Raw genomic sequence first — 127,360 nt, 5'->3', positions numbered from 1 at the left:
CCTGCATTCTCATCCACCAATCAGAGCGACCTTTTAGTCTAAACATGATGACAGTTGATTGGTTGGTTGCTCACTACACCCTCACAGGTCCCATAAAGCAGATTAATTGAGTTTTACAGCTTAATAGATAACTAAGAGTTTTTTTTTCCTTTGATGCTGCTCACTGAGTAATGAGTATTGACTCTACAGTGAATATGAAGTTACAGAAGCAGTTATTTTAGCTTAGCATAAAGACAGGTAACAGGGGGAAACAGCTAGCCTGGCTCTGTCCAGAGGTAAGAAATCTACCTGCACGCGACTCTAACGCTCACTAATTGACACATTTTTGTCTGTTTAATCCATACAAAAACCAAAAGGTATAAAGGACAGGTTGTGATGGGATGTCATGGGAGGTTATGAACTATTTCTTGGGCGTTCTGAGAGCTGACAGTTGAGAAATGACAGAAAACATAGACGGGGAGATGATGACATCCAGCAGAGGTCCCCCTCCCGACACTAACTGGAAATGTTGTGGTTTATGGTCCCTGCCCATCAACAGGGTACCCACGGTCATAACAAGTGTCCAGGAATTTTCTGCTAACATTTAGCATTTGAAAAACATTTCCTTTTTACAATTAGATTTTTGTGTGGAATAAACAAACAACATCAACTAGTGAGCTTTAAGGGTGCTGGTAAGTGTAATTTGTTACCTTTGGACAGAGCCAGGCCAGCTGTTTCCAGTCTTTGTGCTAAGCAGGCATCACTGGCTGTGACTGGCTGTTGGCAAAGAAAGCGAACAAGTCTATTTTCCAATATGTGTAACTGTTCCTTTAATGGTCTGAGTCAGATCTTTGTCACAAAATGTTGGTTATCTGTGCATTTCTTAAAATATTGCTCCTCCTGAACAGAAACAACCTGCACACACATGTACAATTAACAAATGAATGTATTTCTTGAAAGATTTATTCAAACAGGACACATGGGCCAACGTCGTATGAGTGCCTATAGACATTTCAGTTAGTCAGTCAAAACTTTATTTATATAGCATCTTGTATGCATGAAAATTCTGTTCATTTCCCTTCATCCCTAAAAAAAACCTTGAGAGAAATTTGTCTTGAGTTACAGAGAGTGACGTCGGATTGCCCAGTCTGCTTTTATATCTATAAAAAGCCCTTATATAAGCTGAGTAGTCAACAAATTTCACAGCAGACAAGTGGTACAGCATACATATATACACAAGTAATACATAGCAATCCAAGGCAGCCTATTGCTGCCCATTACAAATTATCATGAAACAACGCATGATTATTATTTTTTTGTTTGTTTTTCATTTTTTGCAGATGCAAAAGCTGTACAAGAAATCACTGAATCTTCCTTTCACCTTTCAGCTAATGTGTTGGCAAAGCACTTGGATACAATGCAATATCTTTTAACATTAAATACATGAGTGCATGTATATACCATACAATGGAACTCAAAAGATCACAAGCTTCAAACATTTGACATCCCCTGGTGGTAAAGGAAGGTAAGGTGAGTGGGGGGAGGGGTTGAAGGGTGCGCAGCCATGAGTCTAAAGTCTGGAAGCACTTTCCATTGGTCAAATGAACTTTTTTTTTTTTTCACAGGAGCTTAATCCTTGAAAAAACACAGTACAAAAAACAAACTGACAGAAAACAAAGAAACAATTGAACCATACACCATAACCTATATATTGCTAGGGACCATGGAGCCCAAGTATGTCTACCAGGTTGCATTCAGATAACCTGTTGTAGAATACTTGCATTGTTTCTTTTATAGAGAGGAAGTTTTACAAACAACAGTCAGTTAGCTCTGAGATGAGCGAGTGGCGCCATAGTCTGTCATTAATCAGGAGAGATTGAGTAAATGCACTCTAAGCTGATGATCCAAAACAGTCTCGGCATTCTCACTGTTTGGGATGTTTGAGCATCAGTTAGGTGTACTCAGTTTCCCCTGATTCGAGGCTTTTGGTCCTGTTTTGTACCACAAACTTGTGGACATTGTACGGAAGATATAATTAGTGTTTCAGCTCTGTGGCTCGTGTCTTGTTTCGTGTGTCTGTGCATGTATGTTTGTGCATGTGTTCTTTTTTTTACATTGTCCACAACAGAGGCAAAACTGTGGCTCAACAGAGGCGTTTTCAGTCTAATTGATTCTGCTTTAGCAAATGTTTTTTCAGGCAGGCCTTTGCCTGAAGGGGGTCTAGTCCATCCAACATTGCTGAAAAAATCATGGATCCAGGATGCCCGACCGCAGGGAAATTAACACTAAAAGGTGTTTTCCGGCACATCAGCATGATTGTGTCTTGTGAGCGTGGCACCTCCGACGCGGGTCTCCCAAAGAGCAAGAGGATATTCAAGAGTCAGCCACTCACAGCGCTCGTTTAAACTCAGCCAATCGATTTGAGCCATGCCAGGCGACAAAATTTGAGGAAAGTTGAGAAGAAGTTGTGAGTCTCTTTAGGTTTGCTGGTAGCCTGTCCTCAGGCTCTGTTTGTCCCAAAGCACTTCCCGTGCACTCCAGTCTTAAACTGTAAATCCTGGAGCCAGTGGTGCCATTGAGTTAAATCTCCAGTCTCTTAGGTCAGCCAGTGTTGTAGGGATACGAGTGGGTCCAGCTCCTCCCGAGACCCAACCGCAACAATAACAATGTTGAAATTGTGCGATTCAGATTAAAGACCAACTTCCCCTTTCAGCTACAGTCACACAAAGCTTTTGAGAGCTGGTCGTTTGAGTACATCAGAGAGATAAAACCCAGAATTAATGTTTTTAAATGACCCAGGCAAACCCGAATGAAAAACAACCATCGCCATATCAGCTGTGTCCATGCAACCCCATTTCTCTTTTCTGTCTCATCTCCTTCATCTGCTCCCAAGCCCTCTGCAGAGCCAATTCGTTCGCTCAGCTCTCCCTTTGGTTTTAACGCCCGCACCCTCATTAGCACCCACCCCTAAACTCTGAGGAGGGTCCAGATAGGCAGACAGACAGAGAGATAAAGAGAGGGTGAGGACGGTTGGGCGCTTATTGCTTTACTGACGCATATTGCTTGTTTACTCGCTGTCATTCCTCGTTTGTTCTCAACCTCTAATGCATTCCGAGTGATTAAGGACAGACCCCACAGAATATTTTGGTAGGGCTTTTAGAGGCCAGAAAACTTTTCTCGTATGAAGTGACCCACTTAAAGTGTGGCACCTCGTGGGAATAAAAGTCAAAGAGACAGGGAAGCCATGGAGAAGAAACCTGCTGTAACATGGTACATTACATACTGTGCAGCGCTGGCGGGAGCGTAAGCGCAGATGTGTTTGATGCATATTCACACCATGCATATCCCATTGATGCTTTTGTATTCATGATCCCCATTCTCCGCTGATCCCTTATTACAAAAGCATGCCAGCAGCTCCGAGCGCCGCTCCAACAGCTTGCCTTACAGGTTTTCCACATCTTGGAGAGGTAAAGTAGAGAAACCACTGCAGCATAACAAACAAGCATTATATTGCTAATTTATTCTCTCTCGTTAAAGTTTTACTCCGTCACTCATTTTATTTGTGTACACTCACAGCTCCATAAAATTGAGATGCAAATTGGGGAGTTTGGCTGACTGACATTTCTGCTTGGAAGAAAAATCAATGGAGTCCAAAAATTTAAATTACACAAGATCACCTGCAAATCTCCAAATGTGAGTAATATATTGATCATTCATGTCCTAGCCTGTGTTTGTGTATATTTCCTCCTGAGCACACATGCAAGAGGACTATAGAGGAGAATATCATGGTTTACAACAGCTTGGAGCACTGGGTACCAAACACCAGACAAGTGCTTGGTAATCATCGCTCAACCCTTCGATGGACTTGGATACACAGAGGGAGGTTTGGGGGGGGGATGACAGTCTGCTGGGGAGCAGAAAAAGAGAAGGAGAGCAACAGAAATAGAGAGGGAGTGTGATAAAGTGCTAAATAGTGTGTAACTGTGGTAAGCGCTGCTGTTTGATTAGGTTCCACCACCTGTCTGATGTGCTATAGCATGTGTCAGGCATATGCACTGCGGCATAGCTGGTGTTCTCACGATAACAAATTCAGGTGAATTCAATCAGTGAGTCACACAGGCTGTTGGACTGTTCTGTACGATGGAGGAGAACATGAGAGCATGTGGTGTGAAGATCTTTTAAAGGTAATACTGATTGTGAACTGAAGCCATCAATAACCAGTGCTGATAATTGTTGCGCATTACTCATACAAAGCATTATTCATTGCTTCAGTCACTCAGCCCAGCTCTGTCCAAGGTGTCTTTAAGGAAAATTTTGGTATATTTCAATGCGGTGTAGTTCCATAAACTGCTATTGTGACTCTATGGGTCATGCTAAGTTTGCACTTACCATCTTGACTGTAGAGTTTAGTCTGACCAAACACAAAAAAGTCACTGCCTGGAATGGCCATTATGGCTCACTGCATAGGGACAACTTGCCGCCTGACCTAATCAATTAAACTGTCATCTAAGGCAACTCAAAAAGCTGAATGCAATGATGGATTATCCTGCGGACTATTATGAGGATAACTGTGAGTCACTGCACTTTGATGGATTACCGTATTAATTGGAACCAGACACAGACGAGGAGCTAAATCAAATGGAAGAGGAAAGATGAAAAAGACTGTCGACAACATCTCTCATGCAACTGGTGGTGTTCCTGTGGTCACCACGCTCTCTGGAAATACTCCACCGTGAAATAACACAACACGTAACTAAGTAATGCAATCCAAATTTGACCATTTTCATGCCAAAGAAAAGTGTGTTTACAGTATTTGAGTGCATTCAAAGCAGGAATTACATGGACTTTTGTTTAAATGCAAGCAGTCATTCCTTTTGTGGATGCTAAAGCACTTCATCTACAGGAAGTGAAGTAAAATTGCAAAGCACTGGCAAGTGGTTTCAGTCTCATATTATGTTAACATTGCAGCAGTAAACGCATGCATCGAACAGTTGTATTTAAGACTAGCCATGCTGGGAAAAGGTGTTCCTGTAATGCATCGGTGCTTTTTCTTCCCACATTGAGAAACACTCCATGATGTCAGTCATTAATGTTTGATAATGAAGTCGTGTCTTCGCAAATTTGTGGATCTGCTGCTTGAACACAGTAAAGTGGATCCTAGAGGATGTACATACACTATACATATTCATCAAATCATTTCAGTTCCTGGTTCAACCAAATACCTGCACCGATATGCAGCATCGGCTGACATTCTTCTGAGAGAAACCCAGTCTAACTTGCAAGAGCCGGTGCGGAGCAGAGAGGAAGAGGGAAAGCAATGACTTTGTAATGACCTTTCTGGTTACATGGACTCTTTTTCTAGGCATCGCGACACATCCCAGGTTTTCTTTAGAGGTAAACAGCAACACAGAAGACAGTGACTGAAACGAGCAGTTCAACAAAGCATTACAAATGCCAACAAGAGAGCTCTCTATTTCGTTTCCCCAGTTTCTGAGGATGAGTGCGGCGAGAGACAAGTGTGCGTCTGTCAGTAGGGGGTGCCTGTGGTCTCTGACACTGCTGAGAACCTTCTGTAGTTTTTGACAAGTGTGTAGTGTGTGTGTGTAGTGTGTGTGTGTGTGTACATGGTTCAGATCCTTCTCATCTCATTTGCCCCTGGAATGAGATGAATAACCAACCCCCTCTCCCCGACCCCCGCCCTCCTCTCTGGTATGAATTGCCAGGCTGATATCTCACTCTCCGGAGGGGCCGGAGGGCAATGGGAGCTGACAACACAATGGCATTGTTTCTGCTGATGGGGAGCCAAAGTCTTAGGGGAAACACTCCCCTAACAGCCTCTTTGACAGTCTCCGAAAAAGTGGGTAGAGTCCGTCTGGGGTAGTTTGTGGGGTTTGTGGGATTTTGGACGTTTGTGCCTGGTGGTGTGGTTCTACAGAGCAGTGCAGAGTGCCGTTGAGGTGTGAGGGGGTTGAGAGGAGAAGGAGGAGAGAGCTGTGCCAACACACTGAGAGGCCACTCAATTATTTAGACAAGCCGCCAGGTTCAAAGAGTCACAGCCAACACCTGCCAATCCACCACCTTCACAGCTTATCTGCTGCTGCTGTTTTGATCCAGTGGTCTTAAAAGTACAGAGATATCACTCGCATTATTATTACTGTTGTCAACAATGATGAGGAATTAAAAAATTCAGATTATACACGATATTTGCTTGCTCCCCTCTCGCCGTCACGGCTGTGGATATAAAAGATATCTGAGCATTTCTTTTAAAGTTGCTTCAAACTCCACTTGGTTTCCTCTTCTGTGTGTTCAACCATTCATCTCCATGTTCAGACTGTGACCTCTGTTTTGCTGTTGGTGGGCAGTCCCTTGTGCTTGGGGTGCATGTGCGGCGAGTGGCCGTAGCTCAGCGGCTGCGAGAAGAGCTCGGGCAGTGTCTCGATGCTGAACTGCCTCTTGTTGGAGTAGGCTTGGCGCCGGCTGTTCTGCTGGTGCAGCGGCTGGTGCTGCTGCTGCTGGATGGGGTGGTGCTGCTGCCCCTGGAGGCCCATGTGGGAGGCCACCGGGTGCTGGATGTGGCTCTTACTGGGGTCCCATGCTTTGAAAGCAGAGCTGGAGGTGAGCGGGTGGGTGTTGGTCTTAGAGATCTTAGGCTTGGGGATCTGGGAGGCGTTGATGGTGATGGCCAGTGGCGCGTGGATGTCGGGCGGTGGGAGGAAGGGCTTGTCCTTGGGGTGGAAGTTGATTGGCTGGAAAGTGGGAGGGGACTGGCGGTGGGTGTAATCTACCATTGGGTAGCTCTTGTAGTAGTCTCTTGCAGCCGTGTCTGGATGAGAGACGATGGAAACAAAGGCAGAGACATGGTTAAATTATGACGATGAAAATTCAAGACCATTAGTTTGACAAAAGTGCCAATTGAAAAGCTCCATTCTGACCCTGAATTTACTATACCAGTGAAATTCACACAGAAGCATCACATCACAGTACATGCAGTATATCTATGTATACACACACACATTCCAGACAGATCTGTCATATCTGTCAGGTAAGCACATAAAGGATAAGCCAAGGCAAAGACGATGAATCCTGCAGGCTGTGCAGCATGTGTGCGTCCATGAAGATGTGAATGTTTATACCATATTTATGTATCGGGGCTTTGAACTGTCTATGCACTGACCATGGAGTTAAAAATACCAACAGCACCAGAGAGAAACAAATGGAGGGAGAGAGAGAGGGGGAGATCAGGAAAATAACCCACATATGAGGGGGAAAAGCAGGACGAGTGAGTGTCGGGCAAAATGGGAGATTTGTAGGGAATAAAAATAGAGTGGGTTCAGCGCGTCGAGTCAGATTAGCCTGAGTTCCCTGAGTGGAAGTCGACTCTGCTGTTCGGTCATCACCACTACACCCCCCCATCACACACACATGCGCACACTCTGCCCTAAAGATACTAACAACCTTGGTGTTGCGTAGCCCCATTTTATTGGTCCTTTTTTTTCCTGGAGAGATATAAGAGGCTGGGGAAAAATGTTTCGTTCCTTCATTCTTGTGCCCTTATCGCTCTGAATTACTCTTCCACTGGCATCTTTCAATATCTTAACATCTGACTAACCGTAACCCTTCATAACATAACAGGAGGCAGCTGGTATCACCGTGTACTACATTTTAAAACATTTGTCTTTGTTCTTTATCTGTTTGTGTGTGTTTGATCTTATCATGATTACACTCAAACAGGAACATCATATTAAGATTATGTCAATAGTCTTCTCAGAAGACGTATGACCAGTTGAATTTAATTTGCCGTAATGAATGTTGCTGGCCATTAGTGGGCGTTTCTGTATGCGTATGTGACAGAGGGGGGCGTACACTGGGTTCACAGGAAATTCAGGGTCTCCTGAAACATTAATGCAACTCAAAAAGTACATCATCTGAAAGCGTATTTGGGGTGCTGTATATTTGGACTGCTTGAGCTTTCCGGAGCTACTAACAAACACAGTTTGTCTCCTGGTAGAGTATGCATGATTATCTGTTTGTAAGGGGAACGTTGTCTGGACAGTATTGAGGTAAACACTGCAGTCAGACTGGAAGCAGACTGCAGACGTTAACTGAGGCCTGTTCTTCCCTCTCTGGTGACTGCTGTCGATTAATTTCGAATCATTTTTTCTAGCCAAGACAAACTGAGAACATTTTCTTATATTTATATTTTCAGAAAACACGGAGTAGCAGTCTCACATTCACACATGTCAGGAAACTGTCCAATGCTATCACAGTCTACTTATTGTTTATTGAACACTTCAAACGGGGGTCCACTGTGTACCTCCTTCCTCAACAGTAGCTGCTGAGGAAGGAGACAGAGTCACTGGTAATCATTCGCTCCCTCCGTTATATTTTCTAAGCTGGTCCAAAGACTTGATTAAAATCCTGCTTTTCTCTATAACCAGCATCACTACAACCATTTTAATTGTTCTTTATCTAAAAGGCCAACTGCATATTTTCCCTCATAACATGACAAAGCAGCCTGAATTGAGCTTTATTGGTTTATTGATGTAACAATTAGTTTATTGATGTAAGATGTTAAATGTTTTGAACCATTTCCATTGCCAACAAACCCATTTTATGGGACAAGGTGGGATCTTAGGGATCTTATGCAGATCTAAATACTAACCAACAACAAGACTTTATTCAGCACCCCATGAACTTAGATGGCACCAGAGAATGCTGCTCAAGTCCTTAAAGCTATAGTCCTGAGAGTATTCATGAAATCAAGTTCACTTACTCTTTAAACTGAGATGAGCTGCTGTGCTACAGTCAACATTTCAGACAGCATGTCCTGAAGACTTTTGGAGAGGACGGATAAATAAAGAACAATTTAAATGATTCTCTTTAATTGTCCAAATTATAGAGATTTGGGCATATTTTCACATCTATAAGGCACTTATTATTGTGTCACATTATTGACGACTAAGAATGAAGAGAATGAATAGAAAAAGTGCTTTGAAGATAAGGATGAAAGTATTGAGGATTAGTGTGTATTTGTGTGTCTGTGTGCACACATGAATGTGCGGGCATTTGTGTCTGTGGGTTCATATAATTCCGTATGTGTTATGTGTGTGCGGCTGCATGTGTGCCGGGCATTGTGCGACAAAGAAAACATTTCCATACATTCTTTGCACATCCAAAGGGTGCTAAGCCGCTTGATTTGTATGCTTCTTTGCAGTAAAGTGCATCACATGGTTTTGGCAGCTTTGAGCAGCTGCGTGTTCGTCACAAAGACATGAAGACACTCACTGGACGTCAGCAGTGTTGCTACAGATTGACAGGCTGTAGGTTTAATATACTGTGCTGTGCAAGCCCTGGGTTTTAAGAGCACATCAGTTTTCTGAAAAATGTACGTGCATAGATAGTTTTGTGCAGTTTTATTGAGCAGTTTTGTAAGAACTGCCATGTGTTGAATGTGGACACTGCGTCTCTCTTTTTGGAGTCATATACGGCCGCTGAAGCTAATTTGACAGAAAATTGGTTCAAATCTCTGGACAGGGCGGGAAAATCTGGGACGGCACACACACAATGAATTAAACACACTCTACCTTCCCAAAACAACTGCAGTTGCTGTCCATTTGAGTGTTTCCACACATGTCGCCAGCAGGAGCACCTGACAGCAGGGTCCTCTGTGACTGTATTATGTGCCTTCCTCTCCGTTTCACAGACTCTCCATCTGCGCTCTCTCTCTCTCTCTCTCTCTCTCTCTCTCTCTCTCTCTCTCTCTCTCTCTCTCTCTCTCTCTCTCTCTCTCTCTCGTTTTCCATTCTTTCCATCTGTATTTCATTTATTTCGTACTTTTCAACAACATCAGCTTCTGCTCTCTATCCAGCAGCAGCCTAAAGCAAGGCCTGTGGGCCCAATCTGGGCCACCACATTATAACTGCATAAGTTGGGTCCTCCAAAGGGTAACAGAGTTTGACAACTCACTGTATTCTATTTGGTCTATTTTTAATGCCATTTCATTATGTTAGAGCTGTTATTCGGAGAGAACCTGCTCAGTACAATGCATTTTAACACACACCACAATGGCAAAAGGCTTAAAAGACAATTATTTAGCAAATAATTTACATGTTGTGATGTTTTTGTTGGCAAGTGGCCTATCATTAATGTTAGATCAAGTTTAAACCCAATTTTTACTTTTACTTTTTTCTGTATGTCGATTTCATAACTTGCAAGTGCAGTTGTATTTTAGAAACTTTTCAGGAGCTTTAAGATGCTTTTTGCCCTTGTCTGACTTTATTAAGTAACTGTGGACAATATACAGGCCACATTAAATATTGTACATTATTTACCACATGAATTTTCTCTTTCCCCACATCTTTTCCATGACAGTGTGTTCTGTAACTGCTCAACACTTCTTTGAAGCTATATGATGTCTTACACTGGCTGAAATATTTAAACTCCCAGATGCCATGTTCTTAGAGTGGCACCTTTCTCTCAAACAGCAATATTCAGAAATAATTCAGACTGACATACGATGATAAATGGCGCAGCAGGTAGTGCGCGTGCCTCACAGCAAGAAGGTTGCCGGTTCGATCCCCGGGTCAGGCGGGGCCTTTCTGTGTGAAGTTTGCATGTTCTTCCCGTGCATGTGTGGGTTCTCTCCGGGTACTCCGGCTTCCTCCCACAGACCAAAAACATGCTCATTAGGTTAATTGGTGACTCTAAATTGTCCGTAGGTGTGAGTGTGAGTGTGAATGTTTGTCTGTCTTTGCATGTGGCCCTGCAATCGGCTGGCGACCGGCTCAGGGTGTACCCCGCCTCTCGCCCATTGTAGCTGGGATAGGCTCCAGCCCCCCGCAACCCCGAAAGGGATAGGCGGTATAGATAATGGATGGATGGATACGATGATAAACTTTGGGATCTCCATCAATGTTCTACGGGTTCTGAGCAATGCTTGGCCGCACGGTATACATCTTTAAAGTGTGGAACCTCAGGAAGGTTCAGCAGAGTTTACGAAGTTATTGAAACAAAAAAAGTTGCTATCAGGCAAATTCCCTGCAGCAGCGCATCACATCTTGCAAGACAAACAAACTCATAGTCCAATTTTTTACTCCAATCAGAAGGTTTCAACGAGTAACAAAAATACAGGCGCAGAAAATTTCAAGAATCTTTTCCTCATTAGTCCCCACAGGTACTGCACTGATCATTGCTTGTAAAGGAAGCCTATCCTGAAGTGCCAAACGTAGAAAAAATAAAAGAAACTTTGAAGCAGTGGTTCCTTCATCTTCAAAGCCATCTTTTTGGGAATTTGAGATCACTCCAACACATGCAGTCATAAAAAAAAGAAAATACCAAAACTTATTTCATCCATTAAGTGACCTGAAGCACATGCTAAAAAATGCAGCAACCACACGCAAAATTATGGAATATTTTAATTTTATGGTGAGTCTAGAAGTGTTTTACAGTGTCTTCTAATAGTGCTCAGACTATTGGATCATTACACTTTAATTAAAGACTTCAGGCAGTCTTGGCCCAGAGCTTGGAGTCCTGGTGTCCTGGCAAACAGTCTCTCACGCCCTCTTGGAGAACATCCCTCCACCTCCTGTCTCATGTTGTCTTTTCTCTTTACCTAGAAACCTGACACTCCCTGGAAACTCACCTGCACTGAGCTCTATGGCTCACACATAAAGCACTTGGTAATATTTGGTAATAAAGTTCTTCCTGAAGACCGACCAAGACCATCTAAATTCTACCAAGTTTATCTCTTCCTCGTCTTGCTCTGACTGTCTCTGTCCTCTCACTTTCTCACTCTCTAACCTTTAGCATCTTTATCCCACATTTTCTCACTGCCAGTCCACCTGTCCTCCTTTAATTAAGATAGATATATCAGAGCTGCTTGTGCCAGAGTCCTGCCGCTACACCTGGCACAGGTTTGCTGTCACAGAGACATGACCTCTTTGACCCGATGTACCCTACCTCTTTTCCATCCTTTAATCATTTTGTGCTTCCATTTCTCCATTTTTACATCTTTTGTCTTGTTTTGCACAACACATTTTAGAAAACAAACCTGAGTTGTTAACCGCTGCATTTAGTTCCAGTGTGTTTAGGAAGTTTTCAAAGCATCTTGGTCCAGATACCTGCTGTTACACCTGGCAAAAGCTCAGCTCTCCCATCCAAACTGTTGTGTGTCCTAGCCATGACTTTGTCCACACAGCCAGGATCTCTGGACCCAGTTGCTTGTTTATTGCCCAGCGAGAGAGCTGATAAGCATGTGTGAAAGTATGATTGGCTTGTGTCTACATTTATGTTCCTCCCTTTGTGAGTGAATGATAGATAGTAGGTAATGAAGAGAAATATGACTAAATTATTACTCAGAGTGATGCAGAGGATGCAGTGTAGAGCTTATTTCAGCCCTAAGTGGAGTCAGGAGTCTGCACAACAGCCACCAGGCAGCAAATAGGGCAGACTGTATGTTGCCAAAACTCGGGGCAAAGAGTCCCCTAAGCTCTCGCTGTAGCTGCTCGTTAATCTTACTGCTGAGTCTATCAACATGATGATCAGCTCCTTTCTTCTCTTGTTTGGATTTTCCCTGCTGGAACGTCAGAGGACACCGTTTAGAAAGATTTTAGTGAGAAAATTAATTGGAAACTAAAAAAAACTGATGGGACACAAACAGAATTTTGGAAAGTGGAACATGTCCCCGCATTGCTCCAGTGGGAGTTAAGCCCTTGACTATTCCTTTTTGTATTCACAGTATCATGCATCAAATCAAAACAAAATTGATCCTAATGCTGAGACTGGCTGACCACCCCATGAAGCATGGACATTATGTGTTTTGTTGGAAAAGTTGCCAATTCAATTTCATATGCAAGAAGAATCTAGCTGTCTAGTTATGTGTTCCCTCTTTAAACACTGGATTTAAAGGTAATTATTATAATAAAGAAAACCAACCACCAGTAGAGTCAGGCTATATCACCAGGAAATGCTGAGACAAACTCTCAAACACCGTGGCTGTCCCTTCAACTGTTGTTGTGTAAAGTCTCGAATGGCATCACGAGAGTTGTGACTTTACAAGTGCTCTACTGTGTGTCCTACTAGAGCTCTACTGTAGCCCAACAACGGCCTCGCTGAGTTATACTTTAGCTTAACAAGCAGTCATCATGGCTTTGTCCTTAAAAACTTTGGATGTCTCATGCTCTTTAGATTATGTCTCTGATACTCTGCAGCTATGATGGACAGTCCTGTCTATCTATGCATATTGTGTCAATGAACGCTGCATGTACATGTGTCAAACTGTCGTTGCTCATCATCGTCACTGTGTCCTTGTCTTTCCGCAGTAATCAGATGATAGATAGATGGTGTACATTTTTATGCCTGCGCCCCTCTGTGTGCCAGTGCAGAGGGAAGAAATATAATGTCTGTGTGTGTGTGTGTGTGTGTGTGTGTGTGTGTGTGTGTGTGTGTGTGTGGGTAAGACATGTTTGTCTATTTTCTTACTTTGAGTGTGTTTCTGTGTATGAGAAAGAGAGAGAGGCCAGAGGACAAGCTGGAGGTCTGAACCAGTCGCTTCAAACTACTGCTGTCCAAACTACTGTCACTCACCACCCACTAACGCCTAACTCATTTTGTGTTATGTGTGTATGCTTGTGTGTGTCTGTGTTTTATCCTTTCTCTTAAATTGAGAATCATTTGAGTTACCAGCCCGTTCTGAGTTACGTCACCATCAGCAGCAGTGGATTTATGCCATCATCGTACCTTTTTTCCACAGCTGATTCATGGTTACTATTAACAGAAAGGCAAGCTGTCAATAACTGTCAGCATTACTGCAGCTGAGCTTTAGGAAGATGACGAACCCACACATAACGGCAACAGCAATGTTTTTTTCATGACTGTGAGGCAACAATGATCCTAATGCCTGCTTTGTTCAATATAGGACTTCCCCAGTTTCATAAGGCTAATACACCAATAATGTAACACCACTTTTGCACGGCATAATAGGAAGCCATCTATGATTCTGACGGATGGACCAAATGAAAGGGGAAACAACACAGTGTGAGTAAGGTGTTTGGTCAGTCTAAATTCAACAAGGCTATGAACTCTACGGGAGGCATGAACACAATTCTTCCAATAGAGTTCAGTTAAGAAACAGATAAAAGCCAAAGTAGGCAGCTTGTTACAGCAGCTCTTGCTCACTGATGAGCATTTCCTTAACTTAGTTTGTTTTTTTAGTTTTACTAATAAGTTCACACCGGCTTGATTCTGTGTTTTAAGATGGATGTGGCCAGAGTTTCCGGCCTTGCATTCATGCTGTTCACTTTACAAGGGAGAGCTTTGCTCAGAGCGTTTTCCATTAAATTAGCGAAGAACAACTTCATTCATTTATGCATCAAACTCTAGTCTGTCCCTGTAATGGTCCATTTTGAGTTGCAGCATTTTTTATGCATCATGGTGATAAACAGCATCTCACTTTCTCAAAAACGAATGATTATTGAAATTGAGGTTGCCTTTGTTGTGAGTGGCTGCTGTGATCTGACATAATGTGCCCAAAAAAAAAAAAAAAAAAAAAACAGCTCTCAAACATGACTCATGCGATTGGATGAGTGTTAGAATCATAACAAATTCATTATCCTAATGGGTGCTTGCGCTCCCTTAAGCACTTTCCCACTCACTGTGTGCATCAATACAGGAACATTCAGTGTTTTTCATCTTCCTGATTCGTGTTTGTCTATATTGTCCGGTAGTTGGGCTCACTGACCTCTGTACATTAAGCATGTGTTCTGTATCTATCTCAGTGACATTCACATCACTAGACTAATCCTTTAGTATGTATTTAAACATGCATACATGTAGCTGTAAAGTTGTGTGTCTCCATGTAGTCAGTACGAGTGTGTGCGTGTGTGTTTGTGTGTAATTCCACTCACCTACGGCCTTGAGTGAGGTGTACTTGTTGAAGCCAATTCCCAGGTTGTTATGAGGGTGAGACAAGGCCATGGCTGGACCCAGGGGAGACAAGGCTGCGTTGTTCAAGTGGTTATGATCTGAGGGAGTGAGACAGACAGAGAGACAGAGAGAGAAGGTTTCCATTTAAACATAATGCACAATTTAACACATTTCTGTAGTGTCAGCCCATGAAAAATGCAAACCAGTCTATGTTTAAATCAGCTGGTGTTATGAGCACATTCTCAAGAGGATGTAACAACATCACGCAGTTGAAAGTCCTCTGTTACTCTGGTACATCACGACCTTTTTAGGACTGAATCCAGCTTATGATGACGTTTCTGTTTTTTCATTTAAACACACTGTTTGTACACTGTATCCAGACATAAGATGCTGGTTAAGCTCATTTTGGGAGAGGGGTTCTAATGATTAGCTGAGGCTCGATAACCATCTGTGCATTTCTATCAGCCATCATTACATAACGTTTCTGCTTAAAACAACAAATATATTCGTAAAGCCATTAGATGTGCAGGTTGTCCAGGACAGAGGCAAGCATTGCTTAATACTGGAATTATGACCTTATGAGTCACAGAGTTTGATTTTGTAAACATGTTGCGGTATGTGTGAGGTAGTTTGTCATGTCATTTTTTTTTACTTATAGATGTTGAGGTATAGATTTTCCTTGTTTAGGTTGGTTCAGACAGAAGTCATTGCATCAGATGTTTCCTTCATGCTTCACAAGCATTGGCTCATTCATTAGCTATTCAGCAATCATCTGACTAATAACCTCCAGTAATATTTGTGCATGCAGGCAGGTGTTTTGCAGCTCGGCCATTAACACCAGACACTGCTGATACGCTCATGCCACCACACCCTCCTCCTACGGTGCTTTGGTATTATTGGATTAAAATTTAATTTTTAGATTGATTGATGAAGGGATTTGTTCCTCGATCAGAATCCTCAGTGTGCAGATTCTTTGAGAGCTCTCTCAAAGATCAGACCTTTCTTCTGTCAAAGTGATGGAACCGTATGCTGTAAGTGGTCAATTACTCGACCTAAGCATGTCTGACTGAATGATTGTGGTGGAGCTGAATATCAATACTGCATTCCTAATATTTTGTCCCAGTAATTGATGCTCATATTTATGTGCTTTGGTGCAATATGGGTTTGGATCTGATGATCTGTCAATATCCTGGTAATTCTAGTAATTTTGCTATTGATCATGTGATGCCATGAGTGTTATGGCACTTGTGATGTGTTGACTATTTGATGATAATAAAAGGAGGAAGCTGAGTCCAAAAATGTTGTTTACTTTCAACACTGATGTGACCTGCACTGTGGATGTCTCCCTATGGAAAAGACACTGTTATTTAAATTGATCACATAGCGTGAAGGCATTTTTAGTGATAATTATCACCTGATTGCAGATAGTGGAGCATTGCAATCAGCAGCTGATGAAGAGCCAGAGTGTTTTCTCAGTGGTTTAAAAAAGAGCTTAAAAAAGACTGAATATTGAACTTATGGTCACCAACTGTTGCTAGATTGATTATTTCTGGTTGATGTAGTGACAGCTGTGACAGTTGCACGTGAGAAACACAAGGAAAATTAAATCTTACTTTTAGGAAACACAATCACAACTTACAAACAGTCTCTATGGTTTCATTTTACCGCACAAACAAGGGATAGTGATTAATTTAGGAATGATACACCACTCTGAAAATAATCCACAGAGCCTCCTTAACTGTAAAAGCCTCCTGGCCCTCTGAAGAAACAAGGTCAGGCCAGGACTACCTCACTCCTCAAAAATGCCATCACTTTAAAAGTCTAAAACTTAAAGTGTTTCCCACAGGGTTCGAAGTACACACACACTCTCTCCCTCACACACACACATGTATAAACAAACACACGAACCTGACACCCGCGTCCACCAGCCCCATGATGACTGAGACGCTTCAGTGAGAATGAAGCGAGGGGGAAAGAGGAGAGCGAGGCGGAGAGACCGGGAGAGGCGGGGAGAAAGCCAGAGAGCGAGGGATGTGACACCAGCGCTGACTGATTGAATTAGAAATAGATCTTCACTTCCCCGTGTAATTGATATGCAGTGATGACACGCTGTGTGTGACGTGGAGTGCGGGGAGGCACAACTGTGTGTTGCGATTTTAATGCGTGTGTAGCTGCATGTGTGTGTAAAATGTGGGTGGTCTCATATGAACCGCTGGCACCACCTGCTCTCCTCACTGATTCATCTATCTAAGTTTAAAGGTGCACCCCCTTCAATCAACCACCCAAATAAACAAGCAACAACATCAAATTAAAATGTGCCCCTGAGTGCTTAATAAAGTGGGTTTTAAGGATCATCTGAGTGATTACTTAATAACAGCATTTGAAGAAATAGCTTACGTCCTATATTTGGATGCCATGTTCTCAAGTGTTCTTCTAGCAAGCCAACAACAGTGGAAATAATGAGACACAGAGAGAGAGAGAGAGAGAGAGAGAGAGAGAGAGAGAGAGAGAGAGAGATGGAATGAAGAACAGAAAGATAGAGTGAGAGACAGAGTTGAAGGCAGAGATATACGAGGCAAAAAAATCAACTAATTGATGGAAAGATCCCTGGCCGGTCTCCAGTTTGACCACAGGGCTGTTCCTGGCCACCAGAGAGCACAGAGAGAGAGAGAGAGAGAGAGAGAGAGAGAGAGAGAGAGAGAGAGAGAGAGAGAGAGAGAGAGAGAGAGAGAGAATGTAGAAGTGTGCACCTCATTTATTTTCATTTTGTCTCTTTAATTTTTTAATTAATTGTACAACCTGCTTCAGCCATACTGCACTTAATAACATTATGGAAGTTATTTCTTTTTTCTTAATGTCAAACAATAGAAAAATGAAATAAACTTGGCTTACAATGAAAAGTGAAAAGGCCATTTCTCCTTTAATGATACAGGAGGGTATATGAGCGCAGAAAAGACACTGTACACTGGATCTCCCTCTAATACAAAACAAGACAAATATCACACGTATTAATGGTGTTTGACATAGCTATCACTGCAGGAGTGTAAATTTGGGAACATATAATGTCCCTTAGGGTTAATGTTGTAATCAATATAGGAAACAAAATCAGTTTGGGGGAAAACAAATTAGCATTAATATATATAAAGTTATCAGAGAGTTGATATGGCTAATGTGTTAGCAGAAAGTGGCATATTAACACCTCAAGCAGATACAGAGCGGCATTATCATCCATTTGAAGTTGTGCTTGTGGCCACCTGATGAATGTACAGTAAGTCCAATATACTGAAAGATCAATGCTCAATGCTCCACTGTGATCACCAGCCAGTTGCTAATGCTGTCTGTCTGCTGTTTGTTGTTGAGCTACCTGTTGCTGCCAGGAACAACACTAACAACACCACCAAGTAACAGCGCACCAAAACAGTACAGTAGTGGGTCAGAACATGTAAACAATGAGCTGAAAGATGCTAAAAAGCTCAGCAGAAATGAGAGGGATGGCAGAGTTAGGTGATAATTCTCTATGACTTTGTCACCTATCACATCACATGTTGTCATTTTATCAAATGTTACTGTAAAAATATTGATTACTGTAGCTTTAATGTTCAGGGACGGTTTTGCTTTTGGTTAAATGCAGCATTTTCTACGAGCACAATAGCCTCACTCAGGGCTGTAGCTGAACTCGGGATTTCAGAGTTAGAGCTTTCTCCCTGTCTCATCTTTTTTGCAACTGAACTGAATTTCTGTCTGTGAACAGAGTATATATTTCAAATTTAAGACATCATGTTCATTTCATGAAATGTCAGGTCAGCAGCTTGTTTTTATGTGTAATTCAGTAGGCTTCCTGCCTCAGTCACTTTGCTGCTATTCATACAGTATGGCCATATTGTAAGAGCGCGAGAGAGCAGATTGAAAGGGAATAAATTCCTTCCTGTATTCTGTATTCTTGAATAAATTCTCTCTGAATGTCCTACATTTTCCCCGTGTGTGCGTTCGCGAGTGTGTGCGTGGTCTTTGATGTGCTATAGTATAGAGGCCTCAGAGGAGAAGAACTCATAAGAATTCAAATTTATGTTTATTAAAGAGAAGCAGAGAAGGAAATGAGGACTTACAGTATATGAATGTAATTCACAATGTGTGTGTGTGTGTGTGTGTGTGTGTGTGTGTGTGTGTGTGTGTGTGTGTGTGTGTGTGTGTGTGTCAGAGAGAGAGAGAGAAGCTGTGAGAGTGACGATAGGAAATGTTTGGACATGTTTTAGTGCATATTATTTAGGCATTGCGAGACCTGCATGGCTTGTGTGTGCATACCCAGCATTTATACTTTGCTTTGCATGTGCATGCTTTCCGACCATAATGCATTTGTTTTTGTTTGTATGTGTGCGCTTGCAAGTGTACAAGTGTGTGTGTGCGCGTGTGACTAGTGTGTATGTGCAGGCAGGCAGCAGAGCACCACTGAGTGATGGCCTAATTCAGCAGGGCTCAACATCAAAGAGGCAGACTGCTGCAAGTGCTCCAGCCAGCCTTACTCTGACATGACTACTGTCACACAGAGCAAGAGAGAGAGATGGAAAGAGGAAGAAAGGAAAATAGATGCAAGGCGGAGGGAGTGGTGTGGGTAGCAGGCAGGGAGAAAGACACGAGGGTCCTGTGTTGTTTAATGCATAGTGCATAAAACTAGCGGGGATAAGAGTTTGAGTCCCGCTCGCCACGCAGCCTGAAACGAGTGCACTGTAGGGCACACTGTATAAACAAAGGAGTGGCGTATATGTCACATCACTTCATGTAAGTGTGTGAGAGAAGGAGGGGAAGAAAAAACAAGGACTGAGAGGTCAGAGGAGGTCATGGAGAAGTTTACTTTATGACAAATGCTGGAAGATTGGCTTTTGATTGTAGTAGGGATGCACCTTTTTCTATATGAGTGTGTAAGAAAGAACACATGCTTCTGAAATAATGCACCAGCTGTGTAAAGGATTGGCCGGTGTGCACATTAAATTATTAGAGCAGAAGCTATGAAATCATACATGTGTCCTCACTCACTGCATGCAACCAGCATAGTCTCAAAATTACAGTTTGCAGCAAATCTGAAGGGTTTAGTTGCTTTACTTTAAAGGAATAGTTCACCATTTGGGGAAATAAGGTCATTTCCTTTTTGCTGTGTCTGCATGCTATACGAAGGAGCTATAGCCAGCAGCTGGTTAGCTTAGCATAACAAAAGACTGGAAACAGGGGGAAACAGCTGGTTACCTCTAAAATTCACAAATTAGCATATTATATTGTTTTTTGATCTGTATGAAAATCCAAAGTGGAAGAAGCTTATAAAAAAGTATACTTTAGATTTCACAATATTTCATTATATTTAATTGTATTTAACCGTTTTATTTTTAGTTGCCGCTGCTACCGAGTGTAAAAGAAACACAACACTAGTCAGGAATGTGTTAGGTAACTGCGTACTCGTTGCATGTTAAAGCTTGCAGGGGTGGCATGTGTGTGGCATATGGGCCTCCTTCATTAATATCTGTGCTGGAAAAGATGCACGCCAACATTTGTTTGAGGTGCTGTATAGCACATTGTGCTGTAGTCCCTCTAAGTCACGCAAACACATCTATAGAGTATGAGCAGATTGCTGAGCTCTCTTCCTGTCTCCTCACTGTTCCCTCTCCATGCGTCTTTTATCTGTACCTCAGTCTCTTTCTCTTTCTGTATCACCTAGTTTCTCTCTCTTCCATGTATTGTCATACGCCTCTTCCTGCTCGTGTAACTGTCCCTCCATCCTCCTTCCTGTCCCACTTACCTGCTTCTTCATGTAACTCTTCCTGTCTTCTTCTTTGGTTCTCTCTCAGTAAGTGTGAGACAGGCCATCTGTTGTCTTTGCAATGGAAGAGGCAATGTGTGGGGAGCACTCATCCACCTTTAATTTTTTAAATTCCTTATCTCGTTTTCTCAACTCTAATTATAGTGGATAGGCGTGCAGATGAGCATGAAAAGTGTTTTAAATCTTGGTGTTGCAGCATCTTGAGCTGTGGTGTTTGCACTGTAGGAACCTGTAAGTGCAACAGTTTTTATGTCTGGAGTCCTGCGTTTAACATGCAGTGATGTAATAAATTTTGACTTGTCTTGTTGGTTGTCTTTACGGGCAGAATTGCTTGAATTTTCACCTTGGTAATGCTAACAGACACAAAAACACAATGATGAAACAACTAGAAAGAGAAGCTGCACCCACAGCTTGTCCACTCATTCTATGCTTCTCTCACTTTCTGTAGTCTCACTCTTGTTTGTATTTGTTAAATGGAGTAGATGGAGTCATTTCAGTACACTGACTCAAATGAAGAAGTGTCTCTGTCCTCCCCCTCCCCCTCTTTTTCCCCTCTCACACACTCTATTCGCAGGGTAAATGAGGGCTTATCCCAGAATAACACCATTATATTCAGCCTTTAACCCACACATTGGATGCATTGAACTTTGGCTGCCTGTCTGCTCAGCACTATACATAACGCAGTGGAGCGCTATACATCCACATACACACACACACACACACACACACACACACACACACACACACACACACACACACACACACACACACACACACACACACACACACACACACACACACACACACACTGGACTGGAAAAAATGAAACACTTGCATTTGCAGTACCACATTTAAACCCCATTAAAACAGCGCTCTGAAAGACAATTCTCATGTAAACATTATTTAATGATGACCTTAACACAAACAGGTTCACAGTATTTATCATAGTGACACTGGCAGACAAAGAGCAACATTAGCATTTATTTGGAGTCATATTTGTGGCCACCCGACGGATGTACAATATTCATTATCATTTTAACTCTTTTCTAGTTGCCACCATATCCTGAGGGAAATATCTGCCTTTTCAGTTGCTAAATGTGCCAAGCTGGCTGCTAACTGCGTCTGTTTGCTGTTTGGTGCTGAGCAGGTCGTGTACGTTGGGTTTATCTGAGTGCTTTTTGCTGAAAACAGCTGCCTGCTGTGACTGAAAATGTGGATAACACAAGCCAGATTCCGAAGAAGTTGGGACTCTGTGTGAAACATAAATGAAAAAACAGAATGCAATCACTTGGAAATGAATTGTGTTTACCGGCTACAGTTTTCCAAAGTGTCCCTGAGCCCATGTAGTTACATCCTTTATCCAATCATGTGTTCACAAAGTGGTGAACCTCGCTCCATCTTTGCGTGTGAACAACTGAGCCTTTTGAGGATGCCCCTTTCATACCAAATCATGGGAATAAACCAAACCAGTGGAACTGCAGGCCCTAAAACAAAGAGCTGAAATATGTTAAAATGTTCCACAGACTCTCGGCATCATTCGATCCATTGCTCCTAATAAAAACATCGATTAACGCAACATTAGCTATTGTTATCATGGCCCAAAGGAATAAAGTCAGATAAACTCAGATTACTAATTGTTAAATGTTGTTAATAAATGTCTTCAAAACGGAGTGAAAGATGGGCAGAGTGAACGCAGATGAAGCGGAATGACAGGGGAGAGGCAGTGACAGAAGAACAGCAGAGAGACGAGAAAAGAGAGACAAAGGGGACAGAATGTCCCTCTTGGCTTTCATCCTCTTCCTGAATGTATAAAAGCTGGTTTCAGCACCATGAACAGAGCCATCAAGTGTCCCACTGAGATGACGCGTCTCTTATCAGTGCCACAATAACATCCTAAATCCGCCGACTAGACGGTTTTGACAGTAAAGCGCGACACAAAACATGAGAAGAGACGGTCAGTGTAAAGTAGTTCCTTCATTATCTTTATCTCATCTTCTTTTTCTACGTTTCATTCCTCCTCTCCCCCTCTTTTGTCTTACTCCTGTCTTTTTTCCTTCCTTTGGTGCCTCAGCGCGTTAATAAAGCGATAACAGACTAGATCACTGTTCATCTAAATTCCATGTATCCATTCTGGCTGGTTAACCTGTCAGGCATTAGTTAAGAAACGTGTGGCGAATACAGGAGGATGTTATGTATGTTTACACACACACACACACACACACACACACACACACACACACACACACACACACAGACTTTCTTTTTGTAGTCAGAATGTGTGTTTGTGATAATTAGCGCTTGTTGGTGTGTGCGTGAATGAGGATGCATGCCTTTTTTCTGCTTCAATGTGTGTTATGTAACATTCCATTATTTTTTTCATTATCTACAAAGACCGTCTTTAACTCTGTCAGTTGTCTGAAGTCTCACTGCCCCTCCTCAAAAGTCACCATTACCCCCCCCCCCATAATTGTTCTTCAAGGAACAACAAAGGGAACCCCTGGCGACCGCTTCTTAACTTCTGAGGATTCAATTATTCAAAAGAGGTAATTGTACTGCACAGTCATCTAAAACCCACTCGCTAACCACAGACATGATGTTCTGCGTGTGTGTCTATTCGTATGTCGGTGTATTTGTGCAATCTTGCAACCTTGTGTGCGCAATGATACATGTGCAACCTGTGTGTGTGTGTGTGTGTGTGTGTGTGTGTGTGTGTGTGTGTGTGCGTGCGTGTGTGTCTATCCCAGTGTGTGTGTTTGTGTTGCATAATCATCTCCAGCTCCCTCTAACAGCTGCAGATTTTTGGAGAGGAAAAGAAACCCTCGTTATGCAACACGACTCAATCTGGGTCTCATGCATTCAGCTCATTTGGCTGAATTAAAATTTCATGAAAAAAAATTCACAACAATCGCTTGAGGCTCCAGAGTTTTGTACGTGACAAAGGTCATGTGAGGGTCATTTGTATCTCTCTGGCTGGTTGATGACAGATGTAAAAGAATCAGAAATCTTTGTCTTTTGTGTCTAGAATTACATTTGTGACAGGCATGAAGTCTCGGTGTGACCTCGTTTAACCTGCTCATTTATAGCGGGAACATTTGGGACCAAAATCAATTGTTTATTTCAGTCCATTTCAAGGGGCGTATCAGTGGTTCATGATCATGGACGCCCTTTGCTGAACTGGACATACTAATTCAAAATGTACTACATTAACATAGAAGCCCACAGTAGCTGCCCAACAGTGATGTCACAGCGTCCTGGAGTACACCTGTACATCACTGCAGCAAGGTGAGCCGTTTAACAAGACTAAAATAAACCCTGCAAAAGATTTATGAGCACAGTAGCTGGATGTTAAACTGAGGCGAGCAGTGTTGAGGTCTGACTTACTGGCCTGAATTTAGATAAAAGTTTTGATATGGAACCACAACCAAAAGGTAAACTGACCAAATTGTCTTAGTTGGTTAAACTCAGGCTTGACGTAGACTCATGTTGTCATTTGTCACACTGTTTCCTTGTTGGCTAATGAATCGATGCGCTCAAATCCTCCCGTAATCGTCCCAGGCACATTTCACAAGAATTGGCCATAATTCAACTGACATTAAGGTCTGACGGATGACTGTGCACAACTCTGAGCAGAAGAGTGCTGAAATGTCTTCAAGACCAGATATCAAGTCCTTTCCTTTGAGTTATTCCTTCCTCATACGCAGACACACAGTTAAACTGTAAAACACACCTCAGCAGAGATGTATTAATAAAAATCCCCCGGCAGTCTCTAAACAAGCTGAATTTCAAAGACTGTGAGAGACTCGTCGTCCCTTTGAGACATTCTCTCTGTCTACCATTTAATTTTCTAAAAGGTAGCTGCAGTTCTTCTCTGAATCTCAGTGAAAGGTAGAGCTCTTCAGTCGTGCAGGCTTCCTGTTCACTCCACCTGCAGAACTAATGAATTAATAATAACCAATCTGTTTGTGTGTGTGTTTTTGTTTGTGAATGTACATATGTGTGTGTCGCTAGCACTGGCTGCATACAGGTGCGCTCCTTCCTCCTGTTCTTACAGAACTCGTGAATTATTGAGCTATTCTGAGTGTTGAACATGCCCTTTCATCACAGAGGCCAAGCGGCCCCTGGGGCTTCACTTTACACTCACAAATCTCTGAAACTCAACTCAGCGGCTCGCTACAAGAGGGTCAAACCACTTTAAGTCACACATGCTGTTCCTTGTTCTGACTGCACTGGATTTACTCTTCGCTGAAGTTGTTATCATTAGATTAACAGTATGGGCCAGCGGTGACCTGGACAAACACAAATTTCTCACAGTCTAATCTTGCAGTGTGGCTTGAAGTTCAACAGCTTCATTAAAACCTGTTTCTCAGTTTTTCAGCAGGTTTCCAAATCATTTACATTTTCACTCCTCTCGGTAGAAATTAACCTGTCCACACTAAATTGTCTGATTGGAAAGTGACACACTGGAACATTAAAATGTATGCTTCCTCTTATTTTTTCATTAACTTTGTGATTTTGTATTCCGTGTTCTGAGGAAAGGACTCTTTTCAGCCCACCTGGGTGTCAGTCCTGTCCTGCAGAAATGTATTATTTGTATTATGGTGAATTGAATACCATCTAATCCAGTAGATAGGAGTAAAATTCAATCGTGACAAAACACAAGCAATTGTAGAAATATAGTGACCTTCCGAGCAACCAGTAATCCTCTGACACATGTAGCTGCTCAAACTTCAGGCAGAAAGCAGTTGTTGTGGAGCACTCGTGGGCAGTTTCATGAGAGTACAGTTGTGACATATACACAATTGTAACAGCATTTTATTCTCAAACTAAGGTGTCTTTTCATCCATATCATGCAATTAATTGTACTTTGCTCACATCAAACTGTGAATTTCCAATAGTTTTGGAAATATATCCAGACATATACAGTATAGCATATTTAGTATATTTATTTCATGCAACGGGCTGCACAGTGGTGCAGCAGGTAGTGCGCGTGCCTCACAGCAAGAAGGTTGCCGGTTCGATCCCCGGGTCAGGCGGGGCCTTTCTGTGTGAAGTTTGCATGTTCTTCCCGTGCATGCGTGGGTTCTCTCCGGGTACTCCGGCTTCCTCCCACAGACCAAAAACATGCTCATTAGGTTAATTGATGACTCTAAATTGTCCGTAGGTGTGAGTGTGAGTGTGAATGTTTGTTTGTCCTTGAATGTGGCCCTGCAATCGGCTGGCGACCAGTTCAGGGTGTACCCCGCCTCTCGCCCATTGTAGCTGGGATAGGCTCCAGCCCCCCGCAACCCCGAAAGGGATAGGCGGTATAGATAATGGATGGATGGATTTCATGCAACAAAAGCACCTGTTCAGACATATTTAGTATTTGTTTCATAGTCCTGGTCAGCCTGACTCCTGTGCACGTTATGCTCTGAGGTTTGTGTGGGTGACTGGACCCCAGAATACCTGCTTGCATGTCCAACATATTTTTGTCTTGAGTTTTTTTCAGTGTGATTAAAAAAACACAAAAAACTCTAAATCAAACTTTAAATACTAATTAGACTAGATTGAATTATCTTGCATGTATCCCGTTGTCCCATTTGGACAATCCTGAATCATGTATCACTGTCATACTAAACCTGAATGGCACTAACCTCTATCTTACGCTTCAGTTTCCCTTAAAAATGTTTCGCATGTACAACACCTGTGATCTCATGTATTTTTCCAGAAACACAAATACGTTGTACTAGTGCTGATTTTAAACACCTTCTGGCCATGTATTTGTCAGTACGCATCTTAAAAAGGGCCAAATAGGCCTTATTCAGTGATCTTTTGTACACGAGTATAAATCACGACCAATGTTAGGCCTGACACAAGGGATCTGAAGCACATTTCTCCTCATCTATAAACCCATTTAAGTCGTAGCCGGGGGCTAATGTTGTACCCATAAACGAGGCGAGGAAAAAATTAACTGATACATATTGTCCATTAAATCTAATTTCTTGCATGCTTCTGTCACTGTGGGAGCTGTGTCTTTTTCATTGGTTTAAGTGCTGTCAAAGGGCCATAAAAATAGTTTAACCCATTTCATTAGCCGCTGATAGGCCACTATCCAGCAGGTGAGAATAATACAAAAAGGAGAATCATTAGCATCTGTATTAGTATCCTTAGAAATACTATACTTCTCTTTATGGTTATATATATATTGTTAAAAAAGTAGAAATGATGAATAGTTGATGGTTGTCAGGAGGGAGATGCTTTTAGAGAGCGAAGATAAAGAGCGAAAATATCAAAATCGGATGTTTGATGTGCTGGTGAGAGTGCTGCAAACCCAGCATGCAGATATTAAAGCAGTCAAGGTCAGTGAGAACACACACACACAGACACACACACACACACACACACACACACACACACACACACACACACACACACACACACACACACACACACACGCACACACACACAAAATATGACATATGAACACACACACACTCACCTTCCAATCATTGCCAGGTTGTGTGAAAGAAGAGTATCAAGCATTGACTTAATTATTTATGTATGCATCCAGACAGGAAGAAAGGGCACAGGCTATGCATATTAGTTTCTCTATGAAATATTACTGAAGAGACCTTTGATGCAGCCAAAGGAACGCAATAAAGGATGAACGAAAGAAGAAGAGGTATAGAAGAAGAGAGGGAGCCTAAGACGACTTCGAGGGAGGGTTCTGGAGGTGGAGAACTCATGGGAAAAAAGACGGAGAGACAGGGATGTGACGAAGTGTCTCAATAAATTTGCTGTTCACTCAGAGAAAGAAATAATTAGGATACAGACCAGTGAGAAAGAGAGGGAGAGCAAAGAATAAGTGAAAAAGGGAGAAAAAGAGAAAATCGTAGCTGCCTTCAACAGTTGGTGATGAGGAATTAGAGCCGGAGAGTGACGTGAAAGTGATGAAGAGTGTGTATATGGATGGTGTACATGCTACAAGTCCATTATTACACAAGAGCTGCCCCCCCCCCCCCCCCCCCCCCCCCCCCCCCCCCCCCCAGTGTCACTGTTGGTTACTGAAGTGGCTCCACTCTCTTGCGATGTAATTTGATGTATAATAGTTGATGACAGTGATACACAATAATGTGTGTGTGTGTGTGTGTGTGTGTGTGTGTGTGTGTGTGTGTGTGTGTGTGTGAGAGAGAGAGAGAGAGAGAGAGAGAGAGACTGTAGCGCCATTTGTAAGTGGGATACTCCCCATTTACTGGACAACCATCAAGAAGGTTCATACATGCACAGATACAAGCATACACGACCACACACACACACGCACACACACACACGGATGCCTCATTGACGCTCAGCTCTATAAGCCGTCATACTCATGCAAAAAAATACAGATCCATTAAGCAACGTGAGTGTGGCGGTCAAGATCTTCTGTATTTTATGGGAAACTGACAATAAAATCAGACTGGAGGGCGAACCAGATCAATGCTGTCCTGCATTCACTGTCCCTGCTTTTCAAACTTGAGGAGTTGCTGCTTTTTTGTTTTACATCATCACAGCAGCAGCACGGTGGCGCAGCAGGTAGTGAGTGTGCTTCACAGCAAGAAGGTTGCTGGTTCGATCCCCAGGCGGGGCCTTTCTGATCGACTGGCGACCGGTCCAGGGTGTACCCTGTCTCTCTCCCGTTGACAGCTGGGACTGGGACCTGCACCCCCGAAAGGGATAGGTGGTATGGATGGATCATCACAGCAAATTGTACATATTTTGGTTTTAGACTGTTCGTCTGAGTAAAGCAGATGACTGAAGATGTCCCATTGGGCTCTCTAAACACGTAAATTGCCTTATTTTCTAAACCATTAATCAATCTTAAATTTAAAGGACAGATTAATCAATAATGAAAATAATTGTTAGCTCCAACCCAACTGCAAGTCCAGCACAGCTAACATGTAACTCTGTACAAAGTGCCTTTATATCACCTCACACACACCCTTTTGTGGGTGTGTTTTGCAGGCACAAGCAAGTCCTAGTTTGCGGTTGTGTGTACATATATAAATATTTGCACGTGTGTTTGTGTGTGTCTTTGTGGTCTCTGCCTACACTCAGCTCTACGCTGTGCTGGTCCTCCCTGACTAATTGTGGCAGGCCTGTAATGTGATTGTGGAGGCGATACGCCTTTCTACTCCCTCTAAGCACACAGGCACATACCTCATCATGGTAATTCCCCTGTGTGTGTATGTGTGGATGTGACCAAACTCTCTCAGCATGCATTTATATACAGGTGCGTCTGAGCCCTTTTGTGTGCGTGGTTCAGTCTGTCTGTGTCTGCATATGTAGGAATGATCTCATCCATATTCTCCAGGCGGCGGCGGTGGAGGAATCGCTCAGCTCACTGACTTCATGCAGCACCATAAAAACCCAGCAGCCAGCCGGCGCTGTCCTTCCCTCAACGGCTCCCATTACAACACTTGGCAAGGGGCGACTGATTAAGAATATTAACTGCAAATCTATGGTTGAAATAGAAGCTCATGCAGGCTCTTAGAACTATACCCATGTAGGTAACAAAAGAAAAAAATGGTGCATGGTGCTAAATCATGTGAATCGCTTTTTAAATTGTCCACAGAGGAAATCATCAGCATAGAGCCATCTAGCCAGCAGCCTACCCTGCATCTGTTCTGCATGTTTGTCCAGCATTTCCCCTTAGACGCACAGGGAAAATGAAGCAGCAATGCAGCGTACATATTGACATATTTAGGCTGCTTTGTAATTTTTAATTTGGAGTAGTTGCTACTGAGTGGCTGTGCAAAGATCTGCGGTCAGAATCTAAACCAAAAGTCTGCAAGTTTTCCAAACACTTGCCTTTGTCAGTTCGTATCAGTGGACGGTGAAGTTGACTGACTGAACTGAGGCTGAGTAATGACACTCGCGCAGGCATCAAGACCTAAAACACAAAAGCAATTTTTGCTGCCTCTATTCATTTGAATTCTCAAGGTTATTTTTTAATGTGCAGCAGAAAAAAAACTGCTTTGTATTCAAGACCATCAACCTTACAAAGCTTACAACAGCAAGCTGAATGGTCAGACCAATATGATTGATGTTAATATCAATGGATCCATACTGTCCACTTTAATCATGATTTTCTGATTGTTCCAGGGTTACTTTGGGGGTTGTACAGATTAAATAAAAAATATATAACGTGTTGATGATGCTGGTAGGTGGATTTTGTTTCCTTTGCATAGAGTCAGACTCACTGGTTCCCTTGGTTTCTAGTCTTTGTGCTCAGCTAATCTAACCTGCTGCTGGTTCCAGTTTCATATACGGCATAGACATGAGTGCTATCAATCAAAGCTATCTGTGGGGGTGAACCCCATATTATTTAATTTGAGAGAACTAATCATTTCAATTACACACAATGTGGCGTATATATTTTATCTGCAAGTCTAAATATCATGTCTAAATATTTCCCTGATTGTATTTTTTTTTTTTTTTAATTCCATGATTTGGAAACAATGGGAGAATTTAAAATATCAAATATTTCTATGTGTTGTAAATTATCCATCAATATATGGGTTTAGGTAAAAGAACTGACCGGCCAAAGGATCCGTGTGTGACTGGTGGTGAAGGACATGAATTGAGGACTTGAAGTGAGGATGCACCAACAGAGGAATGTAAAATAAGAACTTCTTTCGTTTACTATGTTATGAATAAAACAGAATGCTGCTACTGTTGTGAGAAATGCCTTGCGCTTGAATGAGCTCCTCTCCATGCTCGGGTTTTACTCCTCTGCCGCATCCTTTGGAAGCAACACACACAAACACCTCCGTCACGTGGACGTCCCATGAGGACTGCGTACAAACACGCACAACTTGTATTTGGTCACACACACACAATATATGGTCATTCACAAACACACACACATACACACACTTAATCTGCAACTCCTTTGTCGTGTCGGATCAGGAGCCAGCTCCTGTCCATGTCTCCTAAAGCGTGAATCTCTTGCTAGTGTGCCCACCCACCATGTCTAACAGTGATTGATGCTCCACAGACGCACTTAGACTGACTCTGTGTGTGTGTGTGTGTGTGTGTGTGTGTGTGTGTGTGTGTGTGTGTGTGCTTGTGCATGCTTGTGTTTGACCTTCAAATCACCTTCCATCCCAACAACCCCCCCCCCCCCCCCCCACCACCACCTCCAAACCTCCCTATTTGTGCTTCCATCTTGGTATGTTCTGACTGATACCCGATTAACATGGTGGACTGGGTCAGCGCTGCAAAGGCCACCTGGGAGGAAGGGAGGGAGTTGGATTGTAGGGTTGGGGTGTGGGTGAGGGGTGTTAGCATGTCCTGCACAGACTGCTAATTGGCTGCTATATAGCTTGCAGCGGGGGAGGAACAAAGGGAGGAGAGGATGGAGGAAGAAGTGGGAGGAAATGATGGAGAGCAGCAAAGAGAAAACCAAAGGGAGGAGAGAGAGGGAAAGACAGTGTTGCAGAGGTGTGATGGCATGAGAGAGACAGAGAGATAAAGAGAGAGAAGAGCGCCTCGTGAAGAGAAACAGAGGGAGCAGATGGCTTTGAAAGAGAAACGGATGGGGTGAGAAAGGAGGAGAAAACTACATTACTGCATCCAGCAGCGGTCTTGTCTCGCAGTGAAACAATCTGCCAGCTTTTTTAATGCTGCATGCATGTTTTCAGAATTGTCATCTCCTCTGTCGCTCATCCTCTCATCAGTGCGGAAAGTTAGAAAACACCCCACGCAGAACTTTTACTCCGACAACCGCTCTGACATCCAATTAGATTCCAATATTCATCACTCTCCACTTTTGTTCAGTAATCTGCTCATATAAGCACGACGTTGCCCATCAGTTTCTCAGCCTACCTCCTCTTCCTCCTCCTCCTTCCCACCTCTGTCTTTACCCCACTTTTTTGCTCCCCTAAGGCAGTGATTTGTGGATTCTGTCATACTGTGGCAGCTGAATGTTCTGTCTGTCCCCCTTATTGAGAGAGAGGAAGAGGAGACAGAGAGAGGAAGAGACGGAGAGGATGAGAGGACGTAAGGGTCTAGCCACCTCCGAATAATTACACGTCCCCTCTCTCCATGCGCTGTCATCCTTTAGGTAGAGTGAAATGTAGGCCACCAGACTAAAAATAATCCAGACTGCTGAGATGGTTTGCTCTCACTTTTGTGAATGACTCCCCCATTCTTAAAAACACCACATTCCTCTGCACTTCAGACTCCATTCATTATTTAGAGGCTCCGACGACCCTCACGGATGATTTCAACCTCCGCTCAGGTCGACCGTCGGCGGCTCTTTGTACATTACTGTGTTGTTTTGTTGGGGTTTGTGATCCGGAAGCTGATGGACTGGCTTGTAAATGAAGCATCGGTGGAGATCTGGACTAATGCTTCACTATGTTTGACTGCTGTTGACCTGAAGCTTGCGTAGGTTCACAATGACAAATGAAGCAACTCTTACCTCATAAACACATGTATTGAGGCCATTTTCAAGACATTTTGAGATATTACAGCAGGAAAAGCATGGACGTAAATAATGTATTTTATAATGGCTGAGTTGCATTTAGCTGCTTCAATTTCAGGGTCCTCTCATTGAGCATGCTGGTTCACTGTCACACTGTCTTGGTTTGAGGTTCCTTTACACCCTGCAATTTCTGGCTGTCTGAGAAAAAAGATCGCAGGTGTGAAAGAAACGTGTTAAAATGAAAAAAGTGGTCCTAGATCACTCTAACTGATGGCTGATTCTGAGCTTTGGTGACCAAAGACAGACTAATTCTGACAGCATCACAAATGTAGGACCAAATTCTCACAATGTGACTGCCGCTGTGAGCCAAACCAACCAATCCAAACACAATACATTTTCCTGTTCACAGTCCATCACAGTGCTATGATTCACCATGCAGTCTGCAATGCCTCAAACTGATATCGTACATTCTGACACCGATTTTGATTTTTGAAGATTTTTTTTAGACCCATCTCGCACATTGTGACACGTTGTACAGTCATTAGTGTCGCACAGTCTGAAGCTGGGACAACTGATGGGAGCACAGCCTGGGAAAAAGTCTGCTGTGTGACCTGTGTAAAACTCTGTGTTCAGAGTAATTAACCTTCACATTAATTATTAATTAATTAACCTAGTTCACACGTGTTGATGGAGAAAACTGAGTTTTTGGCTTGTGATGGCAGAGTTTTCGCTGTTATCTCCTATGTTTACGTGAAGCGGTTTTGTGCAAAGCAGGACGTTTTGCTTGTTTACACATAGATGTCGTTATTCTTCCACTTTTTTTTTTTTTTGAGGAGAAAAGGCATCAGCATGCACTACAGAGGTCACTGCATAATCCAACACTCCCACACTATAGACCCCACCGCCGACATTGACAGTTTTGAATGAGTCGGACCTCTAGTTGCAGGTAGACTAGGCATTAGACTACTTTCTACATTTTTATCATCTTTTCTTTTTTTTATTCTTAATTTGATTTTTAAGCTCTGTTCAAACAACTACTGGCTGTCAGATGTCAGCATTTATCTCTTCATAAATCTGTGCTTTTATAGTTGGGCTGAAATGTGCAGAATTAAAGCAATTGTGTCATAGACAATAAGTTTATTGAAACCTTGTTGGTTTCAATAAACTTATTGTCTATGACACAACATAGTTTAATTGGATTTAATGTCTTTCCTTTATGCACTGAAGGTCCACAGAAGTCATTCATAGACCTTCTTCACAGCAGAGTTTGTAATTAATTGCACAGGTGTAATTAATTGCATGAACAATGGTTTTGTTCCACTCTAGTGCCTCAGTAAGCCTCTCAGTCAATGCAGCATATGCACAGCATAAGAAAAAGGTCTATAATCAGGTCTTGTGTTGTATTAGCTCAAACACAAACAGCCAATGACACTTCCGAGCTCAGTGACCTGTGCCTGACAATGTTGACCTTTTTGTAACCTTTATGTGCCTGGGGAAATGCTGAAACCATCTCCTCCAGCATTTTTCTCATTTTCATTCAGAGAGTTTTGTACAGTCAATCCTGAGAGAGCTGCCCGGCACAAACAGTGTGACCGGAGATCACCTCCACTGGAACAAGTAGAGGTTAAGTGACTCCGCTACATACTTTCACCGCCCGAACGTTCCCCTTTTTGTCGATTTTGCTTGAGCTTAAAACAATGCCACTTCATACACACCTTTCAAAATATCGAGTCGATAAGGGAGAGTTGTGACTTCATATGCCAAGGTCGGGACTGTGACATTTGTAACATATGATTCAGCCTGTTATTGATGGAGACAGGCTGGGTGAAGTGTACCACCTCAGGGTGTGTTATAAAACACGCTCACACTGGGGCGGCATGGCTGCGCTAAGATCAGGAACACATACATGCAAAGGTTTGTGACACAAAAATGATACTTGCATTATAAGATGTACTTCTGACTGATTTCAAAAGCCCTGAATCAACCGTAACGGCCTTTGCTACTTCTTTAACCACGATACAATCCTGGTTCTGATCTCAATGCTTGGCCTAAATACAAACCCAGATATAATGGTGGACATGATTCGATGTTAATCTAACAAACTCATCTCTAACAATCTCATTTGTAGCTCGTAATCTAGCCCCTAGCCCTAATTCTAACCCTTAATGCTAACATTAAAATAGCATCAGCTACTAGATATGCAATATATTCAATCTGCTGAAGCGGATGGGAGACAGACAGTACAAATTAAAAAGCACAATTAAAGATAACATGAAGGTCATATGTCACTAGCATGATCCTATGCGTTCACATATGTACATGCTGCATGTTAACATGCCTCGAGTCTTGGAGCAGCACGGCTTATATAACGGCCAATATAGCACACATTCGCAGACGTGGTCGTCAGTGGTTTTTACCATGCTTGACATTTCTCTCACTCTGCAGCCAGCACATGTAAGCTGTCCAGTGACATTTCTCACACAGGGTGGAGAGACGGACAGAGACGGAGGACAAAGTAAAGCAGGAAATAAATGGGAAGAGAAGAAGAGTGTTTTGGAGAGGCTTGTACTCCCGCGCCTACGCACAAACATGCTATTCCTTATTGGATCCAACTGGAGTCTTTCCTGCCTCTCATCCCTCTCACTTTTTCTTGCAAGTTTCACCCCCCGGGTCCCACCATGTTTCTCACCTCATCGTCACCCCATTGCTTCCATCTGTCACACACACATATGCCTATGTGTGCACACGCAGATGCGCACACACAGAATCTCTTTATTTTTGGCATCTTAGGTATCACTTCTTTTCTCTTGTTTGTCGCCTTTCCCCTCTCCACCTCTAATCCTCTTTCCCCTGCATCTCTCCTGCACGATGGTGAACGATTGAGATGCCACGGCGGCTGACAGGCCGTGATTGAAAATCCTGTTCCTGTGTGTTTCCTTCTCCTCCTCTGTTTCCTCCTCTCTTTCTCTCCCTTCGTCTCTCCTCCTCTCTCCTCCCCACTCAGGCGTCAGCTCCTGCATGGCATGGTGGCCAACACTGGCCTCCCTTTGATCTCCCATAATGCATTGTGATGGCTGTGTCAGCGCTCAGCCTGATCTTAGAGAAACTATCTCTAAGCAACAAGCTAAGATCAATAGCGCAGTGTCACCGGGGAACTATTTTCCCCTGTTGGTCTTTCTCCTCTGTCTGTCTGATTATCTCATTCTCTCACTATTCCTCACATTCTTTCTTTTTCTCAACCTCTGTGTTATCTCGCTGTCATATTTTGCAACCTTTTCCACCCCACACTGTGCCTTCTCTCTGTATCTCGTCATCTGTCTTTTTGTGATTTATTTATCGTTTTTTTCTGTCTTCATCCCACTCTTTCCCACCACACACGCACAAGCGGGGACGCCTCAGTGCACATTAAATATGGTTGTGTTATAAAAAGTTAACAAATCCTTTGTCAGTGTTCCAGCAGCAACAGTGCTGTTTTCGTCTGTGTGACTGCCGTAGGTCAGTGCGGCAATTACAGAGTTCAATTTGCTCCTCGAAGCTTTTGTTTCCAGGTGGCGTCCTTTTCCCCCAAATGTTATCTTTCTTTCACACAAAACGAAAATGGGATTTGACCACAAGGTGCTCAGAATATGAACACTGCACATTGTAATTTCATGGCAGTGGAGCACTTCCAAAAATTGATTTTGTGCCCACCGACAAAGGTCCAGTATGACGTGAAGCACTTTCTGCTGCCAGCTAATGACAAACATGACACTGAGTTTCCCATTTTCAGCAAACACAGAGAAAGTGCCAGGACATAAATTGTTCATTGTAGTGAGTGTATATTGTTAAATTATCCAGTATTTGTAGTTCTGCAGTGGGATTTCAGAACAAGACTAAGAGTTTACAGCCATGTTTACGGCTTTGTGAAGCTGTACCAAGTCACAGCACCGCTTTTGGCTAAATGCTAAGGCTAGCATGGCAGCATGCTCAGAATAACAATGCTAACATGCTGTTAAGCAGGTATAATGCTCACCATGGTCACCTGCTGGTGTTAGTGTCTTAACATTTGCTACTTCTGTTGTAGCACTAAACACAAAGGATGGAAATGTCAATCATTTTGCAAGTATTTGGTCCTAAACCAAAAGTCTCTAAAAAAACAAATAATTTTACCTGATGATGGCGAAACAAATTGCATCAAAGTGGTTACAATTCATCCTAAGGTGGGCATTAGTATCTACATAAATTTTGTGCCAATCCATAGTAGATGTTTCACTGGATAAGTGAACAATATGAGCTGCCGGTGGTGCTAGAGGACATGTCAGGGATTGCTAGGGGCGCCATGGAAGTCTGTACAAGATTTCATGCCAATTAATTCAATCGTTGAGATATTTCAGCCTGGATCAAAGTGGTGCACCGACCAACAGAGAGACAGGTATTGCCGTCCATCCAAACAAAAACAAAATCCACACACCAGTTTGGCTAAAACAATATTAAACTGTGGGATAGACCACAAAGCCAGTTACTGTGTGTAAAACATCAAAAATACATTTCTATTATATTCGAAAATTTGGTGTTTCTCATTCAATGTCTGTGTGATTAATGTCCATCTATTCTAGAAGTTTTATGAGATGTCATTACCACCGGGAGCAACCTCACAACAGCAACATCTGCTCGGAAGTCTTGTCCCTGGAGCCGACAAGCAGTCCGGTGATTGATGGTGGTGTGTGGGACAAGAGTGACAGCAAGACAGTTTTATAGAAAAAGACCATTCCACTGTGTTTCGGAGCAGATGGTGGAGCAGCAATAAGTGAGAGGATAAAGCAATGACATCGCTGCTGCCATGTTAGCTTGTATTAAAGGACCTGTCACATCCCGTAGTCATCTGGATTCAAGAGCAAAGACTGAGAATTAGTCCCAACATGGTCAGAATGGCCACATTACAATACATATGCGTGTAACGTCCAGGTGTGGATACAAGGATGATGTCAAGCGGCTTATTATCCAAATAGCATCCAGATGCAGATCACAGTTTAATGCGAGGTATAAATGATGTGTTGATTCGTCCTTGTGTTGCAGATTGGTAATTGGCAGGCTGGGTTTGCAGCAGTGTGTTTTGACATATGGCGAGAGTGTTGGGATGAGGATGAGCAGCGTGATAAAGTCAGTGGGTAGGGAGAAGCTTGAATGAAATCCAATGTGGGATTAAATGAATATACGTGGATTAATGATTCAATTAAGACAGATATGTGTTTTTAATGATAATAAAAAATATGGCGTGTGTGTGCACGCGCGCGTCTGTGACAAAGAGAGCACTTCTATCCTTCCACTGCTGTTAGATAAATGATAACTGTCACTTGCACAGCAGTATACTGGCAGTGTTATATGGCTTCACTTTGTTACATGACAATCTCACCTTGTCATGTACAAACACACACACACACACACACACACACACACACACACACACACACACACACACACACACACACACACACACACACACACACACACAGTGAAGGTCTGTCTCTGTTAGTCCCTGTGATTGATGCAACTATTGTAGTATCTATGACACTACTGAACCCATCTGGTGAATACTGACTTGTAAAGGCAGACAGCAGTAACTGCAGACAGTGAAGATGAGGAAAAAGGCTTTGGAGTTTGACGGCTCTTAGCTAATCTGGGGATATAAAGTAAAGTTTATGTAAAGTTTATGACTTTTTATGCTGATTATTAATCATTGTCATGGACCTCATTTTCAAGCCTAACTAAACATCACTCTGTGTTTGGAAAATGTGGCATGTTTTTTTTTTTTTTTGGTGGCACGGTGCCTCGGTGGTAACACTGTTGCCTCACAGCTAGAAGGTCCCCAGTTCGAATCCCGCTGTGAGTGCTGGGCGTGTCCTCCACCATGCCTTCGGTGCCTGCTGCTCGAGGAAAAATAAGGGGCCTTTCTGAGTGGAGTTTGCATGTTCTCCCCGTGTTCACCCGGGGTTTCCTCCATAAAAATACCGCCACTAAAAACATGCAAGAAGACAGGAACTGGTCCCTGGGCACTGGTTGACTGGCAGCCCACCGCTCCTGGTCTGCCATGGATGGGTCAAAAAGCAGCAAAGAATTTCACAGATGCATGGTGTGTACAGTTTCCCCCTCAACTCCGCATGTTGTGTGTAAATTGTGACGAATAAAGGAATTATTCTTCTTCTTCTTCTTCTTAAGGAAGGCAGCATCTTCTGCAAACTAAAGTTTTTGTCCATTTGAGGTAGTAAGCTAGTTTCAAAAATACATTTCAATAGGTGAGTTTGACCATGTTACATTACGAGACTGCAAAGATTAAAGCTGCTGCTCCTCTGCTAAGTTAGACTAGATAGCTTTTAGTAGAACTTTATGTGGTGTTCTTATGATCCTTTATGTCTATTCTGGACTAAGTTACAGTGTTATCATGAGGTATAACAAACTCAGTTATGAAGATGTTACTGGAGTTACAGCACTTTCATTTACCTCTGACATGATGCCGACCCCTCAAAAAAAAAAAAAAAAGGTAAGGTATGATGTCAAAAAGTCAGATTCTGAACATAACCCCTAACCCCCAGGTTGACCAAACATGTAGTTCGGATATCGTCTTTATGCCACTGTCAGAATCTGTTTCACACAGAGAGCCATATTAATTCTCAACATGGTAAACATGACCCTCCTACTCATGCATTAGGTTCCCATCTCACCACAGGTAAACACTGAATCACAGAAACCACTGAAACTGCGAGGTTTCATGGGACGAATGAGATGGGACGTAAGAGGTGCAGCCCTGATGTGTGTCTGCTCACAGGTTAGTGATATGGAAATGAACCATAAAATTAGTCACTCGTTCTGCCTTGCAGGCTTGTCTGGTTGGCTTCCTTCCTTGTCTGTCCACATGTCCGCCTCTCCTGTCCTCCTGCACAGGTCTTTGTCATGTGTTTCAAGCCAGTGTGTGTGTGTGTGTGTGTGTGTGTGTGTGTGTGTATTAACAGCAGGCTGCTGGTTGGTGCTCTCTAAACCCCGTGGCCGTCACACAGCACATCGACTGTCATAACAGACCTGACTCCCCCTCTGAGGATCACGCATGGTTGAGTGTGATTAGGTTAAACACGCTCTCTGAAATGACGTGATGTGATGTGGCGTGGTGTGTGTGTGTGAGTGTGAGTGTATGGAGTGGACAGAGAGAGAAGACCAGGGAGAGAGAGTGTGTGTGTCATTTACGTGTGTTACCATTTTGACGAGCAGTACTCACATGTGTGCATGCAGTTTGTGTTTTGTCGATTCTTAAGGTGTGTGTTGCTCATTCTTTGTTCTTCTGTGTGTGTGTGTGTGTTTGTGCGTGTGTGTGTGTGTGTGTGTGTGTGTGTGTGTGTGTGTGTGTGTGTGTGTGTGTGTGTGTACATGTAAGTGCTATCCAAGAGTTCTGGCTTTCTGACGTGAGACTGATTTCAATCTGATATGTTACAGCATTATTTGGCTTAGCTGAGACACACACACACACACACACACACACACACACACACACACACACACACACACACACACACACACACACACACACACACACACACACACACACAAACACACAGAGCTCCCATGCAGAGCCCAGCAAAGCCTCTGTTTCTTTCGCGATAACTACATCAATTTAAGCTCACGGTAGGGGTAACCGTCAGCAGACAGAGGGCGATATCGTTATCAAAGGCACATCCTGCTCTGTTACTTATTGTTGTTTTAACTTGTGAAATTGTATTTATCAGTCAGTCACATCCTGTGAAAAACTGGCACCATTAAACTTCCTATAACATTTCATTGTCCAGTCACTGAAAGACTGCATTGTGGCTGCAGGACGAAGTCAAATGGCGCATGTGTAAATCGAAGGAAAAAGGAATGAAAAAAAGCAATGTTTTACACTTTAGTCCTGTGACGGAGATACAAGGTTTCCAGACGACACTTTCCTTTCATCTGATATCATCTCAAAGATTGTAATCGTAGGACTGAGCTTGTACAAGATTGCTGGTTTGATTATGGGAAATTGCTCTTGTCGAACATGACAGAACACATGTACAGATTCTCAGAGCGGCGTCGAGCAAAGAAAATTAACTGGCTGGATGGCACATCAGACAGAATAAACCAGAGAGCTGCATTACCATCTTATCAAAATCATAATAAAGCACGATTTTGTGTTGTCTGTACAATGTACTTTATATCATTTATCTTACGCATGAAAAATCTCTCAACTGAAGACAAGCGGTTCTGTTGGTGTTATTCTTACATTAGTATTAGGTTATTTCACCAAACGGGAAATGTTATAATCCACCTCAACTCTTCTTAAACTTACATGACTGTTTGTATCTGATACTGTATGTATCTCCACTGCAGTGTAGGATGTCATTTTGACACTGTTTTGTGTACCTAACAATGCATTTTACATTTTTAAGGTAAAACCTGAGCATGTTGTGTCTAACACTGGGTCAAAATAATAATTTTACTTTGGGAAAATCCTATTCTACTCATATATGGGACGGTGTTTTGTCCTGCAAATGTACTTTTTCCAGGCAGATTTTCCATCCTCCATGCTCTTGCTCTCAAACTCGCTCCCCCTTCCGTCATCTCACTCCCCGGTAGTCAGCACAAGCACTATCCTTGGCCTGATGCATTAACTAGGAAACCATTGAGTCCTCTATGAGAGGGGTTATGCCTCATTATGACAGAATAACAGAGCCAAAATGGAGCTCGATCCCTCCCGGTCGCTCCATAACAGTAATACTATCAGGGAGCCCGCAGCAGTTGAGGCTAATCCTGGCCATTTAATGTATAGCCACGCACTGCACCTCACTCAGGGGCTCAGCAGTGGCTCATATCAGTGTCCAACAGACACACACAAACGCTCGCATGTACACACACATTCACACGCTCTTCCCATGCGTGGAAATCCATACTGTTCCTTTGAACTGCCTCTCCGCTTATTGCTCTTTATACATCCACCCTCTGCCTGCACATACAGGGCTGCTAAGTGCGTTTGCATGCATGCACAGTGGAAAACATGCTCCTTATTCTCACCATCTGTTTAAGTTTCAAACATCATTTTCAACGTGTCTTATAAGATCTTACAAGAACAACAGGCTGGTGACTCTTTCACTTACTACCATGAAAAAGCTTGGTGAACTGTAAATCTCACGGATACAGACATGCACAGAAAAAACAAAAACAAAATCAAATGAAAATACAATCGCATGGCTGCCGTGTTTCCGCTCAATCACTCACTCACACACACACACACGCACACACACACACACACACACAGACGCATACACACACACACAACTATTTTTTTTTTAAGGTCAAATGTGTAAAAATGTGTCAATCCATAATGCTGACCCTCGGGATGGCTGGAGGCAGAGGAGGTGGCAGACATGACAACGCCTCCCTCAGCCTCTCTTGACATCTTCAGCACACACACATATAAACAAACACGCACACTCATGTGCCCCCACGCATTAAGACAGTACACAATGACAATGTCTTGCCAATTTGTGCCGTCATTTGTCTCTATTGAGCTGCAGTTTCTGAATCATCAGTCCACACTGTCCTCGGCTGTCTTTGCTTTGTGTGCGTGTGCATGTGTGTGTGTGTGTGTGTAGGGGGGCTGTCATGACTGCCTGACGCGTGGGTGCAGAGTGGGGTCCGGTGTCCTTCAAATGACAGAGAGAAAATATCCCCCGCACTGTACTGGATCAATGCACGCACACAGAATCATGCAAACACACTCACAGATACAAGCATCTCCATGCACACATGTAAATAACAGTACAGATGAGCCTGAAGATACTCTTCTGTCCCTTGTGTGTGATGCAAACATTATGAACACATGTCCTCTATAGCAGCTGCAGGGGTCTAAGTGTACTGAGACCCTGAAGAGAGCACACAGAAGCCCATGAGATGACTCTGGACAAAGCAGAACTACATTTTTTAAATCTCTACTTTCATCAATATGAATGAGATCAGTCGGTAGATTTCTGTGTATTTGGTTGGAATCTTAACGAATACTCCTAGTACTAGATAAATAAAATAAATGAATCCAAGCATGGGTTCCCTGAGAGCTCTGCAGGACACAGTAGGACAGTGAACAAGCTGGATTAAGGCCATAGCCAGGATTTTAGAAATACTGAGGTTGTGAGTCCAAACACCCTCCAAGCCCAGCATAGTCTGCACCACACTGCCAGGAATATATAAATAACTACTGATACAGGACACAGAAGCCTGTCTTTTGTTGTCCAAGCACGGCTAAATTGTCAAACGTCTTTGTCAATAAAATGCCCACCGTGTGTTCAGTTGTTAGCCTTGCTGGACGTGAGGTTCTATGGAACCAATCAACAAATATTTCCAATCAAATCAGTGACCGTCTGCCTTTGGTTTCTGTCTGTCTGACTGTCTGTTGGACTCGGTCATTGTTTTGGCGGCTCACTCAAACGGTAATCTGCCGTTACCCTGGGTTATTAATAAAGCTATTCTGAATATTACTCATCTGTGAGTTGGTTGATTTTCAGCAGTGGCGACAGAACTTCACAGAACCAGAACAAACAGAAGCTGCACCAACATTCGCTTCATGAATTATTCTATTTTCTGCATTTTCTGTGCTTTTACTTTCATGTTTTGCTTTTCTGGCTTGTTTTCTAGTACTATACAATGTTGTGTTTTCATTTTACTTATGTCATCCAGTTCAGATGTCTATTGTTTTCTATATCTCATGAGGTGAAATATAAGCTTTTATTATTTTTACTGTTTTACTGCTTTTATTTTTGTTTTTCTCTCGGTTTCAATACTGTATTTTCTTCACATTGCATCTTGGTTTTGTTCCTGTAACCCCAAAAAGTTTGCTTTTCAATAGTGCAATTCAACTCTTGAACTCCTAAAAACACTAAAGGAACATCGGGTTTATTTATTGTAGCTCTGTGATCATCGCTGGGTGACTTTAGAGTTCAGTCTGAAAAAGAGGGATCAGACAGTTCAGTCTGCAGACATTCTGGCCATGATTTAGAGAAAGAAAGACAGAGGATGGGAGATGGACGAAAAGGGGACAGAATGATGACAGAAAAAAGTGGAAACTGAGCAAGAGAGAGAGAGAGAGAGAGAGAGAGAGACCTTGAGGGAAGCAGGGCTGTGAGCAGAGAGGGGGATGAGAGAAGATTGGCGGCTAATGAGAGGGAACTGGAAAGAGGAAGACTGAGACGGGAAAAGAGATAGCGGGAGAGTAAAGCTAGCGAAGTACAAGAGGATTGTCAGCCTGACTTACACCTGATTAATCCACCCTGAAGATCATTCAAAGTAGATACCACAGACTCACCCAGATAGGAGAGATGATGATTGCCAAAAAGAGACTTTTCAGTGGTGTGAAAATCATCAAAAGTTTTTCATGAAAATATTTGCAACTCAGACAAATATGTGAGTGAGAAATTTAAATAAAAAGTGCTTTATTATGGCCGTTTTGGGCTGTGTCAGTGTAGTTTGGGTGGAGGTTGAGCTACAGATAGTTTGGCCTAAAGGGGGAGAAAGAGAGAGAGAGAAGTTAGAAGTTGATGTAGTGAGGAAGGAAAATGCAGCGTCACATTTCTCTTCTCCAAGTCAGACAATAATAGATTATTGTGAGGCTCATATGAAGGTCGGGGGAAAGAAACAAAGAGCCAGGAAGAAACTCAAGAGTCAAACAGGAAAAAAACAGGAAAGAAGACACAAAGATCCACAACATTCAAAGTGATATAATAAGAGGGAAGATGGAAGGAGGAGGGAAACTGAGACTTGGAAAGAGATGAAGGAAACAGGATGTTAACAGAGAAATACGGGAAAGGATGGGGTTGATATATTTTAGCTAAATACAAGTTTAAATACAATGCTAACGTGCTGATGTTTAGCAGGTATAATGTTTACCACGTTCACAGCCTTACTTAGCGTGCTAGCATGCTAACATTTGCTAATCAGCAATTTTCACAAGGTGCAGTTGAAGCTAATGGGAATGTCATCAGTTTTGCAGGTTTTTGGCCAAAACTAATGTAGCGTTTAAATTGTGGCCTGATGGTGGCGCCAGAGGAAAAGTCGGAGTATCACCAAAGTCATGAAGATTCATCATCAGGCCACCATGAATGGTTACGTTGCAGCTACATTTAGGCATGCACGCACTGTGGCATCTTTGTTGATGTGTTACAGCTGCCAGGTCTGGTCGAACACATTCCTGTGATCCCATAAAACACGTTCTGTTCTGCAATTTTAATCCAGTTGTATGAGGTCACCAGTTGAGGGTCGGTCGAAGGCCACAGCAGCCATCGTAAGGCCAGTGAGGTCAGGATCAGTCAGCTGTGGTTCACATGTGCATCCTGTCAGATGCTAATTAGATTAAAAACTCTCGTAAAGCAGCAAACAGATTGGTAGACCTGTCAGTCATTCAGACATAATGGTGAGAATGTAAATGGATTAGAAGACATGTCGGCCACCTGATGTACCAACTGTACAGCATGTTCATGCATGAGTGCATGTTTTCACGCTTGTATGAACATACACACATATATTCTCATATTCTTGAACCATGTTTGCCCACGTTGTCTCCCTCCCTCCCCTCTCTGTCTCTCTGGTGGTGTGTCGTTGACGAGCTCAATGCGGGTATAATTGGCACTGGCCCCATGTGGCACTGTAGTGACGATCCACAGAAATCAAGGGCACGTAGATGTAAACAAACACCCTCTCTCTCACACAGATGCTAACACACACACACACACACACACACACACACACACACACACACACACACACACACACACACACACACACACACACAAGCCCCCTGCCTATAGTGCGTCTTTTCACTTAACACCCGTCCTGCAGGCTCCCATGATACTCATTTCCTTGTTTTGATTTCAATGTCACACTGATCGTATCTCACTCTACCGTCTCTTGCTCCCCCTCTCTCTGCATCAAACACACACTTCTTTTCTCTCCCTCTCTCTCTCCCCACTTTTTCCTCCTGCTCTACCTCTTTTAATGTTCCCTCCTTCCATCTCAACCTCCCTTCCTCCCACTCTCACTCTGATGTTTATATTTCTCTCTGTCTGCCTCCTTTTCCCTCTCTTGCAGGCCAGCAACATGCAAATTATGCCCCACAAATGCAAATCTGTTCCTATCTCAGAAGAGACCTCCAGTGGAGAAGAAGAGTCCGCCCAGCTCAGATATACCCCACTAAAGTCTTTCCATCTGTAACAGAGGGGCGTCATGTGTTTGAAGGTTACCTCGGAAAGCTGCTGAATGAAGCATTGCATTTGTGCATGTGCGTTGCTGAGACAGTCCAATGCATCGTTGCTCAAACTGTTTTAAACAGAGATTAGGACAACAACCGGGGCATAGGTTTATATGAACAATTTGATCAGTGGTACAATAATCAAATCTCATGTAGGATATTATCAAGTTAAACGTTTTTGTGTAACAATAGAGTTATGCAGCTCACAAATAAATCAGCTAATGGTTTCATTCCAGTGGATCAGTGACATCTCTCTACCTTTATGCTCAAGAAACCAAGAAAGACAGCACAATTTTTAATAGATTTTATATGTAACTCAAACAACAGACAAGTTTACGGCCATGCTAGCAGCTCTGTTATGCTGTGCTTATAGGAAGAGTCGTGCTTTGAGCTAATCAGCATGCTAACAGTGAAAACATGCTGATGTTTCACAGGTCTAATGCACCGCTGAGGCTGACAGGAATTTTATGAAAATGCAATAGTTATTGAGACATTTCAGTGTGAAGTGGTGCACTGACCAACTATTCGCACCCTTAGAGCCATGGCAGTAGCATTGCTAAAAATGTTATTTCAGTGAGGGCCATAACCAGAGTTTTAGAAACACTGAGGTCCAAGGCCCTTTAGCGGTGACCTGGAAGTATTCAAATTTAAATATATTGAGCCAATAAATAATGGAATTAGTCTTTAAATATCCACTGTGCATATATAAAGTCTGCAATCGACTGGCGACCAGTCCAGGGTGTGCCCCGCCTCTCACCCATTGACGGCTGGAATAGGCTCCAGCACCCCCTGCAACTCCAAAAGGGATACGCGGTATAGAAAATGGATGGATGGATGGATGGATGGATGGATGGATGGATGGATGGATGGATGGATGGATGGATGGCATATATAAATTGTTTGTTATAAAAGAAGCACAAACATCTCCCTTAAAATAAAAAATACCTCATTTTGTGCCCTCAATGAGAGCTACGGGCCTGAATTCAGCAGCTTTAACATTATGGTTTTGGTTTTAATTCCTACAGATGATAATACAATCCTCCTCTGAAGATTTGTTTTTCCCTTTAATACAGCTCTGTTCATGTATTAAAGGGAAGTTTTTGCAAGTCTAACCTTCCAGCTGAGGGAAAACCTCCCAAGTAGAATCTCAGCTGTTCTCCGCGGTGCTGTCCATGGTGCTGAAATCAACTGACTGTCATTTGATTAAATAAAGGAAGGACAGTTTCTGCTCTAACCTGTGCTGCGGTCAGGACTGCCTTTAGAGGCAATGTTTGCATAACTCACATTAGCTGTAAGTGATCAGGGAACGCTCTTACATTCCCAGCTTTCCATCCTCCTTCCCTCCATCCCGCTCTTCTTCCCTGCCATCTGTTCTCCTCTCACTCCTCCTCCCCTGCCACACATTCTTATTTACATCCATTGCCTGATATGCTCTCACTTAGATAATTGCTCACTGTTTCACTTATTTGCACCTTTTTTCTTTTCCTTTTTAATCTCCCTGATTTCCAGTGCTCTGCTGTAGTATGTGGAGATTTTTCTCTCTTTGATCTGTCAATTCTTCCATTATTCTTTCAAATATTTGCCTTTAGCTCACCCATCATTTATATGTTTTTCTTTCACATTTCCTTTATCATCACCTTGAAACCTCACACATCTCTGCTCCCTGCCTGTACTCTAAAACGCCACAAAATGTGTCTCTCCCAGTCTGTGTTATGTGTCTGTAAATATATATATATGCATGCAACCTTATGCATATGTGCATGTGGCTGTGTTCATACATGGATAAGCAAGTTTCTGTGTGTGTGTGTGTGTGTGTGCGTGTGTGTGCGTGTGTGTGCGTGTGTGTGTGTGTGTGTGTGTGTGTGTGTGTGTGTGTGTGTGTGCGTGCGTGCGTGCGTGCGTGTGGAGCAGGGTGACTGTCCTCAGGGCAGCTCTCCACACCAAGCAGAACAGAGCAGCAGCTGACCAGCTGTCCCCCTTGCAGCTAGCAGCATGTTGTCTCTTCTATCTATTCTCTCTATCTCTGTTTCTGTTCTTTCCTGCCTCACCCTCTCCGTTTTCTTTTCTCCAGCTTTTTCTATCACTCTTTCCTTTAAGTTATTGCTCACTCCAACTCCCTCCCAAACTGTACTTGCTCTTACCATGCCTCTGTTTTGATCTAATTCCTCCCACTTTTCCTCATTGTACACTGGACACAGTGTCTCACCCACCCGCATGCTGTCGTCATCATCTCCCTTTCATCTCCTTGTCTCCCTCTTTTTATTGACTCCACTTTCCCTCCCCCTTTCGTGCCCTCACTTGCTTGCTGGTTCTCCCATTCCACGCCTCAGTAATGTCATTGTTAAGGTTTGTCTCTTTTAACCTCATCTCCTCCCCCCTGTCTCACTCCACTCCCCCTTTCCTTGTTCATAGATTTTCTTCAGTAACTGCTCCCTGTCATCCCCTTTTCTCTCCATCATATCAGCTGTCTTTTGTAACTGCACAAAACTCCTTATCCTCCTGTTCCTTCATTCACTGATTCAGTCATTGTAACCGTCGACTGACCTCAATACTTTTCCTCTCTGTGTTTTTCTCTTTCCTCTCTTTCTGTCAAATATGCTCGCCTTAGACTTAACATTTCGCCACTTTTATCCCTTAGTTCATCTCTCAAATTGTATTAAGTATATATCTGCTTTGGAATTGAGCACAGGAGAGGAGTGGAAGACAGATAAGGAGATCATTCTTTTGTCAGAGAGGAAACATGGGGATTTGGCTGCTGTCTTCATTAGGGAAAGGGCTCAGAACTTGTTCAGTGTATATTCATCCTAATCAGCTGCACTCAAGCTTCTCACTGCACTCTAACTTGGACAGCTACAGCCTACTGCAAGCCACAGTGCATTGAGGCAAAACAGACATTTTTCAGTATACTTGAATAGTGATAAGAATAGCAAACTAATGTTTGGTCTACATTGTTCCCTTGCAGCAAATTTGAAACAATTCAGCATGTTTTCCATCTAGATGAGAATTGCCTTGTTTGTGATATAATCAGCTTCTGGAGTTCATCTATCTATAACAGCATGGGGAGGCAATACATCTATCATAAATGAGTGTACAAATGCTGCATTATGTGTATTTATATCTGCATCGGAGGCAAGTCAGCGAGTCAGAGATGACTAAGAAAAGTTGAGGACTACTGCCGAACAAAAGAGCCAAGCTGTTAACGGGCTGAAAACCACCAGGGAATCTGTTTTTAGGTAACATTCAGCATGCTTTTGCTTTGAACATCCAAATATAATAATAACAATAATAATAATAATAATAACCTGTGAAGTGCTGAACATTTCATCTACATTTAGGCTCATTTGTCTACCATGCTCTCTCCTTTCCTGCCTGTCTCTCTCACTCCCTGTGAATCTGTCTGTTTGTCCTCTCAGTCTCTCTCTCTCTCTCTCTCTCTCTCTCTCTCTCTCTCTCTCTCTCTCTCTCTCTCTCTCTCTCTCTCTCTCTCTATGTCTAAGTGGCCTGGAGGATTAAATGTGTTTAATTAAGAGGTGATTATGTATAGACGGCTGACACAGCAGGATCAGGATGGCTTCATCCATTCGGCCTGACTGTCATCACCCCGTACCCCCATTCATCCCCTGCACCACACACACACACATACACACCCACACACAAACAAATACACCCACCCACACACAAACACACTGTCCTCCATATGTCTGCCCAGTTTATCCCTCCTTTCACACCTCTCACACCCTTCCTTCTGTTATCCGCCGTCTTTATTATCTTTTTAACTACAGGATTCATTCTTCCTCTTTCCTCGTCTGCTTCTCTCACTCCCCTGAGCGGTATAATACTCACAAATAATCCTTCTTTCTTTTACAGCCTGTAAAAGCTGTATTTAATAATGAAGAACAGGAATGATTCACCAGTGCACTAATGATAAACACTACTTGTTATAGTACTACGCTTTAAGAGCTACAGTAAATACTGATCAGAAACTTCCAGATTCTTTTTTTTTTTAATGAAAATGCGAACATCCCCCTGACCCTGATCATGTTTAAAGCAATAATCAGCACATAATTCTATCACACATAATAAATATTAAAGCGAAAATGCTAATAAATCCTATCACATTATACACGGTACAGTATGTACTGACAGTGCATGTGCATGCTGCTGAAAGGCTGATTTCATACTGACTTTGAAGACACAGAAAGATATCAAGACAAAGCAGTGTGAGAAAGCAGAGGGTGTAAAAGGAGGATTTAATAGCAGGGGAATAAAGAAATGGAACGACCAAGGGAAAGCAGACAGAAGAAAGCAGAGTGCTAATAAGCACAGTACGGGGTGAAAAAGAGGCCAAAAACTTGTTTATTGCAATTGTGGGAGGATGAAAGTAAAGGGAGAACCCTCAGCATTTCCCTTTAATCTGTATGTGTGGATAAATAGTGCATGTGTGTGCATTTGTGACAGTGTTAAAGGAGAAAACTTTACATCGGAATGATTTATATGTGAACCCGATTGTGTGAGACATGCATTTGTATCTGTGATTGTATGTTCGATAAGGTAGCTCTCTTTAGTGAGTCACATTTATTGATATCATGTAGCTTAATGCGAGCTTTGGGGAGTAACAAGATATCGACCTAAGCGATTTGCGATAAAGACATTTACCTTGAGTACCACGCAGTAATACAAGTCAGTGTGGATATGAGACAGTAGCGGGACCAAAGAATGGCTCACATTGTTCCTGCTGCGTCTAATGAGGAGGACCAAATTGTGAGGCAACAGAGACCTTTGTCCTTTAAAGCATGCCATCACTCTTGTCACAAATGAGCCCTCAAGAAATGTGCCCACAAATTTGAGTCTCAATTCACCGAAGAAGCGCAGGGTCTTTATATGTGTGTGTCCATATGTGTGAGTGTGTGTGTGTGGTCAAAACATTTAGAGAAAGAGGGAGACAGATGGGTCACACAGTGTTCCCTCTGTGGGTTTGGAGCTGGAACACGGCTAATTACATCTTAATTAAATATGACCTGTCTGTCCCCGCGCCTTCTTGCCTGTGGACGACATGTGGGCTTGTGTTTATGTGTAAGACAGAGAGGCAGCAATACAGAGTGAGACTTATGTGTGTGTAAGTGTGTCACTTAAAGTGGGTACAAGGGGAAGAGTTCTGGTGCAGAAACATGAATGTGCATTTAATGAGTTTGAAATGTGTGTGTGTGCGTGTGTGTGCGTGTGTGTGCATGTGTGTGCGTGTGTGTGCGTGTGTGTGTGTGTGCGTGTGAGTGTGCGTGCGTGTGTGTGTGTGTGTGTGTGTGTGTGTGTGTGTGTGTGTGTGTGTGCGTGTGAGTGTGCGTGTGTGTGTGTGTGCGAAAATGAAAACTGTTCTCGGATGGAATTGAAGTCGCCACTGTCCCATAAGCTCAGTACTGATGTGTTGTGTTTGTGAGGTCATTAGAGGACATAAAGGTGTGTCACAGTGGACACGAAGGCTTTGTCCCAGTCCTCTGAATTGATCCACCTAACTGTGTCTGAATTGCTCTCGATTTAGAGGGTCACTCAAAGACAGTGTATCCCCAATGGGGGTATGCCCACGTGTTCCCTTAGGGGTATCCTACTTCTGCCGCTGCCAGGGAGCTTGTGGAAGGCTTGCAGAGTAGAACAACTAATCTGAAAACATATTAATTTAGCTGTAGCACCTGAACACCACATGCTGAGAGAGTGTGAAAACTAGTTAGCAAGTGAGCAGGAAAGTCTAAACACAGCTAAATATGATGGAAAAATGGTTAAAATAGCTCTAGCTAAAAATGACAGATAAAAGCTTAAATTAGATAGCTAAACTTAAAGTAAAAACTAGTAGTAGTTTTTTTTTTTTTAATAATCTGTACAAATGTACATGGACACAGTTGTTTTTTTTTCTATTCTGTATCTTGTAAACCTTTATATTTTTATTTTGATCTCTTTATCCCGTTGTGGGATCAATAAAGTCCTATCTTATCTTGTCTTAAAGTAGGCTAATGGATAAACTATTGAAATATGCTTAGCTAAAAGTAAGCCATGAGTGGCTAATAGTGAGCTAAAATTATACAGTTGGAATAGTTAAAATTTATGGTTAAATGCAGTTAGCATAGTTAGTATATGCAATTGAAATGTAGTTAGCTTTATAATGGATGAATGGTTATCTTAAAATCCAGGATAAACAGCTGAAAGGATTAGCTTAAAGTAGGCTAATGGATAAACTGATGAAGCATAGTTACTTGGTAATAAAATAATGGTTAATTTAAAGTCCAGGATAAACAGCTGAAATGTACTTAGCTAAAAGTATTTAAAAAAAAATGGCTAATAGTTAGCTAAAAGTAATGGATAAACAATTGAAATATAGTTTGCTAAAAGTTGTGGAGACTACTCTACCACTACTCTAAGACACGTCTTTTAGTCTGAACTGCAGAAAAGAGATTATACAGGATACAGTCCATTGGACTTCTTTGATTGCACAAGCTGATGTTAATATATGATGCATTTTACATCAGCTCAGGGTGCTTGCATGCAAACCCATGCAAATACACGGACACACGTGGACTGACCGTTGTTGGAGCGTAGTGCCCTGGCTGAGATGCCATTGGTCCCTATAGGATGATGAATCCCGGTTCCATCCACCACTCCTGCCTCTCCTGGCTGCTTCAAAAGCTCTGTCAGTGTCCTGGCAGGAAGAAGCAAAACACACATTTCGATGTCATTAGACTTTATCAAAGCAGCCTGTACACAAACTGAAAAGTAGACACAAAACCCAACAAAATGTCTTATAAAACTTGACTCCAGCGATCACAAGCGTCAACACAAAGGAAAAACTGATGGGAGAACATTAGTGAGATGTGTTGGGAAGGAGTTTGGACAGATTGAAGAAGATGATAAAAGATAGAAAAAAGTTGCACATATTCATGTGGACATAATATTAAAATCCATTATTAAAAACATCCAGACAGCCTTCATCCTAATCGCTCAACCTGTGGTTGAAAAAGATTGCTCACATCTATTAAAAACAAACAGAAAAACTAAACTCAAGACAGCGGAATTGAGGATGAAAAGGATGAGTCTCTGGATGTTTGCCAACTGGGAGCATCAATCATTTATAAAATATAAAACAACTTCCCCTGTTGCCGTCTTTTATTGTTTGATGCCTTTGAACAAGTTTTGATGCCTCCTCAAAACTGGAACACAGGCAGGAAAAGGCCTTCCAACATGCAGATTTAACTCTTTAGGAACAAACAGAGCCTGCAGCTGGAAACAAGGACTTGGACTGTCTACAGCTAAAAGCTGGCTGGCAAAAATCAAAACAGTTCGCTAAAATTAATGAAACCTAGTAGACAAATGGCAGGGATAGTTAAATAAAAAAGTAATGAATGAATGGTGAAATAGCTAAAAAATAATAGAAAATAATAGAACTGTTCGTTAAAAGTATAGTACAGTATAGCTAAAACTAGAGAATAATAGTTAAAATAGAAAGCTACAAGACTTGGATAGAGAGCTGAAATAGTTAGCTAAAAGTGACAAATTAACAGTTGAAATATTTAGTTAAAAGTAATGGATAAATGGTTAAATAGTTCAGATTAATATTATAGAATTGTGTTATATCATAGGTACTTTGTTTAAGTGACCTGGCAGTCTGTTTTATGTGTTATCTTCTGCTGGAACAACACTTTTATTGTTGAAATTCTGGAGTTTAACCTGTTTTCACAGATCTTAAAGATGATAAATGCAAGACTGGATCCATTTTACTGTCCTTCAGTTCAAATAGATGCCCTCTGAAGGGGGTGTATTTTAGACAAGTGGTGGTTTCAGTCAAATAAACAGATGTCACAGTGTGTCTCATACAAAGCTGCTCACTGTCACACGTGTGATTGCAGTTTCAGTGCTACAATACTCTGGTGGAAATTGAACAAAATAACTTGCCCTTTTAGAGTGTCAGCTACCAATTTTGCTCCTGCCGCTGTTTGTTTTTAATGAGGTAGAGAAAAAAGAGAGAACTTAAAATAACAACACCTGCTGTCAGTCTGCTCATATGAAAACTTTTATTCTATTTCCACTGTGACCTCGAGGACTTAAATTGGTTTCATACACTTTCCAGTATTTGCTCACATTAACAGGGACTGAAAACAAGAAAACGCTCACCATCAACATGTCGCCACTGACAAGGAAATTATAGCAACACAGTCAACAAATTAGCTGTGACCTGAGAGCCGCTATCAAGAGACCCATAAATATTTCCTCACTGTTAATCTCACTGTGGAAACCGTCTAAAATGCAGTCGAGCAAGCGGCCTTTTTTATTAGCCCGCTGTTAAATGATTGCCTGTGGTCATGAGAGCAGTAAGCATAAAAACATGAACACCTGTACAATATAATGCAATTCAACGCAACGGACTTGCACTAGGTACTAAGTATAAGGTGCTTTGTGAAGATTATGTGTCTTTTTTTGTTTATTTGTTCAAAATGGAGGGAGAAAATAGCATGGACAATAAATGGAAATTGGTATACTCCAGGTGATGATATACGACAACATACTGACATTGCTATGATGACTTTTTACAGTTGGCCTCATGCCCACTGTGTGACTTCATCATAGCAATGCCAATCCATCATGGTTTAATATGTAATATACTTAAAGGGGCACTCCGCCAATTTCACACATGAAAATCTATTTCCTTGTCATAAGGAGTGTGACCCTGCCATGCTCTCCATGTAGTTATTCAGCACAGATAAACTTCTACTAGAAACTGCTCACTTACGCTGTTGAGAGGAAAGAGCAGCGCTGGTGTGTTTGACTTCCAAGAGTAGACGTGACTGCACACTATAGCACAAAGTCAGGTTGGAAAAATCTGAAATGAAGCTGATGTTTCCTCCCTTTCCCTTGACACTCTTCTCACTGCTACACTGCCATTAAGCAATCTTCAGCTGCTCCAGTGGAGCTGCACAGCGACCAGCAGCCATCTGTGGTTGTTCTGGGCAGCTCCCTGGTGTGAAAGTGAAGCTGGGTGCTGCTGAAAAAAGCCCAGCTCAGCGAAATTCCCCCAAAGTAACAGTCTAAGTCTGAGTCTGCTCTTAACATCAGGAAAAAGTTTGAAATTAGACCCCTGGTGAGAGCCGTCTCTCCCGGCAAGTAACCATGTGATCAGTAATAGCACTTACTCTTAGACCCAAAAAAGTTTGACAGAGACCTCAAATTTAATGATTTCCATGAGGATATCAGTGCACTGACGAGCATACAAGGACAATGAATACCCATAAAATGTGTCTTTAAACCAGATAGTATGGACTGCAGGTGCCCCAGGACACCACACTGTACACACACATGCATCTGAACTGCCCTTTACATTTTCTGCTTGCTAGCCAATCCATTCCTCTCTCATCAATATCCGTCCACTATCATTCCATTACTTCATTCGCTGCATCTCGCCTCCTTCCGCTCGCTCTGTGTCTCTTCCTCTGGTCCCCTCCAGAATGCTCAGCAGGGCTATTGTTGAGTACTTGTTGTTCTCGACACCCTCTATCTCCCTGGAAACATCTTCCCTTTCTTTCTCTCCTCTTCAAATCCCGTCTGTCTTATCTTCTCAACTTTCTGCGTCTGACTCTGCCCCCCTTGCTATTATCTTTCCCCCTTCTTCATCTTTTTTCAGCACTCCGAGCCTTTTATCTCTCCCTGTATCGCTTCCTCACCCCTCTGTCTCTGTCGTTCTTCTCCTCTCAGTCCTCTTATCCTGCCTCTCTTGCACTTTCTTGTCATCGCGTCTGGTCTGTCTCAAGCCTCTTAGCCTCTCACCCTTTGGCCCAATTTCTATTTTCTCCCTCTTCTTTCCTTTTCCCCCTTCAGTATTCTCAGCCCTTCCTCCCTCGTTTCTCTTCCCCTCCCTGAGGAAACTGTCACATGAACTATTCCAACTTGCAATTCTACCACTCTTGAACTGATACAGAGTGATATGAAGCCATCAGGCCCTATCAGCGCACACACACACACACACACACACACACACACACACACACACACACACACACACACACACACACACACACACACACACACACAGAGGGTTAAAAAAAACATACATTTTCATAAATTCATAATCAAGCAACTTAAACTTTTTCCACTGTGTTGCATGAGATAAAAGCATTGCTAAAAGCCTTAAATGTGGAAAATAAAAAAGCAAATCTGCACCATGTAAGTACTGATTCAAACACTGTGTAAAACCCAGATCAGAATAGCATCAACCCAGTCTATATGCCGAGGGATATCTGGCTCTTTCCTGATAAGAGTGGAAGTGTTGACATGCAGCAACATCAAACAACACACATTTCTAGCACAGATGTGAAGGAGGACAGAGGATGCAGTGTGCTGTAGGCCCACACACAAAAATGCAGACAGTACATACCACATGCCATGTTTGGTACTTTTTCTTTTTCCTTTCTCTTACCATGTTTATTGTTATGCCCCAGAATTAAAAAGACAAAAAAACAAAAGACAAACTTGGAATATATTTTCATAATCTGTGTCTTTTTTTCATAAAATGTTGATAGGTGAAACCAATCTTCTCTTTGAAATGCGTGAAGTGTCACGGAGCTGCAAACCCACTGGATTTGAAAGTAGGCTGTTAAAGCTGAGGTGTTGCTGATTAGCTGCATCCTCCTCACTCTCTAAAGAGGGAATGTCAAATACTTAAAGGCAACCTCAAGATGACACACAGCACAATCTATGTTGTATATTTTACGACCAATATTTAAAATTATTACCATCTTACTTTTTGGACATCTTACAGCAAACGAGGTCAAATGAGATTATACCATTTGTTGCATTATATGAAATGTAGGATTTATTGTTTTTACATCTTGACCAATACTAAGGACAAGAAGTCTGGATGTTTCTGACTGTCGCTTCAGCTTTAACCAAAAATCTGTCTTTTGAGATGGGATTCTGCTGCAATGCTGTATAGCACAAAGGCTATGCTAGTGGCTTCAGAATACTATGTTATAACAGTATTGAATCCAATTTTACTTTATGAGGTGTGCATTTATTATTGTCTTTTATTATTGATTCAAAGTCAGTGTATATCGTTAATCAATTTCATGATTTTCGCATCCACAGAAGGCTCAGTGAGCCCAAATGAGCCTCATTTCCAATTGAATTACTAAAAAATGGATTTTCCCTGTAATGCAAGGCAGAATATGAACTGAATAATGAATAAAAGTTGATGCACAGAGACTGTACAAAACTCATGAACAGAAATGATTCAGCAGAAGGTGGTAAATATCCACCACAGAGGCTTTCTCACCCTGTGAGGTTTGGTGGAACTTCTGGAAAACTCCAAAGAAACATCTCTCCAGGCGGTCTGACAGGCTTAGTACCACATGCTCAGCTTTGTCCCGACTCAGACTAAATATTGCAGAGTGAGAAAACACAGAACACAATGCTACTCCCGCTATTCCCTGAAATATGATTCGACAAAACATACAAAGTGCCATAGCAGTATTCAAACTAATAAGAGTGACGGAGTAAAAGCCCTTGTGAGCCCACTGTGTGAGCATGAGTACTGCAATTTAATATATGTGGTAACTGCTTCAAATGGAGTCAACCACGTACCATCGTGGACTCTTTTCAGTCGGGCGCAAGTAGCAATCATTCAGATTTACAGGAAAAACACTTGGCCTCTGAAAACTGTGGTGATATTCACGCAGCATGAACCTTCTCAGGGGTGAAACATGTGGCACTTGAGACTCAACACTGTCTTTATCGTGCTGTAAATAGCATGTTGTAAACAGACTAAAGCGGATAAAAATGCTTTTTAAGTACATTATTACAGCATTACAAGTATTTTTGATTGGAAAATATAGAATATATAATTTGTATAAGATTTTACATAAAGACAGGTGAACTGCTACTCTGACATTCAAGAGCATTTTCAGATACATTCTTCCAGGGTATCAAAAGCATCAGGGGAAGTCAAGCAGCAGTTTTGTTCATGTGTCAGTGAGTGCTTGTCTGTGAACGGGAGGCTTGAGGGTGTACCAAAAAGCAAATAAACACATCTTTTAGGTCTTAGTGTAAAAAAATAATGTATATGAAAAAAGATCAAATTTGGCATATTGGAAGGCAAGATTTATTTTTAGTGAGTTGAGGTTTTTGCATGAACATGACGAAGAGTCTACAGGCATGCGAACGGCTCAGTGAGGCTGCATGTAGGCAGAGCGGTGCTTTGAGCTAATGCTAACATCAGCATGCCAACATGCTCGTAATGGCAATTCTATCAACAAGGGCGATTACATTAAGCATGTGTCATTGTTACCATGCTCACTCTCTTAGTTTAGCGTGTTAGCATCTTCACATTAGCTACTTAGTATTAAACACAAAGCACAGCGGATGCGATGGGAATGTCGTTGTATTTGCTGATATTTTGTCATAAGGTAAAGTATTGGACAAATGGATATGTTGACCTTATAGTGCCACTAGATGAAAAGCCAATCGACCAAATTTATTGCAAATCAAGCTCGGGGGAACTTGAATGTCTGTCGCAAACTTCATGATAATAAATCGAATAGTTGACTTTTCACTGGGAATCAAATCCTCTGGACACCTTAAATGTCTGTACAAAATTTCATGGCGATCCTTCTGACAGTTGAGATATTTCAGTCTCGACCAAGCGTCTGACAGACCAACGCTGGCATCCCCAGAGTCACACTGCTAGCTTGGCTAAAAATCACAGCACTCTTTCATGATATATACATCACTAACACTCAGTTGATAGTTTATGAGTCACTGTGCATTAAAACTACCGCAGGCGAATAGAACATTCGAGTATTGATAAAGTGAGTCTGTAGAATGTGTTAAATGTGTTTTTTACTGCTTCATTAGAAACTTAGAAAGCAAATGCAAGCACGAAAATACACTATTTCCCTGGAACAAATAATCTGACACTTGTATATTTATTTGTTTCACAGCCAAATGTTATCCATTTCCTCTACTGTGGCTGAAAATGTGCCCTTGAATGCTGTTCTGCCACAGTAAGTATTCCAGTACAGCAGCTCAGCTAAAGGCTCACTTTATGAGCTCATGTGAGCACTTATTGTTTTGTTGTTGTGACATGACTGAAAACTCAACAGGGAGATTAAGAGTCCAGCATGATTAAGTCATTCCCTCACTTGCTCACTCGCTCAGCTGCATGAAAATCTGCAACTCAAATGTCAATCGAGCGAGTGGATTGTGATGGAGTTTAATTTGCGAGTGTTGAAAAAAACATATGTTTTTTTGTACCGTTTGACCCAAACACGTTTTGCTCTGCCGTGCTACTCCTGAGGAGAGAGCAAAAATATTTATTTCATGGTCAAATTGCTTATCAAGGTGGTAAAACACTGTGAAACCAAATCAGTGCATCTGTACAGTTTGTGTTTGTTAGCGTATCTCAACCTTGCAGTGGCCCGGTCCTGATTGTATAACCAAATGTGCACTATTGTTTTCAATTGTCAGAGAGTGTTTCGTGCTAAAAATAAAGTGAGAAAAACACCCCACGGTCGTGTAATAAGACATTCAGTATTGTTCTGCACACACACTCACACACTCACAAACAAACACGCACTAGTGCACACAAACACATTTACTCCCCTGGGTCTATCACACAGCATTTTGTAGCTGAATCACTCTTCACTGTCACAGCAGGTTAGTTTATCTTACAAGGTCCCCCACAGATGATTCCAGGGGCCTGTAACCTAGCATGGGACCGAGCATGGAGATGCAGCCCTGCTGTTTTCAAACAGTGGTGCTGGATAATGGTGTGTGATGCTGCTTGCCACCTACAGTTGTGCCACCCGACCAACCTACACAAACACACGGATCCCGCTCACACACTCATGCATGTTCGGCAAACAGAAGCTGCTTGCTGAGACGCGCACACACAGACCTACCTACAGTGTGTGCCTAGAGGGAGTTAATTGAGGAGTGACTCACCCTTTAATTCTCATGGGTGGTAATTTAGAGAGGTTACAGTGGGTGGGAATTGGGTGTGTGTGTGTATTCGTGTGTGTGTGTAGGTTACCAATGATTTCACAAAAAAATCCTGCGGGGCAGGGAAAGGGAATTTTTGAATGAGCAAGGCAGGAGGGTGTATGCAAGTGTACGACCATGTGGAGGTTGTTTTCTCTCTATATTTCACCCCTTTGACAAAATAATCAGATTTTCAACATACATATTTATTATTACAAACAGTGCTTTAGTGTTGTTGTTTTTATGTTTAGGAAAATACTTCACTCATAATACGATTAAGTAAGATTTTTATACTCGGTCAGTTTGGTTGCAATGAGCAGCTCTGCAGCTTTTTTGAAGAGTCTGATTGTTATGTAAATTAAGTTGAAGTTCATAGTTATTGTTGCCTCTAAATAGCATTTTGAACTAGAATGAAAAATGAAGCCTTTGTTAGTAAAGAGAAGGTAAAGAAATATGTAGCAAGGCGTGTGTGTGCGCGCTGTAATTTATCTATCTCTTTATCTCTCCATCCTTCTCATTGTCTTGTGGTGTTTTGAAATGACAGTCAACACCTGAAGTCTCTCTTCACTGCACACACACACACACACACACACACACACACACACACACACACACACACACACACACACACACACACACACACACACACACAAGGCCAGATAGACAGTAGGCTAAATGGACTCTGTAGTGGCACAAGTGGTAGCATGCAGTATCTCAGAGGGGGTCTGATACACCAGTCCCTCTGACACACAGACATTTGCATACTTGTAAGTGTGTACACACATGCACGCAGCAGACACGCAGTTATGCTGTAGCTGCCAGATAGTGCACCCTTGTAGGCTTGGTACAGAGCCTGGATCTGTCTCCCACCCTGCTATACTCCTATTAGACCTGACAGCTGCCAAATAATGTCCCTTGGCATGGCTGAGTGCCTGCAATGCCAGGGTTTGTTTGTGTTCATGCGTAGTCTCTCATCCACTTACATGAGTGTGTGTTTACATGTGTGTAACTTCACATTGGAATTGTTTAATTCCAAAACATGACATCCCTTTTGGGGGAAAAATGGTGTTATAGTATTCGCAAACACAGATATAGCACATAAAATATGTGCTATGGTCATAAGCAGTATGTAGGATAAATAATCAAATGTATTACTGTTTTAATGCAAAGTCAGTGACCTGCATGCATCTGTAGAACCATGTTTTAGGCTCTTTATGAGTGATATGGCATCCCCTGCTGCACAAAAAAAACATCACTTCCTCAGATGCTGATTTAGCCTCTTGACTTATTGCGCAAATGAGCAGCATCTTGAATCTGTGATCTAAGCAACAGATTAATGGCTAAATTAATTTACAGTTCCACAAAAAAATGTGACAAGGTGAAGCCAAACAGCTGGGACAACTGGCTAAGCTAACATTCAGGTAACATTGTCAAAAGCGGGTGCTCTGTTGAACCTGCATTGCAGAACCTTTGTCTCCCCCCTCTGGCAGTGAGAGTTATTACACAAATACTGACAACATGCTTATGACGCCAAACTCCGCCATACTCCGCCATACTCCATCGCTGTAGTTGCTCCACCCCTGCAGCAAGCAAACCAAACAGTGCTAGCTGAGTGAATAACAGCCCCTGAATGATAGCATTGTCATGCACTGCTTACCTAGCATTACTGCTGCTATGTGCTATGATAATGCTCAGTGCTAGCAAAAACAAAACTGAGTGGGCAGTTTGTAATGACAGCTGGACTCACTGAGAAGAGACAGTTTGTTGTATTACAGCAGAGCAGTGACACACCTCGCCATACATGACATCCATAACCATGGCAACTGCACACAATAAAGATGGCGACAGCTGTAGCCTCAGAGTGGACATAACAATTAAAAATGCATGACATAATGAGACTAAAATGTATTTAGTTTGATTAAAACAACTAAAATGTGACTACAACAAATTCAGAATCAAAAACAATCAATATTACATCATCATTGATTCATAACTTTATATGCAAAAGCTGTTTTTACTATAATGTCTTATAAAGAGAAGAAAGGTCATTGGTGCTCCTCTAATCTCCACTTCCTGATCTCTGAAGCTGTTACAGTAACGACGATCAAGATTCTGGTTAAGTTTGATTCACAAGTTATTCCTGCATTGATTTGGTGCATCAGCGTGTCCGGATAGAGCAGTAAAACGATAATAAAATGAACTAAATTCAATGCCAGCATGCTGGGAGCCATGTGAACCAGTTGCTGGCAGGCTCTCAGTGCTGAGGCTGTGGCGTTGCTAAAGATGATGTCACAGAAAATACCATATGTCAACCTCTGAGTCACCGCCTGCACTCATTATTTTTGGGCCGTCTTTATTTTAGAAACAACAAAACGCACACAGAAAGAGAGAGACGCACACACACACACACACACACACACACACACACACACACACACACACACACAAAGATTCATTCTCCTCAAGGGATTTATTCTCAAGCATTCATCAGTGTGACGCACACATAACCCACGCATGAATACACACAGAGACACACATGCACACACATTGTCAGCAGAATATTTATCATCCTGTGAAGCCTTTGACATTATTGATACAGGTACTCAGTATGCTGTGATCCCCCCATCGTCCATCATTGCACGGAGATGGACAGAATAATATTGATCTATTTTATCTGATATCTATCAGTGTCTAAAGAGCCACTCATTGGAAAAGACTATAGGAGCCATTATAGGTCTTCATCAGAAAGGATGGAATACAGTAGATGTAATGCATCTGTAAATATCTGTATCATTATTTGAATCAGCATTTATTTTTTCTGCCTCTTTAATAATTAATATCCAGACTGGCAAACATGTGCTAAAGCTTCTTTTATTTTATGTCTTGAAAAGATTTCCACAATTCATGAGAGTGTTGAGACCAACATTTGGAGTTTCTGCCATTTGAGTCAGCCAATGGGTTCAACATCCCACCATCAGACATCCCTCAGACATGGACAATGGGATCAATGCACCCCTTTATGCCTTTTATGGACGCACCCACCTGGGCCCAACACACAACCTGTAAATGTCTTGTACTGTAAATATGTCAGGGTCAAGGCAGCACTGATGAATTAGTAATACCACAGTACTCTATCATCATCAGCGCATTGTGACGGGCTCTTGTAAATGTCCGTGGTGTGTGAACTATGGAGTTAAGTGACCTTGGATTACAACCGCAGGCACGCACGCATGGCACAGGCATGGCCAGAATGATGGTCATTCGCCTGGGGAGCTGTGTGCTCAGTTCAGGAGACATACACACACAGACACAATTAAAAACCCAAAACGCTACAGGATGCATTGACGAGAGGCAAATCTTAACTCTGTTTATTTTGGATGTGGTTTACATTAGCAGTGGGATGTGGCAGCTCTGCGTCTCCCCAGAGTGGGAGGGTGGGTACTATTTGTGGCTAAGGGGATGCAGCTGGTCAGCCAGCAATGTGAACAATCAGTGGATATGCAAACAGCGAGACACCCAAGAATGCCTGATGCATAGACACATCTAGAGATCGTCATTTCAGGGTTTTGCTTCATGTTAGTGTCACATCAGGTCAGGTTTATGATTCAACCAACTTTTTGTTATCTTTGAACAGAACTTGCTCATTTTAAGGATAGATATATGTATATATCCTTCCAGCCGCTGGAGACGGCTAGCATGACTCTGTCCACAGGTAATAAAATCTAACTACCAGTTACACTGAGGTCACCATGCAATCAGCGGAGATGAAAGTGACCAAGAAGTTCACACTGTAACCCTCCATAAAACCACAATGTGTCAGAATAAGAGAGTCAGGCTGTTTCTCCCTGTTTTCAGTCTTTGTGCTAAGCTAACAGTTTCATGACTGCAGCTTCATTTTTTGTTAGCAAGATATTGTTAGCAAACAGTTACCTAGTTACACATCCAACAGACTAGTAGCAACCAGGGGTGGACTGGCCATCTGGCATAGCGGGCCCTTTTCTGGTGGGCTGGTGTCTAGTGGGGGTCAATCAGCGCAACAGTTTTTTTTTTTTAGACCCACTATGCTCACCAGCTAGTTGCTAATTTTGTCTGTCTACCATTTCATGTTGAGCAGGTAGTGTGCAGTTGTTTTTTTTAACGCATTTTTGGTAAAAACAGCTGGATGTTGATGCCTAAAATGACCCTATTTGAACAGTGAGAGACCCAAAACATCCATCCATTTTCTATGCCGCTTATCCCTTTCAGGGTCGCGGGGGGGCCGGAGCCTATCTCAGCTGTCAATGGGCGAGAGGCAGGGCACACCCTGGACCGGTCACCAGCCGATCGCAGCGCACATACACACACCATTCACACTCACACTCACACCTAGGGACAATTTAGAGTCACCAATTAACCTAATGAGCATGTTTTTGGTCTGTGGGAGGAAACCAGAGTGCCCGGAGAGAACCCACGCATGCACGGGAAGAACATGCAAACTTCACACAGAAAGGCCTGACCCGGGAATCGAACCTGTGACCTTCTTGCTGTGAGGCACACGCACTACCTGCTGCTCCACCGTGCAGCCCGAGACCCAAAACAGTTAACTCAAAATACAGAAAATCAAAACAATGAGCTAAAAGAAGCTAAAATGTTCCATTGAGCTGAGTGGGTTCATCACTCTGAGTGACTCTGAGTGATTAAATACTATGATTTGATCAGTCGTTTTTATAAAAAATATCAATTGTCGCTGCTTTAAAGCTGTAAAGCTTTAAAACTTTGTACACAGAAAACACTCTTAACACCAGACGTTTAACAACAGTCTTACAGCAATTTATGACGCCATTCGGCTGCATGTTATTGGCCATGACACCAAAGTGTGTTACTCGTTGCCTTTAATCTCCAAAGACTGACTTCACCTCGTCTGATCACTGTAGCTGTGTGGCTCGCACAGTTAAAGCAAAACAACTCAGTGCTAATCTGTTTGACGCAGTACAATAAATTTGATGCAATGCAATGTAATGCAACAGCGAGCAACGCTATAAAAAGCGTTGCAATGCAGCGCAACAGAAGTGGGAGCCAGGAGTCAACCTGTGTTTAGCTCATAACACACATTCACTCATGCACAGATATTCCCTTCACACTGCATTCAACTCAAAGTTCAGCCTTGTACACAGACATCAAAGCTATGCGCAATATGTAGTTTGTCACAGGGTTTACAAGCGGGCACACCCACACAAACACACACACATAGAGTACAAGGACACCCTGACAGTGCGGTATAATATACTAATGGGTAAGCAAGTCTCAGCCAATTCTTGCTCATGAAATCAAACACACACATGCACTTACACACAGGTGTACAGTAAGTCAGATCTTGGCTTCACGTGTGAGAGTGTGTGTGAGCGTCGCTACATGGTGGGTCACATCAATGACTCTAATCTATCAACCTGTCCGACTTGACTACTTCTAATTCCATCCACACACACACACACACACACACACACACACACACACACACACACACACACACACACACACACACACCCCTCCTTCTTTATTTCTCTTTCTCCTTCTCTGTACCTCCACTCTGGTCGTTCTAGCAGCCTCTGTCTTCATCCGCATCATCTTTTATGCATCAGTTTTTCCTCAGTAGCGTTGAAATGGTCCATTTCACTAGTGCCATTTCACTTTTGATCTCTGCCTGTATTCATCCTCCAAAACTATTCTTTCTCCCTTTTCTTCTCTCATTTGTATTATTCTGAAAAGAACCATTTTCAACAATTTGACAAATTTTCACTGATCCAGGAGTTCAGTTTGCTCGTGCCTTGCTTTTATAAGATCCCTGTGCCTCACTTGTCCTAGTTTTAGAAATGGTTTCAAAGATGGCATTCCGAAAGGCACAAAAGAAACAAAGAAATGTAGTTTGGACAGGTGCTCTCTCTCCCTCAACACTTTTCGTCCTATGTCCATTAACAACATATCTTTTTGCTGCTTTGGCACATTGTCCTCTATTCGACATCTTTTCTCACCCCCTCCTTTTTCTCACTTCATATACGCAGACAATCCAGCCGACAATAACCATGATTCACTCTGATTTTAATGTTCTTAAATGATGTGTCTCATAAGAAATTGCTGAAGAAAAATCATCTTAGGCATTCAGGCGGTTCCCATGTCCCCGTACTGACAAACAGCCATTCCAGGGGGAAGACAGGGACATGAAAAGAGGGAGAGTCAGGGAGGGATGGATTAATGGAGTGATGGTATGAAAAATTAACTCGCTCAGTTCACTCTTTTGATAAAATGCCAATTAACCAATCTCTTTCACCAGTTAATCTCAATTCCTTCCTTTCCCAGGCTTTCCATTTTGCTCAAATTCACTCACTCTCTCACTTCCCGTCATGCCTCTGCTTGTTTTCTTGTCTAGTCCGCCTGTTTCTCTTTTTAATGGCTCTCTAACTCGGACCACTATCTCCCCATCCCTCTATTTCTCACAATTATTTTATGTCCGTCCCTCTTTTCTCATCCCCCATTCTCCCATTCATTTTTTGTCCACTGGTCTCCTCTTATCTCCACTACCTCCTGACTGTCTCTCTTTCGGTCTCTCTCTCTGTCTCACTCTCTCTCTTGTCCTCTCTGTTACGTGTGCTGTTTAGCTGCGCTTAGCTTCACCTGTCAGCTTGGATCAGGGCTGTGGAGCAGCAACATGACAAACTGCCCTCTGATTCACTTACACACACACAGACACATACGTATAAGCACACACACTTGTAGCGTCTTCTCAGAAACCCCCTGCACAGCCCCACTTTCTCTTTCTCTCTGCCTGTCACTGGCTTATTGCTTTGTGTTGATGCTTTAACTGGCCTGTCTGTGCACAAACATCTTAAAGGAATATGCTGTGTTTTTGTGTCTTTTTGGTGAATTTACCTACAATAAGGTGTGAAAACAGACAGCAAAATGTTTTCCTGAGCTGTGTGCACACAATACTGGTGACAGTAGGTCATGGTTTTTTGTTTTTTTTTACATGTTTATATATAAAACAGGTAATTATCTCAGATAATATGTGGCTGATCTGTCTGTAGGAAGGAAAGTTTCTCTGTTGGTGTTCAATGAACATTGTCACAGATAAATCTAAATGCTGCACTGTGTATACGACATGTATACATGCATGTAGTGTACATATCCACATACATCATGTATATAATCTATTACATGCTGTTGCACCCTTGCACTACTGTATGCTCGTTTACAATTCACAGAAACAGTTTGGCTTGCATAAACGTTGTATGTTGTTGTTCAGTGTTGCTTGTTATACATACTTACATGCACATCTATTTTTTTTTACTGACTTGTCTGCACATAATAGGTATGTACATGAAGCTGATTCTGAATGTAGAAGGGATTGGATATCCATCGTCAACACATGCAGGGTGTCCTGACAGAGCAGAGAAAATGACCTCTGTGCCTCTGAGCCCTGTGAAGCTTATTTTTACATAGTGGTCTATGTAGAAGCAGTAGTTTGGTTCTGTTACTATGTCTTTAAATGAACTACATACAGTACAGCCGACCACAGCACACATTTTTCTGTTTTAAAGCTGACAGTGTTTTGTCTGTTGTCTCCTTTTGCAGTGGTTAGATGTGTACAGCAAAGATTGTGCATTGTGGAAAATTGTGGAAGCTTTGTGGAAATACAGACATTAGTAATATAAAATCCATCACAAAGATGGCTTTTTAAAAAGTTTTAATTAAAGAATCTCTCATTTTCTTCTTTCCTGCGCCTCCCTCGTTATCTCATCTGTTCCGTCTTGCAGCTGACATTACCGTTGACAAAATATTTCTCAAGTCTTTAAAATCCAATTCATTTATTCAACTGAGATTATTTTTCTCAATATTCAAATCAGTGTGTGTGAAATGTTGCCTGCATAAACAAACCAGCTAACATGAAAACATGTTAGGCAGAGCTCCAGAGCACTGACTGGGGGTCTTAGAAAGGTTCCTATAGCTGTCAAAGAAACGAGGGTCCATAAATCCACTTAATGGCTGAAGATATTAGCATGAGCTAAGCTGCTGGGATAGTGATCACTTAGAGAAAAGAGGAAGGTAGAGATGGATGGAGGGAGACAGGCAGACTAAGACAGAACAGCAGAAAGGGGTTTAATATATGTTGAATGGTCATGGAAATTAATGCTTGTACACATCCTGATGAACGAACAGTACACACACACACACACACACACACACGCACACACACACACCTACACACACACACACACACACACACACACACACACACACACACACACACACACACACACACACACACACACACACACACACACACACTTCCTTGTGAGGCCCTTCGTAGTTGTGAGGACCAGTCAAAATGTCCTCACTTTCCAAAAATGTCCTCACTCTGTTGGTTACAAACTTGGTCCTCATTATGTAGGAAGTGTAAGTACACACACGCACACACAAACAGGCAGCGTCCTCCTCATACAAATAAATCTGGACTGAACTGTTTGACAAAGTAGTGCCCCTCCACCAAAATACAAAATACAGGTTGCTGCTTCTCTGCTGTCACTCCCTAATGTATTGTGGGTATTCTGTCTGGATTGACTGCCAACACTATTAAAAAAAAAAATAACTTGAATTTGAGCTAAATCTACAGGAAGTTTTTAACATTTGCTGATGCTGTTGTGCAAACCAGAAACATACTAAATGACCTCTCATCTGCAAGTTCAAACCTTTGATGATATACAGTATGATGGGTGATTTACAAAAAATACTAAATAGGTCATTAACAAAAGAAAAAAACATGTAAATACAAACAAAGCTAACATTTTTAATCACCAAAACACATCCATGATGCCAAATAAAGGCAAAATACTTTTACAGAGCTAATTTTTTGGAAGAATTTGAAACCTTCATTACTTACATCCAGGAGTCCTTGCTTGTGGCACATTGCTATGCATTTCTTTGCACATCACCACCAGCAACTGTCAATCACTGGAACAGTGTGACACGGCCGTACTGCATGTCACAACACCCATGTGCAAGTACATGCATCGTTAGTATTTCTCTCTTGTGCGGGGATAATATAGACCCAGTCACGCTCCACAGTGTTCCTAGTGGACAGAAACTCCACAGGACACCTTTAAGAGATGTAAGTCCATATACAGCAGGTAACAATAAAAACCAATGAGGAAAAGATGATGTTATTGGGTTGGAGATTGCATTACTGATTATTACTCTAACCGGGTAATCAACGATCCTCAATAACACACTTACACACATTTTGACGTCTATAGTGCTTTTGTTGATGACAGTACAGTAAAACAGAAGCATCCGTGTGTGTGTGTGTGTATGCATGTTTGTGTATAGGTACAGGTACAGTACATACATGTGTATCTTGGTACCTGTGATATATATGTAATCTTGCACTGTGCGTGCAGCTGTATGATATGTTAGCACACGAAGGAGAGAGACATCAGAATGAGGGGGTCTACTATATTAGTATACTATGTGCAAAGGGAAAAAGCACAATGTTAATGCACAGGTAAGTGGAAAACTACAAATCCCAGTGTCATCATCGTGCTGACAACTTGGCGTGTTTTGAGCGTAATGCAGGCTGCTGGCTGCCCTGCTCTACTTCCTGGAGAGCTCACAGAAGTGTTGGAGGGCTGTCAACGGGGTACAAGTGCCTGTCTTTCTCTTAAAGCATCTTCCACTGCCGGAGATGGATGAAGGACGAGGGTTAGGGAAAAAGACAAGTCAGTGAGCAAAAGACAGGGAGGGATGTGGCAGTTGCAATCATAGTACTGTAGCCTAAAAAGCCATTTCAGTTTGAGTTGTGGGATGTCAAAAAAAAAAATTGGCTTCACTTTGGCATGGGAATGTTCGACGAGAGATGGGCCATTTTATACGAACTGATAAAAATGAATAGAAATGTTTGCTTAAACAGACATCTCTTCTTTTCTCTTTCTGAATTTCTATTGACCTGATGCTGCTTTACCACTTTAATATATGTATATAAATTCATGAAATATCAGCCCTGGGTTTTTTAAAAGTTATGACCCTGACACAAATGTGTACCTTATAGCAGCATTATGATAATTATGGTTCAAGCAACTGTTATAAGGTTCCTCGGAAAAGGACTGAACTTTTCATTGATTGTTGTCAGTGATGCCACCAGCTACATGTTTGTCTGTACCTGCATCCCTTTTGCTCGAGAAAAAAATCTGACTTTGAACCCTTGTCATTCTCCTCTACTGTATCTCTCCAATTTTTCTGCCACTTTCCACAGTCAGGTTTCACATAACTGCCACAGGGTTGTTAGATTTTTAAACATCCAGTCTCAGGTCTCGTCATGGCATGACATAATATTAAACTCTCGTCACCAAATGTTGCGGTTGTAATGCTGTTTTCCAATTGAAAACAGCGAACATCTGCTTTGCTGTCTGCTGCCTTTCTGCAGTTGCACATTACTGTACGTATGCAGCATGTATAGCACTCCTCCTCTCTAAAGATTTATCGCACTCATTTGTACTAAAGTGGGAGGAGAGGAAGCATGTGGCTGGAATGAAAATGTCCCTGTACATTTCACAGTGGACCACACTGATAAACACACCAAACGGAGCTGAGAAGAAGAGATTGATGAATTAATGAACAAGGGGATGAATGGACAAGGTAGAAGAGAAGGTCACACAGGAGAAGAGATGGTTACGAAGGAGAACATGGGAGGAAAGAAGAAAAGAAGAAAGAGATGTTGTGAAGAAATTCTACGTAAATGAAGACAACAATAATTCAACTTTAGCATGCGGCACAGCAAAACAGAACCACGTTCTGCACATTATCTAGGCTCTCATAAATTGCTTTTCTCTTCTCGCTATTGTAAAAAAAAAAAACTGCTTTCATGTAAAGTGTATGTTTCAGCCCTCTTTCTTCCTCAGAGCTTCCAATGCAGCTGCTGTGAGAATTAAACTGAGAAATACATATTGTGGACCTACAGCTTTGCATTTGTGATAAGTAAAAAAAACAAAACTCTGGGTTGAGTGCACCTTTCATCACTTTCCATGTGTTTGCATCTGCACAGAAAGAAAACAATAGCTGGATTCCTTCAAGAAAACGCTGATCCGGCTGGCTGCAAAACACAATGGAGAACGTGACACTTGAGCGCAGACTCAGGTTATCTCACTTTTGTATCACTTTTTATCATCTGATTGTTTACATTTTATATTGGAAGAGTCGATTTCACCTTTAAACTGGCCCTCAGCCATAAAGAGGCACGTTTGGTGGATATATGATGGTTTTATCAGGTAAAACCTGAAGAGGGGAACCTCGGCAGAAAATTAATAGTAATGACAATTTGTTCAAGCGACCTCTGTTAATTAAGACTCTCAGTCATCCTGTTGAGCAAAAATACTCCTGTGGGTCATTTTGAAAAGCAGTGACTAAACTATTTGGTAATTAGACAAATTTATAGTATTTCTTGGCAAATGCCATCAATTGTGCATTTCCTGTAGCTTTCTCCTGTTTCAACTGAATTAATTGAGCTGTCACATCACAACCTGTTTGTACATTCACGTAACAAAACAACAACACTAATTTAGCCACCCTGCTTTAATTTTCTTAGCCTAGGGATCCTGGTGACAAAGTGTTGCCACCTTCTGTCTTGAATCTAGATGAAGGCACAACCAGAACTGTCACGCCTGACAACCAGAGAAAATATCTTCATTAACATTAATCCATAGACTAGATCAACAAGAAATGAAAATCTCTTCCCATCTTCAGTCTTTCTGCTTTATCTCTGTGCTCCCTGTTTTCCCTCTGAAGCGTTCTGTTTTCCCCGAACTCTCTCACTCTCGCTCACTCCTCTCTTGTCTTGTGTTATGTAACCGTATTTCTCTGTCTTCATGCTCCACTTTCGTGAGGAGGGTAAGGACCCTGTATGGTTACACAGTGCAGCTGAGTACCAGGAGACAAGGCTGGGTTTATTGGCTGTGGGGTCTAGCAGTAATCAATGACTTTATTCCTTACAAAGCAGGAATGAACAGTGTGCATGAAGTGACTTTGTTTACAGAACTGAGTGCATGTTTCACATCAGCTATTGCAAAACCCACCTGAACAGTCTTTTGTAACTCTACTGTACCTGATTGGATATTGCCAACATTCCCATAATCACAGTGGAAAATGTCCTCAGGTATAATGGTTAAATGGTTAGCAATGCATTGGTGCTTTGTGTTTTACTTGCAGTAGATGGGAATTAAAAAAGGAAAGCAAAGATTGCTAATGAGTCTAATTAAGAGTTGGCATTATCAGACAATCATGATAATAATGCATAAAGTAAATTCTACTCATCATATTACTTAAACCTGCTTTAATTGATGTTATTGGCCACTTTGGGGGGCCACACATCAAACTGCAAACACAACAATGACATATCATCACCTTGTGAAGTTAATATGAAGAACTCCAACAGCCACAGAGCAACATGTGCATCAGTTAGTGGCTAACTTTGCTTGTCTGTCATTTCTTGCTCGGCAGATAAAGTCTCTTCACTGCAAATGTTGGTCTGTCTCTTGAAATGATGAGAGCAACGAGAGTGAACCAAAAGAGGGAAGTTGCATAAAATTGTAAAACCAAAACAACAAGCAGAAAGATGCTAGAAAAGTTCAGTCAAGCATGGTAGTGCCATCATTGTGAAGATGTTAGCATGCTGATGTCACCATTTTGCTCAAAGCACAGCATGCATGTAGAATCTTTATCTTGTTACAGTCATATAAAAATATTGATTCGTGCAACTTTAAAAGTAGCCTTTTCTGTTAAAGCTGAAATATGTTGCTTTCTGTCATAATTTGAACTTGAATAGGCCAATATCATCAACTCGACTGCAGAGATTAACTTAATTAATGAAGACTAATCTTTTGTAATTCGTCTGTAGTTTATTTCTCTTATCATCGACTCCTCTCACACATGTTCACGTTCATAATTTCCTTGCTGTTATTGTCTGGTGTTGTCATCGAGATACATTATCAGCTGTACATCTATCCAATAGCATAGCCACACACCTGCATTGTTAGCCTATCATCTCTGCCTTCGAACGTTCATTCTGCTGTTATGCAGCTGTCATTTCATTGCAAGTCATTGCAAATGTCAAGCTTTCACATTACCTTTCTTTCAGTTCTCGTTGTAGTAACAAGCTTGATGTCCGACTTCCCAGCCGAAAAGGAGAAGCCTCTACCTGTTCTCCTGCTCTCACGCAGCTCATTTGCTATTCCAGGACACTCTGCTGCAGTCAACACCCTCACCACCACCATGCAGTCTCTAATTCCATACAACCTATCCATAGATGCCCTCAGTCCCCTGAAAATTCTTCAGCCCTGCCACATCATGGGTATCCCTAATCGCTGCCATGCCCCGTTTGCAGTCTGCCTTTGTGTTCAACAGTGTTTTACATCCAAGCCACTCACCCTCCTCTGGCCTTCATGCCTCAGCCTCTCACAGGTGGGAAACAGCAATATCCGCTTGTCTGGTCAAATAATCTCCCAGGGAAAGAACGGATTCAGTCATATGCAGATTGCCAAGGGTTGGACTATGACTGGTGAGTTCCTGGTAGCCTCTGCTTTGATATGATTTGCTCTGTCCATCCACAGAAAAGGCAACGAACTGACTCCTATTCTGATATTCATCTGAAATTCATCTCCACCAACTATTCTCTATATTCCCAATCAACCGTCTGAGCTGGTCTTCTACACTGTAATGCAAGTCATGCTCATCAGAAGTCATTTCCTGTACTACTGTGGGAATACAGGGTTTATATCTCCTCACCACTAATGTTAACATCTAGTTGTCTTCTCATCTGGCTTCAGGGTTGTGGTCACCTTTGTCATGTATTTCAGGGTAGACTGCAACATTCATCAGTCTCTGAGGTGTTGAACCTCAAACATTGTTTTCATTTTACCAGCGCACTCCCATCAGATGAGGAACTATTACCATAAATTCTGCTGAATAGATTGATTAAGCATGGAAGAGCTTACAGATCGGATGACATTTATGACTTGCAGCAGGAGTTATTCAGCCTCGTTTTCCCCTAGCTGGCCTCAAATTGGAACCCTATTTTACCACCAGCTTGAGTAATAGGTGGTCAAGTCACACATGTCCAGAGCCCCTAGGAATCGCACTTGGGTCATTGTATGGAGGGGTTGCTCCCACCTATCTGTGTCTCAACAAAGCGCTCTGCTTTGCTGGAAACATAAAAACCACTCACCAAGGTCATTACAGACCTCATCAGGCTAGTCATGGTCATCTGCACTCATTCAGCAGTTCGGGTCATTGCTGACCTCATTACTAAACATCACAAATCATAAACAACAGTTGCAACAGTCGCCAAATTTGTATGTTCTTTTTATTTTTTCCTTTTATTTTCAGTGGCTAACCTCAGCCTTTCATTCATGTAGCTGGTTTTATTTTTTCATTCAACATTGACAGATGTATCACATACATCAAGGCCATATAGGTACCCTAATTCACATTCCTAATTTCTTCATAGTCACTACATCTACTAATTGTTCTGTCACTGCTTTGCTAATTGCTATTCATTGTATTCTGCCTAATACTACACATTCATTGCCTCTGCAATTGTTCATATTCATTTTATTTTGGTAAGCAGTAACATAATCATTCAGTGATGATGTTTGGTTTTCTGCTAACCTGCTGCTTGCCATCTCCTTCTGTTTGCTTTTCTGTTATTTCCAGTCAAGGTGACCTCTGGATACATTCATGTACCCTGGTCACTTGCTGACATCTTACAGGCTTTCGTCATTGCAGGCTACATAGGTTCTTCAATTTATCATTTAGTCACTGCTGACAATGGCATATTATATCTATCAATTGCTACCTCATCACTACATACTGCTAATTGCTGCATTGTCAAAGCATCTGCTATTGGCTACATCGTCATTGCATTCTGCTAATTACTGCTTGCCGTTTCTCATGAAAGTGCTGTCATGTTCATGGTCTTCATGACTCCATCAATCACTCATAGTCTGTGCAACACTATGAGACCCACACTCTATTATGACCCACGTCACCAAGGCATGGAAGTGGTCTTTGATGAACCCATCATAAGCTTAAACCATCTACATGCCTCATGATGTCATTGCAATTATTGAAGTTTGCAGCAAGAGGATCACATTGGCTCATATCTGTGATTTTTGCATTTCGTTTTCACCCATGTAGATAGATAGATAGATAGATAGATAGATAGATAGATAGATAGATAGATAGATAGATAGATAGATAGATAGATAGATAGATAGATAGATACCGTTTCATCTCTTAACAGTCACGGTTGATACCATTCACTCTCTGTCCATCGCAAATAAACAAAAAGATGCATCTAATGACTTCAGAACTTCTCTGAGAATCTTTATGTTTTTGCAGTTAACTATAAAGTCACTTTTAGTGCTGTCATATTAGAATTAGCCTCCAGCCAGTCCAGAAAAAACAGGCAAACATTCACTTTCTACTTGCCAATTCTCTTCAAATGGCAGATCACGCTGTAGCCCGAGTATGTCCCTAACACGAGCCCAGATTATGTTCCTTGTACATCCCATCTGTCCTCAAGTGTTGGCCCTTTGGATGTTAGCAGGCCAGGATCCGCAGTACAAACAGCATTTAATATCTCTGTTTGCAACTCTCAGAGCAGCCTGAGGGCAAGAGTCTGTCAGCGATCTGTTACAGGGTGGTTTCTCTAATCAGTTTAGTTAGCTACTTGTATGTTCAGCAGGTTAAAGTAATTCATTTGGGCATTCAGACAGCTTTCCAGTGCTGACATATTAACTGCTAATGTGGGGTTAGAAACCAGAGGGGGCAGGCGGGCAGGAGAGTTTATGAGGAAGATGACAGAGGAGGGTAAAGGGAAGTGGGGGAAGACGTGTAAAATGGGGATGAAGGTGATGGATTGAAAGAGAGATTATTGGAGAGAGGGAGGAGTGGACGGATAGGTGAGTTGTATTTTGACCATCATGGCTGTCATGAGAAATATCAGTTCCCTTGTCATTTTCCATTGACTCTGTTATTTCACAGAAGCCCGTGGGGGATGTTACATTGTTTTCACTCCAGCTCAAGGGTAAGACATCAGAATCTCTTCTCCTCTCCCATTCTTCTTTTGCTCCCTTGTCCATCTATCCATCTTTCTTTCCTCCTTTCTTTCTTTCCCTCTACCCTCAGTGACCGTGGGCCAGCGTCAGTGTTGCGTCACACTGACATTTCTAACGTTGATACAGCATTGGTATAATTAGAAAGCACATATCGACTGTCTAACTGCTGCCAAATGTGAGTGTTTGTGCATGTGTCCAGTGCGATTTCATATTCAGACGAATGGCACTTTTTCAAACTGACAGCAATCTTGTTGCTTAAGTTTTTACTTTCTTGAGTTGAGTAGAGTTTTAATCACTTGTTCATACTTTAAATCTGCAATATTTGCATTCACATTTTTTGTGTGTTAAAAAAAGAAAACAGTAGACACCTCTGAGTATCTCACCATTCGTTGCTTTCACTGCAGTTATTACACAACAAAGGTGCATGATTCACTAGTGAACCAAAACAATCACTGAAGGCGGCACTTGACACAGCATTGGCATCATTGTGGCCAGCTGAAAAACAATAAAAATAAAAACTGGAAAGAGTTGACAGTCAGAGAATTAGAAAACCAGGCATGTTTCCAGTGTTGGTGGGAGGCTTCCAAAGTACTTCGAAAGATGCAGGTAACATACTGAATCTAATACTTGCTGGTGGCTGTACAGGCAGCACAATAGCTCCTGCAGCACTGCAGCTCTCGTGTACTATGATAGTGTCATCGTGCATTGCAGGCCTGAATTCTGATTGATTTTCATTATAGCTCAGACACTGTGTTACTAATCCTGAGTGCAAAGAACAAACGCAGTCCTGTTCAGTACACAGATAGCAGAGATATGCTCTGCTGCTAATGCACGTAGACTTTGTGAAGTGTTTTGATAACATAAAAAAACTTGAACTGACACATCTGACATGTCTCCCCTGTTCCAGAGGAAAATGCAAAATAAAGTGAATTTAAGATGATGTGTTTTTGACCAACAACGCAGTGAAATCAGCAGAATAGGGCTAGTTTGGTAGCTGGTAAACTACAGAGGCAGACAACGTAATAAGTTATAGATTTGAGCTCAGTCTTAAGTCTGTGTTTGAGTAGAAGACATAGAAGTAAATGGAAGAAAAGTGTTTTTTGACAGTGATAAACAATCAGCAAAAAACTAATTAATTTTGCATATTTCTGCGAAAGCATCCATTCCCTGAAAACATCTTGTACACTTCCAGCCTGATTTGACCTACGTGCAAACATTAAGCACGGCTCTGTGTTGTTGTTGTTGTTGTTGTTGTTGTTGTTGTTGTTGTTGTTGTTACTGTGTTGAATACAGTATGTGTATTTGTACTAGCATTTCAGTTGGAGTGTGTCCGTGTGGACGGGGTTGGTAGGGGGTTAAAGGAAAGCGAGCAGAAGACAAAATGATATAGTGGTGCTATCAACTGTGGAGCCTGAACCCCCGCAGTCTCATCAATCATATGACATGTTACGCCACTAACATACAGAGTAAACCCCAATTAGCTGTCGTGGAACACCAGCAACATATTGTATGAAGGGAACCAGCTCAAACCAGATCCACATGGTACAATAATCCACAGTTCAGTGATCTGTTTTGTGACTCTACCGTATCACTCAGTCACTGAGCAGAACACTGACCTCTGCTCAGGATACAGTTTGGATGTTGTTTGCTTTTGTACCGGAAGTTAGGTGAGAATGCTTTTACTAATTTTATCTCATTAAAGACAGCAGTCAGACATGAACCTATCTCAGCAAGAACATTGGGAAAACAAACCTTTGGAATCTCTCATGTAAACAAGATTAAAATGCAGGCTAAAAACTCGTCATGACGCTGTGTGGGACTCTGTCACTCTAATACATTCAGCAGTTTAAATTAATTCAGTCCTGCATCTCAATTCTGGACCATTTCTGCAGCGATGGTTCGCTGTTTTGTTTCTGACTGCAACAACAAAGTGATCTGAATTTGGTATTAGACTGATTCATGCTCCTTGCTGGCTTTTATTTCGTCTTCTGGTTGCTGAGGATTATGGGTACTGATTTAGACCCATGTGCAATGAGAAACTGAATGAGTAAGAACAAATTTTCCTCTGGAACAAATCTGCAATATTTATAATAAACAACTGGTGGATGAAGCACTCAGATCTTTTACTTGAAACCACGTTGTAGAAATACTTTGTCACAATGAAAAGTCATGAGTTTAAAATTCTTACTAAAAGTACAAAGGTATTAGCGTCAAGCTATACATTTTGCACTACAGCTCATTTCAGAATAACGTGTATTATACTGTAATATGATTACTGATGCAGTAATGTGTACATCACTGTAATGTTGCATCTAGTAAATGTGGGCCTAATTTTAAAGTCTTAAATATTCATAAATTATCAAATTCAATGGAATAGAAGAATAAAGTAGCAGAAAATGGAAATACTCAAGTAAAGTACAGGTGCCTCAAAACAAGTACAGTAAAAGGTACCGTGCTTGTGTATATGTTACCGTGTCTTAGTTACCTTCTGTTACTGATAACTTTAACATAGCCTTACATTTTTGCCCCCTTTGTGATGATTTCCATTGTAGAGCCATATCACTGTTAGCTATAAAACATACAGTAGAAAGGATGAGAGTTACACAACAATACGTTTTTGAGTGTTTGTGCTGAAGTAAATATTAGGTTAACTTCAAACACGGTTGATGTCTTGAGTCCATCGGGCACTACTCTGACACAATTTTGTTCCATCCTCTGATGGCTTCAAACCCCACAGAGCATTTCAGAAGTGATGCTTTTTGCCTGCCTGAGTTTGTTGACTTAGATTTGGTCATTTTTCCTTGATTTTTGTGCATCCACAATGGGTAAGTAGGCTACGCAGTTAAATAATTTCTTGTTTTTGCTTTGTTTTTACGACTGGGAGTCTGCACAGGGTGTTTTATTTTGAAAATTAACTGGATGCTTTCAGGGTGATCTGCTCTGTGCAGCTCGATGCAACTTCGACTAGGGGCGTATTTTAAGCAGAGGGAGAGTGGGGTGCAACTTCTGAAACATGCTGCAGAGCTTCCGGTGCAATCATAAGCATTATCTAGAATGGCTACAACCAGTTCTGGCATCCACAATGTGCCTGGTGGACTCCTAAGAGAGGAGAAAACAGCTGGAGACACAAGGAAACTCTCTGATCTGAACTTTCTCAGTAGTCTCTCTCTGTCTTCTTTTCTCTATGAATTTCGGCTGGTATGAAAGGAAGATAAATAACCACGTTTTTCAACCCCTTAGGTGAGAAACTGCTGGCAAGATTGCTCTCATCATGTATCGGCACTGCACTCTGCAGCCTGTCACAAGTTTGTGTGTGTTATTTTGTGTATTGTGAATATGTGTTTGCTACTGCTGGTGAGAAATTGAAGGTGGGATAAGAAGCTCTGAAGACCAGCCCATGCAGGGCAATGTGTATAGATAGAAAACATGTGTCATTATGAACAAAGTGTTGAAATCCATTCATTTGATTATGAGTTGATGGCTGCATGAAAGTCTTTATTTCCCTCCTGCCTTCATACTGTGCAGTATATATTCTATCATGCCAACAAAAACTTTGGAAATGAAATGGGGATGATTTGGAGGGAGGGAGAGCAGCGAGATTGAAGGATCAAGAGAGAAAAGGAACAAGAAGATGGAGACAAAGCGAGACCAACGGGGAATGAGACAAGCATGAGCACACGAATACCAAAAGCAAACAGAACATGAACAAGGGATGAAAGCAGAGAGCAAAGTAAAGAAGCGAATTCCTCCTCGCTCTCCCATCCTGCTCCCCGTACCGAGTTTCCCCTCATCCATGCTCTTGTTTCATCTCTGCTCCTGCACAACGCGGAAGATGTACGACGGTTTGGGCGATAGCAGGTAATTATTTTTTGGATTAGAAAAAAAATGGAGTGGGGAGAGATGGAGGGATAGGAAGGGATGGTGGAGCAGGTGGTGGAGAGATGGCAAAGGGGATGGATCTCTTTCTCTTCTTTAATCTCCGTGTTATCTTTAAGTTTTCCTGTAGATGTGATGGTGCTTCCAGATAAGAGCTGAGGAGGCAAAGAGCCAAGATGGAGAAGGAGAAAAAGAGACGCGCACTCACACCGACACACAGCCAAACACACTGGTTGAGGTCTGCCATTAAAAACAACCTATTAAGAATTTATTGTGCACACTGTGGTTAGCAAGAGCTGTTTCGCCATTGTTCCTCATTAGCAACAATGTTGTCATGATGTGCAGATACGATGATGAGAGCTGTGATTACAAGTGATAGATAATTACTACGGAGAGCGGATGAGAGAGTAAGACAGGCTTTATAATCATGAGTTATGAAGGCCTGGACACACTAACAGTGAATTTTTTGCATCAAAATCTGTTGGTTTTAACGGATCAGTGGATTCACAAGCACGAGGGCAATGGGAAGGTCATCTCTGGTGAACCTCAACACTGTGGCTGCATTTATGTTTCTTTACTTTCATTATTAACTGAGCAAATTATTACCAATTTAGCCTTCTATTTATTTGCAAACCATTAGAAACACAGCAAATATTAACAAATCATTTGTTAATGATTCTAAACACACAATTATGAGCCAATTCAGCACCCAATAATAATTTCTTTTAAATAAATTCACTTCATCATACCAGCACGTCATTTCATACTTTAGGCCTACTTGCTTCGGGTAACAGCAGTTCTAGCAGAGTGAAGTGCTTCAGTATTCTTCCCTCCTCTGACAGAAATATATTAAAAGATGAAAAGGAAACGGAAGGTGGAAGGGCAAATTGCAAAGAAATGAGGATATGCATGATAGCTGAAAATGGTGAGATGGCGATGAATAAAAATGAGATAAACATAGATAGATAGATAGATAGATAGATAGATAGATAGATAGATAGATAGATAGATAGATAGATAGATAGATAGATAGATAGATAGATAGATAGATAGATAGATAGATAGATTACGTGAAAGTGGAGTCGGTGGCGAGTTAGATGTGCAGGAGAAGGGGAGATGACCAGCTACAGTACACAGAGAGTGATAATGCTTGCTACTGTGCGCGCTCCAGCAAACAGCTACATGTAAGCAGTTGATTTTCTGTCAGGGCGACTTGGAGCCAGCGTCAATCTACTGGGACAAGACCATTACCGGGATCACTGGAGTGAAAATGGAGCTCACGTTGGACGGCCTGTTCCCAAACTCAGTGTCGACTACACACACAAACACAGAGAGACTCACAGACACACGAGGAGACACACACACAGTCAACACACTCTCCAGTTCCGAGGAGTTAGCAAAACATTGTTAGATTGAATATAGAGGGGAATAAATATTCACACACTTTAACAATGGAGCCTCCCACAAAACCTCCCACTGTGCCTCCAAATTACAAAGTCAAAAGTGACAGAGATCCTTGTTAACAGCCCACAGCCCTGCTCAAAATAAACATCTCACTATGAAGTAATCACTCTCCATTTATCTATATTTTGTCTGTGTTTCAAACATAAAGTGAAATATGCTGTTCTAGCCACTCGTCTCATGTTTAACATGCTGTAAATATCTCGTAATTTGGGCGTGTGGGCTTTGATGAAAAACTGATATAAATATACAGAAGAAGTAGGACAATGAAGAGGAGGCATGACTCCTTCTTTTTGGCATGAAACTAAATTAAAGTCAAAGCAGAGAAAACTGCAAGATGTTGCAATATCATCACTTAATTAGAGAGATGTGGGAAAGGTTAAAGAATCAGTTGCGCTTTTGGTGGGAAAAATATTTTTCTTGTCTGCAGTGAAAATGGTGCTTTCACTGTCCTAGAAGCTTCTCCGTTCAGGGTTTTCTTTAAATACAGAAAGGTGCTGCACAAATAAACTTAACTTACCTTCACAATTCTTAATGTGTCTTCTGTTGCTTTAATAATGTTTTCTACACATGTGCACACAGGGATCATATTGTATCAACAAGCAAAATGTCATTTTCTTGTTGAGTCTGACCATCGCACCATCACGCACATTCTTTTAGCCTGACATCCAGCAGCTATGTTTTAAACCTGAGGCCCCAGAAAAGAGTGAGAAAAAGAAGATGAGGTGGAAAACAGGAGGAGCAGAAATAACAGGATACAGTATGAGACATGGGGAGACCGAGGGGAGGAGAAGGAGGAAGAATTAATAGTGAATAGAGAAAGTAGTGCGTTGTGGAGCCACTGCAGCAACAGTTGAGCTGAGGAGGTTCAGGGTTCTGCAGCAATCTGTCTCACTGGGCTCTGCTGCACTGAGGTGTGGTGTGGAGTTACAATCAAAACACGACTAATACAGCTGCCTCCGTGAGGCAAGACACACCTCTGTCCACGGACACAGAATAGAATAGACAACAAGTGGTGGACGAAGTAGTGAGATCTTTTAAATCAGGGCAGCAATATGTTATCGTAAAAATTACAGGTTGAAGCCTTGCATTCACAGTTACACAAGCAGAGGCACAGAAGTATTGGTAGGAAAATGTGCTTCCGGTATCCAGAGTATGAAACTTCATTATGCAGCAGAACAGCACCTGTCACAGCTTATCATACAATTAGATATTTTGTTCTGGTAATGCTGTAACTGGTCAAAATGATTTTAATTTAAAAGTTCCTGGGGTACTGTTGAATAATTGAATCAATGAATATACCAGTGTATAAGTTCATCATATGATTTGCATGTAAATTATTTATCTGCTAAGTACTTAGTAAACATTAGAAGTATAAAATTACATAAAAAGGAAAAACATACCTCCTAATTCTATGTTGCTGCAGTCCTTGAATGAATGTATTTAGTTACATTCCACTACTGTCAGCAATGTTAAATACACGTGCAAAACATTCATTGGCAAGGTTTTTATTTTTTATTAATTTCTTGCTCAATATCTGCTCCTCACAACTAAAACATGATTCAGTTTTCATACTGACTCTGTAGAACATTTCCTCAAAGATCTGCAACTGCAAATCAATCATGCCTCTTCCACAGCATGTGAACAGCACAACGGAGGTTGGAGCAGAAAAGTATTGCTTGGATTAAACAAACACGTTTAAGTGAAGGAACAAAAAGCAGGGAAATATTCACATTTATCACCCCGTGTGCAGAGGCTAATAAAAGGTAAACAATAGTTCCTTGTTGATTTGAGTTAACTGTGCACTTTGGGAGGGTCAGAATCTATTTTTCATACTGCTGCAGCATCAAAGAGTTTATTTTGGGTCCAGATTAAGCATGGAGGAGGAGGAGGAGGAGGAGGAGGAGGGCATGAGCTTAACAAGCCTCACTGCTTTTCTAAAAAAACACAAGCTCCTGTTAATGCAAGGTGAGAACGGCTCTTACAGCAGCAGTGAAATCAGCGCCGAAGCCCCAAGACACATTTTACATCAGTGATGAGTTTCTTTGTGGCGCACAAAGTCCATTTGAAGAATTGTTTGATCTCGTTTTATGTCATATCCTGTATTTCTTATTTGATATTTTAATTGATTTCTTCTCTCTCATTTCACCTGAAAACTTCTCAATGAAAAAGTTAAGTTCTCATCATCACTTTATCCCCCCCCCACAGGCCTCACCAACACGAAACTTAACTCAGACAACACGGCTCACTGGAAAATATTGGATTCATCTGTTTGCTGCTGTAGCCATTGCAGGAAAGCAGAGTCATGAGCACGTTTATCTCTGGCCTCTAAACACCTGTCAGAGGCGGTGATGAAAAGCACCACTGCGGCTGAACAATAAAGGAAATAGAAAGCGCTGTTGATGGAACACAATACAGTAAAGGAACAGAACGGCCGAGGGAAATGGTTGTTTGGATCCCCAGTGGGTCATTCAATTGCTTGTGCCCTTGAACACATGGCTCTTCAGTGGAATAACTTATGGTAAGTAGTATAATGCAGTTAAAGGGAGTGAGAGGGATGTTATACTGCATGTGTGTGTGTGTCAGGGTAAACATTACTATATCTATAGATTTAGGTATCAAGTGGTCACTTGTGTCACAAATATTCCAAATATTCCAAAGGTGGTTAGTTATGTGAGTTTATAAGATTTTCCCCCACCAACATGCAACTTTCTACATATTTAGAATCAATTCTGGGATTATTGTGTTTATATTTATGACAGCCAGACACCACCATGATGACAGAAAGCCCTGCATGTTTGCTGCCTTCCAATCCACATACCACACTATTAAGGATACCAGAACAAGATCTAGTATGTCCCGAAACAAAGTACATCAAATGCAGTATGTCAAAAATACCCGAATGCTTTGCTGCATCTGGCGAGCCAGCATGCTTTTCAGACTGTTCTGCAGAGTCCTCTGTGCAGCGGAAGACGCGTCAAATCGACTGAGCCACCAAGCGCAGGGTTCATACAAAGTCTTGACACCTGTTCTAAACTGCATACTTTTTCTTTTTACTTGAAATTTCACAGCACAGACTGCAGCAGGTGTGTGAGCAAGAGGGTCAAAGCTCAAGGCGCACTATGGTACGAGGTAGTATGTCCCAGTTGTATGCATACTGAACAGTGCATACTTTATAAGGGCAGCTGCAATACAGATTGAAGGTAAAAAGAAAAAGGATGTGATTTGGATCGCAGTCATCATGTGGTGATTGGGCATCTGTGTGTAATATAATAAACAGTATTTATTGTTTAATTGTGTGCAAGAGTGAGCTGATTTTCATCCTTTACCTATTTATTCATGCTGTGCTTGTTTGACTCTTAGCCTGCTAACACTGGCAGTAATTCATGCCTGGCAATGAGATTATTTATGCTGTTGGCAAGAATGTGTTATTTCATTGTCTTTAAATAGCTTAATGCAACAGTAGGTGTGTTGTGAGTAATTCTGCACAAACATATTTATTATTTTTATAAAGGCTGATGTGCCAAACATTTATTGGCCAACACCTTATTTGCGCTGGCACTGTTTTTTCCAGCCACAGTGTGCACAGTGGTCTTACGACAAGGCTTTTAGGCACCTTTTTTGGCATGTTAGCTGTGCTGATTTCTACAGATCTGGTCGTGATCAATAATGCAAAATGTAAATTTAAACATTTGTGGTAATAGTCTGTTTACTGCAGCATACTTCAGAGGCCCTTGTGTGCATCCTCTTCTGTTTCGCTCTGCCTGTATCCCCTCTTCACCTTCAGTCCATAATATCACAAGCTGAGCTGTGGTTAATTGAAAGAGCTTGATTTGGCATATTAATTCCCACCGCTAAATCACGTATCAAAGGATATAATTCATTTTTCATTTGGCTTTGCAGCAGTTTCCACATGACAGATGCAGCAGCAGACAGACGGAGAGCAAAACAAAAACACAAACAGCCGCTTGGGAGGTGAGAAGCAGTGCAATGGGGGGGCACTGTACAGTTATAATGAGAGGCCTGTGTGTGTGTGTGTGTGTGTGTGTGTGTGTGTGTGTGTGTGTGTGTGTGTGTGTGTGTGTGTGTGTGTGTGTGTGTGTGTATGCACATGTGTGCATGCGTGTTTTGTGCTATACATCATTGCACCGCTGCCTGTTGTGATTGCCTGACCCAAGGTTTCAGCACATTACCACCATAACAGCTTTGTGGCTGGATTTATTCATTGAGTGCACACACACACGTACGCACACAGACACACAGTGTCATTTCCATCGCTTTTGGGAACACTGCATAGACTTATATTCATTTCCTGGAGACTTACCCTAACTATAACCACCGCTTGCCTAACCCTAACCTTAACCAAAGTCTTCTTCGGAGAATGTAATGATTTACATCGTGGGGATTTGCACGGTGTAAACAAATTTATGTCCCCACAACATGAGTAATACATCACCACAAACACACACATGTTTATGCACGGACCCAGGACACTTTTTCTCTCACAGCTGGATGAGAGTGTCCGCCTGTCAAATGTATGCAGGCTGAGAATGAATTTTAAAATGCGATGCCCATGAATAGATGTGATAAACAATTTTGCGGGTCTCATCCATTCTGCAGCGGAACACAACGAGGCCTTGCAGTATTTCTGGCTTTCACAGGCAAACTATCCAAAATCATGACTTCATATTTCATAATTAGGGTTTCAAACTCAATGCAGCTCTTCTGTCATATTGGATTTTTGGCATTTGCTGTTTTTTTTATTAAGATGAACTTACAAACGGCTCTAACTCAGACTCTGTGATAAGATCATTATAAGCATTTGCAACTATGGTTGCTTCCACTTTTCACTGACTTTGTGTGCAAAGCACTGCCTCTAAAAAGCTTTTACTCTCAGGGAGACTGTGCTGAGATGATTTTGTTTGTCTTGAAAGAGTGTGTGTGAATGGGAAAGTTGTATGGGCCAACTGAAAAACGCTTTGCCTGTTCAGGTAGAAATCTGCGATGTAAGTGGAGTCCATCTTCCATTACGTGTGGATTACTAAACTCCTGTGCAACTGATTATTGTAACTGTAATGACCAGCATGGAAAAATCCAACAAGTGGTCAGAAATATCTTGAAACGGGCTTTCTAATTAGGTAATAGAACAACAGCAACCCCTGTATTAAAAAGATATGATGAAAATGACAGGATACAACAACGCTGCCACCACAGCAGTTCAAACAACAGTCCCATCCTAAAAGAACAGGAAGTGTAAAGAATAAAAACTTAAAGTTAGAGCATAACCTCGTTGTCAAGTCACAGCACGAATGTGTTTAAACAAGCCCAGAAGATGCTTTGAAAGATAGTCATTCTCCATGCAGACCGGCCACAGAGCTCAGCAGTCATTCACAGCTCTTAATGGCACATCAGCAGAATTACAACAACTTAGCGCCTCACTCATCAGCACCTCCTCCTCTCGTCTAACTTTCTCTCTTCCTCCATTTATCCCTCCCTCCCTCCCTCCCTCATGCTCCAGCAGACTGTCCTTTCACCGGCTCCTTTATCACTGGGCTCTGGTCACATCACTACTCCAGTGTCATTGTGTCTGCCCTCACACACACCAGCTGTAGCAGTTGTAAGGTAAACAACTGTGAAAGGCAAGAGGGCAGCAAAACAACCTCTGCCTCGCTAGTCGCTCTGTTTCCCCAACATGGCCTTCTTCCATCCCTCTGTTCGGTTTTTTCTTTATCTTCTTTTTCTGCTTTGTGGTTGTCACTGACCCCTTCTCTGTCCTTTCCTATGAGTTAAGAGACATTTCTTTGGGACTATGCCAAGGTAGTACAAAAAAGGGCGCATTGGCAGCGAGTCAGCTTTTGTCACAGTGCCTGTGCACCTCTTGCATTAATGCTAAATATGAATTGCTGTGAAGCAGACAGAAGGGAAACCACAAAAACATAATTCTGTGACAACGCTGACAAAGTTTAAAACCATTTTGCCTTAAAGACAACAGCTCCTCGTGCAGTGCTGCAAGAGACACTGAGATCATTTACTTAAGTGACACAATGTTAAACTGCTCCTGCATTCAATCACAAGTACGACACAAACATTTGTCGACAAAATGTACTTGATGTATTTAAAGTACACATTATGCAGCAGAATGGCCCCTATAGGAGTGGCATTTATATTATGGGATCATTAAACTGATGCATAACTGTACGAACAGCATGTGAATATTTTAGCCGGTCAGGGTGGAGCTAATTCAATGTGATCTTCAAAGAAACTAATAGCTACAACCTGTTGGGACTCTAAAATGATAACTTGCAAATCCTTTTTGACATATGCTCATCTGAAAACAGTACAAAGAGAATATATTTTATGTTTCACCTCATCAGCTTCATTGATTTTTGTAAATATCTGTTGCAACATGTTTCAAACAAGTAAGGACAGGAGCAACAAAAGACTGGATAAGATCCAAAAACACCTGTTTGGAACATTCCACAGGTAAACAGGTTCATTGGTAAGAGGTGATAGTATCGGGATTGGGTCTGAAAGGAGCACCCTGGAAAGGCTCAGTCATTCACAGGCAAGGATGAAGTGAGGTTCACCTCTTTGTGAACACATGATTGTACAAAGGATGGATGTTAGGATGTTACTGCATGGACTCAGGGACACTTTGTAAGACTGTTAAATTTTCTCTGAAGTATAGTCAAGTAGAAAGTAGCATCTAATGGAGATACTCATGAAAGTACCTCAATACTGTACTCACATACAGTACTAGAGTAAGTATATCCAGATACTTTCTACCACTGCAGACATGATAAAACTGATCTGCCACCACAGGTCTGGTTAGGTTTAGACAAATAAAACTACTTCATCAGAACATCACCATCATGGCAGAAAGAAACCAGTGCAAACTATCGTTACAAGACGAGAACCACCATCCTCATTTTCCAAGTCACACGCTTTGTTGACCATCCTGCTCAGCTGTCACGGAGTCATGCAGTGTTTATGTCTCAATTCTGAGTGTACAGTGAGACATTTTGAGCACTTGGAGGCACAGATGTACTTCTGCTGTTTATGGACACCACAGAGGAAACGCTATTAGCCTGAAAGCACCTGAACATATACCAAGCTCACCTATGTGTGGGGGTTATTTCTTTCCATTTTATCTTATTTTATTTTATTTTGCCTCTGAAATTGATCAAATTTTTCTTTTGCACAATTTCTCCATAATTCTCTATAACTCACTGTATGTATATTCATTCATTTGACTTGGATTTGGAGTAAGTTTGATTTTAGTGAGGACTGGTAATAATCAACTCTGTCTCATTGACTTAAACTGGGGAAAAAAAACCCAGTTTCCATCCAGGAAGGTCAAAGTGAGCGGTCAAGCCAGTAGAGTTTCATTGTCTTGCTCCAGGACACTTCAGCGGGACAGATGCTTGCCAACATCTGTTCTGCTGATTGGAGGCATACACATGTCAACTCTGAGAAACTTCAAGACGAATGCTGAACATTTCTTTTGACAGTATGACCTGCATGTGGTGAACAGAGCCAACTAGATTTCAGGAATATCTCCAAAACAATCTCTTGACCCAAGAATTAAAATTCACACAGAATTTTTTCAACCAGGGGAGAAAACGTGCCAAGAGCTGCCAGCTTTCATTGTGTTATGGGTGCCTCAGTGCACCATAACATTAATGAGCACTGATGTCCAGCGCTACCCGACTCTTCCTCTTCCTCCTCCTCTCATCCTCCCCTGGAGAAAGAGATCCTGTAATGACAGGATTGTAAAGGAGCCCCCGTGGCCTGACTCTTAACACCCGATAGGCTGACCAGTCAAACCCAACATACACACTGTCTCACTCTCTTCCTCTGCCCCCTCACTCACTCACTCACACACACACACACACACACACACACACACACACACACACACACACACACACACACACACACACACACACACCCCCTGTTCTCTGCTCTAGAATAAGCCGTTGGCTGCACTCCAGTCAGATCCGCTCAATATTTCACCCTTCCAAAAACCGCCCCGCTCTCTTCTCATTGTTCACTGGAGGCCGCACATTGCCACAGTCATAGTTGTGTCACAGCAATCAATCAGCCGTCAATGTGAAATGGCTACACCAATACAGAGAAAACACAGTACAACTGCACTGTAATTTCCCCCAAACTCCTCCCTTACTATCACCTGTCATCCGTCCTTAAAATCTCCATCCTACTGCTCAACCTCCACCCAGTCCTCTCTCTGCTTCACTACGTCTATACAAACATCACACCACTTATCACCTCACTGTGATTCACTCACTTGGTTCATTATCCAGCTGGTGACCCTCTCACACATATGCAGAGATACGCACAAACATACACACAAGTCCATTCACACATGCTTACATATACATAAACATGTAGAAACACTTGTGTGCTGAGGATGCTGACCAAATGTGATATTTAATTAGTTTCCTCAGTCTATTCTGTATGTGAGTGACAGCGTTGGACTGTAATGTGATTATAGTAGTTACAAATGCAGTAATTACATTACAATTGCTAATCTCAGTAAGGTGGACTTGGTAAAGGGAGTCTGACAGTGTTGGGCTAACTACTGTTGCTGTTGAGTAATAAATAATGGAATTACTTTTTCAATAAGTAATGAGCAATTTGTCAAAGGTTTTGAGTGAATTACGCATGTTTAACTGATAGAGGAATTTAAAAGAGTTTCAACGCTTGAGTGTTTTCCCCACTCTGGATTTCCATTTCAAATCTCTCTTTGATCTTCAGTGTTACCCAACAACAAAACGCAGGATTCTCCCAGATCATGTACTGATTATGGTCATGTTGTGACAACCAGTAATTATTTTAACTTTGCTTCTGAGAAATCATGTTCTGTCTGTCAACGAGATCCATGAGCCTCGGCTACTGTTACCGTGGAGAAGAAGCTGGCAGATTAAAGAAATGTTGTTGATGGACAAAACACAGTACCGTAGTACCTGAATTCACCCAAAATTAAACCAGAATCCAAAAGTAAATTCATAACAGCTACAGGTTGAGTCGCTTTCTCTACAGTGCAACCTTCAGCTTTCGCTCAAAGCTCTGTGATTGGATACATCTTGCCAAAATGCACCATGGGAGTCGTAGTCAGGCTCGTACCTCTGACTTATTATCAAAAAACCAAATACTTCAGAATGCAGTCTATCTTTCGCCCTAATATCTCAGTTGGGAGTTTTCAAGCTGTAGAGGAGCTCCAACTGAGGATGACCTTAACGTTGTCTGGGAAAATTAATGGGACCTTAATTCCCAGAACAATGGCAACAGAGATGGTTCCTCCCAGTCTGCTACTCTTTATTTTATGCTCTCATCATCTCCATAATTTATCTGTTTGTCTGAAATGTAAAGCTTGAAGATATATCAATATAATAGACTACCTATAGTACTAAAAATACTAGTTGTAGAAAAAAAGAAAGAAAATGATCATCCATCCGTTCAGTTAATCAAGCAAATCTTAGGAAATCAAACACATCAATGTCATGATAATTGTTGATGGCATCATCTTCATCATCATCACTGCTCATCATTATCAAATCTATCATCTCTCTCTGCCCAACATCATTCATCCATCCACCTTTCTCAGCTCGTACCTGGAGTTGGTCATGTCGGTCTGTCCTCCCTGACTCTTCTCCAGCCCGAGTTTGGTGAAAATCCCCACCAACACCATGATGGCCACCACTCCACAGATAATATATACGATCATATGGGTCCGATCCCGATCTGGCTCCTCGTGGACCTCTGTGACGGGTGCCGCCGGTCGCCCGGTGTTTGCCCAGACCGGCGTGTCATAGTTGGAACAGGAAGTCTGGTCCAAACTGTGGATTTTGAACTGGCAGCAGAAGCGGTAGAAGCAGGAACCACAACAGAACAGGTAGATACCTGCGTTACAGTTGAAGGGCGGGTCCCACTGGCCCATGACATCGTAGTAACCCCAGCAACGGTTACCAGTAGTTGGAGCTGTTTTGTCCTCCATGTCTGGTGTGGGTGTTGCCAGCGCGGCCTCTGGGACCATAGTGGGCTCTATGGTCCCATTGTTGGTGGAAACCTGGGCCAAAGCCTGACCTGTCGACCCAGAGTTCAGTCCGCCCAGAGAAGTCAAAGCCAGGAGAATGGCCAGCGAGAAGCTCACCAAGACTGGATGAATGGAGGTGGCCATCTTGGACTTACTCCAGTGTCTTTTGATGGCTCAGTGCTGATGTTATTGATAGGCCCAAATTAAAGCTCCTAGGTTAAAAAAACAACAAAGAAAGAAAAAGAAAGTTAAAAATCATTCTTGTCCAGAGCTTTGAATTATAATCACTGAATGAATCTCTGAGCTGCGCAGGTATTAGAAATCAGTGAGGGCATTAAGCTTAGACTCAGTAGAGAGGATTCAATTAGTGTTGTGGGAGCTATCACCGCACGCAGTTACAGAAAGCTAAATTGTCGTCAGGGGGCAGAGGAACAAGTGAGAGAAAGAAATCAATCTCCCGTCTCAACATGCTCCTAACAGGAGTGAATGGGTCCCCTATGAGCAGGCACTAACGTGTGCACACACATCACAGCCGCTTGCAGTTTACTGTACAGGTGTGTGCGTGTTTATGAAAGCAAATAAACATTCCAAAATTCAGGAAATGTCACCTTTCACAAAGGAGCCATATGTCGTCAGCAGACAGAGGAGGCGGTTGTAGACAAATCTGGTGACTTGGAGGGAATCCAGTTTAGGAGGGCGTGTTACGTACGAATGAACTTGCCTCTGGCATTTCCAGCAGTGCGCTCCCCCGCTGAGAGGATGAATAATCCGTGGAAAGTGAGAGCACTGGGTTCCTGAGTGCTAGCAGGACAAGAAAGCAGATTCCTCTAAAACTCACAGATAGTCACGGGCTGCCACATGAAAGGCTTTTCACTCTGGAGACGGGCTCATATTCCTAAGTGGATAACAACTCTAATGCTCATCGCTGGAGTCCAATCAGCTGTGATGTCCTGAATAAACTCTGACCGGAGTGAAGTGTTTTCTTTGAAGAGTTGTCTGCCTCCTCCACTTCTCCCTCTCAGAGCTTAACTTGCATCTATCATCCTCTTCCTCTCAGTGTCACTGTTCAGAAGAAGCTTTTTTATTTTTGTGGTGGGCATCTTTTCACCGCCACCTTGGTCCGCTTTGACGTGCAGATGTGTAGATCCAGTCTTTCAGTCCCTGACGTCTCTGTGAGTGATATTGAATATTGAGCTTTTATTTTGTAAAGACTGCGCAGGATATCTCCTTCCTATTTCCAGACCCAACAGGTAACACCAGCTGTTCAGTAGTCTTTAAATCATTACTCCAGGCTCTCGTCAAATCCTGTGATGATTACAGTCCAAAAGCGTCTCTCTTGCACCTGAGGCGTGTTTTCTGTCACACACACACATACGCAGACACACACAGACAGACACACACACTCACACACACATTCACAAATAGCTGAAATCCCCCCTGGTGACAGTGCTCTGTCAGTGTCAGTCTGTAGCTTTTAAGCGACACACAAGGAGTCCAAAGGCTTTTTGTTCCTCGGTGTGTGCGGGGGCTCCTGTTGCTGCTGCTGCTGCTGCTCCACTGACACCCCTCCTCTCCGTGGATCCCTGGGTCTGTAACAGACCCGGGACACCAGCTGGGTGCTCTGTCTGTCAGCCTGCTCAGTCCTGCCCTACAAGTGCTAAGAATAAGAGGAGAGGAGAGAGGAGGAGAAAGGGAGAGGGGAGGGCTGATGTTGTGATACTGAATCCCTGATCTTAATGTCTTGGCGCTGCTGACCAGCGTGGAGTGTCCCACATAACGGATCACTGCTTGTTCTTTGATGGTGCTCCTTCCTTGCTTTGCTTTTCGGCTCAGTTTTTGATGATGTCTCTTTGTTTACACTCTGATCCTAATCTCCCTCTATCCTCTCTTTGATATTTTTCACCTCTTTTCTCCCCCACCACAACTTACCTCACCCTTTCCCTCTCAGCCCGAGCTGGGCTGTGTGGGCTTTGGTCGATTGCTGAGGAAATATCAGCGTGGGGTCAGAGAGCTTGTGGACTGCCCTCTGCACTTTCAGTGGTGCGCTTGCACGAGCCTCGCTGGAATAATACTCCCCCAGCCCATTCGGATGACAGAGACAAGTGGAGATGCGACAGCCAAACAGCCGCGTGGCACCGAGGGCAGATCAAAAAATATCCTGTTTTCAAAAGAAGCCCCCTTGGAAATATAGGACTGTCTGCAGCAGAAGCCCTTTGTTGTTGTTGTTGTTATTGTTGTTGCCTCAACAACTCAGTTGCCAGTTTTCCAAATTTCCCATTTGCATCAATGTATTTTTTGTCTTTTTTCCCCCCACACTGAGCAAAAAAATGGACAAAAAAAATCTCAAAGCATTAATGCGCGACAGATTTTAGGAAAATGCTGCATGTGATCCCCCAATTTTTCATGCAATGGATTTTGCTGTCAATTCAGTCCTTGTCCAGCTGCAGCTTCTTTGAAAACAGGCATAATTTGATATATATGTATAGGAATTTTATATATATATCATATGTATGTGTTTTCACTGGTGCTCTGCTTGTGGGGTGCTCCAAACAGAAGTGGGAAGAGAAAGGAGAAGCAATAAAATGCTTTTTTTCATTCCATCTTCCCCCTGTGTTGTTGCTTCTTCTTCATCAGTGTGTATTCCCTTATTTCCTCGCTGCCTCAGTGCGTCTGTATCCCGTCTGCTGGTGATGCTCGCGCTGCTGCTGCTGCTCTCTGGCAGGACTGGATGACAATGTCTCACACTCTCTCTCTCTCTTTCTCTCTCTCTCTCTCACTCCTCCCTCTCCTACTCACTCCTCCCTCTCTCGCTCACTCCTCCCCTCCCTCTCAGTGTCTCTCTCTCTCTCTCTCTCTCTCTCTCTCTCTCTCTCTCTCTCTCTCACACACACACACACTCACTTATCTTTTGTGGGCAAATGAGCGCAGCTCTTGCTTGCTGACTCTCCCTTTCACTCTCCTCCTCTCTCTCTCATTATGTGTCACTGACACTCTCCTCTTCCAGTTTTGACCCAGGTTTTTTTTTTCTTTCTGGCTCACCACTATCAAAACTCAGCCCTGGTCCTTTTTTCCTTCATGCTCCTTCCATTCTTGTCCTCCTGTTCTTTTTTTACCCATTCATCTCTGTTTACCTGCTGTCCGTCTAACCGTCTCACTTTGCTTTGGCTACTTCCTTCCTTCCTTCCTTCCTTCCTTTCATTCTCTTTCTTTTTTCCTCCTGTGCTACTTTCCTTCCCCAAAATGCCTTTCAGACCAACAAATGGGAGCACTGGTGCTGACTGAGCGGCAGGTTGTAATGTGCAGGCATGCTTGCGTGTGCATGTGTGTGTGTTTGGCTTGGTGCATGTTTGTGCCTGTGCGTAATTACTGCGCTAACACCTCTGCACATCCTCGTCTTTGTGTGAGCACGTCTGGAACATGTGTGGTGCTGCAGTCTACAGGGGCTGATTTAGGGAAAGAGATGGAGGGAAGGAGGAAGCGAGGGCGAGATAAACAGCGAGGACGAGGGAGGCAGGAAGAGAGGGAGGGGAGGAGAGAGGAGGACAGCGGAGCGGCTGCCAAAGAGAGAGAGAAAAGAGAGGGGGGTTTGACAGAGAGGAGCAGGGGAGGGAAAGAGGAGAGGAATTATCGCAGGGAAGGGAGGGGGATTAAGAAACATGGGGAAAGGAACTGGAATAGGAACTGACAGAGGGATAGTGGGAGGGAGAGGGGTAGAGATATAGATAAGAAGGGAGGTGCAGACAGGTAGGAGGGGGAAAAAAGAAAAGCTACCTCAAGGGAAAGTGACATATTAGAACTAGAGAGAAAAGGAGGGGGAATGGTGTTCAGAGAGAAACAGTCAAAGCCACAGAAAATTCCCAGGAAATACACTGAGGAGAGAGATGGAGGAGCAAAATGTTATGAATTTTGAATATCTCAGATTTAATGTTGAATGTGAACTAGATTTTGACGAGGAAGAAGAAGTAGTACCTTTGGGTCTGACCATGAACCGGGCATCATCAGAAAACACAGGGAGTGAAAAAGGCAGCGAAGGAAATGCTGCTCAATATTTTATTCTGTTTGGAAGTGGCTAACATTATATTCATCTTAAATATTCATTTTTGATAACTTTTTTGCAGCTTAAAAGCTTTTCTTTAATTTTTCTTAAAAATCTTTTTCTTTTCTCCTCACTCTCTTTCCTCTCTCACACACACACTCACCACAGACTCTTATGGATTTGATCCACGCTGTCTTTTTTTTGTTGTTGTTGTTGGAAGTACCCGCAGCTCATCTTCGCTTGCTGTTTGTACTCTGTCCAACCCTCTCGGCCTAAATTCGCTTAAAATCTTTGGCAAAGTGCATCAGGAGTTATGTCAAGAAAACACACAGAGGCTCACTTACAAAATGCACACAAACATGCATGCCACTGCACACTCCCCTGGCTTCACACTACAGTTATGTGATGCACCACAAATCAGCTAATCCTCCTCCTTCCTGCGGTCTGACATTAAAGTGTCCTCAGCACATTTTCTCTAATGGAAAGCAGGTCATTAATTTAGGAAAAGAAATCAAAGTAGGGGTGAATTAAGATTGGTTTACTACCGTCAGATGCACAGGACACTGCCACTAAATGCTCAGAGAGGCAGCAAGACATGGGAGTGAAGGGTGTTAACTGAAAAGTGAGATGAGAAGGAAGGAGGGATGCGATGGATTGAGAGGCAGAAAGATGGAATAGGCGGAGGAGTCCTAGGGGAGAGATGGAGGGCAGAGAGTACAGATTGAATGGGAGATCTGTCTTAAATCATTTCTCTCTGCCTCTCTGCAGTCTTACAGCGCACACTTTCCACTCTGTTTTCTGTCGTGCTCTTTGCTCTCTTTTTCCTGCACGTCACATACAGTAGCAGTTACATTCACGTTGTAGCTATCTACACTTCTGTCTATGCCGCAAAAAAAAAATTTGGATGAGGCAAGCAAACGCACATTGGAATTTTTTGCCATTCACGCTCCTCAATAGGGCTGAAACACACGCAAAAAATCATGAAGCTCTTATTTTGAAGGATATTGTGATTGCGATTTTAGTGTGAATGGTGATTTTTGCATTTCATTTTCACTGAAAAATCTAAAAATGATGATGAGGATATGATTTTTGCTGGCGTCTGCACCAAACAAGCATGTTCCCTTATGTCTGGAGAGTGTGCTTTGAATGCTGGGGCATCTCTGTAACACCACAATGCTTCATTCCAAATGCATGTTGTGGCACATTTGACCTTTTATCAAAAAAAATTGCAGCTCCTGCAATTTGGACATGTTGTGATTTTGTTTATATTTTGATTAATTGTTCAGGCCTTCTCATTACATGTAAATTGAAGATTAGCTGCCCAAAAATATGAAAAAAAGAACATAATTTGAATGAATAATAACATTATATATAATATTTTACACACATGCACACTTACATACGGAGCCCCTAAAGTGCCAGGAAGAAAAAAAAAACTATATAGTGTGCACAAGATACTAAATCGAGCGCATGAGATACTAAAATGTGCATACGCGATATTAAAACATACGCTCGAGATACAGTTATTTCCCACGCTTTGACTACGGCTCTCCATAGTGACCACTTCAGATGTTCACAGTCACACACGTGATACAATGGAGAGAACAACTCAGCTAATTAACTTTTATTTTCACCTCAGAATGTCATATAATGACGTTCTTGTTGCTCTTGCCCTGAGACATGGGATGTTTTGCCGCACAAGTTAATTAAATTGAGCGCACGATTTAGCTTAAACGTTTTAGTATCTTGTGTGCTCGATTTAGTATCTTGCGCGCATGATATAGTTTTTTTTTTCTTCATGGCACTTTAGGGGCTCCGTACTTACAAGATAAACACAATAAAACATAATTTGCATTTGAATAACTGCCAATAAAATGACTTGCATGCACGTTAAGCTGGTCTGAACAGGCTAAGATAAAAATATTGAGAAGGCTATTGTCTGAAATGTGAAAAGACCCCTCAGCCCAATTTGCATGCACTTTTGAGACAGCCCCTAACTTCAGCTCATCAGTTTTCATCCGTGCTACATCAGTGAAGCTTGTGAAGCAAACCCTGATGAAGCATTTTGAGTGTTTGAGCTTTGCCGAACATCTTGACATTCAACATAAACTATGAACTCGTCTGTTTTTAGGTTATAGCCAACGTGGATGACAGGATCCTGACACCAGGATGAACAGTGAATCAGTCAGTACAGTCAGTATTATTGATTTGGACACTTTTTACTGTATTCCATTTAAAAGCAGATGGTTGTATTTTGTAGAGTTACGAGAGAGCTTTCTGTTACATCCTGATAATGCCAATAAAAGGATGTTCTCTCTCCGGTCTTTCCTTTGTTTTATCTATCGTTTCTTTCCACCTCCATCCTCTCCTCCTCCGTTTGTTACTGCTGTCTTTTCCCTGATACTCGTCTCCTCTCGTCTCTTCCATGTCCTTCTTTTCTCCTCTACTTTGCTTCTCATCTTCCGCCTCTCATCTCCACTTCCTCTCCCCTCTCACCCTTCACTAAATTTTAGAGAAAACTCAAGGAGGATAAACATGGTGAGTTTCCTCAAAGCCAACCTCATTCTTTCTCTTCATCTCAGTCACCTGCCGACTTCACTGCCACTTCAAACCACATCCGCTCTTTACCTTCCCTTTGTCCTGTCTCCCTCTCTCACCTCATCCTCCCATCCTCTCATCAAACTGTCTCCCACGTCTCTCAAATTCCAGTGTGTGTGTGTGCCACGCCACCCCTGTCACTCCCACTCGTTTTTTCCTCGCTCTGTGTCGTCGCCTTTCACACGCTATAGCTGCTCATCATTCCTGTACTCTCTGACTGTCGCTCGGTATAGATTAGTTTAGGGTGGAGATGAGCACGGAGAAAAAGGATGGTGTCATGTAACTCACAGACAAGGCCATGAGAGGATACAGTGAGAGACAGAGGGGGATGATGGAATCCAGAATAAGGGACAGACCTTGATGAAATAGCTATATTGAAAGAGCAAATAAAGAGAGGAGATGATAGCGAACAAGGCAAAGAGAAAATGACGCCGATCAAGTGATTAAGCTGTACTGAAATAAAAGCGTTTGATGACATCTGCAGGGTTGATGGATGTCTGCAGGTGTAGGAGCATTTTTCTTTTTTCTTAATTCACCGCCCTGCTCGCTGTCCCGAGTGTGGTGCCCTCCCACAACCTCGTCCTTGACTGCAGGGGCCAGACATCGTATACCTGCCATTGATTCTGAGCTGGCACATACACACGCACGCATGCACGCACGCACGCACGCACGCACGCACGCACGCACGCACGCACGCACGCACGCACGCACATACATAAAGTTACTGTGTTCCTTAGAGGAGGATCAAGACAAAGTTTAAGGGGATGGAATTTAACGTTCATTTCATTGCTATTATCTCTCTGACCATGACACTTGTATATTTCCCTGCAAAGACCAAAGCATTACATTAAAATCAAACACACCACAGACACCTGATCTGAAGACAGTGGGCAGACACTGATTTTAATGACACTGCTGAATTTCTGCCCAATCAGCTGATATTCTCAGTTTGAGCAGCTCTCTGGTCCAGTTGGCTGTGGTGGGCTTGCGTTAACTTCATGGTGTTTTACATGTTGTGACTAACTGTACACTTGACTGTTGGGATATAAAACTGAGCCTCTCTGCAGATCTTATTATGTATTATCTACAACCCCCCAGACACCTGCAGCTCCATATTTGTCTTAGAAAGACACAAGGTAATGCTTCTCTTTTTCAACATTGTTGAGGATGCTGTTGTCTTGTTTGAATAAACTTTATGGGAATTGTCAATGGGCAAAACCAACTGGGGGGTTTCGTGTTTACCTTCAGTGTGAGTAGCAGCATCGTCACCGGTCATTTGATCCATACAATGTGAGTATAAAAGGCTCTAATTTAAAAGAACAGAAGATAGAAGTGAAACATTTTAGTAAATATCATCAAATATTCAAATATTATATTCAAAATCAAATATTATTCATCTTCTTGAGAAGAATGAGGTAAGAAGAGCAATACCACATTCTTATCTGTCACTAAATACAAAGCTACAACGTGCATCAGGTTAACACAAAGACTGGAAACATGGGGAAACATCTGGCCTGGCTCTGTCAAAATATAGCAAAATCCAGCACTTCTAAAGCTCACTATTCATCATATTTTATCTTGTTGGTTTAATTCATACAAAACCAAAACAAGTTTATGTGGGGATGTGTGCTGGATTATGTGAAACCACGCTTTTAAAGCAGCACCACTGAAACCGGTTTTCCATCCCTATACATCCTGGGTAGGAATTAGATGACAATGTCTGCCAGTGTCAAATTCCAGCCATTATAAGTGCAGAACTAAGTTTAATATTATCCCAAAGGTTAAAGACGAAAATAAAAAGTTCTTGAAAGTAACACTGTCTCACTGGAGGTTTGAAGATGTTCCTGGGCTCTCATCATCGCAGCTCTCTTAAAATAAGTTTCATTTGCAGATGTACCCCTCCCATGCGGGCCAGCTGGGTCTTATTCCCGGCTGTGGCACTTTCTGTACTGTGATCCCTCTTTGTCTGTAACCCTCTCATCTTTCCCTCCTCTTAAATCAAAAGAAAGTACACAAAGAGCTCACCCTGTCTGTTCCCCGTGTCAGACAAAGAAAAGGCCTGTTGTGAAAGAAGAGCCCTGCTCTCACCTCTCTTTAAGACAATGTGGGTCAATTTGATATAAAAAGAAATAAATCTATTGGGTGTCTTGAATTTCCTGTTGTAGATTTTACAGTTTATTATTGGAATACATACCTTTGGAGGGCTGTTATACTTTATTTGTGAATGTAGTGTACCATCTTCTATTTCCATATCATGTTCCTTTGTATTTTACCCCACAGAAAGTCTACCCCAATTGCCCTTCCATGGGCAGATCAATGGCTGCTGCTAATGCATTTAAGTATTGATGGCCCTTTTTAGCCATTTGTTTACCAGCCTATCCAGTCTTGTCAGTCAGCTATCCAAAGAGCCGTTTACTTTGATGATGGCCAACAACACACTCCACCTGTCAGCCAAAACTTCAGTCAGTCAAAACTGTCAAAACAGCTGAAGACAGAGCAGAACCATTCATCCTGCTTTCATGCTAACTTATGGGAGAAAGGTGTCCAGTCATACACTCTGACCTGCTATTTACCCAGATCACCTGTCAACCATAAAACCACCATACTTTTTTTTTTTTTTTTTTGTTTGGCAAGCTGCTGGCGGCCTCAGCTTCACATTCATCTGGAAGGGAATTTTTCTTCCATGTAGCCCCCACATGATGGACTCGTTTTTAAGTTGTTTCATTCTCCATTCAGAGCAAAAGATATGGATAAATTCCTCCATGGTTTACAGGGCAATGTATTAAACATGAGAGGATGTAAGGCCATGATTGTAAATGATTGTGTCACGGTAGACAGGTAGTCCTGTTACAATGATTTATTGTTCGGTGGAGGGGATTTGATTGCCACTAAGGCTTACGGCTGTACCAAGTAATGGCCATAACATGATGCAGAAAGAAAGGATGCAGACAACATCACTTAATTCAAGACAGCAGCCCTCTCTGGTCCTCTTCTCAGGTGCCAGCTATGTACAGAGCCCAGTGTTGGTTTGCAGCTTATTCAGGTTAACAAATAGATGCAGCATGCCATTCGTGTGTCCATATTTCTTCTCTTCTTCTCTGGGGTCTTCATACTAATGGCCACGGACCAAAACGTCCTCAGTTCGAATCCTGGCCGAGCATTCAGGGGGTGTAATTAACTAACCTGATGCGCAGATGGTTCTGTGTAACGAACCATCTGCGAAGTCCTTGGAAACTGTTTGGAAAAGGACAGGCACTTTCAAAAAACACTTGGCGGGTGACTGGATGAATCATCTGTCTATCACGGGCTAGCTTCAGCCAATCAGATCAACAAATCATATATTGCTGTAGCAGAACTCTTGCCAAAGCCAGTCGGGAGAAGAGTGAAACATGTTTTCCATTGCAAAAAGCCTTCAGTATTGTTCTTCACATTTCAATGAGCGTCCAGGTGATAAGCAAACTCACTTAATCCTGTCGAGGCAACAAGACACTGAGAAATGTGCTTGGTGGTTTACCAACTACAGAAACACTGGTTGCAGATGGCAAATATTGCTGTAGGCAAAATCATGACAGGTCACATGGCTTGTACTGTCCCCTCACAGCAAGGAGCTCAAATCTACAGGCTGACTGGTGGCGTTTGATGTGGAGTTTGAAAGGCCTCCCTGTGCCTTTGTGGCTTTCTTTTTGGTGCTGCCTTGTATATATATATATATATATATATATATATATATATATATATATATATATATATATATATATATATATATATATATATATATATATATATATATATATATATATGCGCATTAAGTGTGTTTCTCAGCATTTCATTCATTTCTGTGAAGACTAAACATTTAAGTTTAGTTATTTTTTAAGACATAAGCTTAAAAAAATCTCACAGGATAAGAGCACAGTGAAGACCTCACCACAAGCTATATGCACAGAGCCCTTCTGCTAATCAGCCTCATTAAAACAACCAAAGAGCTAATAGAAAATGGCCAAGCATCAGGGAGAAGGAAACACTGAACGCAAGACTATTAAGTATGTATGTTTGTTATAATAAAATATCAGGAAAACCTATCGGTGATGCAATATTATCTGTTCAAAATTCATCCAAACTTATCAGTTGCTGCACTGAATATAATATGAAATATCCATAAATTAGTCACTTAGTTTACTCTGTGATAGAGGAGGAGTCCCTTAAGGAAAAAGGTTGGGAACCACAGCTGTAACAGGCTGTCAACCTGTTCACACTGTGCTGAGATGGAGACTCCATCCCCATGCAACCCTGCACAGGATGAGCAGGTATAGATAACAGATGGATGAAATCAGTCAGAGATCAGCAAGAGTCAGCAGAGAGCTACCAATCAACTAACCGGAGCACCAAACACCCAAACAGCCACCAGGCTAGATAACTAGTCATGCAGTCAGTCATTAGTCTTCAATAGAGGATTATCCCACTGCGTCTCAGTGGGAGGTCTGTGTCATTATTATCTGTCTGTCTCTGTTTCATCCATGCGGTCGCAGTCCCCTGCAAAGCCATGGACTCTGTGTGTGTGTGTGTGTGTGTGTGTGTGTGTGTGTGTGTGTGTGCGTGTGTGTGTGTGTCAACAGAGACAGCCGCAGTAACTCAATGAGCCAGTCAGAGATGAGATCTGTCCTCGCTTGTTCCTCCGAAAGAGGCACAGAGTGAAGAGAGATGTAGAAAGAGAGAGAGAGAAAGACAGACAGAAAGGTTACCCAAAGGTGAGCAAAGAAAGGTGGAGGTGGTGTGGGTGATATAGGAAAACAATCCAGCAGAAAGGGATCCGAAGAAAAGAGGAGATAAAAAAACAAGGTGCACAAATGTCAGGCAGGGATGAATTATGAGACAATAGGCCCCTGGGCACAGACATGTAAACGACCCTCCACCTTTTCTGCGTAAGAACAAATCAGTATCTCTTTGTCGTCAGTGAATGTATGTTTGTCACACTTGTGCGTCTGTTTATGGTGGGGGTTTTTTTGTCTCTTTTTAGTCACTTTCCATCTCTTCCGCATCATTCTAAGTCTTATTTTGTATCTTTTTCTTTGTAGCCCATTCACTGACTTTCAGTTGCTCAGCAGACCCGTCCAGTAATCCATCCATGATCATCAGGACATGCCGGGAATGAAGTAAGAAAAAAAGACAAGGAGACTTGGGTAGAGTTGCAGTAAAGGGACCTCAGTGCAGAAACACTTGCTCCCACTCGCTCCTTCTCTCTCTTTCTGCTAAACTTTTGTGACACAAAGCGGATTTGTAAAATCCAGTCGACTCACTGATCTGCACATGCACACACATGCATGAAGGTGTAAAGCTCTACATTATCATGTTGGATGAGCTGCACAGTGTAATTTCTATAATTCAATCATGTATGAGCACATGTACTATAGTTTTCCTTCATGTCTCGTTCATTTTAAGTGATCTATGCAGGAATGTGTGTGTGTGTGTGTGTGTGTGTGTGTGTGTGTGTGTGTGTGTGTGTGTGTGTGTGTGTGTGTGTGTGTGTGTGTGTGCGTGTGCATGAATTTGTGGATTTCAGTGGATTAGCCCAGTTTAGGGCTGATGTTTTCATCACTGAGGCTCCTAAATTTGTGGATGACTCATATTTGGTCCAGTCCCGCTGATGACATCACTGTACATCTCACAGTGCTTCTCCCTGGAGCTGTTTATCCAACAACTCTATATTTATCATCTTATCGCACTTACAGAAACACGTTCCAACTTGTGCTGTCAATTACCTCCATGTCATGAAGAGCCCATAGGCACCTTTAAGCTTTCATGACGGGCTGTAAACTGGAGAAAATCCTATATATTTTGAAGCATGTAAATGTGACATATATTGGAAAGCAAATTGCCTCTGTGAGGATATTTTTTCTGATGTAATCTAAAATGTTCATGCTGAGATGGCAGTATCAGGGCTTCCTCTTTAATTTGATTCTTTAAACGTCTTCAAAGGGAAAGTAGAGTCAAAGGGGCTCATGCCGATGCCAGAGTTGCTGAATCCTGAGGAGGGAAATTATGAGAATGGGCTCTATTTTCGACTCCGCTGCCGGCGCGGCGCAGGCATGGCGCAAAGTCAGTCTGCGCCAATGGGGCGTGGCGGCGCAGACGACGCGCAGCCGACGCCCAAACTTCTCCCAGGAGGAGACTGACGTCACTCATGTGTGTGTGTGTGTGTGTGTGTGTGTGTGTGTGTGTGTGTGTGTGTGTGTGTGTGTGTGTGTGTGTGTGTGTGTATTGTTTTATATTCTGTTCTATATTTTGTGGTATATTTTGTTTTTATATATATATATATTCTCAATATAAATATTTTGTTTTTATATTTGCTTTTTATATATATTATAGCTTTTTATTCTAATTCTATTCTTGAAAGGAGCACTGCAACAAAAACAATTGTCCCTCGGGAATAAATAAACGATTTGGGATTCTGATTCTGATGTCTAAATATGAGGTTCTTAGATGGTAAATCCTCGGCCTCCTCTTCATCCTCCTCAAAGCAATGATGTACTCCATCTTTGTAGATAACGTTAAGCATTACAATGATAACATTTGCATTTGATAGATGCAGTATATGTGCTCTGTAGGATGCCACGGCTGTTTCTGGTTGGCACAGCGACGTTAACCGATTAGTTCGCATCCCTGTTTCACTTGTGTACATTCGGTCAGGGTGAGTGACCATTACGCGTGCCGAACGCGCTTGCGATGTCGTCAGATGAGATACTGAATATATAAATTTAGGTCTGACTGTATGTGCTGACTCAGATAGTTGCATTGAATCGTCGCTGTTGCTAATTATTGATCGCAGTGTGCGTTCGATGACTGACCGAGCACTGCTGAAAACACCGTTAAAACCACGCTGCCGTCATGTTGACGGTGTGATATATGGCGTCATCACGTTTTCAGTGGATAGCCGTTATCACCTAGCAGCCACACATCCAGAGGGGTGTCCCCCTGAAAGACTGTAGGGATGCTAGAATTCGCCGGATGAACGAGTCATGTGCCCACCCGGGGAAAGTGGCATATACGTTTGTCACCAGGCAATTTGAACGAACTTTCGATGTGGTCAGATGAGATACGGATCAAAATATATAAATTTAGGTCTGACTGTATGTGCAGACTCAGATAGTTGCATTGAATTGCGGCTGTTGCTAATAATTGATCGCAGTGAAATGCCAGACACTGTGGAAACCTGACTGTGAGGTGTTGGTGACGTGAGCGCACGACTCCGCCGGTTTACAAAAATCCACTTGCGCCGCCAGCGCACAGAGTTGACCAGGTCTGAGGTGGCGAGCTTTCAGCGCACTTCTACGCCGCCGGCGCAGACCGAAATGGTCGAAAATTCCAATGCTCATTATGCCGACCCCTCCCCCCTGCTGCGCCGCAACACCCATCCTGGCACACCTCTGTACGCCTCAGTCTACCAAAATACCAAATGCGCCATGCGCCTGCCTGCGCCGGTCGAAAATATTACTGCGCCGGTGGCGCAGCCTGCGCGCCGGCGGCGGAGTCGAAAAATAGAGCCCAATGTCTTATGGTTGATTTTGTAATTTGAAACCTGAAATATTCAAAATTAGCCAAAATAATTCATTGTATCCATTCAAATATTCATCCAGAGCGGTCTGACATTCATAATTCAGTCAGACAGTCCTGATTTAGCCACCATATGTGTGTAATTAGCAGTCTTGGGCTACAAACTTTGAATTCATCTGGTGTCAGTGAGCAGTGGGAGATGAAGCATGTCTGTTTCTTATTGTTCAGAAATGATAAAGACCCTTTTTAGTCTCCAACAGAGCGCTGTGAAAGCACAACTATAACTCTTCCAGTCTAACAAGAGATTTCTCTTTTTATTGGCTTAAAAGGAGCACTTACCCAGGATACTCCGAAAGATAACACGTCTTGGGTGGCGGCACATTGTATGCATCAGAGATTTATTGGAGCCACAAGTGATTTTGTGGTCCTGGTAAATCCCTGATGTTGACAGCAAACTGCACCTTTTTTCCTTCATTTCCCACAAGCTTTTCAAGTCCTTTTACAGTCAAACCTCTTTGGGTCTAACTAAATTAAACTCCTACAAGCTGTAGTCTCCTTTTCTCTTTTATATTCCACAGTTGTAAGCCTTCAGAGTTCACTTTGCACAGATGCTGGGAACAATGACGGACGTGTTTTCTTCACCATCAAAGTCCACTGCAGTGACCTCATTATCCCCTTCAAATTTCAAAGCTCTTCTGAAATTGGTTCATCACAAAATCTATCTCCACCAATCACAAACAATCTAAATCAAAATGAGATTCTCCAGTGAGCTACAGAGAATATCCCTGTTCCTAGAAGAGGAAAATAGATGTTCACTACCATTAAATCTAATTTACAGCCAATTACCCTGCACACAACAATATCCATCTCACTAAATCTTACTGAACGACAAGTTTGTTACTTCTTCAAACGTCACAGCTGCAAGCTAAATGATTGCATTACATCTCAATCAAGCGCTTTTTCATTTACAAAATGCGAACAAATGTTAGGATTTACTGTTAGGGCGTAGATGCATCAGTACATCACTATGACACTGAACCTTCACTGAGCATCATAATTGACCTGTTCTGCATCACACCTGCACCAAGACATTTCAATCTGACCCCAGACCTGTGACTGCATAAGGTTACATGTCCAGGACAAAAACATACCGAGGTCATCAAAACTACTGATTAGAGCAGGATATACGCGGGTAGGGTGGATTAATCGCACATGATAGATGCTATAAATACACTGCACAGCTGACAGTTCTTAGGTACACCTATCCAAAACTAATACAGTCTAACAGAGCAGGATGTGGTTCGTGGTGCTGTTGAATTGCATTGCATTATACTGACAGGTGTTTCTATCATTTTGTCCACCCCATGCATTTCTATGATGCCTCAAAAGTAGTCCTTGCTGACCAATCACAGTATCCCTGACAGGCAGCTACATTTTTAGCTAAAAGAAATGCTGTCAGAGTCTTCAGCGTCTATGCACATGGATGCTGTAAGTATGGTGTAACCCCTTCATGCAGAAGTACAAATTAAGCCTAAAATTTCTAATTTAGTTAATCCTCTCCATTCCTTGTGGGACGAACCAGCACAGTGAGCTCCCTCTATCATTCTCTATCCTTGGCAACACGTCAACCCAAGTTAAGATAATCTTTGCTAGCTTGTCCATCACACGCCAGGTTATTTATAGTCTTCCAGGTTTTCCTTGAGGAGTGAAAATTACAATGAGTATCTCTAAAGGGTTAACTCTTTAGGATATCTGGCATGATTTAGGCCCCCCAAAGGATTATATCCACTTTTAAAAATGAGTGCTGAGACAAACAACCATCCGAGGGCCACATCTGTCCCTCGTAGTGGTCCAAAAGCAGATGTTTCACAGGCAGACTCGCTTTCCCGACATTTCCCAGTGGACTTCAGAGCAGACACATCACAACGAAAGCAAACACTGAAATGTAATTTCTATCAGACCACTCATTAGAAATTCATTACATTCAGGATGACATGGAGGGAAGATGTGCCTGGGTGGACGGTTTGTCTGGGAATCTTAGAGGATCTCAGAAGCAAAAGTGTGCCATTGTTTCACCTGTTGGCAGTGCAAACAGTCTAAAGATAACCCTGGAGATGGATCGCAACGATAAAACAGAAATACGACAGAACAATACTGCAGCTAACAAGTTTTACAATAAAACAATGAAAACCTCAAACAACCTCAAAATAAATCCAACATTGCGCTTCACTTAATAAGATGTACTCGACACGTCTTTAAATACCAGACCTCATTATCTGCTCACACATACCTTCTGTCAGTTTTCACACTCACGCACAGAGACATGTGACATTTCTATAGCGAGTATATAAAGGTGTCTTGCTCACAGCAAATTCAAAGGGTCATGAACACATTTACATACAAACACTCTTTGGTCTCTCTTTGCATCCAGTTAACCCTGCAAGTCATCATTGATGACCCTTACAAGGTCATTGTACTGTCCATAATGATACTTGACACAGAAACTGACATGCACTTACACACACACTTTCTTTCTCCTGAAGAGTGAGGCTTTATTTTACACCACCACTGTAAAGGTTTATCTCAGCTGTAATCAATAGTGTATGACTTTCATTATCTTTGTCGTTGGTAATATAATCACATCATAGCCTGAGAGAACTGCAGCCCGATCCTTCATCATCGCAATCATCATTGTAATTGTTATTGATATAAGAGGATGGATATTTAAAGCTCAGGGAGGCACTGCAGCCATCCTCTGGAAGATCATTTTGTTTGAAGATCTGTGACACTATTCCAATTACATGGGTGGACAAACTGCAGCACTATTGTGTGTTATGTGTATTCTTCGGGTCAAAGGTTAAACATTCTGAGCAGCAGCTTCTCATGAGAAAAACTGATTACTTTGTGCAATCGGTGAGGCTTTCTTTTTCCATTAAAGGTCATTTTGTAACAAATGATTGGATCCATCCATTTTCCAAGTCCCTTTATTTCAGTGTGCAGGACCCGTATGAATCATGGGAGCATTTGCATTTGTTTTTCTCTGTGTTGGTAACGTTAATGTTTTTAGTTGATGTTGTTTCACTGAAAATATGTGAATAGGGGTGAAAGTGAATGTGTCAGTTGGTCCACTCAGTTTCATAGCAGTACCTCATGTGTTCAGTTATAAAACCAGTGGGAGAATAAGTGTTTAAGTGCTGTACTTCAGTAAAAGTAACGAAACTGTGTTTCAAAATATTCAAAATATTATTTAAAGTGGAAACAGACAACTTTTCAAGTTAATCTAATCCCCCCAGTCCCTCCATAATTCAAACTCTGAGTATAAAACTGCATAAAATTGAATAAAGTTAAGTACAAGTACCTTGAAGCAGAGCTCAAGCGCAGTGAACAGCCCTTGAGTAAGTGTGCTTACTGTAGTTACATTCCACCCTTGTCTGAAACGGTGTCTGCTGAGCCCAGCAGGGTCTCCAGAGCCTCTGGAACCTTGACCCAAAAAGGAGTAATTTTCCTTTAAAGTGACTTTTACTGTCCCTCAGCACAGGATGATGAGGTATTTGACAAGGTGATGAGCAGACATCAGGGCGACAAAAGATTTAGAGACAATAATCTGTCTGCTGTGTGAAATAGATTATAGAAGCCCCTAAAACCCTCAGCCACCTGCTAAGACCGGGCTAAGACCCTGGTTACTGTACGTGTGTGCTGTGTGAAAATCTTTTTGGCTGCTCATTATGTATCAATGAGTAGGCTAAATTGCAGATATAATGAGGTCATTTCAATTACTATAAATAATACTGACTCATAACTCACTATGAAATCCATGTTATACTGCATGACTTATTATAAATGATTTGAAAGCTGTCTATTCAGTTCATATGAGATTGAACTGTCATGCACTGTTGTGCACATTAGTTCCCGTATGGATGCGGTGGATATAGGGCTTTGGTCAAATTGACATGAAATGTATTTGCATGACAGCGTTATTGCAGAGGGGTCACGGGGCCGGTGTGTGTACAGGGGGAACTAAACTCATACTGAGCTCATCCAAGCGAGACCAGAATCACACCGGATGCCCATACATCTGCCCTGTGAGTCATCAGTCAACGTATGGCACAACAACAAATCAGAAGTCGGGTATCAGGGTTCATTTTGGAGGCTGAGGAGTTGGTTTTCTTAGAGCTTCGTTCTTTCTTTCTTTCTTTCTTTCTTTCTTTCTTTCTTTCTTTCTTTCTTTCTTTCTTTCTGCAGTTCAACCACAGTGCACTGCCTCTGATACGTTTCAAAGCAAGACATCCGCAGATGACGCCCAACAAAATAATTACCGGCATGAAAGTAATGCACATTATGGATTGCCATGAAAGTCATGAGTCATCGGAAGAGGTTCTCTTATGAAACAGCTGTGTTTTTAAGGACAGAGATTAGCAGCATTTCTTCATCATTAAGGAAAAATAACAAGTGTTGCATAATTGTGGGAGCCATTTGCTGCGTACATCGCCGTCGATTGTCTGTGTGGGAGACGTGAGGTTGAATCCTATTGGCTGAGTGTGGTGTTGGGATTTAGAGAGTGATTATATTTGACATCCTGCTAACAATCCCCCTGTTGGTGAAACCATTTAAAGGTACAAATAGCAAGATGTTTCACTTTTAGCTGGGGGCATATAACACAATAATAGCATCAGCTGTCAGCCGTGAAGACACTGTGGGGAAAGAGAACATTCAAGCTAGTTGGATGAGCTGCTGAATCGAGGGAGGCTGAAACACAAACATGGAGAAACTGTAAAGAAGAGCAGAGCTAAGGGACAGAGAAGACTGGGTGAAAAGAAGGTGCCTTTCAGTTTAATTAGCGTGGCAAATTAATTAGCAGCAGGATGTGAATTAATTAGTGTTCCAAAGGCAGTTTAAAGGCAGCGCCATAAGGATCCACTGCAGAGGTCCCATAAGGCTTTACAGTTTGTTGCAGCCCAAACATTATCCTATTAATTAGCAATTAAATGCTTCTTGAATCCAACTTTCTATCAATCTCTCTCTGTGTTTTTCTCACTATCTATTCTGTTTGTCTCTGGATCATCTCGACCGCACCTTCAAGAGACAGAAGTGCAGCCTCCTGCTGATATTTACAGTACAAGCCCTCTTTGCACTTGCAGCTGCGTCACACATTTGTGCGACTCACTAATTTTGGTTCTGTTTATCTACACAGCGTCACAAACGGTTACCCTGAGGGTAATGAAAAGCTAGAGACACTTTGGGATATTCAAGGGCTTTTCAATATTTCTTTCTAAAGATTTGAGTTGGGGTGCCGAACAGAGCATTATTTGATATTCTCATTGATTTTTAAAAGCCATCTCATTTCCTATGCTCTCACTCCAGTACTTTCTGCTGGCTGCTTTACAGCCAACATAACCTGGTTGGTGTGCGTGCCGTGAATGGGTCAGTGCACAGGACATTGGCTGGTTTAAAGAGCAGTCCCTGCTTTGGTTTTCACACACAAATGACTGAGGACCCCACTGCTGGAGGTATTGATGCATAGGACTCAATTCAATGACTTCAGTTTATGAGATTCAAAACATTGCAATGAAGGAGCATCGTGGGGCCTCTTCATGCTGATGAGCGTGACTCGTAGAGACGATGGGGGTAAAATGTGCAGTTTCTGATCAAATAGTACCCTCCTCTTCTCTTTCCTCTGCAGTATGGTTAGCAACAGAGAAAGAGCTCATTTAAACCCCCTCAGTGTAGAACATGTTCATGAACATAGGAGATAGGAAAGGATGCTCCAGAGCCCAGACGCTGTGGTGGTGGTGGTGGAGTAAAACCTACATTTGAATCATAAAATCCTCACTTAACTCTCCTTGAACATAATGGTGATGGGGAGTCTTCAGTCATTTTAACTGCTCTGCTATGCTGTACAACTATGTACAGCTATGCTTTGAGCTAAATGCTAATGTCAGCATGCTAACATTTCAGAGTTACCATTATATAGAAATTGCAGCTGCATGCAGGTTTTAGATCATAAACAAACTGAAATTTTGACCTGATAATGGCGTCTTTTGGCATCCCAGAAGTCATTAGAATTCATTATAAGGGGAACATGACTGTCTTAGCCAAATTGCATGGCAATCGATCTGAAACTTGTTGAGACATTTCATTCAAAACCATCATCAAGGGTCCACCAAAATCAGGATTAGGATTAGGATTCATCATCTGGGGATCATGAATGCATAACTTCGTGGTTATCCTTCCAATGTCAGCACCAAAGTGATGGACCAACCAACACTGTCATTCATAGAGGGATGCTGCTAGTAACAGGACCGACAATTGGACATGGGGATGTCAGATTGTAGAGACTTTGAAAGAGCACGAAAGAGGAGGTGATATAGATTAGATTAGACTGTCACACCATGTCGTTTTTCTTTTTCATTGTAAAACAAGCAATAACTAAGTAAAGTAAATGTACAAAGAAAAGAAATACATCAAACCTAGTCTAACTATTCAAGCTCTGCACTGCCTCACCTGAATTAATGTCTGTTTTGTCTTGAAGATTCAGTGCAGGAATAGCAGGTTTCATACTCCACGGGTGGAGATTGATTTTCTGTCATCAGTCAGAAAGCACTGCTAGAGGATGTGTAAGAGTCTGAGAAACTTACAGAAAATTGGAAGTTCACATCTCAGGCTGACACAATGCTGCATGCTCTATTGATTTGCTCTCTAATGCATTTATGGTAATATAGTGTGATACTTCTTTTTGTCATAACAAACATAAGAAAAGAAAAAACTCCTGACGGCCTCTAACATTTGTTTATAGCAGCAGTAGTGACATCTGTCACACTGTGTGTATTATTTAGTGTTCTGACATTTGTAGGTCATTTCAAAGTCAACTTACTGTACATTTCATCACCCTTCCCTCCTTGCTTTTAGCTCTCCTTGCTGTCTCAGCCATGCTGACGTTTTTTAATTTTGCATATTTCTTTATGATTATCCTCTTTGGCCCCACTCGACCCCGCAGAGGCTGGAGCATCATCCACGCTGGGGTCGGGGAGTTGAACCTGTCGTCGTGTTCTGTATCATTCGTCTCTTCCTGACTCAACCTGAAGACGCAGTGCACCCTCTGCCCTTCATGCCAACACATGATTGGTGGCCCTCAAGTAATGGTACAGTCATCTCCATGGCAACCGAGACAATGTAAAGGGAAGAGGATGAGGTATCGGGCTTTCTGAGATGAATTAGAACCATGAAACTATTGTTACCTGGGTTGTCGTTCCCATCTGCTCACATTCATATTAACGTTATTTATTCTGAGTGATATCTTTTGGAAACTCACTTGAACTTATGAGCTTAAAGGTTTTATTTTCTCTTCCTTTATTCTTGTTATTTAAGAATAAATACATCAAATGAAATCTCAAAATGAAAAAGCTAGAAATCAATGAAAAACATTAAAGTTATTTTGAAGCAGACAATTCACTTGTTCAAGCCCTGTTCAAATTAGATATATTTATATCTATTTAATACACCAACAGCTTCTCCACACGCAGCCTCAGCCTCAGGCTACATGTTGTTTCGAGGTAGACAGCTCATCAGGATGAGAGACGAGTGTTGGGTTGTGAACTAACCAAACTGAGCATCAGGACTAACAATACACTTTCCGCCCCGAGGCCTGAAGTTGCAGGATTGCAGCTTTTAATTCTTCGTGCAGCAACTCTCTGCTGACTTTTGGAGAAAGTGAAAAGCAAGCAGTTTTTGTTTATTTTTCCTTCCTGGATCACAGTTGGTTTGTAAAAACTCAACAGGCTTCCAACCATGCATTCATGTATCTTGTCAGTAAAGCAGAATAATGGCTGACTGCGCTCCCTCGCTCTTGGAATCTCAAATTCCTAAGACGAAACACAAATACAACAGAGTTAATGAGGTTCAGCTGCCACTCACAGCCTCATCGGCCACCTCAGGAGAGCTACTTCAAGACACAACACTGATACAGGAGCGGCTGCTTGGGGTCATCCCTGTCTCTCGTGTTATGTAACATCAGGCTGTGCTGACCATCGATTCTTCCAGCTGACTGTGTGGAGTCATGGGTGGTGTTCGCCCTCACCCGGCTGCTACCCAGCCATCGACTGCAGCGGACCCTGATCAATGCTAATGACACCGCATGTGCAGCACCGCTACATCTTTTACACAACTTCCACTTTTTCTTTCATTAAGCACTAGCGCACGTCAGGGGAAAACTCCAGGGCAATCGATCACAGATGCTGCTTCCTGATCCAGGGATGCAGCTAAACTGTGTGCAGTTAAAGCACGTCAAGGCCAACGTTCAGAAATACTACCAATGTCAGGATCCACAACATGCAGTAGCTAAAAATGCGATTTCTGTACAAGCAGCAGATATGTTTTTTAGAGAGACGTAAAGCGTAATGCAGCTTTGACAGTACTGCTGTTTAGCTTCCAGCTTTTCTAGAAATGTATTTTAGCTCTGAGCATGTTTAAGTAATACAGTTCAGCTTCACCTTGCTTCAAGATCAGACAATTAATTTCTCATTTCTGCTTTTTTATTCATGCTGTGCCATTTATTTCTGCTTTCACACACATTTTACTGAATGAAATGCATTTTCCCCATTCGCTCATAGCACAAAAGCATATTTTTATGGTTATGTGTAGGCAACTCATGACACTTAATAAAAAAAAAAAACACGGAAAAGGTCAACACTGACTTGAAGCATCAAGTCTAACATACAGCGAACATTTTCTGTTCATATGATCATATAAGATGTGCTGCTTCTCAACCTCATAAATTAAACTAATCTCTCGTCGTCTGCTGACTGCAGTGGACACAGAAACACCAAGGATGTCAGTGTTGATTCTGATCAATGAAAAAGGGTTGAAGGTGGACTATGTGCATAAAACTGCAAAAACAGAACCAACCAAGGATGCCAAAGCTGGTTCGTCTGTGACTTTGGTCCAGACTGAAATAACTCTACGACCAGTGCATGAATTGTCATGAGTCTGTGTACAGACATTCATGATCCCCGGATGATGAATGTTAAGGATGTTGGCGGTCCCTTGACTGCAAGCTCCATCAGCATTTATGCTTTTGAGTGAGACGTCTCGACTTCTAGCAGATGGATTGTCACGAAATTTGGCTTAAGACAACACAAAAAACTACTTTCAGTCTATTTTGGGGATGTATAATTAGGTTTGTTTACAATAAAACTTCACCTTTAAGACTGAATGGATGTGTGTGTGTGACAGCATGCATGCAAACATGCCTGTGTCAGTGTGTGTATGTGCTTATGTGTGAATGCATTAGTGCTCCAGACAAACACACAGACACCTCCTGCAATCCTCTTCGACAATGTTGTTTATATGCAGTCTCCGAATCCTCATTAAATAGGGCTGAAAAGATGCAGAGAGGTGCCAGGCCGCCGTATCTGAGGGATCGGAGGGGATGGTAATAATACTGTACTGGAGTCAGCAATAAATCACAGCATGATAAGGTCAGCTCCTGAATAATGATCATAATAATGTGATGAGCTCCAGCCATGAGCTGGTGGACATTTCTTGAGAATAAAACAGTGAGAGAGGAGCTCACACACACATTCTGTAGAATATAGAATATATACTGTCTGTGTGTGAGCGTGTGTTTGGGGGGGGGTCCGATGCATCTGTATGTGGAGTTGCATGTGCATGACTGAGTAATTGTGCACTTGGGATAGGTTTACTCAGAAAGCTGAGTTTGGCAAGCCGTCCGCCTTTCCCATTTCCCCCCAGCCAGGAAACAATAGCTCCTCTGCTAAATATAGATCGTCTGCATTTTACCTCTCCTTCTTTCTCTCTCTGTCCCACCTCTCTTTCACACACAAAACACACCGTCTTGTCTCTTTAACATAATACACAATTCTTCCACACCCTCCCAATTTCTTCCCTTGTAATCTCTCATCTTATTGGCCACGGTACACAGGTGGATCATGGGATGGTGATATCACTTGAAGTGCTTAGACTCTTTAGATTTTGGCACCTTTATGGTCATCAGAGGATAAATCCCAAACGCTTTTGTGACTCACTGACTTATCTTCTCACGCTTCTGTTGATTTAGCTCATGACAAGATGCCTCAAAAACTACAGTTTTGCAAACACTGATGAAGCGTTGGTGCTGAAGCAGCAGTGCAACATCCTTTTAACATAGCATGTGCCGTACATTAGCATGAGCTTCTTGGCGTGTAGACCTTGAGAAGCATGCTGTAGCCACATTAGCATGTTAACTGGTTGTAATCGTACACTGCTGTTTCTTCCTGCCCTTCATCTATGCTGTTGCAGAGCTGTGATCAGCGCAAGCTCAGCTTGTCATCATGGCAGCCAATGGGGTCACACTGATGCTAATAGCTTTGATGAGTGTTTTCTCTTTGCTCTACACTCGGCCCCACTGCCCCATTACCACGCTTCCCCTCCTACCACACACTGTGTCAGCATTTTCTCAGCCTGTATGCCGCATTGGCATATGCAGGAGAAATGTGTGTGTCTGTGTGTGTGTGTGTGCACATGGGCGAGAATGTGTGTTCAGTTTTACTGCTGTCGATGTGCATTGATTCAACCGCATGCCATTTGCATTTTGCTCTGTGTCTGCTGTGGGGAAATGTTAATCTCAGTGGCGGCTGTGTGGCATGAGACACTTGAAGAAATGAAGAGCAGCCAATTAGAAGAAGTTGAAAGTAGGACATTGTCTCTCATCACTGCATGAGCGCAAAAATATGCTGATTGGATGGATTTCCATTTCTCTTCAATTCCTTTGTGTAACAATTTTGTCTTGTTGCAGTTAAAAGTGGGAAAGTGAGATAATGTCAACTAATGTTAACTCATTTATAGTCAATTTCCCTCACACCTAAGACTAAGATCTCAATAGATGTAGTCACTGAGTGAACCTAAATGAAGACGTGTGTGTCATGAGAACAATATGATTATTATTTATTCTAAAGATGAGCTGTCTCTCTGAATACAGTGATGAAAATGAATGTGGCTGTATATGTACATCACTGTGTCAGATGTTGCATGACGTTAGAAGTACCAGTGAGCATCAGCAGTTTATACGTCTCCTTCTGCCATAAAGACTGCTTTTATGATGCCTAATCAGTTTTTGTTGTCACTGTCACAGAGCTGTTCATTCAGACAAGTGATGGTGCCAGGACAAACACCTCTTAATATAATGCAGTCCAGTACAGCACCACCTTTAATTATGACCTCAGTGCTTTAATTTATACATTTCTAACAATGTGACCATAAATTGAACATTATAAATAGAGACATACATGAGTGAATATTTGCTAATTAAAGGTATAATCGATTAATTAGAGATTCACTCACTGATGACACATTACTACTGAAAACAGATGAACTTCTGACCCTGTAGAGCCCTTTAAAGTCAGACTCTGAATTAAATGTCTGCATTGTGAGTCACTCAGCTCAAGTGCTGAGTGGTAGAAGATTATGTCAGATGGTCTGAGAGACTGCCGAACGTGTCGGGGGAAAAGGCATCAGAAAGATGCAAAACCCACCAGTCACACTCTGAGTAGCCTGAGAAGTTTTTTGGAATTCACACTTCTTTAACATGAGGATGGATGTCGTCACGGCGTCACTGATTTACCAACTTAGCAGATTTTTCAAGAATAACAGCATCCCTGCTTACAAGCAGATGACCACATGTCAGTAAACAGCCTTAAAAACACAGTGTTTCATTAACATAGCAAAGAAACACTGAGAAGGAGTGTGGCGATGGAATGAGGAGAAATGGCTCTCTGTTTGACAGGCGCCATTAAAATGTAGTATTTCGTTAGGAATACATATAAGGGTATAGAGGGTGGTCATTTACTCCGTCAGGAGGTTTTAAAAGCATTTCGTGCCATCAACAGAGCGTAACAGAAATTGAGGATATTTGAAGAACATTCAGCCATCTGTCAGTAACAACTGCCTCCTGTAAACACTCAACAGTGTCTAAATGGTAGCAAACAGAGGAAAAAGGCTTAACTCATGGCAATCTGTCACATGTGTGTTTTCACATGAATCAGAGAGTGTGTGGTACTTTGACGGACCCTGTTTTTCCCACCCATCTCTTTCCTTGTTGGCACAAACCTCCCTAATTGATAACATGACAGCAGCAGCAGTTTTCAGGCCAGTATTTGCAATATTTTGCTGTGGCGGTAATCAGGATAATAAGCAGGAGGAGAGGAGAGAGAGAAAAGGCAAAACTTGGTTTATTCAAATAACAAGGCACCGTTGAAGCAGGAAATAGCATCTTAGAAAATATTTGTTTGACGGCGACAACGAGCGCTGTGACAACTACTGACAATCCAACATGGAGAGAATAACCTGCAAACAATCTCCCACAGAGAGTTTGTGCACACGGTCACGTGGGGCGCTTCATTTCTCCACAGAGATCAAAACACTGTTGCGTGCTAATTTGCAGCATCACTGCCAACTCTGTACTGACACGCTCTACTGTAGGTATCTGTGGTAGGCCTGACACTGTGCTTGCACCAATCCCCCTCTCTGCTGACACATGTATTGGAAATCAATTCTGTGCAGGAAAACTATACACACAGCACTGTACCCACTTCCTAGTGTTTCTAATGTGCCTTATGTGCCAAAGAGGTAAACACTGCTCGTATGCCAGAGAGCCCCAGTGTGTGAAGCATTACTGGGATTAAAGCTTCTGTATTCATCGACAGGGAAAATTATGGAAGCCCTGAGAGGTGAGTGAGAAAAAGAGTCAAGATTCATTTTTTAAGTCTGGTCTTAGTCATTTTGGGATTTCAGAACAGGTAAAAAATGCTTTGCCAGGATGTTTCTAAGTTCAGGAGTTTAATTTTACTTAAAACCTGTGAAACGGATGAGAAAAAAGTTTAGCCAGGATGATTTTCCTAAGTTCTGTGAAAACAGGCGAAGTAAAAGCTCTGGCAGATGATTTATTTTTTTAATTTATTTTATTTAAGTGTTTGTTGTTGTAATACTTATTTCGGCCACAAGAGGCTGAAGTGCATTTATTCATGTTTTCTTGCAGGTGAGCTTTAATTTCTCCATCCACTCTAAACACAAGAGAGGTACATGAGAGGTACTGCGTAAGGATAAGCATCGCAGCCTTCCTTAAAAGTTTTAATATGCAATTAAACCTTTTAAACAGACACATCTGTGATATTTGAGACTGGGGCTAAAGCATATGAACATAACACTGAGAAAAAGAGTCTAGCTGAGATTTTTTCTTATGGTTGGGTTTGCAGCTTGCTACAGCACATTTTGTCTCAAAGTATGACACAGCAGATATTTTCCAGTTTTGTTATTACCAACAAATCCCACAAAAAGACCAAAACCAGCATTAGTCCATCTCTCAGTATTTCCTTAATTCCTCAATCTGGCTCTGGCAGACAGCGAGCCCAAGACAGAAAATGTATATTATCATTTTTTAAACAAGGCTCAATAATTAACTCCTAAAGAGGAGTAAATTGTGTATTTGTGGACACTATTTCCAGCTGTGGTGATGGTGCACTGGTGAATATCATACAGGGCAGTGTATGTAGGGATCTATGAGAGGCAATGTCAGCTGGTCAATCTTCCACTTTTGTCCAGACTTGCAGACTGAAACTTTAAAAAGTTGTACATTCGTGGTTCTCAGTGGATGAATCCTACAGACTTGTGCAATGCTCTGACTTTTCCTCCAGCGCCAACACGAGGCTGATATTTGTGTGTCAGATGTATTGCCATAAAATGTGCCGCAGACGTTGATGTCCTTCTCAAGAAGGATTTTAACAACTTTAGTGATCCCATAACTTTCCGTGCAGCACAGTAATCAGGTCAAGCTTACAAGCATTTGTCTTGGCAAATTAATGACATTCCCATCAGCCTCAGCTGTACTTTGTGTTTAGCATTTAGTTCAAAGCACAGCTGATGTGCATAAATACAGCCTCAGCGTAGCTGTAGAGTCTTAGTCTTGTTGATATTTCTTGAACAATGGAGCTCTGCATTATATCAAATTTGCCTAATACTCGTTAGTACAGCAGGATCACTCCATTATGTTTTTGGCTCTTTGATACAAAGAAAAATACAGAACATTGCCAGCCTTATTATTTAATAGCAAAGTCTGCAGCCTCCTCTGTTGCCCTTTGTAAATATGATGGAGATAGTTTGTTTAAAGATTAATACACATTTTGTGCCTTGTCCTTCAAGTCACTGCAGACTTTTTCTGTATTTAACAAAGACCATGATCTTTCCCTAAACTTATCAAAGTGCCATAAAAAGCTTAATAATGCAGTTCTCAATGAGTGGATGTTGCATTACAAGATCAGATATTTTGGCTGAAAACAAATGACATATGTTGTCAGTGAACATTTTACTGTTAAGTTCAGTATCAACATATTTTAGACACGACAGTACATTAATGAACAACTCGTCCTAAATATGTCAATTGAAAGCGTAATCTGATTTTACTGTTGCAAATTAATTGCATCCAAATATAATTTGGAGGAGACAATGGTGAACAAAGGGCAGCAGCATTTTGAACCTGTTCACAAGGTCTCCTCACGTAAGGCAGCTCCTGTCATTGCGTGTGATAGGGAAGAGAAGATTCAGTAGATTAAAACTTGTGGACAAAAAGATGGAAAATCTGTTATTCAGTGACCAAATTAAGTGTCAGTGCAAGCAGAGCCTTGCCATATTTTTTTATTCTCTATGTCCTACGGTTATATGACAGTGACACATGCAGCCCTCACTAACCTGATGATTCATTGTTAGGACTTAAGCACAGACATGCATCGTGGTAAGAAAAAGCTGACAAAGCACAAAAATGTCAGTGACTGTCTATGTGTCTGCAAGACGTCTCCGTGCATAGAGAAGAGCCTCAAATTTCCCCTGTCTGTAATTAGATTCTGTCTGAGTTCCCTCTCAACAATAACTCAATTTCCTGATAAGTGACTTCACCACGCTGAACGGCGTCATGACTCTGGTCCTGATAATTCTCCTTCCCTCCTCAAACCAACTGTTCTTTCCCAGCACTGGCAGTGTTCTGTCTTATCTCTAACAAAAGGATTTAAAAATGCGACAGCGACCAAGACTTTTGACGACGGCATTTCTGTTAACATCAGATGTGATCATCTGTAGTTGTGCAGGGGAAAAGAAAGAAGAAGAAATGAAGGAGCTGTGGAAAAATGTGTCGTCTGACAGTTTTATAACTGGTGCAGACATTAAAGAAGAGCTGTCACCTGCATCCACTGTAATGAGAACAAGCGTCTTTAAGTGTCAACACAATATTAAGTATCACCTGGTGCTAAACCACCTGTGGTTTGTGCAAAGCTTTGATCTCTGTGTGTGTGTCTGTGTGTGCATCCTCAGCGTGTCTTGTTGTGAGGGAAAAAGCTGTAGCCCAAAGCAGAGTTATGCACTGTGATATCACCTTCCTCTCATCTCTCTCATCACTGCAACTTGTACCCCTTTTCCTCATTTTGCACATTTGCACACTTCCTCTCTTTCTAAAATCCTCGCAGTGTGTTGTTGGGGAAGGGTTGGAGTCTGCAGGTGTTAGCTGTGAGAAAAACCTGTTTTGAAGAAAAGGAAAATGGATGCTGGGTGTAGAGAGAGTGAGAGAAGATTGCAGATTAAGATTGAGCACAGAAAACATGGTGATGTATAATGATGGATGGTTAAAGATTAATCTTTCCAGCAGTAGCTGTATAAAATAGTTATCTCCAATCCAACTGTCTCCATTTTCTATGCCGCTTATCCCTTTCGGGGTCGCGGGGGGGCCGGAGCCTATCTCGGCTGTCAACGGGCGGGAGGCGGGGTACACCCTGGACCGGTCGCCAGCCGATTGCAGGGCACATACACACATCCATTCACACTAAATTGCCCATAGGGGCAATTTAGAGTCACCGATCAACCTAATGAGCATGTTTTTGGTCTGTGGGAGGAAGCCAGAGTACCCGGAGAGAACCCACGCATGCACGGGAAGAACATGCAAGAGGTCACAGAAAGGCCTGACCCGGGAATCGAACCTGTGACCTTCTTGCTGTGAGGCACGCGCACTACCTGCTGCACTAGACACCTGCAATGCAACAACAGTTTTTTCAATCAGTCATGTGCTTTGGTGTGTTAGTTTCACATTATAGTCGTGTGTGCATGATTACATGTGTGTTAGCAGTATTAATCCATTTCACACCCCTCCATGACGCTTGTGGCTTGTGGAACCACAGCAAGAGCAGGGTCTTTCGCTCTTTGAGGTTATCCTGAACGTCGTGCCCAGGCCTGGTGCTATTTCAGTCTCCGGGGAGGGGGCTCTGCCTTAAAGGGGAACTCCACTGATTTTATACATCAAAGTTGGAGGGAAAAAGTTGTATAAAACCTTTTGTGGCTCCAGAGGGAGCTGCACAAAATCTGATAAATTGCCTCAAGTGATGTGACCTGAATCAGAGTCAGCTGGAGACTAGAAGCAGACTACAAGTTTGAAAGTGAAAAAATCTTGAGGTGTGGAGTTAGAGGGAAGTGAGCTTGTGGGTAATGTAGGTGACTTGTTTTGAGAAGAAGAACGTGTGGAATAAAAAAGCCAATGTTTCTGGTTCTGCTGCATCGATTTTTGTCCTTTTTATTTAAAAAAAAGAAAACTGTCCATCGTGAGCCCAACAATGACAGACAAGTGCAATCCAATCCGATTGGTTGAGTTCTCTGTTGAAGGGAAAAGTCAGGGAACAAACATGAAAGATTTTAAAATGAACGCCCTCAATCTCACCCTGCAAGATAGACAGTGATACAAATCTCTCTAATGTAGCAAATCCCCCTGCCCAGAGGTGGGAATACATATGCACAGCTACATTTACATTTCATTGTGAAACTGCCTTTGCTCATAGCTGTATATGTTAGTTACAGGCACAGTCTGCAGAATCTGACAGGCTATTACATCAGGCAGCTAGTGTCACACTTTGTTTCCACTGCAAAGTTAGTGAGTGCAAGTAAGTGAGTGAGTTTGTATGGAAGCTCAGAGCAGAGAACAAGCAGCGTGAGGTGTGTATTGTGTGGCTCTGATTGTTTCAGTTGTTTCAGTCACAGCTTCTAATCTCTAAGCAGCACTTCCTGTAACAGCCTCCTCTTGGGCCTGTGTGTGGAAACAGGTTTAAGTGAGGAGGGAGGATGAGAAAGAGTGAGACAGGCAGAGGAGATGGAGAGGATGACGGAAATGTGGACGGCTAAGGGACAGAGAGGAACAGACAAAGACTGAGAGAAGGGTAAGAGTGAAGGAGAGGAAATGGAAGTAACACCGCAGATGTAGAAATGAAAGAGCAGAAAGACAAGGAATTAAGATGGGATACAAACTTTGATTGGCTCCACACATGTGCAGTTTTTAATGCACGTAACTTTGCATGAAACAGAAAAAAGTGTATCTGTGTAATATCACTGACTGCTACAGCTTTACCAGCAACCACAGCAGTTATACAGCTAGCTGTACTGTTGGTAGAATATTCAACCTTGGTCTGCAGAAGAAAGAAGAGATCAGTGAGAGAATAAGATTTAAATAAGATCTACCGGTTGTTCTGCGAAATGTGTGGTTTGCTGAACAGGTGGAGGATAAGCGCTCTGCCTTGATCTTCACTCTTTGGGAATATCACAAATGCTCGCTAATATGCTTGCCTGAGAATACAGGGGAAAAATAACTGACTCACTGATGGTGTTGGAGGGTTTTCAGAGAGTGTGGGCAGACCGAGGGTAAAACAAACTCTTATCATACTGTGGTTTGGCTGCTGTGTTCACTTAAAAGCTGCTGTGCTCTGTGGAAACGGTGATGGTGTTTGTCGTAGCAGATAGGAAGAATGTGGACAGCAAGAGATTAAGATAGCAGATTGAGGTTTGGGGTTTCAGTTTGGATCCGTGTACAGTGTAGCTGAGTATCACCAATGCTTAATACTCCACTAGCTTGTAAGGTGGTGTAATGTGTCTGCTTGTCTCAGGTAACACAGTAGTGTGAAAGCATCCACCACACTGCCCATTGTTGTCATTTTATAGTGTTTTCCACTCTTTCTTCCTCTATTCTCCTTCTGCTTCTTGTAATTTGGGGGCAACATGTCCACTATAAGTCAGGTCAAGCACCTGCTGCACCTGCGTCATACATCTTTTCACTCTTACCTGCTGTCACGTGACAGATAGGCTGGAGCTCTGAGTGAGCAGGAGGAACGCATATCTGCATAATCTAATAAAGTCTGGGGTTGCATCCATTTTTTAAAAAACTTGATGGTATCACTCGCATAAAGCAGAACATCCCACAAATGGTTACACAGTACATCGAATGAGTCCGTTGGCTTGCAATTTGCAAACGGATGGATCTAATTTGGAGTCCAGAATGTATTCTTAGAGCAGCCATTAGCTGGTTCACACAGTATGTACAGTAGCTATGGCTGAATGGTTGCTGTATCCAGACCCTCTGTCAGGGCTTTCACACAGAAAGTGCATGTTCAGCTTTCCACAAAGTGAGCCATTATTTCACTTGGGCTCTCTCAGGTAGCTGTGAGTCACATTGTCAAGCATTAGGCTGATTTTCTGCCAAAGTTGAGCTACAGTGAAGTTAATGAAAACATGAAGACATGATTACCTTTGAAAGCTTCAAGAAGGTCCATCATAAAGTTATTACACCTCTTTTATTTGAGTTTTTACCTAAAGTTTGTCAAGACATGTTGAGCTGTAGAGCACAGAAGTTTTGAGTGAGCAACAAAAAAAGGGTCTTGAAATTGAACTTCAGCCCTGAATATTTTGGGAAACAGAGGTTATGACATCAATAATTTCACTAATAGTGCATCTCTGAAGTCTCACAGTTCTGTAACTGTGAGATTTTACTTGAGTGAAAAGTCTTAAGCATTGCAGAAAAAAAAACCCCCAGAGAGGATGAGGATAGCAGGCTGGAACATTAATACTGCGATTGTCTACATGCTGCTGTTGTCCACAGCGTCCTAACTGTCTGATCTCTAGGATTATGTGCTGCTTTTCATTGTACTTCTCACAAACTGTTTGCTCTTATGCATCAGTCTGAAACCAAGTGGATCATGAGACAGACTCCTTAGCATCCAGATATGTCCTTGTATCTATTTAAGCTGCACTGGCTTTAAACATTCTTTAAAAACAAAAAATAGCTGCCAATAATAAAAATATAACCAAAAAATCTTAATCTGACAACACAAATGCTTCCTCAGTAAGTGATGTGATCATTTAAGAAATGCATGTAGCACGTAGTACAGAGATCACTGTTCCATAGGTGACAACAGAAGCTCCTGCTAAGGGGCAGGAAGAACACTTTTATAATGTAATATTTTCATTAATGTAGCATAAGGCCAAATATATGGCTTCACCAACACACACACACACACACACACACACACACACACACACACACACACACACACACACACACACACACACACACACACACACACACACACACACACACACACACACACACACACACACACACACACACACACACACGTATATGCATATAGAAACAATCCCAATTAAAAGGCATGAGGTCGTTAAACAAGGCAGCCTGATTGGATGGTGGGAAACAGAATTCACTCTCCTCAAAGTAGGAAGGTTGGGTCTGCTCGTCCACACTGCCCTCCATGTAACTAGGAGTGTATGGAGGGCGACAGAAGCCAAAAAGCATGCACTACACACTTAATACAACAATATTCACGCCAAAGCATCGCGCATGCAGCATAAGAGCCAGGCAGCTGATGGGACGGGATCAGGAATCAAATAAACAACAGAAAAGAAAGAAAAAAGGGTGAAATAACAATAGAAACCAGAGGCCGGCCTGCTCCCTCTTAAGAAAACAAACAAAACACTCAAACTTTAATGAAAGAAAGGATAATAAGATGTAAGTCTACTCTGCAAGAACACAGAAAAGCAGGAGGAGGGAGAGAGAATTCAGGTGCAACAGTTACACAAACAAACATAATTATGACAAACTTCTCTGTAGCCACGGCAGCCTGTGGGTGATCACATCAGGCACATAAAAAATAAACCTTTCCTCCACAAAACCACTACAGCTGCTGTTCAGCACAGCTTTTAGAAAGTGTTTTAAACATGGAAAGCACCAGAAGCTCACAGACAACAAACAGAAGGACAGCACCAGCCAAAGCCATTCAGAGCTGCAAGACAGGCCTCAAACCACTCTGAGGTTCACGGTCAGTTTGCTCCAGTTGAATGATGGGAGACGATAGAGCAAAGTCATGGAATCAACGTTGAGGCTTCACTCCTTACAGACGCTGTTTACATACCTGCATGAGAGGAAGAGGCCGCCATCACACGCTGTGCTCAGTAACTCAAAGGGCTCTCCACTGACACCTGGAAACTTTTGATCACTTCCTGATTACCTGCTGGTCATATGATCAGGTCATGTGACTATGCAATCAAAGTGGGGGCCTTTTCATAAAACATGCTGTCTGCTGGTATTTTTGATCATGTCCATGCTGTTTGGTGTTTTTTAGTGATGAAATGAAAATTGTGAAAACTCCTGTTGGCCTGGCAGCTTGTTGTGACTGCTCCACTGCTTTGCATTGTGGAACACAATAAGTGAGGCAGACTGGTTCAGTCCACAGTGGAGATTTTTGCAGACTGTGTATGACGTGGGTATTTTATCAAACTGCATGCCACATGTTGGCCAGATCAGTACATACTGCAAGTCTAGAGGGTTTCAAATACATCCTTTGTTTGCATTTGATGTGTAGGACTTAGCAGCCAGAAATTCTGCAAATGTGATTGGCCATTGAGCAGACTGCAAAACTTTGCAGCACCTGGTACATTAGAAACAGGTTGAGGATGTCAGATGAAAAGCTTTCTGGGATCTGATCTGTCTTCCATTTAATGACAACATAAAAGTGCCTGATGCAGCATTGAAGTGGAAGGAAATGACTCATACATAGGAACCAGTACACACAGTACATAGGTAGATATATACTGGTGATTTTCAGTCCAGAGACACATGGCTGAAGCCCCTGTCTCTGCAGCCAAAGTACAGATGGACATAAACCCAGGCAGATGGACATCCCCACTTATGAGATCAGACATATAAACCTGACAGAGGCCCTGACAAGAAAAACTGCATCACCACAAACAGATGGGAACCCTGGATGCAGGGCTGTCTGCCTCTGTCTCTCTCTGCGTGCGTCTCTCTCCTCTCTCTGTGGCAAAGGTTCAGCAGTTTTATTGAGCAGAGGCAGAAAGTATGGAAGCTGTCAGGGGCCATATGATGCTGCCTCTGCAGTTTACACATCGAGACAGAAGGAGAGATTGATGCCAAGGACACGGAGACCCCCAGAGGAGTGTGAATCTTCACACACGGATGGAGGTAGATGTAAAAGACACAAACCCAAGTGAAACTGATTTATTTTTTTTTAAACCCCTGCGTGTGTGTGTCTTCTTCAAACCTGTAGTTTTTGTCAGGTAATGTGTGTTGTGTGCGGTAAAGGTCAGCACTGTCTCCACCACTTGGCTGACCTAGATTCAAAAGGCCCTTTATGTGCTTGTGTGATACACATTTGCGTGTGTGTGTGTGTGTGGGTGGGTGGGTGGGGTGGGGGGATGGCCTGCCACTGTCTCTGCATAATCCCCCTGGTAGCATTTGGTTTCAAGCATAAGTCAGAGAACAGTCAGGGACTGAGTTAGCAATACGCCTGACCTACATCGGCTGCTCACAGTGTGCTTAAGACGACACATGAAGTCACACTTACTCTATCTTCCTACAAAATGTCTGCTTTCAAGGGTGTGTGTATGTGTGTGTGTATGTGTATGTGTGTACATGGCATGCTTAAAACACACACACACACTAACACCAAGGCTCAACAGTTTAGTAATGATGGTAGTTTCACAGAAAATGCTGCTGTCACATTAAGGCAAGGATTAAATTCTCCTTAAGCTTCTCTCACCAGGCTGCCTCTCTCCAGGTGGCAAACAGGAGAGGTATAATCTCTCTCTCTCACACACACACGCGCACACACACGCACGGGGACAAGAACACAAAAAGAATTACAGGCACTGAAACAGCGACTCAACGTGCAGAAACTGTCTTGTAAAGGCACAAAAACGTGGGAAATCATGTCCTCTGCATGAGTGTATACCATACACAAATAGATCTACGCAGGGACAAACAGATGCACGCACGCACACACACACATACACACACACGCTTCCCTCATTGTGTGCTATTGGGAGCAATGT

At 42.2% G+C, this 127,360-nt stretch overlaps 1 protein-coding gene across 1 annotated transcript; it reads right to left on the bottom strand.

The window, feature by feature from the left end:
- Window positions 1-6,180: 6,180 nt before the first annotated feature.
- LOC139343445 (protein shisa-8) lies at window positions 6,181-92,634 on the bottom strand. Its single transcript, XM_070981107.1, has 5 exons — window positions 91,578-92,634; window positions 90,548-91,181; window positions 52,002-52,117; window positions 14,883-14,999; window positions 6,181-6,802 (listed from the first exon to the last, which is right to left on the bottom strand). The coding sequence occupies exons 2-5, from the start codon at window positions 91,111-91,113 to the stop codon at window positions 6,306-6,308; spliced, it is 1,296 nt and encodes a 431-aa protein (XP_070837208.1). The 5' UTR covers window positions 91,114-91,181; window positions 91,578-92,634; the 3' UTR covers window positions 6,181-6,305.
- Between the last annotated feature and the right edge of the window lie 34,726 nt (window positions 92,635-127,360).

The sequence above is a fragment of the Chaetodon trifascialis genome, chromosome 15 (assembly GCF_039877785.1).
Source record: "Chaetodon trifascialis isolate fChaTrf1 chromosome 15, fChaTrf1.hap1, whole genome shotgun sequence".
NCBI lineage: Eukaryota > Metazoa > Chordata > Actinopteri > Chaetodontiformes > Chaetodontidae > Chaetodon > Chaetodon trifascialis.
This window is presented reverse-complemented; position numbering and strand designations above follow the sequence as displayed.

Coding starts and splice junctions, on each gene's coding strand:
- LOC139343445 (XM_070981107.1), bottom strand. CDS start 91,113: ATGGCCACCTCCATTCATCCAGTCTTGGTGAGCTTCTCGCTGGCCATT. Junction 52,118..90,547: donor ACCGACATGACCAACTCCAG/GTACGAGCTGAG, acceptor TCTTCCTGCCAG/GACACTGACAGAGCTTTTGA. Junction 6,803..14,882: donor CACCTCACTCAAGGCCGTAG/GTGAGTGGAATT, acceptor TCTCTCATCCAG/ACACGGCTGCAAGAGACTAC.